The 144179-nt window shown below is 42.7% G+C and overlaps 1 long non-coding RNA gene across 1 annotated transcript; it reads left to right on the top strand.

Moving 5' to 3' along the window:
• The first annotated feature begins 29060 nt into the window (after positions 1–29060).
• On the top strand, positions 29061–93962 carry LOC123364634. Its single transcript, XR_006577189.1, has 3 exons — positions 29061–29309; positions 51848–51928; positions 93884–93962. It is a non-coding gene; the product is annotated as an uncharacterized LOC123364634 (long non-coding RNA).
• The last annotated feature ends 50217 nt before the right edge of the window (positions 93963–144179 follow it).

Genomic DNA, 144179 nt, shown 5'->3' with positions numbered 1-144179 from the left:
GAGGCTGGCAAAGATTAGGCGGCGAAAGAGAAAGACACGGGATGAGATGATCGCTGAAGTTATGGGGTGCTCCCGAGCCGAGGCGGACCAGCAGAGCCACTGGAGGGAGACCCTCTCTCTGTACCAGCGCTCACACAGCGAACGGGAGGAGAGGTGGCGTGAGGAAGACAAGCAGGTGACTCAAACACTGCTTGGACTAATGAGGGAGCAAACGGACACGCTCCGGCGCCTTGTGGATGTTCTGCAGGACTGCAGCCAGGAGGACAGAGCCCCCCCGCAGTGTATCTGCAACCGCCCTCCCCCGCCACAAAGTCCCATACCTCCCGTCAGCCAAAGTAACCAGAAGGAGTGGCGCCAGGGGCCGTGAAAACTGTCACTGCACCCCAGCAGAGTGCTCAAGTACACAAAAGCTCTCATACCCTAATTTTTGAGAATTCCTTCCCTTCCTGACTCACCCTAGCCCCAATCCCAGTTTCATCCCCTAACTGTCTGGTTAATTATTAAAAATACTTTGCTGTTAATTACTGTTTCTGTCATGCTTTTTTACACAACGCTGCGTTTGAAGGGGTGGGTGGGGAAGGGGGTAGGGTATTGCATAGGACAGTCACCTTTAGCAGCGTACAGAGACAGGGGCAGGATCAGCAGCAGGTCACACACACAGTGCAGTCAGTAGGCACCCTGGTCGGTATGGGAGGTGGTTTGCAGGTTCTGTGTGGGTGGGGGGGTACGTGATTTTGTAGCAGGGCCGTTACAGATCTCATGCAACGGTCCCTGTCCTGGACCACAGAGCCATGCAGCAGAGGAATCTGTATCCGTCCTCCCCCGCCACAAGGCCACATAGACCCCGCACACAGAGTCCCAAAAAGGAGGGATGGCAGGCTCCGTTGAAACAACCAGTCCGGCACTGCAGACCACTCTGGGAGCAGGAGCCTGTCATTCCTCGAGTTTAGAGGTGGTCTTTACATCACCGCACACCCTACCCAGCACAGTCTGCGTCCCAGTTTCAACCCTTTAATGCAAAGTCATCAATAAAGAAACCTTTGTAAAGTTACAGTGGAACATGTATTTTATTTTTAAACGTGTGTTGGAAGTGGGGGAAGCGGGGTGGGCGGGGTATGTAACTGCAGATGCTGGTCAACAGTAACTTGGTAAAGAAACAGGGGCAGGTTCAGCTTCTCTGTAAAGAAACTGAACAGTCACAGGTCATGCTGCTCGCTGCTCGCTGGTACTTGAAGAGTTCCTTGTCGCTGTGCAAGGTGCCTGCATAGGGCTTCACGAGGCAGGGCATTAGCGGGTAGGCTGGGTCCCCGAGGATCACTATAGGCATCTGCACATCCCCAAGAGTTATTTTGTGGTCCGGGAAGAAACTACCTTCCTGCAGGCGTCTAAACAGAGCAGAGTTCCTGAAAACACGCGCGTCATGAACTTTGCCTGGCCACCCGACGTTGATGTTGGTAAAACGTCCCCCATGGTCCACCAGTGCTCGCAGCACCATTGAAAAGTAGCCCGATTTCTCAGCAGCTGACTGTGGAAGAGGTGGACGATAAGGTGTGAGGAGTTGACAACGGCCATAAGTGCAGCGATGATCGCAGCGGGCTCCATGCTCGCAGTGCTGTGGCGTCCGCGCTGTCACTGACCAGAAAAGTGCGCTAACAGATTTCCCGCCGGCGCTTTCGGGGAGGGAGGGAGGGCGTGATTGACGGTTCAATGATGACAGTTACCCAAAACCACCCTCGGCACATTTTTTCCCCCAGCAGGCATTGGGGGGAAATCCCAGAATTCCAATGGGCAGCGGGGAGTGCGGGAACTGTGGGATAGCTTCCCACAGTGAACCGCTTCCAAATTCGACGCTGGCCCCGTTACTGTGGACTCACACAGTCGAATTAGTGTTTTTAGTGTGGATATACAAATTCGACTTCGTAAGGTCGATTCCACAAATTCGACTTAAGTTGATTCGAAATAGTCTTGTAGTGTAGACATATCCTCAGTCATCTCACATGCTACAGTGAAGTAACCAGTAAAAGAAATACTAAGTGTAAGTAAAATATGGCAAAACATTGCAGCTGATATAAATAACAGTATAATAAGTCTGTGGCCACTGAGGACTTCACAGCTGGCACTATGTTGCATATTATGGTCCTTTTCAGGGTGATATTGAGGATAGAATTCAGATTCTCCTCCTCCAAAAGGCACAGACCCCCAACCATCTGAGCTGAAGGAGAATCTCAGCATCCTTCAGCAGCCTGAGGCCTATGACACACAGTTAAGCAGTTCTGATTCTGTCTTGTGGAGGCATAGGCATGACCACTAGTTAGCTCAGTGTAATGGAAAATAGTGGCTACTGGGGTGTGTGTGTGAGATTTCAGATTCCTAGCTGTAAAAACTCTTCTACGTACACACTCTTGATATTTGAAAAAATTAGGGTGTTCAAAGCAGGCTGGGTTGCCGGAATACTCCAGCTAGGAATAATGGAATAGGACTCTGGTTCTATTTTGTTGTTTTTTGGAACTGGGGCCATGATTAAGAGGGACGGCCGGAGGCATTCGTATTGTGCCGCTAGAGGTGAAATTCTTGGACCAGCGCAAGGAGGACCAAAGCAAAAGCATTTGCCAAGAATGTTTTCATTAATCAAGAACAAAGATAGAGGGGAGGGATAGCTCAGTGGTTTGCACATTGGCCTGTTAAACCAAGGGTTATGAGTTCAATCCTTGAGGGGGCCATTTGGGGATTTAGTTGGGGATTGGTCCTGCTTTGAGCAGGGGGTTGGACTAGATGACCTCCTGAGGTCCCTTCTAACCCTGTGATATTCTATGATCTCAAAGCCCTTTGATTATTCTACTAGAGGCAGTCCAGCCCAGAACAGTGCTTCTGCACATATAGGTATAAGTTCAGTGACCTGCATAATGTCACATCACTTTGTGATATTGCAAGTCATCCTAAAGCATCCTGCTTCTGGAAGATGGTTGGATTGCCAGAAATGTCTCAGACCAAGGGTTATTGATTGCTGGACAAGCTCAGTTCCAAGAACTGCTCCCTACATCACCATATGAAATCAGCTTTTGGGTGAATGAACAGACAGACTGATGGCTGGACAAGGGACAAATAAATGAAATCAGGTTGAAATAAAAAGCAATCTGAAACTGTAGAGCTGATTTCATGAGGTAAATTAGCTGCTTAGGTTTTTTTTGTCCTGGAAGTTGCACAGCCTCTTCTGGGACACAATGAAGCTGATTTGTCATTCTTGTTCCAGGACAGAATGGAGATGTTCTTTGGAGAGTCTGCAGAGCTGCTGTGGGGAGAGGGATGGAGGGACATGCTGCATTATATGTGCCTGACAATGAACTGGAGTAGGGATTATGTGAAAATGGACTATGCACCAACCTGGGTGACAGAACAGACTTTATAGAATGGGAGATACACCTCTACCCCCATATAATGCGGCCCAATATAACACGAATTCTAATATAACGCGGTAAAGCAGTGCTCCGGGGTGGGGATGGGGGCTGCACACTCCGGTGGATCAAAGCAAGTTCGATATAACGCGGTTTCACCTATAACGCGGTAAGATTTTTTGGCTCCCGAGGACAGTGTTATATGGAGGTAGAGGTGTAATTGCAAGCAGAGTCTGAATGAGCTCTCCCCTGACATCTAGTGGTGAGCTGTGGAAAAAGACTTCAGAAGCTGATCTAGTTTGCATGGACACACCCACCCTGCCTCGGTGCTCTGCATGATGGGATTGCTTGTCCACATGATCCCTTGTGGCTGGTGTTGGATCCCCAGTCTCCTTGTTATTGGGGCAGGAATAATAAAGGGTTGTTATCCTTGTTGTGTGAACCGAGGGCAGCAGAACTGTACCTGGCATACCCTGATGGAGGGACTCACTCTCAACTGAACAGCATTCATTAGGCAGGGGACATGGGTTCCACAGCCCAATGAGTTGGAGTAGGGTATTGGATGTGTGGGGCCTGTTTAAGGGTCCCAGCCATCATTTGAGTCCCCCCACCCTCCCCTCTCTAGTATAGTAAAAGAACTAATTTAGATTCAATTGACAGTCTTGTTACAGGCTGCAGAGCTGAAATCACTGGTACCTAGGTTTAAGTATTAGACTTATTTTGGGACAGTATCTCTATTGCAAGAGACTGCCCAGTGTGCACCAGCAGTTAGGCTCCCCCACTAAGAGCTGAAATCACTGAGAGCTGTGTTAAATGTGTGTGTGTGGCCCTGAAGACCTCTTGGCGAGTGGTCAGAAGGGTGGCTGGTGGAGAGGTGTGGCAAGTGGCCAGCAGGGAGGCTGGTGAAGAGGGCCAGAGCAGAGCCCCGCAGAGGCACAGAAATCAGCTGTTGGGGTGACAAGTGAGTGCCTGAACAGTGCAGTGTGTAAGGTGCTTCCTTACCCTCCCCACCCCACAGGGTGGGAGGTGAACTCTGTGGATAAACTTCTGAACTCTGGGTCTGCACTGGCCAAGGACAGCAACTGTGAGTGGGGCACAGAGAAGGGATGGGCACATGAAAGGAACACTTGGGTTTATGGACTTAAGAACCCGAGGGGTAAAGGAGACTGCCCAAGTTACTTGGATGTGTCTTTTGCTCATGGTTTATGTTTATGAACTCTAGTTGTGGTGTTTTCCCAAATTAATGCTGAGTTATTTTCCTCCTTTTATTACAAGTTTTTGCTACACTTAGACTCTATGCTGAGAGAGGGGCAGTATTGCCTCTTAGAGGCACCCGGGGGTGGTGTGTAATTTTCCCAGGTCACTGGGTGGGGGCTTGAGCTGGTTTTGTGTTTTATTGGTGAAAAGGAACCCCTAGATACTGAACCTGGCTCTTGTTGCTGCTGGCTCCATGTAGCAGAAGGGTTACATAATTATAACATTCTTCCCAGGCTTCTCATGTTTCGGACAGTTGCTGCTCTGTATCCAGTGGATTCGAGCTGTTGGGTTCTTTCCCTTTCTCCCTGTTTGTAGCTCTGGTAAAGTAATAGAACAAAGAGCCCAGAACTGAAACACTTGTGTGTGTTGGACACAACTGCCCCAGAGTATGTTGTTTTTTCTCTTGGATCTTTTAAGGTTAATTTGCAGAGTCGCATGAGATACAGTGCCCCCAGCCACCCTCTTTAAGGAGGATGCCTGCAACGGCGTAGGCTCCACAGAAACAATATTACAGCTTCTGGCTGTATTTTATTTTGTTTTGAATCCTTGCAGAGCTGTGGATATTAATCTGTTCCTATCCCTTCTCTAGACCACTCCATCCTCCTTTGTCCCACACAGCCCCCACTCCCTTGGGTCCCCCCTCCCACAAATCACCTTCTGCTGGTTGTGAGGGAAGTGTGGGGCTGTGCCCCATCTTCCATGAAGTGTGTGTGTGTGTGTGTGGCGGGGGGGGAGGGGGGATTGGTACATGGAGGATTCTCTTTGCAGGCAGATGGGTGGATGGATGGACTTTAGAGAACATTTGCTTTCATTGTAAGGCAGCCAATAAGCATCACACTCCTTCTCCTCAAGTGCTCAGCACATGCTGTGGTGGAGATGACAACAGAGACCCATGATGCTTGTGCATACATGGACTCAGCAACAGCAGAGTACCCTACCACTAAAGAAAAGGGAAGAATAAAAGCTAGGTCACTGTGCAGCTGAAGTTCCTTCCCAGCTCACCTCACCAATTTCATTAGGATGGTGAATTTGTATACAGCTAATGAGAGTAGGTTGCAGTCTCCAAGTCATTTATTTTTGTACAGTGCATAAGCAGCTTTCAGTTAATGTAGTTATTGTCACACACCTCGTGAGCTTTTCCTATTGCAAAATATTTACCTCTCCATATGCAAAGCATGTTTCTTTCTTATTTTTTTCATAATTAAAGGGAGACTTTCAAGAACATTTAATATATTACTTCACTTTTGTGCTTCCTCCATCGTTCACAGCTATGACCCCTTTAGAAGTCTGAAAATAAAATTCCTTCCCATCTTTTTTCCTTCTGCATTCGGAGGCTGCTCTTAGTTTTTTTTCCCCCATCTTTGTTTTTATGGAGCATAAGAGAGCCTGGAAGGATTGATTAGCCAAAGATCTTGACACTTGCAAACCTCATCCACACAGGGCACACAGTCAAGACTATATAACCCATATTTTCAATGTTTTAGTTAAACAGAGATTTACAGAGTGTGGAACATCCCAAATACCACCTGAAGTCAAGGAGAGTCACCTGTACTAAGGGGCTGGTTTTCAGAAGTGCTAAAGGGTCTCAAGCAGAGCACCTAAAATCTGTTTTTATTTACTTGTTTGATCGGGCTCTCAGAACCTGGTAATGGCACTGACTTACTCCCCTAGGTGATAGGGGTAGGTCTCCTTTGGCCTAATATTAAAAAGGAGGGAGAGGTACAACAGAACTATTCTCACTGTCACGAAACACATGACAAATAGCAGTGGACTTAAGCTGCAGCAGGGAATATTTAGGCAACCTAATAGGGTGGAAAAACCCTGAAGGGTGAAATCCTGGCCCCATTGTAGTCGATGGGAATTTTGTCATTGACTTCAACAGAGCCAGGATTTCACCCACCATTTTAAGTCAATGGCAAAATTTCTATCCACTTCAGTGGGGTGAGGATTTCACCCGATAACTATATGAGCCATTAAGTCAAAGGAACACGCTGCCAATGAAAATATGAAGTTGTTGCCAATCTTCCACTGAGAATGCTTTTGGGCTAATTAATTTTATCCTGCAGCAGTAATGGACTAGATGGCTCAAATCAGAGGTCCCTGGCAACTCAAATTATTCTGCAGTAAAAAGACAAGTTCTTACTGGGAGACTTTAACTTTATTTTGTTTCAGTTTCTTGAGTTCATAATATCCTAAATACTCTTTGGGGCCCAATAGCTATAGCTCCTACATCAGGTATAAGTCCCAGGGCCTGAAAACTTAGATGGGTGGCCCTCTCTGCTCCCTCTTTAAGGAAGAAATAGCAAAGATAGATTTGGCCAGATTCATTTGCATGTATTATAACTAGGGCCAGTCAAAAATTTTCAATGGAACGTTTTTCTGACCGAAAATGCTGATTTGTCAAAATTCTGTAGGAATGTGTTCATAGAATTATAGAATATCAGGGTTGGAAGGGACCTCAGGAGGTCATCTAGACCAACCCCCCTGCTCAAAGCAAGACCAATTCCCAACTAAATCATCCCAGCCAGGGCTTTGTCAAGCCTGACCTTAAAAACCTCTAAGGAAGGAGATTCCACCACCTCCCTAGGTAACCCATTCCAGTGCTTCACCACCCTCCTATTGAAAGAGTTTTTCTTAATATCCAACCTAAACCTCCCCCACTGCAACTTGAGACCATTACTCTTTGTTCTGTCATCTGCTACCACTGAGAACAGTCTAGATCCATCCTCTTTGGAACCCCCCTTCAGGTAGCTGAAAGCAGCTATCAAATTCCCCCTCATTCTTCTCTTCTGCAGACTAAATAATCCCAGTTCCCTCAGCCTCTCCTCATAAGTCATATGCTCCATCCCCCTAATAATTTTTGTTGCCCTTTCCCATTTTTCCACATGCTTTTCCACATGTTGATTTTGAACAAAATTAATTGGAAATTTTTTTGAAATGAAGCATTTTGATAAAGTCGATACATTCTTTGTTGAGCTGATTGGAACAGAATAGTTTGATTATTTTTTGTTTTGAAATGTATTTTATATTATAAATTACAATATACCATGGAAAAACAAGTCAAACTTGACTAAGCCACAGGCGAACTTAGTTCTAGCACATCCTGACTTTTGAGAGCTTGACCTTTCAACCTTAATAATGTTCTTAAAATGTAGGGGTTTCTGTGTGTGTAATTTCCTAGGGTTTTTAAAAAAATAAATTGAACAATCAAAATCTATGATGTGGCATCCCACGGTTCATCAGCAGAATTAGAACCTTTAGATCCACTGCACTGACTTCTCCCCCTTGAGCTAAAAAAGTAACTGTTAGCAGTAGTAGGTGGTTATCCTCTAAGTGGTCCAGCACTATGGGGGGATGAGAAAGTTTTGCCAGTAGATTTCACAAATATTTGCTGACAGCAGAGGTGAGACTCAGGAATCTTGGATTCCTATTCCATGCTCTCTGCTTTAGTGGGCATAGGGTTTTCAGACCATTCCCCCCTAAGTGTGGCCCCCTTCTGCCTTGTCCCCTCCAGCCTGGCCCAGTCCTGTCTCTTCCCTATCCCTTGGTTCCTCATCCCAGTTCCATTCTCCACACCTAGCCATTCTCAATCTCTTCTCTTCAGATTTCTGATCCAGGTCCCAGTCTCCTTGCCCAACAAATTCTAGTTTCACCCCTGCAGACTCCCCATCTCATATGCTTTGCCCAGCCAGTCACAGTTCTCTCCCACTCCCCCATCACCTGGTCCCCAGTCTCCTTTACCAGCAAATCAAAATTTCACCCTTTCTGGCTCCTTATACAATCCGTCTTTCTCCCCACGCTGGCCTCCAGTCATCTACCCCACCCATGTTCCTCATTCCCACTGGCTCCAAGTCTCTTTGCTCAGCCAGTCACAGTTCTTCCCCTTGCCAGATCTGTCTCCTCTTCCCCTTTTCTACTGGTTCCCAGTTTGTCTTCTTGCACAGCCAGGCCCAGTCTCCTCCACCTGGCTCCTCATCTGATCTCAGTCTTGCTCCCCACCACTGGCTCTCATTCTCCCCAACCTATTTACTTCCCTGCTTCCCAGTCCCAGTTTCCTTGCACAGCCCATCTAACTCTTCCCTCCCCAGCTCCCAGTTTTCCTTGCCACACCCTGCCAGCTTCCCGGCCCCGTTTACACCCATCTGCACCTCAGATTTATTGCCGCAATCTACTCCCGTCACTTCCCTCTGCAGGTCTAGATCTTGTCCTCTCTGCTTTTCATTCAGGCAGCTTCCTCTTTCACATTCCCTGCGTACCTGTTGTGGCAGGGATGGCGGGCATGGAGAGCACAGGAGTGACAGGATTCTTGCTGTAAGTCCAGGTGCCCACACCCGGCACAGTCCAAAGCAGCTGAGAGCTGCAATTGCAGGGAAAGGCTCACTCAGCCACAGCCTGACCATGCTCAGCGAAGACAGAATCTTTGGGGGATTTGCGGGCTAATGTCTAATAAGTCTCTACTGAGCATGTGCAAAGTGAAGTTTTCCAAAGGATTATAACTTGGCAAAATTTGGCTGGATTTTCATGGGGATTTCAAAAGGTGCATCCTTGACACAAATGCCACCTTCCTTGCTCCAAAGCATGGGGGTGGGGGATGCTAATGGTCTTCAAAGCGAAGGTTATCAGAATTTTTTAACTCGGGCAAAAAACTTATTTCTCCTGAGCTTCGTTCTTAGTTGTGGCTAAACCTTTTTGACTGAATTTTTCCAAAAGAAAAAGGACCCCCTAGACAGACTGAAACTGGCTCTTGTTGCTTCCATTGTCACCGGGCAGTAGTGTTACACATGGAAATCCCAGTGAAGAAGATGGGAGTTATGAGCCGCTGTGCAATTGGGCCCATGGACAGCACTGAATGTACTGCCTTATTGATGAGCTAGTTGAGGCAAACCTCTTGTTTTGTATGCTCTCTTATATTAATGGCTTTATTCTGATAGTAACAAGAGCTGTGCTAGACTCTCTTCAGACATATGGGAAGGCACAGTCCCTGCCCCAAAGAGCTTCTAGTCTAAGCGCAGATGTAATGCAATGAACAGGTGAGAGCTACAACAATATATAGGGTGGGATGGACAAGGGTACCAAGACTAGGATTATGTGATTATTTAGTTGTTTTGGCACCGCCAACTCTTGCAATTTTGTCACAAGTGTTGCAATATTTGGTTTTTTTTGTGTAAAGCCTCAGCTCCCGGGGGCATGTGATTACATGAGACTCACAGCTTGCATTTAAAATAATGTAAATTTATAATCCTCATTGTTGCAGAGAAAACCTTGAAAATTTAGCCTTCAGGATGCACTCAGGTTAAAAAACCCAAAGGCAATGAAACAGAACCTAATATTTATTTGATCAAAGCTCAAGATTATAAAGCCAATCTTCTGATTTTTTCAGGGCCTGACTCATAATTTGTCTATGCTTGGGGTTGGCAATTCTGGGTTTTGCCCATGTCGAATTACAAAGTACAGGTCTATCTGGCCTCCTCTTCCTGATTAAAATCAGCTTCTGGGGAAAGTGCAACCTTACCCCAGTCCACCCTCCCTCACTAACCAATATCCCCATTATCTACTGCCCACAACCTAATCCATCCTCCTCTCCAGCACTCTTCCTCCTGCCCATACCAACCCACTGCCCTCCATCCTCATGGCACATGGCAACCCCAGGCAAGTCATCCTATGAACTCCCTACCCAGTACCCTGGCAATCAATCGCCTCACTTAGTAGAAGTTCCCTTCCTTTCCCCATCACTTCTTTGTTTGCTTGTCACACAAAAATGAAAAGGAGGTGGCAACTGCCTTGTGCCTGGTAGAAGAGATGGATATTCAGTCTTATTGCCTTTATTGTATAACATGGATCCTTAAAATAGCTATTCGAGCTAGACAATGTGTTTTCATTATTTTGAGATGCATTCAAAGCATAATCTGATGTAATAGGCTATATACGTTCAGCCTTTGTGGTAATTTCCTAAAAATTGATCCGTGGTGTAAGCAGATGGGCGGGAGAGAGGACAAAACAAACCAGGCCAGGAAAGTAAACCTGTGAGCAGTCTCAGAGTTCTGAAACCTTAGTGCCACTTGAGAGTTAGTCAGCTAGCTCATTATGATTTTTAAATAGCTTCATTCCTTGTTTCTATTTATGAGGCTGGCTAGAATGTGCAGAATGCATTAGCAAAGACAGGACGTGTGGGAGGACTCAGTGGCACTGATGTAACCTTCACAGCTCTTCAGAAGAGATCTGTAATGGGATATCATTTGGGAAAAGGCTGCCTAATGCATTGTCTCCCAGGCTGCAAAAGGCATCAAGGTGAATAAATAACCCCTGAAAATACAGTCAAACAAAATGATTTCACTAATATAATTAGTGCCTCTCCCTCCAGCCCCCAAATCTTGTGTAGTTACTTAGGTGTGTACCAAAAAGTCTTATTCTTCATTCTTAACCTAGCAGAAAAATCCTGCCACTAGGCATAGTCCAGTAGTGTGAGCAGTAGTTTGGTGTAAGGTCCAGGGAGGACTGACAAAATCCTAGCACAGGGCATGGCCTGGTAATGAGAAAAGAAGGGGTGTTTTGGTACAAGGCATAAGTCAGTGGAGAGTGGGGGAAAAGTCTAGTACAAGGCATAATCCATATTTCTCGGAGAGGAAGAGGGTCAGGGCTGTCCTTAGGATTTATGGGGCCCTACGCAGTATTATTAAACAGGTGCCCCTATGCCTGACGGCAGCCTGGGCTCGCAGCCTGGGGCGTGGGGGTGGGGAAGAGGCAGCAAAGGATAGTGAGACGCCCTGCCTGCCTCATGGTTGCGGAGGGTCACAGTTCCCCACAGAGACCCGCATACCCTCTCCTTCATGCAGAATGGACATGCAGAAGGTACCTAATTAAAAGCACTAAACTTGGGAATAAAAAATGTCAGTCACAGGTTTTTTGATATGCCCTGAAATTTGTCAGAGATTTATTTGCAAAAACTGTGTAGTAAGGGTGAGTCAGCTGTCCTGCTGAATACAACATTAAATATTATGGAATACATGATGCAGCTCTTCTCTGTTTTACATTTTCTTAATCAGTATTTCTAAGCTGATTTTATATTTTAAGCCTTCATAAAGTAATCATTCCAGGTTACTACATATTTAACTCACTGAAACAGACATTATTTTAAATTAATCAGTCACAGAGGTTTAGTGTGTTCATAACAATGCGCATTGCTTTTAGAAAAAGGGAACACTAATTTACTTTGTGTGATCTCCATAACAATAGACATGTTTATGAAATTTCACCAACTTTAAAAAATATTTCCAAAGATTTTAGGCATAACAAGGGATTTTATAACTTACTAAGGTACTGATTTTGGTGGAGGGTTCTCTTAAAACTAGTTCATTAGATAGTCAGAAGTAAAGAAAGGGCAACTTTGTCCAGCTATTTGGAAGGAAAGGGGTGTTGTCCCTTTAAGGGCTCTCCTCAAGGGGAAGGAGGGGTGAAAGGAGAAAGGGATGGACAGAAAGACTTTGGAAGCAAGTTTTTTGTACTCTAGTAATTAAAATTAAAATGTGTATTTTGGTCTTTTGAAGGATTTATTTAAAAAGCTCTCTGAAGATTCAAGCATAAAAGGCTAAAGATGATTGTGCTTCTAAAAATGCAAGGATTTTTTAGAGATGTGATTTTATAATCTTCACCAACTCACGAATGAAATATTTTTAAAGCAGATTTTAAACTAAGGTCCTGTAGACTAACATGTTCTGAGTAAAAACAGATTTAAATTTTTTATTAAAGTTAATGTTTAAAATTAAATAGACACAAGTTAAGAGGGAAGGTACTGTACATCTGGGGTCAGGCTTGAGTTATGAGGGATTGCAGGTATCGGTTGCAAGGGTGAAGAGAGACATACATATTGCATAACTGGCATAGACCGAGATTGGGGTGCAAGAGTTTTTAAAGTGTCAATGGATAAGTGGGCTCGGGTACGCCACCCATGGAATGTATAAGGAGTCCAAGTCAGTATTGGTGTAGCGAATGAGTACATGGGTGGGGTGCGTCCCTTGGTTCATCAGGGAAGGAAGTGGGTTATTTCCCTGGTCGGCGGTCTTGATTACTCAGTGTGGTATTGACGGTGTTATGTGATGTGTTCCGTATAAATGTCTCTGGACCACCTGATGGTGTCGGACACCATGAGCTGTCTGATGAGCCAGGCCTAATGCTCAACTGTTTTTGTCAGTAAATTCAGAAACTGACAGTATATACCTGGGGACTGGCAAATACCTGTTAAATGGCTCCGTTAACACTTGAATGGCTCTTTAACAGTTTCAATATTGTGCTAATAGGTCTGGCAGGCTGGAAGGCTTTTTCACTTTTAAGTTACTAGATCCCCTCTGGAGTAAGAGTCACCAGGCTGCAGCAGCTAGCTGTGGGAGCCTGCAGGAAGGGTCAGAACAAGGTTAGGAATGCCGGGAGGGTGAACACTAAGACCCAGTGGTGCCCCAAATTTTCAGGTGCCCTTCACAGCCACATATGTTGCCTATGCCTAAGGAGGGCCCTGTAAAAGGGGAAGTGTAAGATGGAGGAAAGCCTGGTACAAAGCAATGGCCTATGAGGTGAAGGAGGAGGGGAAAGTCCGGGACAAAGCATGTGTCAGGAAGTGTACGGAAAAAAGCCATTCAAAATATATATTTGGAGAAATATGGGCACAAGGAATAGTGCAGTGAGGAGAAAAAGAGGGGAAACTTGTTACAAGGCAAAGGCCTATCATGGGAAGGGAGAAAGCCTGGCAAGAGGTATAGGTGAAAGGTGAAACTCGGTGCAAAGCTTATAGTAAGTCAGGCAGGGAAAACCTGATAAGTGTAGTTCAGAAGAAAAAAAAACAAAGCAGCTTTCTAATTAATGCTATTTGTGAATGTGACCTCCTGTCTTCTTTGCACACAGCATAGAAAAGGTGGTTAATTAAATACACATCCACAGTAGAAAAATAAAGTCTGAGGTGATATTTCTGGCAGGAGGTATTGCTCTGGCTGGGGGTGGGGTGGGATGCGGGTGGAGGGGAAAGGCTTCCCGCAGTTTGCACAATTTGTGTTGTGTACAGCTAGAGAACAGTTACAAAGGTGCTTGCCCTCATGTTAGTGCACACACCTTACGTACAAGGGCAACACTTTGGAACAGCAGAAGGATGAGGGAGACTAAGGAGAGGATAACTGGACAGAAACAAGAACAGGAGTACTTGTGGCACCTTAGAGACTAACAAATTTATTTCAGCATAAGCTTTCGTGGGCTACAACTCACTTCTTCAGATGCACAGAATGGAACACACAGACAGGAGATATTTATACATACAGAGAACATGAAAAGGTGGAAGTATGCATACCAACTGGAAGAGTCCAATCAATTGAGATGAGCTATCGTCAGCAGGAATAGTATCCCCGATAATATCACGGCTAACCTGGTGGTTGAACTTTGTGCTCACCCACAACTATTTCACATTTGGGGACAATATATACCTTCAAGTCAGCGGCACTGCTATGGGTACCCGCATAGCCCCACAGTATGCAAACATCTTTATGGCTGACTTAGAACAACGCTTCCTTAGCCCCTACTCTACTTGCGCTACATTGATGACATCTTCATCATCTGGACCCATGGAAAAGAAGCCCTCGAGGAATTCCACCATGATTTTAACACTTTCCATCCCACCATCAACCTCAGCCTAGACCAATCCACACAAGCGGTCCATTTCCTAGACACTACTGTGCTAATAAGCGATGGTCACATAAACACCACCCTATACCGGAAACTCACTGACCGCTATACTTACCTACATGCCTCCAGCTTCCATCCAGGACACACTACACGATCCATTGTCTACAGCCGAGCTCTAAGATACAACTGTATTTGCTCCAATCCCTCAGACAGAGACAAACACCTGCAAGATCTCTATCAAGCATTCTTAAAACTACAATACCCACCTGCTGAAGTGAAAAAACAGATTGACAGAGCCAGAAGAGTACCCAGAAGCCACCTACTACAGGACAGGCCCAACAAAGAAAATAACAGAACGCCACTAGCCATCACCTACAACCCCCAACTAAAACCTCTCCAGCGCATCATCAAAGATCTACAACCTATCCTGAAAGATGACCCCTCACTCTCACAGATCTTGGGAGACAGGCCAGTCCTCGCTTATAGACAGCCTCCCAACCTGAAACAAATACTCACCAGCAACTGCACACCATACAACATAAACACTAACCCAGGAACCTATCCTTGCAACAAAGCCCGATGCCAACTCTGTGCACATATCTATTCAAGTGACATCATCATAGGACCTAACCACATCAGCCACACCATCGGGGCTCATTCACCTGCACATCTACCAACGTGATATATGCCATCATGTGCCAGCAATGCCCATCTGCCATGTACATTGGCCAAACCAGACAGTCTCTACGCAAAAGAATAAATGGACACATCTGACCTCAGGAATCATAATATTCAAAAACCAGTGGGAGAACAGTTCAGTGACAGACTTGAAGGTGGCAATTTTGCAACAAAAAAACTTTAAAAAGAGACTCCAAAGAGAGACTGCTGAACTTGAATTAATATGGAAATTAGATACAATTAACTTAGGTTTAAACAGAGACTGGGAATGGTTGGGTCATTACACTAATTGAATCTATTTCCCTATGTTAAGTTCTCCTCACACCTTCTATGGGGTCATCTCAATTATCACTTCAAAAGTTTTTTTTCTCCTGCTGATGATAGCTCATCTCAATTGATTGGACTCTTCCAGTTGGTATGCATACTTCCACCTTTTCATGTTCTCTGTATGTATAAATATCTCCTGTCTGTGTGTTCCATTCTGTGCATCTGAAGAAGCTTATGCTGAAATAAATTTGTTAGTCTCTAAGGTGCCACAAGTACTCCTGTTCTTTTTGCGGATACAGACTAACATGGCTGCTACTCTGAAACCTGGACAGAAACAGAGTGATACCGAAATAGGGTCTGATTCTCCTATTACTCAGATCAGCTATATACTGGTATGATTCCAGTAACTTCAGTGGAGTAGTTATTCCAGCTCTGCTCTCCTGCAAGTGAGAAGAGAATCAGGTTCATAGATTTTAGAGTTAAGAAAGCATATATTAAATGTACAGATGAGACCAAGCCAAAACCTTGGTTCTGAACATCTTTAACTTTGCTGATTTTCAGAATCTCAATTCATACTGAGTCTGGGCCATTTCTACACTGAATCCCACCCTCCCTCTCCTGCCTGATTTATGAGGGGTTTGAAATCTGGATTTAAATGATGTGGTTTGGGACTATCTACTTAAGCTCTGTGTACAGGAAATATCCAATTAGTTTTAGATGACTGACAGAATAAAGCATGTGGTAGCCACTGGACTTTGAAGCATAGATTCTTGCTGCCATCTAGTGACTTTTAAAGGTAACTAAAAACAGGCTCTTGTGGGCCATAGTCCAGTGCCAGCGATGGCATTTATAATCCGGGAGTCTGGCTGTATTATCAGAGGAAAAGTAGGGCTACCAGACTGGCAGAACAAAATAGCAAAGAAAAAAATACTGTCCTTCTTTCTCAACAAGAGCTCTGGCAAAATAATTGTGGGAATTGTTCTAGTTTAATTACAATGAGGCACTAACATGTAATTATCCATGGACCCAGTGTATCACCGAGTAATGCTATTTGCATCGCAGAGAAAAATAAAAACTAAAAACTACCTTTTCCCTCCTTAGAACTTGTACAGCAAATTGGAAGAATTATTTTGTGAGTGTGTACATTACTCTGCTGTACAAAAGGCTCTTTCTGCATCCTAATGCACAGTACAAGAGGCCCCTGGGAAAAAAATTTGATAGTTGAGAACCATTTATTTAAATTTCAATAGGTCCATTAAAAATGGAAAAAAGTATAAATAGAGCTAGAGTTATCCCAGTCCACCATCTATTAGATTATAGATCCTCCATATAGCAGTGTAAAGAAGGCTAACAATACAAATATAGTGTTAATCAACTGTTTGCACGTGATGCCATTATACAAAAAGATTTTTCTACTACCCTAATAGTGTAAGAAATTAAATTAAGCGAAATAAAAATCCTATTAAAAATCCACACTTCCCAAGCTTTAAAGTAACAAAAGGTTAAGGGTAAAATCCTGGCCCCACTGAAGTCAAGGGAGAAATTCCTGGATTTCCACTGGGCCTGGATTTCACCTTAATGTTCTTGAGTCTGTCAGTTAATTCAGAGACAGTAAATCAATGTAGAAGAACTTGGATGTATCTTCTCATTTTAGAACCCTTCCTGGAAAGCCTGCTGAGCTGATACCCATTTGTGTGTAAATTTGACCCAGAATGAACACAGTATCCATATACAAACCATTCCCCTATTCTTCTTGATCTTCTGTACAGCAGCACCTTCTCCTACACCTGGCAGACTTCAGCCTCTCTACTTTCAGCCAATGATTAAAGTACACGTGGCTTTCAGCAGCAATGATTAAAAAAACTACAAATAATTATTTTCTTATCTCCCCCTTACTCCTTCCGTGGCATAGGTTTCCCTAGGAATCTCAATATGAAGATCACACCTGCTGAGAGGAATAGACTGGAAATATCATAGGACCCCCATTACCATTGCATCACTCTCATTCTTGCTCAATGTCACCCCTGGGATTAATGGTGCCAATGATGATAAATCAGCTCTACTCTTCATTTCTTCAGGGCAATGGCTGTAAATTACTTTGAATGGCCCCCACTTCCACCATCATGGAAGCTTTGCCGTGATCCCATGAGACAGGTTAAATCCTTGGCCTTGTGGTACCCGAAGCAGCGTGTAGAGTACAGTGCTGAGCCCACTGCCCACCAGCCCAGGGCTTTATAAAACAAGGTTAATGATTTTTTAAAAAGAACAAATGTGAAATTTTCTTAAAAAATATGGTGTCACTTTAGTTGTTTTTTTAAAAAGACTATTAGCTGGAAATCGATGATGGTCCCTTTTAGAGGACTAGGTTTCTTTTTAAAAACATGCTTATATGCATGCTACCTGGGAGAGTTTTTAATGCAATTCAGTGAAATTGGGAACCATGTATCAGGGACATTCCTGGAGCAAATAGCCTCCTAATAAGGCAGTGGGGTAATATTTCCTCTCTCTAAAGGTGAATCCATCTTCCCAATGACAGGTTTGCTGTCCCTTTTGAACTCTGGGGATGTACAAAGCAAAAGTGATTCAAAGTCAAAAAGCTCCTGCAGGTTTGCAGACTATCCTTAGGTGGTGAAACTCAAATTAAAAATAGCAGTGCCCGTGTGCTCTCTCCAAAGAGTAATATTCTTGCACAAGGTGAATGGCTTTCCTACTGTGCATTCAGGAAGACTGTGCAGTGTAACTTGTGTTCAGACCCAGCTGCTTGCAGGCAGATTACCCTTGTCTTCCCTTGGTACATATTAAGATAATATACAAATAATGAAGCCCTTTGCTGTTTGATGAATTCCTGCTTTGTCCTGGGTTTTTCACAACAGAAACAGCAGGAGATGATGCTGTAGCCTTTTGGGGGCATTGCATTCTGTTTACAGGGGCTAGTTCCTTAAACTATATTGTCAACAAGCAGAGGAGCCCAGGGCAAAAAAATCTGCAGCTTAGCTGGGATATCTTTTAAAAATGTTATGAAGGACTATCCATTAACTGCAGGATGTTCCCTTCAAAAATAATTGCATGTAGCTGTTTGTATTAGATTTGGATTGAAGTTTCTTTATAATACACAATATTCAAGATCACCATCTACAGGGTGTGACGTTATTGATATAAATGGGGACCATATAGAACATGGGTTGCAACCAAGGTCCTGTAGTGGCTCCAAATCCTAAGTAAAGGGGGTCATATAAGGTGTCTAAGACCAGGTTCTGGGTTGCTGATTATAATTATGCTGTCTATATGTCTGTATCATTTTTAGTTGAAGTTATGAATGTTGGCTCTATGCTGTCCGTATTTCAAGTTTGTGCTGTGCTTCTGGGGGAAGCCTCCCAGACAAGCTGGTGTTAGCTCTGCCTAGCCTGTTTGATGGCCCATTAAGGACCGTCAGCTACACAATGGACCCATGGAGAGAAGGCAGACACGCCTTGTGACTCAGCAAAGTATGCAGGGACTGGCCCATGTGACTCCAGGCTCCATTTTGCTGTAAATTTCCACAGTGAAGACAAAGAGATTCTTACACCTGGAAAAGTCTATATAAGGCTGATGCTTCATCTCCATCTTGTCTTCAATCCTGCTTCTGACCTCTGGAAGGACTTTGCTACAAACTGAAGCTCTGCACGAAGGACTGTTGACCCATCCCAGCGGGGGATGTTCCAGAGACTTAATCTGAACCTGCAGTTTACTCCAGCACTGCTGCAAGCCTGAACTAAGAACTTTGCCATTACTGTATGTAATTGATTCCATTTAACCAATTCTACCTCTCATCTCTACCGTTTTCCCTTTGTAAATAAACCTTTAGATTTTAGATTCTAAAGGATTGGCAACAGCGTGATTTGTGGGTAAGATCTGATGTGTATATTGACCTGGGTCTGGGGCTTGGTCCTTTGGGATCGAGGGAACCTTTTTCTTTTATTGGGGTGTTGGTTTTCATAACCATTCATCCCCAGGACGAGTGCACTGGTGGTGATGCTGGGAGACTGGAGTGTCTAAGGAAATTGCTTGTGTGACTTGTGGTTAGCCAGTGGGGTGAGACCAAAGTCCTTTTTGTCAGGCTGGTTTGGTTTGCCTTAGAGGTGGAAAAACCCCAGCCTAGGGCTGTGACTGCCCTGTTTGAGCAATTGGTCCTGATTTGGCACTCTCAGTTGGGTCCCGCCAGAATCGCTCCATCACACAGGGGTTACTGTGGAACCTAGAAGTTTACAAGGTTTTCTTGTTGGTCAAAGTATTATATACTTCGCATATACGGAGGTGCTGTCTGAGCAGCTGTAGACAATGATCAAAATAATTTTCCTGTTTGCTAGTCACAGTTGGGTAGTGTGGAGAAATCTAGCCCATGAAGTGCCAAACCATGGGAATACACTGCCCAAAATATTTAATTAACTGTCACTGATGAGTGGAAAGGTCTTTTTTTTTTTCCTCGTAGAACTCTTCACAAATTGCACACACAGTTTTGCATATTCATGCTAAAAGTTCACACTGGAAATGAGATGCAAATTTTTAACAGTGATGGTAATTAACTGTTGGAACAACTTACCACGGGATGTGGTAAATTATTTATCACTTGGAGTCTTCCAGTCAAGATGGAATATCATTCTGAAAAATATGCTGTAGTTCAACCCCAAGTTGCTGGACTCAGTTCATGAATCACAGGGAGAAATCTAGGCCTTTGTTATGCAGGAGATCAGACTAGATCAGTGGTTCTCAACCCCCACATAGTGGGGTCCAGGGTCCTGGGTCTGGCTTGGGGTCCTGGCTGCCCCCCAGCCCTGCATGGTGGGGGTTGGGCTCTGAATGCAGCAGGGTCCGGGGTTGGGGTCCCTGCCCCATGCCCAGCTCTCTGCTCCTGGTCTCACTTTGTGGAGGGGTCTGTGGGCAGAGGGCACTGAGCATAGGGGTTTGTGGGAGGGTTTAGGTGCGGGGCACTGTGGTTCTCAACCTCTGGCCCAGCTAACACTTTGTGGCCCGCAATGATAAATCGGTTGAGAACCACTGGACTAGATGATCCCTTTTGGCTTGAAAATCTATGACTCTATTATGGCAATAACAAGAGTACATAATGCAAGCTCATTAGCAGATTGTCCAAAAGTCCCAAATGTTGGTGATGTCAAATCCCATTGTTCACACATTTTTCCTGGCAGTTTATTTTCAAAACTCTAAAATTCTTTGGATTTCAAAAGTTATTTCTCTTTCCCTTTTTAATATTTTGCTAAAATAAAGGCCTGCAGGAGGGCCTCAGGATCAGACCCTAGAAGAGGTCATGCTTAACAAAAAATCCCCAGAACCTGATACAAATGCTTATAGACATAAAAAGATAATAACTAGTTCTAATAAGTGAAAATAGATCAAGTCTTTTCTCACGGTGACCTTATTCACTAACTGAAGTGAAGGAACATTTCAGGAAAAAAGAATAGGTCTAGCTGTCCTGATTATCTTAGATTTTAAAAAAACCAACAACCTCCAGAAAAGATTTTGCTTGCTTTGTATGACAGGCTGGGAAGTGTGTGTGTGTAGTAAAGGCAAAATATTGCTAATTAAAATTGTGGCAATTTGGTGGACAGATGAAAGAAGCAGACGTGTGTGGGTTTTTTTAAATGATGGCAGTACATGAAATCCAATAGGAAAATCATAGAATAAAGTACCTGCACATATACAAGACCACATTTTGAAGTTCCATGTTGTGAAGTTTCTGCCAGTCCTTCTTCACAGATGATTCAAATCTGAAGACCTTTTACAGAAATACATATTTACAGAATTTGATTTTTGTAGCATTGTAGTAATTGGTGCCATCTTCTCTGTTGAAAAAGGAATATAATGACCTCTAGTGGTAAATATGTGCAAGAGAAAACATCACTGTTGGTTACACGTCCTTAAATTTACTGGTAGATTTATCCCACGGTACAGCATTCATATAACAAAAAGATTTCTCCACAGTGTCCATGTGCAACAAAAAATCAAACAAGAAAGCTCTCTTTCAAGAAATCATTTCTTCACTTGGTTAGCACTTTGTTTCCAAATACACAATTCACTTTTGTCTTCTACCTAGTGATAAGGGACCAAATAAAGGTTTGGAGGTTCAGTTTGGTCTAGAAACTATTGAAATCACATATGAAAAGTCAGGGCTAGACAAGCCAATGTAAGTAGCCTCATCAATATATTTCAAGCAGTCTCAAATTGTAGTAAATTACTGAAAAAAGAGTAGGGGAGAAATGGGAATGAAAAGGGAGAAAATAGAAACATTTTGGGGATCCTCCACTTCATGTGTGTGTATAATATAATAAATGAACTAGATGCAACCTAATATTTTATTTTCAGTAATATCATATTAAGCCTTTATAGCAACGCATAAACCATTTGTGAAAGGTTTAGCAGTATCAATAGAGGAGAATAAACTCTACCAGAGGCAGAGAAAGAAACCTAATACATGTGGCCAATTTACCCTTTCAATTTTAATATAATCAGGTATTATTTACGTGTAACAGTGGCTTTCAGCTAAATACATGTTAACAGTGTCAATTCTTTAAATATGTTTTTTGCAAAGATTTCTACACAAAATTGCAATCAAACAACTTTCCAGTCTAAACACAAAATACTATGAGTACGAACAAACAGAGACATTGAGATCGACCCACTAACGAAGAGAAGGCCACCGCAGACTTTGAAATGAGGGTTTAGCTCCATTTCATACTTTGTAGTACAATGAGAAGGTGCTGATCCTGCACTAAGAACCTTTTAAGTAGACCCCTTCCATCAATGTAAATGGGGCTCCATGTTAGTGCATGAAATTATTCATATGGGTCTCTGTCTAGGATCAAGGCCTAACTGTGAACATTTATTAATATTAAACTATAAAGAATATCAGAACATTTCTCCCAATTAGACAAGATAAAATCTTATTAAAATGATGTACTTCATTCAGTTTGTAACCAATAGATGACATCTTTCTGTGAAAGATATTACTGTTCTGAAAAGTTATAATGTCACGATTACATTCTGGGGTGCAATCCAGACCAGTGAGCGGCTATGTTATTGCCTGCCCTGTAGCTCTGGGGGCTTAAATGCTCTGATGCTGTGGCTCACAGCCTGGACATCAACAATCAGCAGACAAGTATCCTGACTATCTGTGTGCCTGGCAGCCCTGGTTCACCGCTATGACCCCAGCAGCCTGGTTGCAACACAATAACTCCGCTCTAGTCTCTCTCAACCAATTACCTTACGCAGGGGGGTCCACAACACATTCCCAGTCCCAAAGTTTTCCCCAAACCATCTGCCCTGAAGTGCCTAGCCTTTCCCAGAACACTCTGAAATAATAAGATTGTTTGCTTCTCTAAAGAGACAAAATGCATAGCTTATCACTTTAACTGGAGTTAATTATCATTTCAGTTCAAACACAGCACTGGGTTGGTTTAGATCACAAGTAAAATAAGTTCATCAAGAAAAGGAGATAGGAGTGAGTTCAAGTATAAAGGACAGAGTTAGAAATGGTTACAAGCAAATAAAAATGAAAAACAAAACCAGTTTCTAGAGGCTAAGACTTAACAAATGAAGCTACAGCCTTTGTTCAAGGTAGTTTCCTTACCAATCTACTTTCCAGCAAGATGGCTGACCACCTCTCTTGTCAGGATCTCCCACAAAGTCCAAAGTGCGGTTCCTTTGTCATCTTAGATGAAAGATCACTTGGGGTTCATTGCCCCTCTCTTTTATAGTCCAGTGAGCCTTTGAAATGGATTCTTCTGAAGGCTATTCCCTCAAAATAAAGTTCAGTCAGTCTGTGAGGAAGGAGACATGGAGTCTCATATTGAAGGAAGTTCCATGTTGGAGTTGGCTAAAATGCAAATTAATCTGTTACTGCAATCTCCTTCCCCTGCTGTGATGTTGAGTGGTTATATTCTTCCCTTGTTGCCTTGATGATCCTGTTTACCTTTTATGTAAATTGCATTCCTGTTGTCTCTTAATGTACACTGGAGTAACTTCAGCATTGCCTGGCAGACACATTTAAAGAACACAATTCCCAGTGTGTTTGAAATTTTGAATTTGTCCTCCATTTATACACCACACAATAATATGAATGATGTGTATTGTATTAGATTTCTATTGATATCTTATGTGACACCTTTTAGATACAGGTTATGACATTAGTGAGTTGGGGTATGCTGAACGGGTCAGGCCAGCTGAAACTCACTACCGGATAGCAGGGAGCCCTTTGCACTTGGAGGCTGTTTAGGGTCACAGTCACACAGCAAATCAATGGAAGAGCAGGAATAGAACCCATGCCCTCTCCGACCAGTTCAGTGGTCTGCCCATTGGGTCATGCTGCCTTGTGGGTATTTACATTGTTTGTAAAATTCAGTACTAACTACAATATCTAAGAATGATAATATTTTACATTATTCCATCACCTTTTATTCCACATGGTCTGAAAGGGCTTTACAAAATTTGGAGTAACCTTAGTGGAGATAAAGGGACAATTCACATGAGTAGTTATAGGTGGCCTTAAATATTTGAAGGAACACTAGAGAGACAAGGTGGGTGAGGTAATATCTTTTATTGGACCAACTTCTGTTGGTGAGAGAGACAAGTTTTCAAGGTTACACAGAGATCTTCAAAGAACACTGACCTTTATGCTTGAACCAGCAAAGCTTGCCTCTTGAAGGGCTAAAGGCATGGGGCCAGTCAACCCTAGGTACCAATTAGACACACCAGAGCCTGGATCACCTGGTTCCCTTATAAAGAGCAGCAAGTTTATATAAAAGGAGAGTTCTTAGGGAGACAAGAGTGGAGTACAGAGCCTGCTGTGGGTAAGTCGGCTCTAGCAGAGAAACTTGGAAGCATTGTCAGGGAGACCAGAGTGGAATATAGTGGTACTGGAAGCAAGTAGGCTTGGGGCGAAAAACCCGGAACTTGGGGAGTGAGACACAGGCAGAAAAGGCCCAGGAGTGATCTGATGAGGTAAATGGATACACTTGAAGAGGGATTTGCTAAGTTTATTTTGAATGTGTGTTCATTTAATAAACCAGAATCTGAGAGAGGCTGTGAGTGGACAAGGGTCTATGAGTTATTGAAGGAGCCCCTTGAAGGGGGAAACTGTGGCAGAATGTCAGGTTGCAAATGAGGCAACTTGCCCTATAACAATGCAAATGAGACTGATTTCACTCACTGCTGGTGTGCAGTTCTTGTGCCTTTGGGGTGAAAGGTAGTAGTTATTTAGCAGTGCATCACACCACAATCGCATTTTAGAAGACAATGAAGGATCCTATATCTGGCTGACACTACTGAGGGGATTTAGATAGGCTGGATGTTACCAGTTTTGAATTTTGGCCTGAACACCAGGATGAGTTTTAATCTTCTTCCCATGAGTACCATGGGAGACTGAGGCAAAAATTTTCACTCAGATATAAATCTGTACTTTGTGGTCTAAATACAAAGTGGTCTGGTTTTCAGGTGTGCTGGCTATCCAGAAATTCCACAGAAGAATTGGGTGCTGCACTTTTTGAAAATCAGGCTACTTTTATCTAGGTGCCTAAATATGAACTAAGGAGCTTAATTTGGGTTGAAAAAGTTGGCCTTGATGACCAGGAGTGGTTGCAACCTCAAATGTATCTCTCATCAAGGACAGCACCTGCAGGCGTACACATCATACCCCAACGTCAAAAGTTGGGTCATAGGTTTGATAAGGCTTAGAGGAAACTGTGCCACCTATTAAGTAAACATCACCACCTCTCTATTTAGTTAACTAGCTTAAAAATCTAAATAATATGATAATGATAGCTATGTTTGTAGCATTACTAAAAATATCCTATAAAAAGGACCCAGGTCAGCCACATTAAACTAAGCAGAGCTCTGCATGATAAAATTTTAATTCCAAAATCTTCCACCGTTACCTTCTACTCCTGTTCACTTTGCTTTCTTTTTCATACAAGAACTGAATCACATAGTGAATTAGAGGGCAGTAAATCAATCCATCCTTTCTGCAGTAAGGCATTCATATTATCAGCATGCACAGTACATCACTTGAAGTGTCAAAATATATTTCAAACATAGGCCTGGCAGTGGACAAATAAAGTAAGAGACACTTTCATGCTTTTAGACAATTTAATGAGAGAGCTGTTTTGAATAATCAAGCTTTATTTGACTGTCCACTTGCACAATCAGGCAGTTCAGGAGATGACAGAGAAATCTGTGAGAGGCTTGTTTGGAGGTCTATGATAGAGAAATAGGACTCCTAGTTGGGATCAGGCCTAGAGATTTTGAGAACAAGAACTCTGTAGTGGCTTTAAACTAGCAAAATTAATATGGATCATAGTGATGATATTATGAATAGAGATGGCCCCATTACCTGACACACCTCATTACCTGACAAGCCCAGACATTAGTAAAGGGTGAATCTAAAAAGTTGAATTTAGATTTGGTTCATGGATATGGATATGGATCTGTACATTGAGATGCTTATTTGAACCTTACCCAAGTTATCTATGCCTGCAAAATTGGGCTGGAATCTAGTGAGACCAGCTTGATTTCCAACACAGCACTGATTCTGCATGCTCAGATATACAGGAAGACCCAGTGAGTCTTGATTAAGTGGGGCCCTGAGAAGCTATATGGGTCTAGCCATATACACAAATTTGCAGGATCAGGACCTTTCTTTGCACTTCTGCATTTTGCATTGGCTGGCATTCAGAATGGCAGAGGGACACAAAAATGAAACGTAAGGGGATAAAATGTTACCCTAATTTATTTGAATTTCAATAAAGATGCAATGTGAATTCATTGGAGTTTGGGGAATTAATTCAAGGAGGGATTGTTCAGATCTTATCCAAAATGGTTTATCTACCCTTACCGGACCCCCGAAGGCACCATGAAAATATGCACTACAAGTCAGAGTAGGTTTGAAAAGAAATGCATGGAAAATGTTGACACTTTCAATTTTTTTTTTCCATTTTGCAGGGTTGAAAACAGACCCTTGTTTTTCTTTTACAAAAATATTTGTGAAAGTTTTATAGAAACTATTAAAGACATGTTTCATAAACACCATTTTCATAACTATTTCAATACATTTTTGATTAAAGTTCTGGATTTTTTTGTGAAAAATCCATTTTTAAAAAAAAGTCAGTATCTTTTTGTGATCTGTTGTTGTTGTTGTTTTGGACTCATGGAAGTCATAGTTCGGGTGCCTGATGTCCCTATTTTTCCATATGGGTAGGGCTCCATGACCAGACTATATCTCCCATGATGCAACATAGTCTCCCCTCTGACTGAGCTCTGTGATGGATCATGGGATTCAAATGACTGCGGTTCTCCACAGGAATTTTTGTCCAGTCAGGGATCCCAGCCCATAGAGGAAAACGGGGCTATCAGGCACCTGAATTACAATGCCACTGAAACAATATGGCATCATTGGAAGATACAGTTTAATTTTGAAATGACTTGAAATAAAGCATTTCAGGTCAGGTCAACTACATTTTTTAACATTTAAAAAAAATTAAAATTGAATTAAAGGAAATTTTTAAAATGGAAAGTCATTTAGAATCCACAAACTTCTAGTTTCAAAATGTCATTTCAATTTTTTCTTTTTCTCTTCTTTTCTTTTTTTTACTGAAACAATTTTGCAAAATCGACACAAATTAATGAAATGTTTAATGTCACTCAACCTGAACTTTTTTGCTGGAAAATTTCACTGAAATTTTGCCCAATGCTAGTTGCAGTGTAGTAGACATGTAGATCTTGAGTCAGCCAATATGCCTGCATGCTGTTTGATTACAACAGAGTGGTCTACCTCCGAAGTAAAAATGTGTTATATTCAACTATGAAATGGGGCTTCACTCCAGGAGACTAGGCCTCTGTGAATTTTTGGACTGCAGCATTGACTGACATTTCTCTTTCTCGGTGGCTATGTTTCTGTTCTAGCAGAAATCCAGTAATAATGATCTTCTCTTTCTTCTCAACATGTTTTCTTAGCAGGGTTCAGATGAGCCACAGCCTGTCTCAGTGGCACAGAATGAGAGCATATCCCAAGTGACTGTTAGAAAGGTATTGTGACATAATTCAGGCATCTTCCATCATTGTTCAGTTGCTCTGCTGTCATGCCAACCATATGCTCTGACCAGTAACCACAGGCTGCCTTCATATGTTCTAACAGAAGCTGAAGAATATCAGAAATTCTATTGGTCATACATCTTCCTCCAGCTTTTGGCAGGGCAAATTGCTGCTTGGTTCAAATGGAGTTAAGATATGTCTGGCTCCCTGAAAGTGACAAATATAGGTCATTATGTTCTTCACAAAGCCTACCATATTTTGCAATGGTCTATGAATCTGTAGAATAATAATTCTGCTACACTAGTTACTAACAATTAACAAATGCAAGCTATTTTGTGAGGGGGAGATCATAAATCTTCTGTCCTTAGTGGCTTTGCTGATTATTAGTCCCAGCACGGCCAGACACAACAAGCTTTACTTTCAGTCTCAGTGTGGCCTTCTAAAATTGGTCCTCCCAACTCTTCTAGAAAGTTATCAGCTTGTTTCCCTGTGTTCCTTGCCCAATAACCACTCTGCGGCATAAAGATGTCTGGTTTTGTGTGTTTCAAAACTTATTGCTGACCCCTCCTTAATTTTACTGCTGCTCTGATATATATTTAAAGATTAGGCACTCTCTAATATATTCAGTAGCTCTTCAGCTTTATGTGAAACTGTTTTTATATATGGGCCAAGATGGAATGGCCTCTGGCTTCCTTGGAAGCCACTTCTTCCTCATGTGATACTGAAGTTGTGATCACTTGAAGTGCTTGAGCTAATAAAAAGGGACTGGTAATGGCAGGATATTTCCATGGTCTCTGATTCTGGAGCCTGCTTCCTCCTTGGTTCAACATACTCAACTTTATGATGTGCTGCAAGTTTTATCTATTTTTCCTGCTTTGCAATGAGAAGGCAGATTAAATGGGGTTGAATAGAGCTGAATTTTATTTGATGTGGGCTAGGACACATTTCATAGGGACATTGGTCCAGTGTAATTTCTTCCATGTTTTTCATGACGATCACATAAGTGCCTAGAGTGACAGCTACTCCAGGTGCTTTCAGAGAAATGTCAATAAAGAAAACCAATGTCAAAGGATACCAGGCTGCAGAAATCCCACAACTGCACCCTGGCATATGTGTCACTTCCATTGGATGGAGGAGATCAGATGTGTCACAGAGAGACTTTTAATATGGTTTAATACCAGAGCACCACCTTCCTATTGAGCTATGTCTGCTTGTCTTCCCTGGTTCTCACAGGGCTGGGAGGAATAGTACCAGGATCAGACTTTGGAAGATAGAGTTCATATCAATATCCATCTGCCTTTTAAAGGATAGTGCAAATGAAATGCTTCAAGTCTCTTGAAATTACACTATAACTTTCTATATCTGCTGAATTCATGTGGGTGATAGCCACTATACTATAGAAATAGGACAGCCAATTTGGCTATGTGGGCTGCTCAGGCCAGAATCTTATAGAACCCACCTCTGACCACATTACAATTAGGGCCCTACCAATTTCATGGCATAAAAAACATGTCACGGACCATTAAATAAGCCCTTCCCTGTGAAATCCGATTTTCCCTTTGTAGTGAGGCGGAGTGGCTCGCCGCCACCCCAGAGGAGGAAGAGACCATCCGGAGGCCGGAGTGGGCGGAGCTAGGGAGCTCTGAGCCCACCCCTCAGAGGGTCAGGCGGCGACCCGGAACTATAAAGGCCGGCCCTCAGAGCTCAGTAGGAGCCCAGCTGCCGGAGAGAGCAGATGTCCCTAGGGGAGCCCGAGACTGGGAAGCTCCTGTGGCCCGAGGCGGCTGCCCGGACTGGCTGGACCTGCCCCGCGCCCGCTACCCGGAGGAGCTGCCAGGGCTGCCCCACGCCCGCTACCCAGAGGAGCTGCTGGACCTACCCTGTGCCAGTTATCCAGAGGAGTTGCCGGACCTGCCGACCAACCCCTGCCCTGACAAGCCCATGCTCCTGGGCCCTCCCGAGGCCAACGCCAGGACCCAGGTAGGGCCCGAGGAGGAGTGTGGAAGTGGCCCGGGGGCAGCTGACCCCAGTCTGGCTGCAGCACTACCAGAGCCTATGTCGGTGTGTTGCGGCCAGGATCCCCACTGACTAGGCAGCGGATCTTCAGCCGCTGCTAGGGCTCCGGGCTGGGACGCAGTGGAGTGGGAGGGCCTGTGTCCCCCCTGCCACCCAACTCCGGGGTGGCAGACTCCCCCTCTCCCTGGCCTGAGGAGGCCGGAGCCTATTATTACTGCTCAGCCCTGCCTGAGGGCCTGAGCACCCTGACTCAGCTTTTGGTGCCCTGCCCTGACCTAGGGCCGGGCTTAAAACTATTGCTACTGCTCGGCCCTGCCGGATGTGCCGGAGGGCCTGAGCTGCCTGACTCAGTGGTTGTTGCCCCACCTGAGCCGGAGCCAGACTAACTGCATTTCGGCCTACGCCATAGCACGGGCTACCGAGGGAGACCCCGCTGGCCAGACTAAACCCCCGGAACCATCGGTGTAGTGAGCCGGTGTGGCTCCCCACAGCCTCAGAGAGGGTTGAGCCCCGGTGAACTCTTGTACACCCTTGTTTCTAGGAGTGCCCCAGCAAAGGGGGCTCCTAGCTCTGGCTGGGCTGGGGACGGACGGGACTTGTCCATCCCCTGCACAGCTGCTCTGGGGGTGAGGGAATCAGACCCACCTCCACCTCCGGCAGCTGCAGGAAGCTCTGCAGTTGCTGCCCAGCACAGAAGTGAGTGTGGCAATCCCATGACCCCTTACTATCAGGACTCCCCACAATCCCCTTTTGGGTCGGCACCCCTATGGTTACAACACCATGAAATTTCAGATTTAAACATCTGAAAACATGAAATTTACCAATTTTCAAATCCTATGACTGTGAAATTGACCATAATGGACTATGATTTTAGTAGGGGTCCTAATTATAATGGTAAAAAGAGTATATCTATCACTCTCCATTCTGCCAGTTATCTTATAAGATTTGCTGTCCATTCTTCCCAAGGCCCCTATCACCTTGATATCCAAACACCAACATTAGCAGTGTACATCAACAGAAGAACATTACACATTTCTTCTCCATATAACACTCAGAACATCCCTCCTTCAGTACAGACTGTGCAATTCTATGCATACTCACAGCACAACATCAAGGGGTAAAATTGCCAGCTGGTGTGCACAGGATTGATACCGGCTGTGTGAACAATTCCTATTGCTGTTAATGAGCAAATCCACAGGTGCAGCTTTGAAAATTTGCTGCTAAGTTGCAAAACAAACAAACAAACAAAAAACAACCCACAATGGGCAATAGGCTGGGTTCCCCTTGAGAAAAATGAATGGATTCAATGATTTCTGAGAGATAAGGGGGTAAAAAATAGTCTTGTCTTTTTTACTACATCCTTCCTAATCCCAAGTTCTGTACATGAACAGTTTCCTATTTGACTTATTCATATGACTTTCCCATGTGGTGATGTTGCCCCAGCTCTGAAAGATAGTTTAGGATGTTTCAATGTTCTGAAAACAGAGATTAGGGTGGTTCATGTGGTTAAGACACTGGGTTGAGATTCAGGGGATCTTGGTTCAATTAGAGCCTGTCAGGAATCTTGGATAAATAATAGTGTACACTGGGCCAGACTGAGAGAGAGATTGCCTCTCTAGCCTGGGGGTGGAACACTCACCTGTGATGGGGGTGAGCCAGGGTCAAATCCTTTCTCCGGTGAATATTTAATTCTTTATACACAGTGGAACAGCTTCAACAGGAGAGACTGAGAGAAGCCCACCACAGAATAGCCAATAACCTGGTGGTTAGGTTACTGATGGCTTCAGGTCCCTGCTCCAGATCAGAGCAGGGATTTAAAACCAGGACTCCTGCATCCCACGTGAGTGCCTTAACCACTGGGCTGTTGGCTACAATGGGGACTTTGTTTCTGTTTTTTCATGAAAAATGTTGAAAGGTCATAGGTTCCTTCCGATGGGAAAATGGGTCTTAAAAAAAAATCTCAAGTTTCCATGGGTTAGTAAAAGACATTTCCCAGTTCTGCCACAGATTTCCTGTGTGGCCTAGGGCATGTCTGCAGGGGTGGGATACACCAAGGTATTTAGGTGGTTAACTCCTGTTCATTTCAAGAGGACTTGTGCTTCTAAATACCTTGGTGAATCCCACCCTTAGTCTCTTTGTGCCTCAGTTTCCCATTTGCTCTTTCTACCATAGAAAGAGCTTTGTCTCTTACTGGCCCAGACATTCAAGGCAGAGATGGCATATTACCATATATTTGTACAGTGTCTAGGACAGTGGGGCCCTGATCTTGGTTGGGGGGTCTCTGGACACTAGTGTGATACAAACAATAAGTGTACAGCCTTTGCAAAACAGAAGGGGAAATCTCACACTCATCAGGGGAGATGTCCACTTTCCTTCTGGCTCTGAGTCACAGGGAAAGCAAACCAAAGTCAGCAGCACAATAACATATTGCTCTACAGTTAAGCCAGTAAAATAAAGACTACATATTTGATATAAAAATTAGAAGGAAGTCATAAACTAGATGACTCCTGCCATGCATCTTGGTCAACACTATAACTCTATCTCAGTGGCCACGGCAAAGGGAGAACACGTTTCCTCCACTTTGTGTAGGAAGGAGCTCATTATTCCTTATTAATTAGGCCTTCACTCACTAATCTGTTATGTACCTACCAGCAACTGTTTACAGATAAGTGTTGTAGGATCTAATTGATGGGGGATAATTAGCTCCTCCCTAATTAGAGTGAAGTGTGTTCCTTTTACTCTGTGGATTATCACTTATGGATGAAGGGCCAGAGAGGGAAAGCTCAGGATGTTCAATATGTCAGGAACTAATTTGTTTAACCTGTTATGAAAGGCTTATTTGACTAATATTTGAATAGTGAGTTTGTTTGTGTTTTTAGTGGCCTCAACTCAGCACAAACACATACTTGTCATAGATTGGGTAACTGATCATTCATGATGTGATGACCTGGGGCTGCATGAAGTATGAGCACAGGTCCCATGATCATGAACGAAAATTACACATATGGCATTAGGAGCTGAAATCAAAACCTTTGGCCTTCCTTGCATCACCTCACCCAAGAGAGGGCACCTCAGGTTAGAAGAGAAGCATGAAATCATAGCCATCAGGAGGCCGTAGCAAAAATATGTCAGGCTTTTGAAAAGGCACTAGTGGTGTAGGAATGCCTAACTTGAGAAACTTATAGGGTCCTCATTTTCAGAAAGCTGGTACTCAGCACTTTCTGAAAATCAGACCCATCTCATTTAAGGTGTCTCAAGTTGGCCATCTAAAATCATTAGTCATTTTTCAAAATCTTGACCATAAAGATTATTATTTTTTCTCACCATCATTGGCAATGAGACTGGATCTCTGTCATGCTACTTCTCTATATAGTTAAAAATGTGGATGCCTCTTCATAGTCTATGTAAGATAATGCCATGCTGGGTGCAGAAGGGATGTTTTCTTTTATGTGATTGGATGAAAAGAGGTGTGCCACTTCCCATTCATGTGCCATACACAGCAAGAGAGAAGAATCAAGATTTTGGGATAACCTTGCATCAGAACCTTTTGGGGTTTGCTCATTACTAGTTAAGATAAGTCATCCAAAAACTTATAACAGAGAATGTGGGGTTTATGAAATCACAAAATGTCAGTCAGGTGTAAACTCATAAAACAATTGGATACAGGCACATGCATACATATGGTTATCACAGTCAGCTTCTCTTGAGAAGTAGGAGAAGTCAGAAGGATGACTAGAAATTCTAATGGTTGGATACAAAGCCCATTGAAAGTAATAGTGCTATATCTAGATCCAGCAGAGAAGGAAATACAGAGAGGAGCTCATTTAAGCACAGTTAGCGGCTGTGCAAAGGTTTATTGTCCTGGATGCAAAACTGAAATCAACATGAACCTGAGGCTTTTCACTGGGGAAGGATGGGAGAGTGCATGAACCCTGAAATGGGCAGGACATCACAATAGGCTCCATTGGCTTCTATGAGTTTTGGATCATGCCCCAACAGTGTAGCCCTTTACCAAGCAAACTAAGAGAGTGGCTAGAACCAGGGCTACCAGAGGGAGAGCATGCTGGGATGGTTCCTTAGTCAATGGTGTTTGGGTGGTCCTGATTTCCCTCTGAGGGGTCCATTGAGAGGCTCAGCTCAGGGTTAGAAGCTCTCACTGTACTGCTTTGTCAGGTCTATTCCTGAGGAGGGGGCTTTGATCTATACTCCTGTTTTGTCTATAGTACATTCAGAGTGGAAAGAAAACTGGGAGCCATGAATGTTGACCAAGAGGTGTTGAAGCAGCACAGAGAGGCAGAATCACCAGCACAAGTCAGGATAAATTATGAAGTGCTATGCTATACTACTCAGAAAGCTTCATGTTATGATTTTTGGTGGTGAGAAAGGGAAGGGCTGCTGACTTGGATTTTATCATGAATCTTATGATCTTTGAGGGTTTTCTTGAAGCCTCAGCTGCTGGAGTCAAGTGACTACATGAAAATCTCAGCACTCGTATGAAAAAAAAATACACTAGTTCTAGTGGTTGCAGAAAGGAGATTTTTGAATATGTGGGGTGGACAATACTCAGACAAAGCACAGGAAGAGAGAGACAGAGGACATGGATTGGGATAGGATTCCCTGAGGCTGGAAATTATTTTAGTAGCCCTGGCTATATTCCCTAGAAGCCTGGTATTATGAGTCAGTAGGGAGAGAAAGTAAGATATTTCTTTTCACTGCATCATTATCAGGAACAGCAGAAACTCAAGGAAGTTACTTGAGTCTCATTATCAGATAAAGTTAAATAAAGATGCTAGTAAGAGAGAAAACTTTTACACACTCAGCTGAAGAGCAATTTATTTTCCTAGCATAGATTTTAACACACAGAGAGAGAATACAATAGAATGGAACAAAACCCATGTACAGCAGATCTACTTTGATACAGTAACAGTGAATAGGAGTTCTATGTCTCTTTTATCTTTACTATAACAGTCTGTAGGCACGATGGGGAGAGATTAGTGTGATACAGTGGTTACTTTAACAGGGCACCTCCTGGCTTTTGTTAGTCTGCTGCTATTCCCCACTTGCGGCTTCTATCAGGTAATAGCATGTGGCAGCCTGCAAAGGAATTGTTACCGTATCTGGTATGTTGTTGTTAACATATAGTTATGCTGGACAGCACTGGTGGTGTGTATTGCCCAGCATGTCTGATACATGAAACAATGCTCAAGGACTGGCCAATAGCTGTACAATCCAGTTTGAATAAGGGACAGCACGTAGATGGCCTGCTCCAGGAGCAAAGCGGGAACCAGACTGTGAATCTGAGTTGTGATCTGGTCTTTTTTTCCCCCTTGCAGTGGGAGGACCAATCTCTGCCAAACCCTCCACTGGTGCAGATGACTTCCCCTCTGTGTTAGCTCTGCTGGGAGAGCTGGAGCACTGTGGGGGTGGAGCTTTGGCTTCATTGACTCCCCATCCATGCACGATTACTTCCCACCTACTCCCTTCCCACCTGTGTGGAAAGGGACATAGCTGCCCAGCAAAGGCTGCCCTCCCACTCCATGCAGGCTCTGGCAATCCAGTTATCTCCTTACACCCTCATACCCCACTGCATTGGTATGAAGCTGGTTGTGCGTAGTATTTGAATCTGATTGATTGTGTTTCCAGGTTCCAGTGCTGCATAAATCATACCTCTAAAACTGTACATCATAAGAATACAACCCCTGCTCCCAGTCCTCTAAATATTTTCTCCTGGGAGATCTCTGTGCCTAAAAAAGAGTTGAATAGTTCAGTTACATTCTGAGGCATGGCTAATTTCCAGTGTCATTCTGAGGCCAAGGTTCAAAGATTTTTCTTTTTTCTTAAAGACACAGCTCAACTCGACCAACTTTGCCTAGTTGCACGAAGTAAGTTTAAAGAAACAAGATATGCCAACAGGGATGACAGCACAAGCGTCCCATCTCCCTTATCCCATTAAAGAGAAACACAGCTGCCACCTAAGGTGTTCCCAATGTGTGAACACAAAGCATGCCCTGAACAAAAGAGAAGCCCAGACAGCAGTTCTTGTTTTTGTATTAAATAACTGACTGACTTCTTCATAAAAACCTTTGGGAGCCGGGTCTCAATGGTGAAATTCAAAACCTTCCTGCCCTCATTAGTCCCTAGCCACAATTGAGCAAGAGTATTTCGTAACATATTGATGTCTTGGTGTAAACTGCAACATGCTAACTGGGAAGTGTTGTAAACTATATTCTGCCACTGTATTCAAACTTTCTTTCTTATAATTTGAAAGTGCGGGGGAGGGGAGACTTTGCTGAAAACAACTGGCTGGAGTTTCAATGTTAACTGAAAAGAAATAGATATGATTGATTTTACTATTGTTTATTTATCTACCTAATGGATCGCTGGCTGATTGCTGGTGTCATGCTCTGTCCCGCTGAATTCTGCTGTGTGTGTGTGGTAGAGAGGGGTTTGAACCAAACCCACAGAAATGCCCATTGCTAATTGGTGGCAGCCAGCACCTGATAACTAACTGCAGTCATCAAGATTACATTTCCTGTTTTTCAACTGCGACAACAACAAATCTAGAGCTGTGTATGCACAGACATGATCACCAGCTAAACCACATGTCTCTGGTATCAAGGATACAACTCAGGACTGGAGCTGGAATGGACAGAGTTTTCCTGTCCTGTGAAAATATTTGAGATTTCAAAAATTTCCTCGCTTGAATTGTGACAAAATGTCAAAACATCACAATTTTTTTGTGAAGTGAAAAACTGGAAAAAAATTCAAAAGGTTCTGGTCAAGCAAAACATTTTGTTTTGATCATTTCAAAACATTTTATTTTTATTTCAATTATTTTAATTTTTTTTACTATAATTAGCTTAAGTTTCAAAAAGAAATGTGCTTTGAACTGTTAAACCAAAATATCTCATTTTGAAAATGTTGAAATGGGATGTCCTGAAAAATTTCTAAACTTTTTTCAAAAATTTAAGTCAAGGAATTCATCGAAACAGTCCTCCCCTCTCTTTCCCCCAGTACAGTTTTGGTTTAGATGAACTGACATTTTTCCTCAGGAAGACATCTCAAAATAGTCTTGCCCATCTTAGGACCTGTTGTTCCAAAAACGAAGGTCCCTATCGCCTGAGCTGAAGAAGACTCAGCAGCTGTTTGCTATAGTAGTAATAGGGCTTTTATCTTCTCTGGGCCTGCAAACAATCAGTGAAACTAGGGGCTTGTCTATATGAGCATTTAGTTTCTGGCAATCTGTGGCGTGAATCTACCCCTCAATAGTCTGCTTCTGCTCTCACAGTCCATGTGACCCCTGCTGATACACATCAATAGTTTGCTTGGACACTTCGGTCTTGTCTCATTTGGACTCTATCAAAGTGCTTTCATGAACTGTTAATTCAAGTCAGCAGGATCCACACAGTTAGAGCACCACAGGCTAGTGCGGATCAGATTCGCACCTCAGCTTGCCATGAACTAAATGTTCATGTAGACAAACCCTAACTAGTCTATTTTTGCTATCCATGATGAGTACAGTGGAAAAAATAAAGCAACTGCATACATTTCAAAAAGTATATTAGGTCTTTATCTTTTTCATATAGTTTCATTAACCTTAGGTGAGTACATCGCTAGACTGTACACACACATCTATATTTGAATATGTGATTTTATAACGTTACAGTGTCCTTTTTGCCAGGGGCCAGAGGGAGATCTTGAACATTGTCAAACATATGTCACTCTTTCCCATAGGACATAGCTCATTGTACTTCCCACGTCTTGTAGCTCTTCACCGCAACTTTTCCCGAGATTCAGATGGCATTTTCTAAACCAAGCAACCGCTGCTTTCTGGGGTAGTCCAGATGAGGTCAAATCTGTACCATGTAAAATGGAATTATTCTATTCTTTGGTTAAATGTAGTTCTGGTTCAATATCTATTTACATGTATCAGAGGCCTGTGGGCTTTCTCTTGCTGCAGATGCATGCTGTACCCACACTGTCCTGGTACCGTTCACAGCAGGGGCTGGAACCAGGTTAGGGGTGGGAAGCTAGGCAAACAGTGAGGCTAGAGTGTGTCAGTCTTGTAAACATATGAATGGATATATTATACATTTCTAATAGCTAATGTCTATGCCCTTATTTTATTGCTGCCACTGGAATGTCAGCTGACAGTTACATGGATGATGACTGTTACAAACTGGAGACACTGACCACAAGAGTAGCCTTTCAGTAGGCAAACAGAGGTGTCTGTCTTTGGCAGGGGCAGCTTTAGTGTGGGTTCATGGGCTCGATTGCCCCAACAGAAATCATGAAACCAAGGGTGCAAAAACGTTCACAGATACACCTCTCCTGGCCCAGTGCGGAGGGGGAAGCCCTCGGGGGGGTGGTGGGGAGGGGCTGGAGAATGAGCCTGCCCCACACTTTCCTTGCAGCAGCAGCTCCTGTGCCTCGGGGCTGGGCCCTGGGTCCTGCTTCAGAGTTGCATGCTGGTACAAGGGGTCACAGTGCCACTCACTCAAATTCAGCCCAGCTGCCTCTCTATCATGACAGAAGGGTGTTTGGGGCTGAGCATCAGGGTGGGTTTAGGATTGTGGTACTGGGGTGAAGGGTGCTGCTGTGGGTGATCAGTGCCCCCTCAGCAGTTGGGTATAATGCACCCATTGAATCAGGAGGCTACCTCTGCCCCTGTTCTTTGGCAATAGTAAGTAATTGGCTTCTATTTGATTGTCTCTGAAGATTTGTTTTTGAACACACAAGGTGAAAATGAAAGGCAAACAATGTGGGTCAGGTGTTATAATCTTGGATAATTAACAGCTGGAAATAATTACGTACTACTAGAAAGAAGAATGATGGATGGAAGCAATGAGCAGCTGCTCAGTATTTGGTGGCACCTTTAACTGACTGATACTGTATAGATAGGATGAGAAATGCCATGAGAAAATGGTTGACAGAGCTCTACGGTGCTCTAGTCTAAGGGAACGTGTGTCATAGGCAGTGCAAATGTGCTGGGCCTTGCAAATGGTTTGCAAACAGTCTCCTGTGGATAGGGTGACCAGACAGCAAGTGTGAAAAATTGGGACGGGGTGGGGGTGGGGTAATAGGAGCCTATATAAGAACAAGACCCCAAAATTGGGACTGTCCCTATAAAATTGGGACATCTGGTCACCCTACCTGGGGAAACCTTCTAGTGATATTTCCATTCTTGTTGTGAGACCTTCTGTGCTTCATTTTGGAAAACCTAAAACTAGCCTTGGCTTCCTGAAAACCATATAATGTTCTACCAGATCCTGAGATGCTGCTGCTGCATTCTTCTTATCTTGGATTTAGTGGCTGAACTTTTCCACTGACTTTCATTGGTGTACAATGTTGCTACTCTTATTTGGTGATATTTCACACCCACTTTGCATAGCAATAAATGGCTGTGCAAGGTGCCAGATAGTGCAGAATCAGGCCTCTACTCTTGGAAACCAGAACTTTACTACGGTAAGGGAGGCTGTGCCATCTGATTATGTCTTGGGGAATGGCACATTGACGAGTCTAGTTCCATGGAAAACGGGACTAAACTATCCTCTCACTAAAACTGTGTCTGTCATGGGAAGATTTACTGTAAGAACCTTCCCCCAAGCAGCCAAAATTTGCGTATAGCTATTTCCATGCAAGCAATGGGGGGTCTGAGGAGGGGAACTGTAGTTATAAAACCAAGGAATTTCCACAGCCAGGAGGCCAGTGATGATCCCAGGAAACTGTTCCCCTTAAATAGTTAAATGGCTGCCTCTCAACTTGCACAATGTCACATTGAATTTGAAACAGGGAACTTTTTATATTTTCCCCCTGATTGTGCTGGCACCTGGCAGATGCCTATTTACCACAGGCATCAATACACATAGTAATCAAAGGAAATCAGAGGCACAGATTAGCAACAGCTGCAAGTCATTAGTGGCAGACATGGGAAAGCACAGCTCTGCACCCAACTTTGAAATAACCAATATGAGTATTTGAGAGCATGAGGGTTACCGCAGGGCACTTTGTGAACATGGAGAGCAGGCAAACAATTGCCTTGCTTGTCTCAAGATAGCTCCCTCCTTTCCCAAAGGCTACTCAACGCACTTTGTATTATAAATCAATCAATCACATTTTATTGGTCAGTTGAGTGTTAGCTCTTTGAGGGAGCATGTTTACTGATCAAAAACTGCCCAAGTTGGAAAATAACACTCCACCTTCATAAATCTTTTTTATCTCTTATTTTTTAATCTGTATAGTTCCCTGTTATGTTGTTTTCTGGTGTTTTAGGCATAGCCTCGATATAAGAAAGGGCTGTGGGAAGATATGATCTCATCTGTTTTCTTTGCAAATAGGGGGGATTAATGTTAATTTTACAATAATCATATATTTTTATTGCAGATTCTGTCTAGTAACTGACAAAAAAATCATTCACATTTCAAATTGCTTTAATCAATTAATTTTGACTCAGAATGGTGTTCAAATTTTATTTAAAACCTTGCTGTTAACTGAAAGTTTCCATTGCAAATTTTAGCCAGCTTGGATTTCTATGTTGGTCAGTCTCTGAAAAAGCGATTTTACTTTACAACTTTTCAAAGTCTAACAGGAGAAGGATTGAATGAGCAGAAGCCAGCACTATCAACATTTTACAAATATCTAACAATACCTAGATGTCTGTATGGCACTTTGCACAGTGGGGCCCCTATTGCTGATTGAGAACTCTAGTCGCTATTGCAATAATAATAATAATAATTAATAATAATTCATTATCATGATGTTATTTATTTGTTGAGGCTTACACTGCATAATGCCTTGTAGAGCTCACAGCCTCAGCTATACTTCACGACCCTTTTATGATCCTGTCCATGACTAGAGCTCTTAGGCACGCCAATACTACTACTACTAATTAATAATTTCCAAGTCCAAACTTTGTCGCTTAAAACAAATTTTTTTTAAAAAAGCTTCCCAGTACAGAATGTGCAAACAGAACACTAAAGATAATGAAGGGCAATTCACTTTTCAGATGAAATATAAGTGAACAAATTTAAAGCAGCATGTACAGTGCAAAAAGTTTCATATCTCCCAACAACAGGATGAAAGGGAGCAAAAAAGATAGGTAGAGAACAAAGAGAGCAGGTGTGGAGGAGTGGTAACTGTGCCACTCCCTCACTATCTCAGCTGGCTGGAATGCTCACCTATTCCTCCATAGATGGATTAATCCAGTGTCATAAAGGTCTGTCAAGATGAAAACTGAAAAGGTTTTATAATAGACTTACAGGGTATGACTGAACAGCAAAAAACCTCTGTGGGAAGTGAGTCTCAGAGCCAGTTCAACTGATTCAGGCTCATGGGGCTTGCCCTGGGAGGGTTAAAAAATAGCAGTGTAGATGCCTGGGTTTGGAAGCCTGGGCTCCAAGACCTGCTCCCCTTGTTGGGTTTCAGAGCCCAGGCTCCACCCCAGCACAAACAACTCTGCTACTATTTTTAGCCCCACAGCATGAGCTGGAATCGGTTAACCTGGGCTCCAAGACTCACTGCCATGGTGGGTTGTTTTTTTTTGGCTGAGTAGATGTACCCACAGAAGCTTATAGTTAGTCGTTTACAGCCTGTATCTGTGTACAGGCTAGTAAACAATGACAGCAGAACACTCTGGGGGCAACGGCCAAAGAGTGAGCAACTCTAAACGTGACTTTTCTATCTGGCTAACAGTAAATTAGGAGAAGGAGCTATAGACCCTCAGCTCTGCCCAGTTCTAACATTACCTGTAAATAAATGAGGCTACAGGGGCTTGAGAAAGTTCTTGAAGTTTCATGTTTTCTTAAGGAAGCTTTGGTTTGCTGATAGCTGTTTTTATACTTGTCTTAAACACCTGTTCCCTTGTTTCTTTAACATCACCGTTAGAAGCTGTAGTCATTTTGCTTTAATGCTGTTGGGCAAGTTTCTCTTCATCTGGGGCAGTTCTATGGTGCCTTACTGAGAGGCATTTAGAGTGTGCCATGCTCGCTGTGCTGTAGGCCATCAAGCTGACCTACACCTTTTTCTCTGATACCCCATAACATAATCATGTCATATAATAGCACTTAGTGTCAGCATAACCATCCCAAACTATGTTTTGTATACAATGCAAAACAATGTACCGTCTTTCATACAGAGGCATCACAAAGTGCTTCCCAGTGGATTAGTCTATACTATATATGAACTCTGGCAATTTGTGTCGGTTATACTATATCATACAAGTAGCTTCTATGGATGGCTATGGTAGGATCCTGTGAAGAAGAGTACAAAGGTTATATTTGTGGGAAAGTACTGATCATGGTAAAACTGGGAGACTGAGGTAGAATGATTTGTTTATTGCACTAGAAAGAAGATTAGGCGCCATAGGACAGGGAGAAGAGAGCAATCTTGACATGGGCTTTGGAGAGAGTCAAGGGGCCACATTGTCCTAGTCTCACCTAACCAGTTTAACGCCATTGAGAGCAGGAGAGTTATTCCTGACATTACACCAAGTGAAAGTGGTGAATCAGGCACAAGGAGTCACTAAGCTTTAGAGAGAGAAAGGGGGCCTTAGATTTAGTGCTCATAGCTTTTAGTTGCTCTTCTTTGATGAAAGCAAATAGATTAAAACATCATCACCAGGTGGTCAGCTCTAGGATTAGAAATCAAATCCAATTTAAGGCCTCAAAGTTAATTTGTTGGTATGATGTCAGGAACAGAGGGGCCATTAAATGACCTCACAAAACCACTTCACGTAATGGGACAGTTGGCAGTCTCTGCTCAGGAGGGCCTTGGATGGAGCTTGTGCACTGGCTTAACTGCTTCTCACTCCTCCTTCTCACTCTGCCAGGTCAAGAATGGGTGATTTTTTTTTAAATGGCATATTTCAGATGCCCAGCTGTGCTTAACTTGTGGATTTAAAAAAATAAAAAAGATTTAAGTTACCATATCTGACCCTCCTTTTCAGCCTTCACAAATATTAATTGAGAATATACCTATCTAATTTTTTAAAACAAAAGTCCATCTCATTCTTACAAAACAACAGCTGTAGTTTTTGTCAAATCATAGCTTCTTCCTTGAGTGAAGCCCTGGGGTGCTTAGCAAGATTCTTTCTGTTCTGAGTGTGTGTGTGTGTGTGTGTGTGTGCACGCGCGCACACACACCAGGGAAAGGAGGCTTTGCTTCTGGTAGCCCTAGAGGTATCATTAAATTGTGATGTGTGGTGTTACATTTCAAACCCCTTTGTGATTTTTTTGTTGTCCCCATTTTAGAACTAGACACAAATTATGAGTAAATATGGTCCAGAAGTCTTTATAAGAAAGGCATAGCATTGAGGGCCAAAATTATCCGACTGCTACGTCACTAGATCTGACCTCATTCTGTAATATCCCTGGAATCTGCATTTGTGTGTTGCCCATCAACTAAATGGTATAATCATTTAGCAGAGAAAAGTGTGGCTGTACTAGTCTGATGAAGGTCAATGCCTGTGTATGACGATTTGACTATACAAAATGTACCAGCAATGTTAGTATCATTTTTAGATCTGATAGGACAATTTTCAATGAACAGTTTATTTGAATTTTGCTTGTGTTTCTGTTTGTAAACTGCCCACAAGCAGATCATGACATTTGCTAATTATTTGATATTAAAACTGAATTAAAATTTATTCAGCAAATAATTTTAGGCCTCCCAGATAGGGGGAATCCTGGAGTGGAGTAAAGCTGGCATAGCTTCTGTGTAAAGGGGATGGGATTGGATGGAGGCATGTCAGGGGCGGGGATGGACAGAGTGCATAACAATAATGGACTAGAGCTGGTTCGTGTGAGACCACTACAGCTATCACACTTTACAGCAGCGCTTAGACTGCTCTAAATTATGCCAAGAGCCATCTTGGCCCATGGCTGACTCTGGACTGAGAGATCTTAGAGCTACCTTTCCTCCCCACTCTCTGCAGCTGTACCAAGTCGAAACTACACTGCTGGGAATCCAGACTGTAGTACTTTCACTTTGCACAGGTGTAAACCACTGCAGAAGGTGCAAGGCAGTAGAGGATCAGACCCCAGCTGTTAGTCCAGAAGAAACAATTTCTTTACCCATTCATTAGCAAGAAATCACCGCTGTTCAGTCATTTGAAAAAAACTCCCAAAATCTTGGTGTTCTTTCTTTTCACAGAGAACATATTATATAGTGTCTCTATATTTACTGTATGTAGCAAAGCCAATATTAATTCCTGGGTACAATAGTACGTATTCTTGCACATTGTGTGAAAAATATACTTAGAATTACTAAGTAGTTCAAGTGACCAGGTAATTGTCCATTTTTAGAACCTGATGACTCAGACTTACAGGGAAGGTCCACATAATTCTGCAATGACATGGTTCTTACTACATTCTTGCTAGTGATAAAAGGAATAAGTACAGTACACAGCAGAGTATATTTTTCTGCATGACTCCTATTAGCATTATGAAGGAAACAATATATGTTCATTAAGTTAAGCATTGGTGTGGTAGGCAGCGTATGTTCTGTCTAGTCGTTAGAACATAGAACTTTGAGTCAAGATTTCAGGCCCATCCCACACAGCTTTTAAGTATGTGCTTTAAGCATGTAGGGAGCAGGCTCTCTGAAAAAAGAAATGTAAACGTATTTCTACACATGGATTACTCATAGTGATCAGCCTCAAATACAGGTTTATTTACATATGACATTTAAACAAAAATAAGGAGGTTATATATTTTTTTCTGCTAAATTACATGTTCTGTACATTATTGCCAAGAAACAGAATAAGAAGTACTTGACAAATTTTTTTTTTTACAATGAACTGATAAAGATATTAATGGGTAAAATTTCAAACTTAATAATATCACTTAAAAGAAAATATTTAGCTACCAAAAAAATAACAAAAATAATTGAATAAAAACCAAATAGATATGAGTTTATATTATTATGAGATATGCATTTCTTTGTACCGGTACTTGATAAGAAAATTCCCATATAGGCAGTGTTAAATTTTTAGACTCTCCTTAGCTATTTATTTCCTTGCTTTTAAGAGCTTGAGTTCTATAGATCTAATAGTTACTTACTAACCTGAACTGTTTTTTAAAACGTTGTCTTGCTCTGGAATTTATATTTATAGGGCACTTTACAAATAAGTAAGATATAAGCCTCTGCTCAAATGCAATATAGACTTAACACATCAAAGGGTGATATATAGAGTATTGGGTTCAATCTGGAAAGAACCAGGGATACAACAGTTAACGAATTGATCATACATTATTGAGAATCAAGTGTTAGATCTTTACAGAATATATGTTCTGATCAAAGATTATGCTGGCTGGAAAATAACCCTTCACCTGCATGGATGTCTTTAATTTTGTTTGCACACTATATGGTTAAGTGGATTTGAGATTTCTTCAGCATATTGTGAAGAGGCTGCCAGAGGAAAAGATGAGTCTTTCCTTATTGGCTTACTCTCTCCTCAGCTCAGAGAATCACTGCTAATTGATACTGTTTCCATTTAATTACATATAATTTTTCTGTTTTGCTACCCAGGGAGCCAGGAGAAGAAAACAATACTCTGTCTACATACAAATCTTCCAATCAACTCTTTAAAAGTTTTCTGCTCCTGAATTTATCTTTATATTTGAAATGAAAATGTAAATGTTTACACTGGTCCTTTACAACTGTTCAGCTCTTGGGGATGTTTACAGTTAAGCTCATAACTGTGGTTTAATGCAGGAAGTTCCCCCACTCCCACCCCTTTCAGTCTGCTCACAGTATGGGGTTCATTGTATAAGTTCAGCGCCTATGGAGGTGCTTCCAATTCCCAAATTTTGAAAGTGGAGTTCCCTTTTATGAAAATGAAACCAATCGTGCATCCCTTGTAACCCTGCCCTGTGTTGTTAAACAGCCATTTCAACTGATGCATCTTCCATGCCTTGGGTGAATCTCACACTTTTAGGAAATACTGGCCTACAGTTCTCTGCTCAGGCTGGGTTGAGGGTACCAGCATCCTTTTAGATGGCCATGGAAAAGCGTCTCAGTGTCCATGAAAGAGACAAAGTACAAGAACAAACAGGAGTGGGATGTAGTTTGAGAGCAGGGACATAGGGTTATACCCTTCACCACTGAAGTCAATAACTTTTTCATTTGGTTTGAATGGGAATAGGACCAGGGGCAGCTCTAGACATTTCACCGCCCCAAGCACGGTGGCATGTCACGGGGGGCGCTCTGCCGGTCGCCGGTCCCGCGGCTCCGGTGGACCTCCCGCAGGCGTGCCTGCGGAGGGTCTGCTGGTTCCACGGCTTCGGTGGACCTCCCTCAGGTGTGCCTGCGGAAGGTCCGCTGGTCCCGCGGCTACAACGAAGCTGCAGGACCAGCGGACCCTCCGCAGGCATGCCTGTGGGAGGTCCACCAGAGCCCTGCCGGCTGCCCTCCTGCGGCATGCTGCCCCAAGCACGCGCTTGGCGTGCTGGGGCCTGGAGCTGGCCCTGAATAGGACTGAGCCATTATACAGGGAATATGTTCAATTTCTTGGAGAAGGATGTGTTAAGGGGAAGACTTCATTGCTTGCTATTGGCTAGTGAAAGGAGACCCATAAGGGAGCACGACTTCTGGATGGAAGTTGCATGGCATGAAGTGAAGGAGAAAAGAAGTAGGGAGAAGGGTTAGGAAATAGATTAGAAGAAAATCACCATCTCTCCGTGCAGAATGACAGTGAGCTCTGCTCACTCACATTCCTAGAGGTAAGGGTTAGGTGAGCAACAAAGAAACTGGCAGTACTAAAATAACCATGACCCTTGATGAGTTTCCTCATGCCCATGTGAACGAGAAATGGGCTCAGTCCCCAGCTGCATTTAACTCGTGCTTGGCTCAGCTGAGGGCTTGGGGAGAAAGGGAAGGCAAAACAAATTCTGAGCCACCTTTATGCCTCCTGGAGCTGCTGGGCAGCCTCCAACACAACAGAAGGATCATGCCCTAAGTGAAATGTTATTCATAAATAGTTGGCTATGCATCTGCATGACATGGGACCTAAAGCCATGGCTCCCTCAGGAGTTTTGAGCTTTTAAAATAACTTTTATTTTAAAATCTTTGTAAGGAAAGTATTTTAGATAATAATTTTATGGTCATTAATGATCAATTTGGATTATTTGAAGCAAAAATATGGTGTCCAGATTTGATCTGGTCAGAACGTAGAGGGGGAACAAACCTTTCTGAAGAAGTCAAATGCCTTGCCAGTCTGTAGTATCTCCCTGGATTCTGTTTGCAGCATGAGTATATCATGAAGTAGGGGCTTATCTTCTTAGCGGGCAAATATATCCACTTCTTACCTTTCTGACAAAGGGAGGTTCTTCTGTCCTGGGCACGTACCAGGATGGGTGGCATGTCTCATTTATTTTTCTGTTTGAATCCTTACAACTCCATCTGTTCCTCCCAGGCCTGGTGACTAATGTAGTAACTCTTATTAGGTCAAAATAGCTGAAATCATACAGCAATTACACACACACATATATATATATACACACACATGCACACAGAGGGTTTTTCTTTCTCTTTGGAACAAAACATTCCCTCACTGTTCACATGGCCAGAGCAGCTGTCCAGCTGGCAGGAGCTGAGATGTTAATGTTGTCAGCGAAAGGATGAGTCACTCTGCAGAAGTTATTTAGGATGGTCTTTCCCCCGCTTCTTCTTCTTGGGTTCATTCTGGAGCTTTTCATTAGCCACAGCCTTCTGGGAGTGCACAATGTAGGCCTTTCAGGACAGGAAGGCTGTTAATAGAAGTCACAAAGCTCGCAAGTCCCATGCTCACCAGAGCTGTAGGTCTAGTTTAAAAAGCTTCCATCCATCTCTCAGTATGAGATACTAGTCCCAAGCTATCTGCACCCGGGGTATGTACTGATAGACCTAAGGTCTGCTTTAATTTTTAGATTTAAAAAATATATCAGTGTGTAGGGAAAAAGCAGAAAATGGTGAGGGATGATGGGAGAGTGAGAAATTATTATTATTTATTTACCTACAGAGTGTTTATTTTTGACAAATTAGTCTTTAGTGTTCCATTTTGGTAATGGATTGCAATCCAGTGGGCACATTCTCTCTCTCTCTCTCTCTCTCTCTCTCTCTCTCTCTCTCTCTCTGAGATTCCTGCTTCTTCAAACTCCCAGTGATATCTTGAACTCCCATGTCCACTGTCCTTTCATTTCCCTCTCTCTAAGGCCCAGTCTACACATAAAATTTTAGGTTGACGTAGCTACGTTGCTCAAGGCTGTGAAAAATGTTGTACCCCGAGCGTTATAGTTAGGTCAACCTAATCCTGGGTGTAAACAGAAGCTCAATTGACAGAAGAATTCTTCCATTGACGAACCTGCCATCTCTTGGAGAGGTGGATTAACTACATTGATGGAAAAACCTCTCCTATTGATATAGGAAGCATTTACACTATGGCATAGCTGTAGTGGCATAGCTGTGTCCATAGACATGCCTTTATTCTGAGTTTTTCTGTCTTCTGACGCTCTCCTCTCTGGTGCTGCCTGAATTCTGATGATCTATTCAGGCCCCTGCTTGACCAGAGAGGGTGAGAAGAGCTAAACCTGGAACAGCTGCCAGCTTGCTCCTACAGCTGGAGATTCACAATGTGCCCTTGAGGGTTGACCCAGTTATGTCACTCAGTGGTGTGAAAAATCTACAACCCTGAGCAATGTAGTTAAGCCGACCTAGCCCCTGGGTTGGACAAAGCTGCCTAGCTGGGGAGGTGGATTACCTACACTGATGGGGGAACCCCTCCAGTCAGTGTAGGTAGTGTCTACACTGAAGCGCTACTGTGGCACAATTGCAGGACTGCACCGCTGTAGTGTTTCAAACATAGACAAGCTCTCAGCCAGCACTTGGTTTGCCACAGGCCAAACACAGCTGGTTCCTTCATTACTAAAATGATGGATTTCCCCCAACCTCTCCACAGCACATCAAAAAGCCCTGGATGTTACATGGATCAGAAATACTGGTGTATGTGACAACAATGGGCATTTCATTCATAAAGATACTCTTAGGTTACAATTAAAAGGGATCATTGAAAAAACTGGGTTTGTTTAGTCTGGAGAAGAGATGGGAGATAACAATTTTTAAGTACATAAAACGTTGTTACAAGGAGGAGGGAGAAGAATTGTTCTTAACCACTGAGGATGAGGACAAGAAGCAATGGGTTTAAATTGCAGCAAGGGAGGCTTAGGTTCGATATTAGGAAAAACTTCCTAATTATCAGGATGGTTAAGCACTGGAATAAATTGCTCAGGGAGGTTGTGGAATCTAGGTTTGACAAACACCCGTCAGGGATGGTCTAGATAATACTTAGTCCTGCCATGAGTGCAGGGAACTGGACTAGGTGACCTCTTGAGGTCCCTTCCAGTTCTCTGATTCTTCTCATAGACAGAGCACCAAATTCCACCCTGAAGTGAGCAAGTACAATTTGAAGTGAAGTCAATGGGAGTTGGGCTTGGTTTACCGCAGGGCAGAATTTGACCCCTTGAGTTTCCCATCCAGTCCTTGCCAAGGTCAGTGTCAAAAGTCTGATGGAACATATTGCAGAAAGGCACCCTGTTACCTTGGTGCCAACAGTAGATTACTTAATTTTCTTAGATTGTAAATTCTTTGGTAAAGGGGCTGTCCTTTTACTCTGTGTGTAAATACCTAGCTCAGGGGATGGGTAAGGAAAGGCAAAGGACAGATCCTGACTTGGATTGGGTCCTCTGGATACTAATATAATGCAAATAATTAACAATAACAACAACAGAATCTCAGCTGCTGGGTTTAAGCACATCTTCCAGTGGCGAGATGTAACATGGAAAAGTGGATGCACTCTAGAGGCAATTATAAAAGACCATTGGAAAATATAGCAACTTTGTTTTTCTTAAACATATGTGTGTATGAATTCAGTGCTGGTGAAAGATGCTGGATACGTGGTCCTGAATATTTAAATATTATATTACCCCACAGATATAGTCCAGACAATGGCACAAGCTTATATACACTGCCCTGCTAGTATGTGCTGAAGGGCATCATGTTTAGCCATGAGGAAAAAAAAAAGTTAGTCTCTATTCTAGCCCATGCAGTCCTTGGCTTCTCTTCTAAGACTGCCATCCTGGGTGCTAACTGGTGCCAGCTCTAGTCCTAGTTTTATTGTGTGGTTAATTGTGCACTGGGAACTGGACTGAAATGACCTTACTTCTTAGCAACAGGATTGAATTTTTTGTAGCAAGATAAATATGCAATCACATTTTGGGCCACACAAATGATATATGATTGGAAACAGTCTTAATCTCTTCTGCTGGGAAATATATGAAAACAGAATTGATTACTAGATGTTAAGTAAAAGTTATTAAAATCCAAACAATATTTAAATGGACTGAAACTGAAGCATTTTAATGAACTGTAGTTCAGCCTGTTTTGACTGCAGTTCTCAGCATTTGTGGCCTCAATGCATAAAACAGCCAAAAAATCATCCTGTGACCCCTTTACATCCTACAATCCTTTGCAGCATCAGAAGATTTGGGCTGTGGGAAGAAACAAGGGAAGGATTATGAGGCTGTAGGTTGGGGAAGAGTTGTTCTTGCTTCGGTGGGTTGGTGACTGCACCACATTATCAATTGCCTTATATTTTTATATTTTGATTTTTAACTATGTAGTGCAGAGAATCACAGTTTAAAGTTCCAGATTACATTGGAACTGGGGAAGTGGAGGTGGGGGAAGAAGAGAGAAAGGGGAAAGGGGAAAAAAATCTCAGTTAAGCACCCTTTCAAGTTTTTTGCACTACATTTTAAAAATTTTCATCTGTACATTAGTCATTTCCCCACGTGCTCTAGCTGTGATCCAGTCAAGAGTGATGGGTACAAAACACACTCCCAAGTCACCCCACAAGCTAAAAAAATTGGATTAGAGCCTAGCTGGGGCTGAGGCTTAAATTGGTTACTTATGCCCAGTTCCTTATCTGGGATCCCAGGTCCTTATTTCAAGGCTAAAGTTGACTTATTCCCACAATTAATTTGTCAATCTTTAGATTTTTTCCCTACTTACATGATCTGAAATTTTATATTGCGTAAAACTGTGTTCATGTTTTCACAACACAGCATTCAGAAACACTTCTCATTCCACATTGCACATTGTGTTAATCTGAGTATGTGATTGAGGTTTCAGAACTGAAGGGGAGAAGATAACCAGTTTGTGCAATGTAGGTTACTTTAAAATGACCAGTGAAAAATGATCTTTCAGTGGTATTTTAATGAATTTTTCCATTAGAGAATTTATTTTTTGCCAAAATCTACTACTAAATTGGCAATCAAATAACAAGTGACTAACTGTATCACTGGAAAAAAATACAAAACCAACATATTCAGTGACAGCAACCCGGTTTTATATAATATTGCGGGTGTCTAATTGGCCTGATGTAAAATATCAAATTAGGTCTGAATATTCAAATTAGAAGGTTTAAATAGCCTGTTCAGTAGTTTATTCTATTCTCTGATATTTTGTCCTATTTTTAACCTCTACAGAGGTGACACATCCCCCCTCAGTGTTACTGGCTGCTTATTGTCAGTCTGTAGTACTGACACCCCATCTGTGTGCTCCAGCTAGCAGCAGGTACTGTAAATCAAAGAGATTTATGACAAGGCTTTGAAGTTTTCTGAAGGACAAATCACATGTGTAGAAAATAACTGTATCTGGTACCTAGTGATGTTGCACAGTTTACTAAATATTGTTGGGATCAGATAATTCTGTTAAGGAACCTAAAGAAAAGTGAAATAAATATATAGAAACACATGGGCACATTTGCATGTTTTTCAGTCCCTATACACCTACAGGCTACCCCTCCTGCATGTCTGTACACTCACATTCTTAAACACACTCATTGTCACAGAGAGCTGGGCCTTTATGGAGTTCATATCCCAGCTTTGACTTGTACCTGGGGTTTCCCTTAAACTGGAGAACTGGAAGCAGAGGGTCATGCAACTGCTAGTCTATTTAAGTCCAACTCAGTCAAGAGAGACCCCCACCCAACACATTCTAATCTCTCTGTAGTAGAGGAGGAAGGAAACCTGGACAGAAGCTTGGCCTAGAAACCCAACAGCAGAGAGGTCCAGAGTCAATGGCAGCTAACTGGGAAAGCCCTCTAGGATCAAGGGCTGCAGAGTGAGACTATTGGCGATTCCGTGGCTGAGCAGGAACAGCAAAGGAGCCTGGGTAGAAGGCTGAGAAGGCAAACCTCAAAAAGGAAGTAGCCTGGGAAATGGTGGAGCAAGGCAGTATGGGCTTGTGACTGACCATTGACTATGTTTTATGCATACCTGGGCTGGTATGCATACTAGAAGGAGGACACGGGCCCCTCTTATGATGCCATCGAGGGAGATCATAAGGAAAACTCCTGCACAAAGTCAGAGAGCCATAGGACTATTGAACTGTCTGTAGAGGGACTTGTTTTATTTGAATGTTTTGTTCAATTCTTGTTTTGAAGAGGAGTCCTTTTCTTTTTTTTTTACCAGAGGGTCAATACTCCAAATTGACTGAAGTCTACCCAACCAGCTAGAGGAAAACTGAAGCACATCAGCATCAAATGTTGAAAGGTAAGCCACTTCCCCACAGCCATAGATGATCCCTCAGACTTATAGGTGGAGCTGGTAGCACCACCTATTATTAAGGTTGCCTGACACTTCTCATTATAAACCCTATCTTCAGTTGCTTGTATCCTGCCATACTTCATATATTTGGGGTTAAATTTCACATGCGGGTTGTCTGCCTTAAGCTGAACTTTTTTCCATTTTTGAAAATTTCAGCCAAAATGATTCAAGAACAAGGGTAGAGAAAAATATCCTGTTGTACCCATGTTAAAAAGTTCTGATGACCTTTTCTTTGAGAAGCTCTAGCACTCCCATACTTTGGAGTAGGGACTTGACATTTGGCCAGGAGGTAGACTTTGCATCAGAAATGTGCCTCTTGCTGTTCCTGTGAAAATCTATCCAAATTTAGCCAAGTTATAAAAGTTCAAAAAATCAGTTTGCACATGCTCATTAGAGAGTTGCTAGAGCTATGCAGCTAAATTCCTTGAAGATTCCATCCACAGTGAGCATGCTCCAGACTTTCCCTGCAAATACAATTTCTGATTGCTTTGAGCTGCTTTGATCCATGTCTAGGCACTGGAACTGAAAGTAGAGACATTCTCTTCTGTGCTCTCAATGCCACCCCCTGCTCCCGCCCCTTTGATGTCCAGGTAGTGTGGAGGAGTCAAGAGCCAGACCTGGAGTTGGTGGGGGAGATTGGCAGAAGGAGGAAGACTGGAAATGGGGGAGAGGGAGATGGAACTGGCCGGGCAAGGAGATTGGGACTGGGAGCCAGTGGAGAGAGGGAGTGAAAGCGGCAGATCTGCCTCTGCAACCTTAATTCAAGCACATTGTGCATATGCAGATACAGACTTCAGTTACATGAGAACATAATCATACAGATGTACTAAACAGGTTTCAGAATATGGCAGTACACAAGTGCCTACCTTCCCACGACCTCACGCTTGTCCTTGACACACTCATATATGCATATGCTCATCATACATATGTTTCCTGTTCTTCAAATTAAGTCGCATGGTAGACAAAATGAAGACATCCCTGAAACTCTTTGGTGCAGTTTAATTCCTTTCCCTTTACTTTGGCAAACTTTCATTTCCCTCTTTTGTGTCAATGTCTCATGTTACCATGACCCTAAGAGCATTCCAGAGCCAGAGGGCAAGGGGCTCATTGGTATAAGGTAATGAGTTTCAGCTGGACTGTCAAATTCAGTGTAATGCAACTCACTCTGGTTATAATCTGTATCTAAAAGGTGTCATGTAATATGCCATTGGAAAATGAATAGTTCACCGATCATTAATATTCTTGTGTACTGTATGTATGCAGCATGCATTGAGTTATGGATATATGCTGCAGTGATGATTAAAATGTGTTTAAGCCAGGCATGTCAGGAGGAGTTAGTAAACAGGTCTGCTCTAGACAAGAGAATGCATATTTCCTTCTCTGACCAGCCGGGTTGTCAGGCAGAGACAATGAAGGTCTATTTTCATATAAGATAAACAAAACTAACAAGCTAACAAATGGGGGAGGAGACAGCATGGCATCTACACCCACCAGGAGAGAGAAGCTTGGTCTGGGTTTTACTTTTCAAAGAAAACATTGCAAAGGTTTACTGGTCTATAAAGACAAAGGGAGGGGCTGAACCTCATCTGTTAAGCAGTTGACCCAACTGATTGTATAGAATATTGCTGTATTATAAAAGTGTATAGAGTGAGGATTTTTATGAACGCCTCTGACACACTGGTGATTAATATTATTATGAATTGTACATATTAACACCACATAAAGAATTATGGATACTCATTGATATTATGCTTTACAGCCTGTGACCAAACAAAGGGAGAAACAGGTCTCTGGCAGGTAGGAGGGAATGCCACAGCTATCTACCTGTCTACAATGAAATTGAGCAAGGTGTAATTAAAAACAAACAAACAATGGAAACCTCTCTTGCACTCCAATACAAGAGGATGAGGAGTCCACAGGAAGAAAAACAGCATGAGGTCATTTTGCCTCTTGAGACAAGATCATTGAACTTTAGAAGATATAAGCAAGGACAGAAGCCATCTTTGGCATCCATCTCTAGACAGATACAAGGGAACAGGACTCTTGCAAGCTGAGAAAGATGGATCCTTCAACCGAGGTCTTTTGAAACAGAATATAGGTAAGAAACTTGCTCAGGCAGAGATCTTTCACCTAGGAAGACAAGGTAAACCAATCCCTTGTTCTTCTATGGAAGGTCCTGACAGAGAGAGTCATCCATGGCTGGAAAGAAAAGTGGTAAGAAACTATCTTGATCAAAGCCTGTACTTTGCTTGATTAAGTTTTAGAAATGTGCTTTTTACTTGTATTTGCTTGTAACTCTTTCTAACTTTATTCCTCTTCCTTGGCATCACTTAGCTCCTATTGTTAATACATTTGTTTTTACTATAAACAAGCTCAGTGCTGTGTTTGAAGGAAACAGTGTATTTACAGCTTATTAACTTAACTGGGACAATGTGCTTTGTCTCTTTAAAGGAGCAACAAACATTATTTTTCTGAGTGGTCCAGGGGAGGACTGGACTCTTCAGGGCCCATGGTTTTGGGGAAATTTGGGACTGGGAGTGTGTTGGGATCACCCTGCTGGTTATAACTGCTGGAAGACAGAGTGGGGCTGTAGACAGGCTGCTGGGGTCAGAGCTGTTGCACGATGGATGTCTAGCACACAGACAGTGAGGGTGTGATTTGCATGCTTGTAGACTGGCTGTGAGCATCCCAGGCTGTTAGCTACAGCTGCAAAGTGTTATAAGGCACCCAGGGTTGCAGGGCAAGTGGTGGCACAACCCTTTACTGGTCTGATTAGCACCCCCCAAGTGTGACAGTTACTTTGCTTTTAAATAACATTTTCAAACTTGTTTTGGAAAGGTCTGGGATCTTCTTTTCTTTTTGCTAGTGTGTCTACTTCTGCACATGCTCACATTGTTATAGGGAGTATATGGGGTACAAATGTCTCTGCATGCATTATTTCTTATACAAATGATAGGTGCGGATGTCAATTTACAGGCAAATAAAAGGGTTTACAAAGTAGGCTAGATAGAACACAACTAGTGATGACAGCAAACAAAATGGAGGGAGCAAGGGCATGAGAGAGTAAGGGCTATGACTGTGAATGTCATGAGATGAGCTCAGTGTAATGTATACCTCTTGTTGCTCTTTGGTGAGTTAAAAATTAATTTGTAAATATAATATGTAAAGATTTTTGGGTAGAGCCTGAAATACAGGGCAGGGTGGAGGCCAATGATATATTTGAGTTGTATGTAATTTATCTTGGTTTCATTTTCACAGTTCTCTATAATGCCAGCTCAAAGCCTGGGAACCAAAGACAATACAGAATGCTGAGGTCAGGGGCAGCTCCAGGCCCCAGCACGCCAAGCGCGTGCTTGGGACGGCATGCCGCGGGGGGCGCTATGCCGGTCGCCGGGAGGGCGGCAGGCGGCTCTGGTGGACCTCCCGCAGGTGTGCCTGTGGAGGGTCCGCTGGTCCCGCGGCTTCGGTGGAGCATGGAATCTCCTTCCAACTAGTCAGTGTTCCTATTATTCTGTGTGGACTGCCTTCATGCAAAGTATATATGTGCCCTTGGAATGACTGCTATGGCATTCTTGAAAACTAGAGAGATGCATGACTCCTCTGAGTCTGGCTTCAGTCCAAATTTCCTAGAGTCACAGACATAACCCACAGGAGCTGATTCACCACCGCTGAGCATTGTTAATTTTTTCTGGCACCAACACATGTGCAGTGACTTTTTCCCCCACCAAAGAACACATAGTCACATCAGAGGAAACATTTTCTCCTACCGGTGAACACTCTTTTACTTGTTCACTAACACACCACAGTCAAGATTTTTCATAGGTTGTGACGATGCCCGTGACTGCTACATTTTTATGAGAATTACTTATCCTTGCAAATAGTTTAAGAAATGAGCATTCTGGCTTTAATTCAGGAAAACATCCATATTTAGGGCAGCACTTTAGCACATGTTTTAGTCCAGCTGAAGTCAATGGGACTTAGACACATGCTTAAAGTAAAGAATGTACAGGCCAGATTCAGATATCATTTACACTGGTGCAAATCCTGTGGAGATCAGAGTTTGGCTAAAATATTTAAGTGATTAATAGTAACAAAGTTACAGTAGGCCTGATTCTCCTCACATGCACTGTTGTAATTCAGGAGTAACTAGACTGAAAATCACTGTGGTGTCAAACCAGTGAGAGAGGAGAAAATTGGGATTTCTAGATTATGTACCTCAGTAGATTTACAAGACCCATATGAAGTTAAAGATGGGCTACAGACATGTTTTCTGGATGATGTTCATAAGTGCTACTAGAGCTCTGGGGCTGGATCTGGCCTATTATAGGGATAGGCAGTGCAAAATGACTTTATGGCGAGGTGGGCAAGGATGCTCTGATAGTATAAAGGTGTCATCGCAGCTTTACACTCCCTACTTCCAGCATAGTGGGTCTCTTGGTGCCACCTGAGGACAGATGTGTGACAGGGACCAGAGGGATGGGACTAGAACACAATGAGTTCTGCTGATCCCTGGCTGGCATAATGGCCCTCCTGAGGAGTCTATTCTGGCCAGTGTAGGGTAGAGCAGGCTCTGTGGTTACTTGTGACAGGGTCTGTTTGGCTACCTCAGTCAGCCTAGATTAAGGGGAGGCCTGAAGGTTGCTTAGAGCCACCTTTGCTTCCCTCTACCCCAACTAGCTACAATGAACATGAGTTCAGTGTAGTTTGGGATTGACTTGTAGGTGTGGATCAGTATAGATTGTCATTAGATGTGAAGAGCAAGTGCAAGTTCCCTCAGAGTTTGAGTGTTTGATTGAATCTGGAGGTTTGGTTCATGCCTTTCTGGACCTGAAACATGATGTGGTCAAAACAGCAATATTTTTCCAACAAAAGGCAAGCACGGGAGAGGTTTCCAGCTGGACAATTTGATTTTTAAATACGTGTTCTTGTTTTTAATGAATCATTTAAACAAAAGTGAGTGTGTAAGAAATAGAATACGGGTCATGACACACTTTTGGTTTCTTGAAATGCTCAGTTTCATCATTGAACCAAATAGTTCTTAAAATAACAGCATCTGAAAACCTCGGCAATCTGTTTCCCTGTCTCTTACCCTTTTAACAAGAACTGAGAGGTCTTTCAGCATTATGAAGGAGGGCTGCTAAATAACAGCCAGAACAAGAGCGCCTCAGTCTCTACTGCTCTATCTGGGGACCTATTGGACTATTATTAGCATGGCATACAAAATAGATTTTGTAAATATTTGAAAAGCCTTGCCAAGCTGTGTTGCAAAGACACATGCTCTTTTATAAGTTCCATGATCATTAAACACAGACAAAAAGGAATGAAAGGGCTGATGGCAATTCACATTTATCACTCTATTTTGTCCTTGTCTGTATAATAAGATGTGTCCTTATTTCTTGGATCAAAATTTCAAATGCTGTCTCTGAAACCCTGGAAGGGAATTTTGTTGCAAGTGCTAATCAGATAACTGCACATCTAAGTCCCCAGTTTTAGTGTGCAGAGGCCCCCTGTTTTCTGTGCTCAATTTGGAGGGTTAGTCTGAAAATTTGTCCCCTCTGCTCTAGTGTAACTTGAGATGCAGAACATTTATTGCAAAGGATTTCCCTTGTATCTGCTGTGGCTTATACAAATATATAAGTAGTGAATTGTAATCTTTATTTTAGTCACTAGAGGGAGGGCAACTACATGGAATTATTCACCTGTCTTACTTCTTTTTCATCATCTACTCATCTGTGCATCCACCTCAAGCAAGAAAGTAAATGCTGTTTTTGGTGGTTTTAGTGAGAAAACTGTGTTCTATTAACAAAAAAAAAAGAAAGAAAAAAAGAGAGAGATAGTAGTAGTATTAGAGGGGAAACTTTTATCATTGTCTTTTGTGGGGCAAAGGGACACATCCTTGGAGCTGTCTTTTGGAAAGAACCTACATAAACTTTTATTGTAGCTGTACCTCCACTGAGTAGCTGATGAATGTGGAACAGCAAGGGATAGGAACATTGTCCCTTTAAAGCATCTGGAGTCAGTCAACAAGTGCCAACCATGTTCTTTGGGAGCTGGGGAATTTTTGTGGGAGGTGACCTCCTGGTTTGTTGGTGAAGAAACTGGATTCCATCACTAATGTGTTCACCTGGCAAGTGACAGGGGTGGGGATGGGGCAGAAGGTATTTCACACCAACCAAATGCTGATGGTCATGTTAAAATCCCAACTCTGTATGTCTCCGTTCTGGGAAGGAGAAGCTGCAAACAAGCCAGGTAATGTTGCCCAAGATACAAGACCCAGAGCTGTTCCAAAGAGACACTGACTCGATCTCATGTAAATCCTTAACTCTCAAATTTCTTCATGTTAATACAGTAATGCTAAATAAAACATAAAATGATGACTCTAACATTTGTGGGGAGGGCTGGTTAAATGTGGAACTGAAGTATGTTGTAATACTCCAGAGAGAGGGACTGTTTTGACTTTCTAGTGTGTACCAAGAAATGAAAAATTGGAACCACAAAATTTCATGCTGGTAGAAAGACAGAGTGGGCCACGTTAACCATAGATCTGCCAAAGAGCAGCATACCTGTCCGCTATTTTTTTTCTACATCTGAGTGCGTGATGAATCTCCAGGTTATCCAGGAGGATGATTACAACAGTTTGAAATTAGCTACTAGTATTCCCGATGGTGAAGAATATTTCAAGGGTGCTAAAGTTCTTGTTTCTCACTTCTGAGAGGCACTGTTTGTTGTCTTTGCTCATTAAGAACATATGAAGAGTCCAACATTTGGCTATTCATCTGCATAGTGGGCTGCAAACATCATGGGCCAGGTTCACCGTTACACTTTAGTTACTATGTGCTGCTCTAGCGATGCAAGTTAGCTATAAACTTGTTTTTAGTGGCCAGTTAATCTGTGTTCTCAGTTGCTTTGCATGACCAGAAATGGTACAAACTAGCCAGGGAATCTAACCCTGAGCCTACTGCAGAGGGATCATACCTCTCCCTTTCTTCACAAAGTTTGGAAGAGGGATCAGAGACTTGGCCACATGAGTTATTGGGTCTGTAAGAAGAGCAAGGAGCTGATCTCCCATGCTCTGGATGTCCCTATACTTCTGACTGCTAGAAGCTGGGACTGGATGACATGGGATGGATAAGTCAATAAATTGCTCTGTTCTGTTCACTCTCTCTGAAGCATCTGGCACTAGCCAATGTCAGAAGACAGGATACTGGGCTAGATGGACCATTGTTCTGACCCAGTATGGCCATTCTTATGTTTCTCCCTCTTTAATTAAACATAAAAGTAAAACAAGCATGTGACAAAATGTTAACACTGACAAGTTAGACAGATGAAACTTTAAACAATAGTTTTAAATGAAATTTCTGAAGTCATAACCAGAAGAGACAGCCAAAATGGTTGTAATCCCCTGAATTGTCACCAGTGAGGGAAGAGGATGAAGTATAACAACATAGGGGAGCTCACCCCAGTCTTCTTTGTCTAAGTAAGATGCCTTTATCCACTATATGCAGTGTAGTTGTAGCCACTCTACCTTGAATGGTCCCTTACAATATGTGCTAACTACTTATGCTAAACAATCTGTTTCACCCTGGACTTTGCTGTGAGGCAGGGAGTTCCTGTCCCAGACCTGAAGAAGAGCTCTGTGTTGCTCACAAGCTTGTCTCTCTCTCACCAATAAGTTAGTCCAATAAAAAATATTACCTCATCCACCTTATCTCTCTCTTATCCACTATGGGCGAAAATGCTATGTATATGTGCGTTTTCACAAAAACTGAACAGTAGGTGGAGGGGGCTGTATTAGATGGACATATAAGACTGAGGAATATGAAGGTTAGTGAAAGACCAGAACTGGATAGTGCTGCAAGGATTTAGCATTCCCAGTGGAAGGTCTAAAAGATCTGTAACACTCAGTGAAAAAGAGGCAGCAATGAGGATTCTAAGAACATGAAGATCTACTTCCAGCTCAGCTTGGGCCTCAAGCATAGACTGGGTCACAGTCACAGGTGGTGCTTTTACAGAGCTGTTTAAGTGACTTTGGTCTGTGGAGGAAATGAGGTGGTTTTGTTGGCCAGAGGCCTAACTGAATATTGCCAGTGGCCTGGAAGAGAGGATGGATTCTAGGAAAGGAAGAGTGCCAAGAAGATCTTGCTGGCAGTGGAGCAGCTGGCCTCCATTGCTCAGTCAGATTGGCTGACCCATGAGGATCCTAATTGCAGTACAACTGCTGCCTCCATAATCATTGCAACAGGAGCAGTCAGGCCAGAAGGCATGGAAAGGACCCTGGATGCTGCTTCAGAGGCTATTAGATTTCCTGCACTCTGCCCTAGCCATCGAGTAGCAGAGAAATTGTCAGATGGCAACAGTGAAGAAATGGGCAATAATCAAAGTACATTTGCACAAGTAGTTCCATTGACTACTCATAGGAGTAAGTGCTCAGCAATTTGAACAAAAGTTGCACAGTTACTTTTGTATTCTAGTGAGTGTGATTATAGAGACAGAATTGGAAATGGGATGAGCTCTGCTCTTGACAGCAGGATGTGAACTGGAAAGCACATGCCACTTGTGAGGCCAATATCTGACTTAAATAACATGAGCTGTTCAGGTGGAATCCTTGTCTTGCTTCAACTTCCAGCCACTGGATCATGTTATACTTTTCTCTGCTAGATTGAAGAGCCTCTTATTAAATGCTTGTTCCCCATATAGGTACATACAGGCTGTAATCAAATCACCCCTTAACTCCTCTTTTGTTAAGCTAAATAGATTGAGCTCCTTGGGTCTATCACTATAAGGCAGGGGTCGGCAACCTTTCGGAAGTGGTGTGCCGAGTCTTCATTTATTCACCCTAATTTAAGGTTTCGCGTGCCAGTAATACATTTTAAGATTTTTAGAAGGTCTCTTTCTATAAGTCTATAATATATAACTAAACTATTGTTGTATGTAAAGTAAATAAGGTTTTTTAAACGTTTAAGAGGCTTCATTTAAAACTAAATTAAAATGCAGAGCCCCCCGGACCAGTGATCAGGACCCGGGCAGTGTGAGTGCCACTGAAAATCAGCTCGTGTGCCGCCTTCGGCACCCGTGCCATAGGTTGCCTACCCCTGCTATAAGGCATGTTTTCTCATCCCTTTAATCATTCTCATAGCTCTTCTTGGAACCCTCTCCAGTCTATCAACATCCTTCTTGAATAGTGGGGACCAGACCTAGACACACTATTCCAGCAGTGGTCATGTCTTAAGTTCTAGGGGAGAAAGGGAAGCTTCCATTCTTTCCACGATCTCTTTGTCAGAGAGATGACTCAAGGCTTATCAAGAAGCAGGGAAGACGACCCTTGAAGAAAAAAGTATTTGAGAGCGTATACGTGTCCTTAAAGTATGAGTGCGAGCACTATCGCAATAGCAATAGCATTACTTTCTGCTTCTGATGAGCTTGCTTTCCCACATTGAGCATTTTAGCTCTTATTCACCTGTCTACTTTCCTACAGGACAGACTGCAGTATTGGTTTCATTCTTGCACAAGATGTTGTTCATATGACATAGTCTGTCTAGTAGCCAGGCCAATCATTTGGATCTTAAACATTGATGCATGACTAACATTTACTTTATTTAGATCTGTTCATATTATTAAAGCTTTCCTTGCCAATGACAGTGTGGCAGAGGGAGATATAAGAGGAAAGTATGAAAGCATGCCAAGGTGACAAGCTATTTTGCATTGGCATCTGATGGCACTAAGCAGTAATGATGTATTCTAGAAGGTGTCTTTGATAACATGCTTTAATAATGTAACCCTCCTCATATTTTCATAATTTGGGTATATAATTTGTGTAGGGATTACAACCTGAATCTATTTAGGTACCTCGGGTTTCTGATATAGCAGCAGCCTTTGGATCAGTGAGTGTCTGCTCTTGCTGCTTAATCTCTGAGGCAGCCAATTTGAGGACAGAAGGAGTTTTTACTTTATCTGCTCCAAACACACTTGTACTTTATTGCTTTGTATTGGAAAACAGCAAAAGCTCTCTGTGTATGTGCACATGTGCATGCGTTTATATAGTATAGGAGACAGACAAAACTGAACAAGTGTGGGAAGGTGAGAACCTTTATTGTGCAACAAACTGATGGCACCAAATATGCTGCATTTGTTGTGAGTTAAAACGCTTATACAAAGATTTTCTTAGTAATGTCTAAGCTTTTAATAGGGTAATTAATCTTTCTAAGTGTTAGTGCCAGATTATGGGATCAGCTATTACCCCTGGCTACAGAGTACTCTTTTGTATGTTGCTATGAACAGGACTCAGTGATGAGAATACTCCATTTGCCAAACAAAGATATGGCTGCATCTAGCTTATGTTTGAAATGCATTTTCTGGTGCAGTAAAAGAAGAAGCCATCCTTTCCCTGGGAATATTGGTGCCCTTTAAAGAGTCCAATTAAGAGAAGAAGGAGATGGGGCTTTGTAGAATATCCATAGTTTACAAAAATGATTTTTGATAATGGTGGGTTGCATGCTTGGCTTTTCCTTTTCATTTCTCTTAGAAAAGAAGGAGCTGTGTGGATAGGAGCAAAAGACATCTATGCTTTCTCAGATGTTCTGATGGAAGCAAGGGATGAAAGAGATGAGAGGGGCACGTTAATTGAGAAATTAAAATCTAAATTTATTCCAGTAAGCCAAATGAACAGGAAATAAAGCTAAGTGACCAAATGTTTCTGAGTAAGATAAATAGCCTTTGAGCAAACCTGATGACTCCATATGGCTAGTCAAAGTTATTGATTTTTTTTTTAAAGTAGCTAAAGGCTTTTTCCCATGACATTAAGTAAAAATATACAATGAATGTACAGCTCAAGGTAGGTACTGTAGATACAGTGGATTTCAGTGGGCTTACTCTGGGCTTACACTGATACAGATTTAGCTCAATTGTGATCATTTCCATACTGCTGAGTGAACAATCTCTATTCTGATCTTGACCAAACTATACTGTCTACAGAGTTAGTCTCTGGTCTAGTGAAAGCTGCCAGTTTGAGGGTTAGGTCAGGGATCTGGAATATATATTGATTTCTACATGAGCTATAGGGCCTGATTCTCTACTAGCTTGCCCATTGTGTAGCCTTTTACATCTGAGCAAAGGGCCTTTTTCACTCACTTTGCACAAAGGCAAGGCAGTGGCCAGCCAGGCCAGGTAGTCTTTCATTCTAAGTAATGAACCCATGATGATTTACCCTTGTGGTGGGGGAATAGTGACAACACTGTTTATCCATCAGGTGTACAACAGCTGATTAGTTATGAAAAGAGCATAATCATGGTCTCAGTTAACTTGACTGTGCCCATATCTGTCAAACCCCTGCTCTACCAGGGGGCCTGGAGTTTGTTGGCATCCCTTGAAAACTAGGTGGGGCCAGATGAAGATGGGATAGGTCTATGGCATGTGGGAAACAAACTGCTTCAGTGAACCTCTCAAGAAGCTTCTGCCATTGAGGATGCTGTGAAACCTTAAATGAAACGTAGTTTTCTTTCACCAGGAATGGATCCTTTCTCAAGTGTAGCCATGTGGGTGTTAATTGTCACCCTAGGTGTACAGGTGGAGATTTTCAAAAGTGCCTAAGGGGTTTAGAAGCACAAGTCACAATGGGATTTTCCGATGGACTTGTGCTCCTACATTCCTTATGTGCTATTGAAAAACTTCTCCATAGTGAATAATATGCTCCTGGTATGAATTTGTGGGACTGGTAGGTCTCTTAAATGTTCTAATGACTACTGTATGCAATGTTGTTGTAGCCGTGTCAGTCCTGGGATATTAGAGAGACCAGGTGGGTGAGATAATATCGTTTATTGGACCAACTTCTTTTGGTGAGAGAGAGATTACTTCACCTACCTTGTCTCTTTAATGACTACTGTCAGCCATCTGAATATTCATCAATAATGAACAGTCTGAGCCCATGAATTTGTCTCTCTGGCCAGGTACTTACATAGCTCTGAACACTTACCATTAGTAGCCTCCCAATAACAGTCTATGAAATTGAAGTCATTTATTTGCAAATCTGTGTTTTCAGTAGGTGATCAGTTTTAGTGCTTTCAGACATCATATCCTATTGTCAGTAACCATTATACATTCCAATTCCACGCTGTAGATAATATACTGCATGAGAAACTAAAAACTCTGAGGCAAAGCCCTCAAAAATAATTACATTAGTCATAACATGAGGAAGTTCCTAGTATTATAAATAATATACTCAGATATTCCATAATCTTTGTTTTCAACATACACACAATAGTAGTCAATTGTAATAATCAAATAGTAACTTTATTCCAAGAAACAGCTATGAAATGCCCCCGAGAAAGAAGTGACTAATTAAGAAGTAATGGAACTTTTGCATGCCTCAGGCAATGTTTTCAAACTATTGCTCTCAAAACCAGTCATTATAATCATACCACTTCCCAAAGAGAAAAGAACAATGTGGGGAATTCATCTAATGCAGTATCACAGGTCTGAGCCTTGGAGCAGAACAAAATGGGTTATTGAGACATGATAGTGAAATAGGTGTGACTGCAACATAACAGGTCAAAGCAAATTCTCAGATGAGTAATTAATTCTTGCTCTCTTACTCGTTCTGTTACATCCTTATGTACTTAATTATACATTTTATTTTTTAAATCTGTCCTAACATATACTGCGTGTTGATTTTTTTTTCTTTGCGCCTGGGAAACAGTAAAAATGATGTGCTGGGAATGCGTTTCTGCAGGGGAATGCATTTCTGAAATGTCTGAGAAGTGATAGGACTAGAATTGTCATAATATTTGTTTGTATTATGGTGGCACACAGAGGACTCAAGCAGGATCAGAGTCTTGTTCTACTGGGTGCTATACAAATGTACATTAAGTCAGGAGGTTGAAAACTGAGGTCCCAGTTCAGCAAAGCATTTAAATATGTACTTTAAACAAATACTTAAAGCCCATAGGCTTCAATAGCACTTGAGCACATGTTTAAAGTTATGTATATGCTATGGTGTTTTGCAGAATAACTAGGCATGGGTTTATGTATGTTGCCTAATCGGAGCCTATATAAAGACAAGGGGCCAACTTCTGCTTCGATTTAGATACTGCACAATCCACTGAGATCAGTGTAGTTACAGATGGGGAACTGAAGAACAGAACCCCCCCACTTAAGTCAATCAAAAGACTTCACTGGGCATTGGATCAAGTCAAGGGAAGACGACATGTGGAGTCATGTGCCCCCAGATATAACTGCTTGGCGTGTAATGAGCATACTCACATAGACTGAGCATGCCTAGTAACATCTGCTGAAGCCACTGCCCTTACTTGTGCCCCTCATTATCGGCAGGCATGGGTCGTCCAGGTCACATAAAGTCTGTGGCAAAGTTGGAACTCATCTCATGAGTCCCACTCCCTTAACTCTCAGCATATCCCTCTCAGCATAGTCTCTGAGCACCTAGCCATCATTTCCTAGACTGTGATACTGAGCCCCAAACCCTGATTAGGGAGTGGTACAGCTCTGCAGAGCTCCATAAAGAGAACTTGGGAGATAATATCTCCTGCTGCTGCTCTCTGTGAATGAAGAATATGCATTTGGTACCGGTATTAAGTAGTAAAAGTGGGAGCACTAGTACGGTTGCGAACCCTCCAGGATCGCCCTGGAGTTTACAGGAATTTAAAGATGAATCTTCCATTAAAGATTATGTCATGTGATGAACCACCCAGGAATACGTCCAGCCAAAATTGGCAACCCTAACTGGGTGCTGCTGTGTGTGTTGGCTCAAAGTCAGGGTATGTCTACACTGCAATCAGAGATGTGACTGCAGCCCGTGTAGGAATACCCACATTAGCTTTAATTTAGCTAGCATTGCTAAACTAACAGTGAAAAAGCAGTGGTATGGATCCTGGAGGGGAGGGATAGCTCAGTGGTTTGAGCATTGGCCTGCTAAACCCAGAGTTGTGAGTTCAATCCTTGAGGGGGCCACTTAGGGATCTGGGGCAAAAATCAGTACTTGATCCTGCTAGTGAAAGCAGGGGGCTGGACTCAATGACATTTGGTCCCTTCTAGTTCTAGGAGATTGGTATATCTCCAATTATTATTTATTATAAGTACATACCCAGGGTTTCAGGCAGGCTTGTCCAAGCTGCTCCATCTTCTTGTCTATTTTTAACCATGCTAGCTAGATTAAAGCTAACATAGGTGTGCCTACCAGAGCTACAATCACACCTAAGACAAGACAGTTAAAATGCCAATGACCAGTGATGCCTTACCCATCCTAGCATTTCTGCTATTGCTACTGCCAAAGGATTTCAAAAGTGCTGAACACTGGAGTAAGTCTGCTCGCATTTAATTTAGTGGTAAAGAAACTCCCAGTGACTTCCGTGGGAGCAGCCTTAGGCCAAAAGTGGGGATTTTGAAAATTCTATCCTTAGTGTACATAAGAACGGCTGTACCGGGTCAGACCAAAGGCCCCAGAGGGAGTGAACCTAACAGGCAATGATCAAATGATCTCTCTCCTGCCATCCATCTCCACCCTCTGACAAACAGAGGCTAGGGACACCATTCCGTACCCATCTTGGCTATTAGCCATTAATGAACTTAACCACCATGAATGTATCCAGTTCTTTTAAACACTGTTATAGTCCTAGCCTTCACAACCTCGATAAGGTCTTATCAACTATTATTCTTTTATATTCTTAATAGTATTTTAAGCCTAATCACAATGGCATTCTACAGCAAAACTATAGCTTGCATCATACATAGCCCTGATTTAACCAGACTTTTGTGGAGCTACATTTTATTTTTAATAAAATTGCTGTATTTTCCTTACATTACTTCTGATTTATTAAGATGGTAGAAGAGAACCAGTGTAAATTTTTTTTTTACACATTCTCTATCTATTTAGGTACTTCTATGGCTTCTGTTGTAGTATTTCAGCACTGCTGCTACTCCAGGTTTTCAGCTGATTCCACTATGTAAATTGAGTCTCTGCTAGCTATTTTCCTCCCATTGGTTAATAACTAATCTAATATCAATTTGACTCTTGCAATCACGGTGATTTTTTTTTGTAACGTGTGGTGGTAAGAGGCTAAAATTTTTAGATCTTAAGAGCATTGATTATAGGCCTGATCCAAAACCCACTGACATCAATACAAGAACTTCCATTGACTTCAATAGACATTCAATCAGGCCCTATACTACTTACTGAAAATTTCTTAGGGTACGTCTATACTACCCGCTAGATCGGCGGGTAGTGTTGGATGTATCAAGGATCAGTTTATCACGTCTCGTCTGGATGCGATAAATCGATCCGCTAATCAACACCCGTACTCCACCTCGGCAGGAGGAGTAAGTGGAGTTGACGGGGGAGCTGCGGCAGTTGACTTGCCACCATGAGAACGGCCAGGTAAGTCGAACTAAGATACTTTGACTTAAGCTACGCGACTAGCTAGTTCGAACCCCCCCCTCTAGTGTAGCCCAGGCCTTAGAGTCTGGTAAAATACTAATGTGTTTCAGAGTTCACTTAAAAAAATGTGGCGCAGCAACCTTGCTGTCACCTCTTACTTTTTGTTAATTTTCTTCTTTTTGTGCTAATGTTTTCCCCTTTAGTGTTTCTGTGTGAGGTTTTTTTTTTAAGTGCTCTTACATCAGCCCTAAATGATCTTCCTATTAGTACAGGAAGCTGGCAGCAGCCAATCTGCAGCCTTTAGATAGCCAACTAATTAAGGGGAAAGCAGGTGTGGATGGATCTATTCAGTCTATAAATAAGTGCCAAAAATTAAAGTTATTGGTCTGAGTGTTAGCAGGTGGAGCACTGTTTTGTACCTATAATGGAGAGGGAAAAAGGGGTTTAGAGGGGAAAATGACTTTTTTATGATTTAAAAGCTCCTCACAAATACAATGCTTCTATTTTCCAAATCATTGTCTTGTGTGGGATTAATACTGAAGACATATAATTGCATGTGCTGGGGTGTTATGTTCACTGAACTGGGCTTGATGATGAACTACATGGTCTGCTCAGAAATAATTCATATTCTCAGGCTGATATTTAGAAACATAACTCACAAGTGACTACAGATGTAAGTGCCTATTGTTCTTTTACAGTTCTGTTTATTTATAAACTCGCCCTGCCTTCCTTCAAATACTCAAAATGTTCTGATCTGCAAAAACTCTCCCCAGGTGCTAAAAAAAAAATACAATCTACCCAAGAAAGTATTATGCAAGGGAGTTCATATTTAAGAATATATTCTCTCCTTGTACTGATTTCTCCTCCTTCCCAATTTCTTTGCTTGCTTTCTTCCTTTGTGTTGGATTTACTAATTTATTCAAACATTTTTAACCAAGGGGCATTTTTCACCAGGATGCTGTGGCAAGAGACCACAAATGCATTACATGTAATAAACACATTCAAAATACATTCATACACATTCAGAATATACACCATACAACAGAAGGGTGGAATTGTAAATTCATGGAAAATATTGGTTTCATTAATTTTGATCTGACTGGTATAAAATTATTCTGCATGGATGCCTAGTTAATCACTCTTATATTTAGCTGCTGTATGTAATGTCAGTGAAAAAAACCATAACACTGAAGCCTACATGTATAAATCTGGAGGATGGAAGGAAAGCATTGGATTTAAACACAGACATTCACTGGTTTCAAGTTCTCAGAATATTTATAGTCTATATCTGACTGAAGAGATGTAATTATTACAATGTAGTCAGGTTAGATATCCTGATTTTATTGGGCCAGTCCTGATATTCATAGCTTTGTCTGATCCAGACACCTATTACTGCCCACCCCTTTGTCCTGATTTTTCACACTTGTTATCTGGTCACACTAAGTCAGGTGGAGGGACAGAGGGCCAAGACTTTTAAGAGTGAGTACTGATTTTTGGGTGTCCCAACCAGGGGCAGCTCTAGGCATTTTGCCGCCCCAAGCACGGCAGGCAGGCTGCCTTCGGCGGCTTGGCTGCAGAGGGTCCGCTGGTCCCGCGGCTTCGGTGGACCTCCTGCAGGCGTGCCTGCGGGAGGTCCTCGGGACCAGTGGACCCTCCGCAGGCACGCCTGCGGGAGGTCCTCCGAAGCCGTGGGACCAGCGGACCCTCTGCAGGCAAGCTGCCAAAGGCAGCCTGCCTGCCGCCCTCGTGGCACCGGCAGAGCGCCCCCCACGGCTTCCCGCCCCAAGTACGTGCTTGGTGTGCTGGGGCCTGGAGCCGCTCCTGGTCCCAACTGAGATACCGTAAGGGGGCCCGACTTTCAGAAAGTGCTGAGCACTCAGCCTCTGAAAAATCCAGCTCATCTAAGATGGCATAAATTGGGCATCCAGAATCATTAGTCACTTGGCCTGGAAGTGTAAAAGGGATATTGAATGTGGGGCCAAGGTGTTCAACATTTACACAAATACTAGTTTTTAGGGGACTGATTCTGTAAGGTCCTGGGCAAGTCTGCTATGGGGCACTAAGCATAATCAATTTCCATTGTTTTGAGCTGAGCCTTAGGTGAGTTGTTCTAATATAAGAAAGGTTTTACTTCCAGGGTAGATGGGCGAGGGCAGAATACCATTACCTCATCCCAAAGCACATGCAGACCTCCCTCCCCTCTGTGAGATTTTAAGAGGTCTATTCATGTGTGTATGGTTATTCCCATGTGTAAGTGTTAGCAGAATCTGGCCCTAAATTTCTCCCCAGTACCATTCTGAAGCATACCCCGATTCCTCATATAGAACCTGAGTTGCATGCGCTCAAAAATAAGATTGGGCCTAGAGCTAAGGGCAGGGGCTGGAGGAAGAGGCTTAAAACGCTGATAGAAAATCCCACCCTTTCTAGAAGTTTCTCTTTAAATTTTTTTTTACATGGATTTTACAAAACTTTAACAAGTCAGTTCTTGAAGACCTGGGTCCCACTTCTATGTGTAATATAATTTACCACAGTCTGGGTGCTGAGGTTGCAGTAAATTAGGTCCTTGATATTTACTGTTAATGAGTCACTGAATAAATACATCTGTGTTACAAAAATAAACAGTTTTGATTTCCTGTGTGAACAATATGGCAAACATTTGTGCATGTTTCTTTGTTAAGTACTGAGAATGTTTACCTGTAAGAAGGAAAAAATAGTCATGGCTATGCACAGCAGGATTCAGGAGTGATTAGTGGAAGTCTGGAGAGTCTCCTCTCACTTGGACCCTCAGAAATTAGGAATGACTCCATCAAGCCAGTGGAGTGACACCAGTATAAGTGCAGAGAATCTGGCACTCAGAATTTTCAGTTCTCATCTTGTGTTAAATTTTGCCTTATTTGCGTCCAACTGAATGAGAACAATAGCAAAAAACTGAAACCAGAAATACCTGACACAAATGTAATAATAAATGGAGATATGCCTATCTCATAGAACTGGAAGGGACCCTGAAAGGTCATTGAGTCCAGCCCCCACTAGCAGGACCAAGGACTGATTTTGCCCCAATCCCTAAGTGGCCTCCCTTAAGGATTGAACTCACAAGCCTGGATTAAGGAAGTGAATGCTCAAACCACTGAACTATCCCTCCTTCTCTATAAAGGAGTCTCTTTGCTATGTAGGATTAGAGCCTCAGTGTGCTAGGTATGGTACAAGGCACAAATGAAAGCCATTGCCTGCTTGGAATAGTTTATAATCTAATTCAGACAAGATGCAACACTGAGTGTAGTAGGAGGGAAGACAATGGAGCCAGTAATAAGAATATGGGTTCATGTAGGCTAGACAGTATGGTTAAGGAAGAGAAAGAGCAGAGTATGCGTCTTCTAAGTATAGTAGTCTGAGTAAAGGAGACAAAGGGAATGCACCTACAAAGAATGAGCCAAACTTTGTTCAATGAAAACACTGATGGTCCTATACTGGGACTTCAACAGTGGTTTTGTGTGATTAAGGAGCTCAGCATCTGGCCCAATGATGAGTCCTCTTGGACCATGCAGTGCACTAGCTTGGAGGTTATATTTTAACACTGGACACAATCATATAATTTCAGTCTTCCAGAAATAGCTATCTGTATTTGGCATTAGGTTATTTCCAAGTGTTTCAGGAAATGTTACCAGCAATAGACAAGTGACCCTATTGAGATGTCTTTCTCTCTATCTAGGGGTTGTGATGTGTCACACTGATATAAATTTTCACCTTAATGCTCATTCTATAGTAGCTGAAAGTGAAAGAGCAGCTTTGTGGTATGATAGTGTTTCCCTAATGTATAAAGAGCCACAGAGATGTACGCATGTGCCTTTGCTGCTTTTATTCATCTAGTTTACATGCCAAAATGAAAACACTCCCATATCATAAATATGCAAGTGGTTATGATGAGACACAGAAATCCACACACCAGTGCCCGTAGTATCGTTGTACAGCAAAAGTTCTAATTTACGCATTTATTCTGGAGATCACTGACAGTAAATCAGTGTCTAGACAACGGGTGAGTTAAGCAGATAATTACCATATATAATAAATATTGTGTAATGCTGAAGGGGGTTAAGGAGGGTGGTGATTAAAAAGTACCAAGTAGATTACTGAGAATATAGCACTGACACTGTGAAGGTATAAGTGCAATAAAAATGAAAGAACATTAAGCAATTTGCGGGTATGATTTTAGTGGCTTCATTGAACTGGTGGTGCCCTTCAATAGGACCAGGGAAGTTTTCACTGTTTGAAGCTTACTGTTTTATAAGGCAAAGCTGAGGATCTCCCTGGGTTAAATCCTTAAGACTGGAAGTCATGACAGAACTAGAGCGTAATGAGCCAGTCCTGCGGTAACAAACTGTGATTAGCCCAAGAGGATTTTTAATTTGATGTCAATTTATTCAATAAAATTATACATTTCTTTGAAAAGTTAAGAGAAGACTCTATAATTAATGTATTTTGTGTAATATTTGTACAACACAGTGTGTGAGAATTTATAAACACCAAGTCAATGGGATGCTACACAGACAAGGGTCCAATGAACGACTGAGACTTGTGAATTTATAAGGTCTTAAAAATTGTATGAACACACTGTTGATCATTTGCAGAGGCCAAAATATTCAAAGTGAGGTGTCTAAACATAAGCTTCTAAATTCGTATTTAGGCACCTAATTAAGAGATCTGATTTTTCAAAACACCCCGCACTTCCCATTGATGTTATTTGGAGTCAGCATGGCTACAAGGGGCTGTGGTAGTAGATCCCTATACAAGACTGGGGCCTAAGACTGCACTGTATTTGCACTGCACTGTATTCTATAGACAATTGCGCCAAGTTTTGGCTCACTTTAATGACTGGTTTTGTGCCGAGTCCGTATTCATTCTCAAATATTAATGCAATCCTGACATGAATTCGCAGAAATATCCTGAAACTTCTTATCCTTGTGTATTTCCAGGGTGAAAGTGCTCTAAATACCCTGAGAAAGGTAGCCTTGGCATTTTTCCCTAATGAACTGGTATTGATCTGATTTGATCATTGCAGTTTCTTCCATGAAATGGCAAAAGGGTGGTTATATAGGGAAGAAAGAAAAGCTGTGGGAGAATGAGATATACAAATCCCATATTTGGCAACACAGGGTTAATGTGGGATCAGGTGGCTTCAACCCATCACACCTGTAAAAGAGGAGCTTAAGAGAGAAGCATTCTTCACACAATACACAGTCAACTTGTGGAACTCATTGCCAGGAGATATTGTGGGTTCAAAAAAATTCATGGAGGATAAATCCATCAATGGTTATTAGCCAAGATTGTAGGGACGCAACCCCATGCTGTGAGTGGTCCTAAACCTCCAACTCCCAGAAGGTGGGACTGGATGACAGGGAATGGATCACTCTATAATTGCCCTGTTCTGTTCATTCCCTCTGAAGCATCTGGCACTTACTCATGTTGGAAGACAGGATACAGGGCTAGATGGACCATTGGTTTGACCCAGTATGGCCATTTTTATGTCTGACCAGCTCAGCTGATGGCAGACAGGGATGGAGAGCAGACCTTCAGTCCTCAGCTCCTTGAGAGAAGGCTGACCAAAGGCAGGAGCTCCCCGATGACTGTTGCCCAAGGCCCCACCTGAAGAAAGGGAGGAGCAGATGCTACCTCACTTTGGGTATGTCTACACAGCAACTAGACGCCTGAGACTGGCCTGTGCCAGTCAATTTGGTCTTGTGGGACTCGGGCTGTGGAGCTGTTTCATGGCTGTGTAGACGTCTGGGCTTGGGCTGGGAGTGGGAGGATCCCAGAGCTTGGGCTCTAGCAGTGAAACCGCCCTGAAACCCAAGCTCCATGAGCCCAAGTTGGGGGGCATGGGCCCACCAGGGGTTCTTCTTTGCTGTGTAGACACACCCTTTGAGAAGCAATCATTTCCCTCTACTACCTATGAACTCAGTTTAGGGACCACAAGCTGAGATGTGCCCTCTGGAGGAAGAGTCTTAACTCAAGTTTGGGATGAATGATTTGTGTTAATTCCCCTTATTTCTGATCATTGACTGCCCTGGAAGAGGAGAGACTTTAAAGTGACCTTGCCAGAGGGCCAAATCACAGCAAGAGGCAGACTACCCCAGTGCTAGAGTGACTGCTAGCAGGAGGTACCTGGTGGGGAGGCATTAGTTGTGAGTCAACCCCTTCACAGAGAGAGATACAAGCCTGTTTAATGTCACTATTTTAATAAATATCACCCCACCAAGTGGCTTTGGGTGGTGCTATAAAATGTACTTAAAACCCATTTCTAAAAATACAGTAAAATATGAACACAAAAAACCACCCTATGTTAAATTAACAAGTCAAACAAACTGAACGGGGTCCCGTACAAAAGATAAAAAGGGAGAAAAGGCATGGGTAAGAAAGAAGATATCTACAGATGTGGCCAACACTGTTTTCTACAAACACCTTTTCTGTGGGTATGTACGTGGTGGGAAAATGTAATGAGATAGATTTCAAGTGAGAGAGAGTTCTACACCCTAAGGCCTGCCCATAGCAAAGGCACAATTGGCTGCTGACCTCACGTGTGATGACACCAGTTTGATGTGGATTTCCAAAACATTGCCTCAGCCATGATGTGTGCCCTAGAAAGCTTGCATGACCCTGATGCCTGAGGCACAATCTGGAAAGCCTTCCATTAAAGCTTTTATAAATTCTGCATGTCCTTGATACAGATGGCTAGGATGGAGGGAGCAGCAGGCAAGGAACCACCTGGGCTGTCAAGGCTGGTCTGGAGAGAATGGGGGAGAGAGAGACACACACACACAAGGGGAGTAAGAGTGTCCATGTGGCAGATGGAAGGAAGGGGAAAGGCAGATGGGGAGACCATCAGTGGTCATAACAGAGGTGGGAGCAGGTTCCAACCTGGCACAGCTTCCAGCTCCACCTGAGTCCTATGCAATTTGTAAGCTCCCAGATGGATTCCTGTCAGAAAACCAAAAAATCTAAAGAGAACTTCCCACTTTATCACTAAAAAACAAAGAAACCAACCTATTTTCCCCTCCTTTTCAGGTGATCTTTAAGATTTTCTCCTCCTTTTCAGGTGATCTTTATTTCCCTGAAGTAAATGTTTCAGTCTTAACTCCATATTACCAAAGATTTTTTTTTGCCTTGCATCAGAGAAGGGTTCTTATGAATAACAGCCTAATTCTCACACTAAACTTTGTGTGTATTTTATTATCAAGATTGTTGGGGCTGCACTTGGAGATAAGGGGATGTATATTTTCCTTTTTGCCTCCATTTATCAGACTAGGGATGATCCTAGAGATGCTGTTAGGGAATCCGGATGTGGCCTGGGTGATGAACGGAACATATTCTAAAACCCATTCACCCATCTTGTTTCCTTAAGTGAAGAAGCAGACATGGTCCTTGTCAAAACACATAACACACATTGTAAGCCTCCTGGAACAAGGACTGCAGGGCTGATTGTGCACTGCCTAACTCCTATGTACTCTGTAACACCAGCTCAATGCATAACTTGGTGAATATTATTTGTATTAAAGTAGTGCTGAGACGCTCTGATTGGGATTGGTCCCCCATTGTGCTAGGCACTGTACAAACATTGTTTTGTCCAGATCAGGCAAAATAACGGAGTTCACTAACCCAACCTTCTTAGCGGAATGTAGAAAAACCTTAGTAGGACAGTTCCTGCCCAAAGAGTTTATAATGTAAATAGAAAAGCTGGACAAAGAGTGCAAAAAAGGAAGTTTTTTCCCCCAGAAAAATAGTGAACTGATGCTCTGAGACCATAGGTAATTTAGCCAAGGACACACAGAAAGGCTGTGGCAGAGTAAGGAATTGAACCCAGGTCTTCTAAAGCCCCAGTAGATCAACTACAAGATGATCCTGTACCCCCAGATCAGAATGGCAGTTAACACCTGCTTTTCAAAGGCTTAATATGCAAGGCACTGGAGAACAGGATTTCCTGTCTTCTACCACAGGAAGGCAGCACTTTTCAGGGTTTTTTTTTAGCCGTTATATCTATTGCCTAACTCCCATTCTCCAGAGCAATGTAGCTCAGAGTATCCCCTTGGTCTGTGGTATTCATTCCACACCTCAGCTTTGAGCAGCACAGGGAGGGTTCATAGATTCTAGGGCTGGAAGGGACCTTGAGAGATCATTGAGTCCAGTCCCCTGCCCTCATGGAAGGACCAAATACTGTCTAGACCATCCCTGATAGACATTTATCTAACCTACTCTTAAATATCTTCAGAGATGGAGATTCCACAACTTCCCTATGCAGTTTATTCCAGTATTTCACCACCCTGACAGTTAGGAACTTTTTCCTAATGTCCAACCTAAACCTCCCTTGCTGCAGTTTAAGCCCATTGCTTCTTGTTCTATCCTTAGAGGTTAAGATGAACAAGTTTTCTCCTTCCTCCTTATGATGTACCTGAAAACTGCTATTATGTCACTTCTCAGTCTTCTCTTTTCCAAACTGAACAAACCCAATTCTTTCAGCCTTCCTTCATAGGTCATGTTCTCTAGACCTTTAATCATTCTTGTTGCTCTTCTCTGTACCCTCTCCAATTTCTCCACATCTTTCTTGAAATGTGGTGCCCCAAACTGGACACAATACTCCAGTTGAGGCATAACCAGCACAGAGTAGAGCGGAAAAATGACTTCTCGTGTCTTGCTCACAACATACCTGTGAATGCATCCCAGAATCATGTTTGCTTTTTTTGCAACAGCATCACACTGTTGACTCATATTTAGCTTGGAGTGGAGTACTTTGCATTTGTCTTTATTAAACTTCATCCTGTTTACCTCAGACCATTTCTCCAATTTGTCCAGGTCATTTTGAATTATGACCCTATCCTCCAAAGCAGTTGCAATCCCTCCCAGTTTGGTATCATCTGCAAACTTAATAAGCGTACTTTCTTTGCCAATATCTAAGTCATTGATGAAGACATTGAACAGAGCCGGTCCCAAAACAGACCCCTGCGGAACCCCACTTGTTATACCTTTCCAGAAGGATGGGGAACCATTAATAACTACTCTCTGAGTACGGTTATCCAGCCAGTTATGCACCCACCTTATAGTAGCCCCATCTAAGTTGTATTTGCCTAGTCATGGACAGTCATGGACGGACCAATCACACCATTCATCAGAGCCACAGAAAAGAGCCCTTCTTCATTGGCTGTAGCTTTTCCACACCCCAGCTATTGATGGCTGCAGCAATAAAATGGCTGGACCTTTCCTACCACACAGAGAAAGGGGGAGGAGAACAGATGAGGGGGACCACGCAGTGACTAGTAGTGACAGGCTAAGCTGCTGGAGGGTGCTCTCCTGGTCAGAAGTCATATCTTGGCTTCCAGTTAAACTGCTTAAAAACCACTTCTTAAATAAACCCAGTTGGGATTTTTTTTTTAATAAAGAGGTTTTTTTTAATATCTGAAAAGTGTTCTTGGGAGGGTGAGGCCCCTTCCACTTGTTAGAGAGGTGAAAAACTGCTGCAGTCAATACTGGGACTGCAAAAGCACTGTGCAAAACAAAATATTGTAGAATGAGACGTACAACACAAATCAATATTACAGGAACTTTGAAATACTGTGTAAAGAAATATTTTAGACCACAGAGACTCAGGAATGCTGCTGACTTGGTTGTAGAAATCAATACATGAGGGTGATTATGAAATACGTTTCATTTCCAAAACACAAACTATAGGTCCCAGTCTTCCCGGGAGATCAGCTAGTGTGGACTCTTGCAGAGTTGTGCTGAAATCAGTGAAGCTCTTGAGGTGTCCATGCTATTGGATTGGATTGTACATCTAGGGCCTCAAATAAGATACAGATACGGTTGTAGAGAAGAGAAAAAACCTGTGGGAAAGCAAGGCAATTCTAAGATGAGGATAAATGTATAGAGAAACAAATGCTTGAAATTCAGGAAAATCAGAATTGAGGTTTCACAAATAACCATAATTGACCCCCTCCTAACCCCCCACATTTTCTTTTGGCTTAACACTAATTTCGGAAAGCTTCAGGTTAGAAGGAAATGGCTGGGTGGTGTGTGTGTGTGTGTGCGCGCGCGCGCTGAAGTTATAAGCAGAGTAGGCATGGACAGACTGGCCCAGGATACTTAGGCTGCTAAACTCATTTTAGGCTGTCCAGTAAATGGCCTATATTTTTGTCTGGCTAGGCACTGTTGCTAATTTTTAATAGTGCTCAGCCATTAAATAATAGTTATTTGCCATACAGATGAAGAGGCCAGTGGGAAATTTGCATTAGAGAGAAGGCTGTTGGAGGATACTACGTGAATACAGTACTGATCTGCCCTCGGAGGAGGTGTCTGCTGTAGCTTGTGCCTTTAGCATCCGGACCTGAGACCCAGGGAGTTGCCCAAGGGTGAGAGTGGGAATGGTCAAAATCAGATTTAGAATGAAAATGGTCTTACTACCCGTATCATTCCAGGACGGAGAAAGCGCTGTTGATGTTCCCATTGGCATTGTGCTAGGTGGGGTCAGGCTAAACACAGCCAGAGCCCTCTGCAGGCAAGTTTGTTTTGGTCCCCCAACCATGTTGTTATTTGTCCCCTGCCTTCATTTATTACTGAAAGTGAATGCCATTTTAAGAATCTTAACCTGATCATGATTGTTCACAGCATAGCTTGTTTAAAAAACTCCCCCTTCAATGGATCACATAAATAACATGTTAAATTCTGAAGGGAAATTGACTTTTATTCAGACTTGTGCAGTCCAGCATCATCTTAGACAAATAGGACCTAACTCTAAATGTTGGCAGGATGTGAAGTGGGTTGAATTTCACATACTCTCAATACTTTGGCTCACACAGAGAATGTGGTGGTACAGTCTTGATGGCTTGCTTTGCTAGCTGGGGTTGGATTCCTGCAGCATATCTTCCTGATATTAAGGATCAAAAAGAGCATTCTTGAAGGGAGGAGGGGCAATCTGGAAGGTTTCCTAAAAACCCGATCTTGTAATTCCACTGAGTGATGCTAGAAACCCACAAGTCAGACATGTGGAAAAATTGGAAAGAGTCCAGCGGAGGGCAACAAAAATGATTAGGGGGCTGGAGCACATGACTTATGAGGAGAGGCTGAGGGAACTGGGATTGTTTAGTCTGCAGAAGAGAAGGATGAGGGGGGATTTGATAGCTGCTTTCAACTACCTGAAAAGGGGTTCCAAAGAGGATGGATCTAGACTGTTTTCAGTGGTAGCAGATGACAGAAAAAGGAGTAATGGTATCAAATTGCAGTGGGGGAGGTTTAGGTTGGATATTAGGAAAAACTTTTTCACTCAGAGAGTGGTGAAACACTGGAATGGGTTACCTAGGGAGCTGGTGGAATCTCCTTCCTTAGAGGTTTTTAAGGTCAGGCTTGACAAAGCCCTGGCTGGGATGATTTAGTTGGGAATTGGTCCTGCTTTGAGCAGGGGGTTGGACTAGATGACCTCCTGAGGTCCCTTCCAACCCTATATTCTATGATTCTATGGTTAGGGGGACATCAGGGATAAAGGCTGCTATGCTTTCTCCAAAAATGGCTACAGGAAGTAGTTGACCAGCTATATGCACTAGAGCCCTTAATAGACCCTTCAGTTTTTGGTGCTTTCTGAGAGAGAATGAGCAGCCTTTGGTTTCTTCTGAGCCTAAATGAGGACCCTGTGGTGTGTGGTACAGAGGCCTCCTGCAACCAGCTGTTGATATGAAGAAGCACTTCTAAGTGAAGGCTTTTCCTAGTGGGAGAGGTGAAAGAGGCAGCGCACGGATGTGAGAGGACACAGGGTGGTCTTAGACTCCTTTTCTTTCGCTATAGATAATTCTATCTGTGGCCCAAGCAGTTTTTCCCTGGTGTAGGGTAGGTCCTAAAAATTCTTCTAGACCTTCTCGTGGAACACAGAGGCCTACAGCCACACAGAGGTAGGGAATCTACCCTGACGCAGTAGCTGTTACCCACAGCAAAGTCTGCCCACACCTGATCAAAAGGCCCTCCAATTGCACCAAGGGACTCAACATCATCTGGCAGGGAGAGAGCGGAACTGTGAAGACAGGATCAGAGATAAGCAAGTGACCTGGCCAGTGTCCCTGAACACACCCTGTCATTCAGGATTTTCTGTCTGTCTCCATGGCCAGAAATGAAGTGAAGGGAGGGTGGTGGTGGTGGTGGTCCCTGAAGGCCTCAATTTTAAAGTTACATGAAGGTAATGCTTCACTAGCAATGCATCATAGGTCATCTCCTGCTGTTGCTGCTTATTCAGAAGTGCTCTTTCATCAGATGAGCCAGAGCGCAGTTTCCCCAGCTTCGGGCACTGAGATACAGAAGGTGTGCTGGAGTCTTTTTTAATATCTGAAAATGTTCTTGGGAGGGTTGATTCAGGGATGAAGCTCCCACACTGGGCATAGAGGGAAGTTGGGGCTCTGTTGACACAAGTGGTGCTAACAGAATCCTGGTACTCAATGGTGAAAGCTGAGTCACTTGTGTGCTGTGAGGGTTTGTCCTTGAAGCCCTGTGTGCCAGCCTTGTGCCAAACTTACAGGGAATCTCCTGGTGGTGCCTTGAGTAGGGACTGAAGGTGTTTCCCATGATGCTATAATGCTCAAAGTACCATCTTCAAATGGAACTGTCTTCTGTGGACTGCATGCTGGACCTCCAGCCAGATGATGCAATGCTAATTTGCATCATCTCAGTTATTAGTCTTTTGATGCTACACTGTAAGCACCCAACCCTCCACTTCTGTCCTTGGGGTCAAAAGTATAGAGCTTGAAGAGTTCCACTTTTCTCATGGTGGGAGCGCAAGATGCTGGAATGAGAATCCTGTCTAGATGGTATTTCAAGAGAATTTCATCCCTAGTTTACTGGGGCAAACCATCAAATAAAAAACCCAAAAGGCATGGTGGGGTGGTGGGTGGGGAAACAGGCTTTGTATCCTGTCAAACTGAAATAGCACCTGTCCTCTTTATGTGGTGGCAGAACAAGGAGAAGTTACAGCAGAACCTTTAGCTGCCAAGAAAGAAATGCCAAAGAAGCTGGAGGCAGCAGAAGCTGAGTTTGCAATAGCACTGGAGCCCTGGTCAACCCAGCCGAAGCATATTGTTGCTGTTTTATTAAAAAGGTTGATTTGGAGAATGTTGTGTTTGAGATTCAGCGTCGTGCCTCTGAGCCTAGATTTCAAGCCTTTATTTATATGCCTAATTGTTGCTATGGCAATTCAATATTTAAAGAGGTAATTATTGCTGATCTTGTTGCATGTGTCCATTTCTGATGTCCAGCTGTTAGCTCTTTAGCTCCAGACTAGCAGATTAATTACTGCTATTGATTACTTTGAGCTTCTCTCTTCACACCTGCAGTCTGTGTAATTAGCCAGTGGCCTCCTCTGAAAATTAGGAGCAGTTTCATTCTGGCACCTTGCCATTTCCCAGCCATGTGCATTGCACTGATGAACAAAAGCAAATCTACTTTAAATAGAGATATCTGGGTAATGTACTCTTTGTGTTTTGAACTATCCATGGATAATTCAAATTACCCTGTGTTAGCAAATATTACACCTCATCTGAAGACCATCTACAAAAAAAAAAATCCCAAACACTGGTGTTTATTCCTATAACCACAAGTAAATGTGCTCTTGGCTTCCTTAAATTTGTTATTGTTGTGCTTTTGCAACAGATGCGACCCAGACATCTAGGCATGGGCTCTTCTACTCCAGACCTGCTTTCCTGATGCAGGGGTATCCTTTCTTCTTCATTCACATGCATGTAGTTTTCACCATTGGTAGCGGATGTTACGCTTGCGCATCCAAAGACCAAACCCATTAAGGGTGAGTGAGTAAGGGGGTCCTTACCTTCCTAGGGCAGAGAATAGGGATATTAGGTTAGCATGAAGTGGTTCATGACACCTCCCTTTATGCACCACATTTTTCTCTGGTGTCCATTCACCCCCGTCCTGGTCATCTCATCATGGGATGCCAATAGCCACTCATGGTCAATGGCCTCCCCTGTGAAGGAAAATCTGTTGAAGAAGTTGCCATTGTGACACTTTCTGCTTCTGTTGAGTCAAGGAGTGATGGTTTCAAAGCTGGATTTTCAAGCAGTAGAGGTGTGCTTCACTACCAACCAGGCCAGTTGATTCATTCGGTCCAAAAGAGAAACCTTTTGTTTATTTAACTGCTATTGCCACGTGTAGGGCTTGGTAACATGTAAGTCAACATAAACAGTGTTTCTGCTGCATACATACAATCTAGGCTTATAGCAGACCCAGGACAGCCAAAAACTATAGTCCTGGGGGTCTATGAAATGAAGAGCACTGAAGTTCCATGACTCTGAATTTACTTTTGTATAAAGTCTGTGTGTTTGTATTACGCTGAACCTTTCCACTTGCTGTCAGTGAATAATATGCTCTGAGCTCAGGGGTGAGTAGTGACAAAATCTAGGTGCTGCCTGCTTCTTAGGTCAAATGTACTGTTGCTGTTGCCATGTTGGTCCCAGGATATTAGAAAGACAAGGCGGGTGAGGTAATATCTTTTATTGGACCCATTTCTGTCGGTGAGAGAGACAAGCTTTGGACCTTACACAGAGCCGAAGAAAAGCTCAGCATATGCTGGAAAGCTTGTCTCTCTCACCGATAGAAATTGGTCCAATAAAAGATATTATCTCACCTGCCTTGTTTTTCTCAGGTCAAATACAGCCTAGTTGGAACCAAAGTTATTGTGAAGGTAGTGACCAGAAGACAGGCATCTACTCACTGATCCTGTGCAATCGTTGTTTTAGAGTGTTTGGTACAGCACTGGCCTTTAGACCAGAAGGTCCCCAGCTGGAATCTCATCACTGCCACTTGTTCCTAGATTAAATTCTAAATTGCATACTGTCATTTGGAGGCCTTCTGTGCAGGGTCTCATCGAGTCACCAGTTATTAGGAATGCCTCCTATTATCACAACCCTAAAAGCTATTTGAACAGAAGCCTAATGTGACTGTGATTTCCAAGAACCATTTGCTGTTATTGCAGCTCTGCTTTTTTTGTGAGCAAGAGAAGCAAACCAAAGTTGCTTTCACGTAGCCTGGAGGGGAGGGACGGAGATGCAGCGGCACTGGAGTGACATTCTGCTGGCAATAAATGTAAACTCACCAAAAGTAAACTATAGCCTTCCTCTTCTTTTTTCTTTTTAACTACAGCAGAGTCAGCTCTACTACTGGAAAACAAACATGTTCATTTTATTAAAAGAGCTAAATTTGCAGGATTGTTAAATCTTCCTCATTTCAGTTTTACTTTGGCTAAATATATTTTTTTAAAGTAGCTTTAAAAGCTAGTTGCTAAAGATATGAATAGAAGCTACTCCCTGTGCTGCCCTTGCTGGGCTGGAAAGGGATTATTGTTGTGTAAAGAGGAACAATGAATACCTGACATCAAGGTTAGAAATCCAGACTGGAGCTGAAATTGCACCTGCAAAATGAACGCAAGTCAAGCAGTAATTTGTGTGCACAAAATGGGAGGCTGCAAGCACACACCGAAAGCCACATGTGGGAGTAGAAGTCTAAATTCTGTGGGGATATGAATAATAGAGCAAAGGTGCTTAGAACTGAACCAACTCTGCCATACTATGGACCCCAGTGGAAATAGGACTGAGAGCTTTTGAAAAATCCCACTCTAAATCCTTACTCTGTTAAATCCCTCAATGAACGTCAAATGAGAGTTTTGACTGGGGGAAGGACTTCAGTATTTGGCCTTTTTCCTTTAAAAAAAAAAAGGTCCCTACTCTAGTAGCTATACTTTCATAACATGTTAAATGGGTTCTGCTGTGTGTACATCTGCAGTGTATTTAAGGGACAGATCCTCAGCTGGTGTCAAATGGACGTACTCCGCTGAAGTGAATTGTTCAATGCTGATCTACACCAGCTGAGAATATGGCCCAAGATTTTGTATTAATCTTGCATAATACAGTAGTTGACATAAAACTTCCAGCTCTGGCTTTCATTATTATACCTCATGGCCCTTGATGGTGATAAGCCTGTCCAGAGGGGTATTTCAGGCATAAGGTGATAGGTTCCTGCAGATTCTTATAAAGCTCCCTCGTAGCAGGAGGCCTGAAAGGTGTGCGAGCACCTTCCCAAGACAACCTCCCCTGGCGCCTAGAGCACAACTTAAAGCTGGAGCCCTGGAAGGAAAATAGTGGTGCAGCACGCTGCCCTCCCCACTCAGGCTTCTGGCCAGCCTGAGGTGGGGAAAAAAAGGCATTACCTGCCATCATTGTCTTCTGGGAACCCAAGAGCACCAACTCATCCAATACAATTCAGAGGAAGCAAAGAGTCCAGTGACATGTACATGGCTCAAGCTTCTTTCCTGTAGATATTTTTACCTATCTATTGGCATTGCTCAGTTTTATATAGATTGAGCATAGGACAAATTGTTCTAATCCATGTTCCTAATTTTGGTAGACACTAAAACAAAGACACTGTAGGATCTGGATTCAATAAAAAGCAGCAACTGATCATGCTTCAGGCAAAACCACCTTACTGTCCTGCCCACGATTACATTGATTCACTAAGCAGTGACACTGGAAATCCTGGTTGCACGACTCCCCTCCTACGTGAAAACCCTTGGGGGGAAAAATGTAAATCCTAATATAACAGCCTATCGTGCCTCTTGAAGAGGAAGGAATGAACCTACAAAAAGATTGCTGCCTCTATTCCTGTAAGAACCTATCTGCCATGCAACAACACTTATGATCACTGCTATCAAAGGCCCCTGGTCGATCTAGTAAAAGTGTCACTCATCCTGTACTTCCCAGAGTAAGCATACCTGCTTCTAAACTGCTTAAAGGTGCTTTGATTTATAGCCAGCCAGCTCTGCTGATTGTCTTGGAGAGGAGTCAAGGCAGGAGCCTGCCTTCCCTCAATTTAGGCACTTAAATACTATGGTGGTGGGCAGCGTATAAGACCTGAACAGAATAGAAACTGCTCCTTCCCCTTTTGTGATAACAAGCACCCGTGTGGGTGCATGGTAGGAGTGAACCTGCACATTGTACATGCTACATACCATACCTTTCCATCACTGCTCCTCTCATCCTGCCTCTCCCATTCCCCTCACTTGTTTGTTACTCTAATTTGTGTTTTCCTTTTAAAATTTAGCTCGTGAGCTCTTTGGGGCAGGGACTGTCTTTCACTCTGTGTTTGTACAGGGCCTAGCACAATAGGAGTCTGATCTGATTCTACTGAAATATAAGTAAATAATAATGAGAGTGGGAGAGAGGGCAACATGTGGTGACATAGATTAGGAATGTGCACACTTAGCAGGTTTCATGTCAAATGGATCTGTTTTGTGTTCTAGGTTTAAAATACCAGTGATTCCTTGTTTATTTATAACAGTATATTGACTTTTCTGGAGTTATACCTGGCATGAATTTGGACTATTGGCTCACATTCAGCCTTGGCATAAGCAGACACAATTACCATTGACTTCAGGTAGAGCTGCACTCACTTACTACACCAGGTTTGAATTTGTTCCATTGTATTTAAGATACTTGCATTTGTGTGTGATTTATTCTCCTCCTTAATGACATAGCGATTACACTTTCCTTTATAGTATCCTGAAGTTTTCCTTTTAAATAGGTGCAATTGGGAACTGATTTAGAGCCTATGTGCCTTTCACTAGCCCAGTGAGACCATACTGGGCCATTACTGGATTACACCGTATCAAATGCAGAGGCACTCAGATTATACTTTAAGATTTGCTCTGCATACATGGTATGTTGTGTTTCATTCTGTCACAGAATCAGAAAACTCTTGATCCAATATCCTACCGACCTGCCTGCAAGAATAGGATTTAAGATAAAGAGTGAGGTGAATGATCCATTTCAGGCTGTAATGGAGCATCAACTGAGATTCATACCATATCTGTTTAATACCATGGTATTAATATCATATCTGAGTGAGGTGAATGATTCATTCCAGTTGCAACAGAGCATCAACTGAGATTAATACCATATCTGTTACCAAAACCGACCCCTAAAACCACACTATTGCCACCTCCTGTGTACAAATTGTCCTGCATGCGTCTCATGTGCCAGAGTATTACTTTTTAGGTAAAGGGGCCAATCTAACCAGAGTGTCTTTCGATATCCATTACTAACTAATGCAATATCTGCCCTGTTCATGGGCCAGTGAAAAAAAAAAGCTACATTATAAAGACCTTATGCAGTACAGCTGCAGTGAGTTTTCTATGTGGCTAAATGTCTTCAAAGAGCATTTGAAATCCTCATTGTATCCCCCTGATATAAGATTCCTTTTCTCAGGGGATTTATTTTATGATTTGCTATATAATCTGTGATCTACCAAAATTACTTCAAAAACAGAGAAAACGTGGTTTGATCTGGGTTTATGTGTCCCATCCATACTATCCATTCTCACCCTAATGAGCTGAAACTACATTAGCAAAATCTTAGGCACATAAATTGACTTTAAAACTTGGTTTGATGATCCTACTAAGACATTCAATTAATTCTATTTTGCTACAAGCTAATTTATGACTTTGTGTTTATTCAAAAAAAAATGTTGAACATACAAATCAGTAGGAGACAAGGTAATGAATTATTCTACCTTCCTTCATGCTCGTCTCTTCACACTTCACTACAGTGGGAATGGAAGAGGGAATATGAAAGAAGTGTCTTTTGATGTATGAAATGTGGGTATTTTCTCATACTGAGCAGTATCTAACTGGTGTAAATACATAATCAGGCCCTCTAGGAGATGCTAATTAGTGCAGTAATGTTAGTTTATTAATTGCCATTACATTTCTCTTTGTTTCACCAGTGAACGTGTCTTTTCAGGAGAACAGATCTGGTATGACATGTCGGCAGAATTTATTTGTCTTCTTGGCATATGAAGACAAGTAGCCTGGTAAAGCTGTGATGTATTAACTGCGGTCTGTGAGATTTGTAACAAAGTCCACAAAGTGCATGTGCTGCTGCAAGATCTGGACTTCGGGGGTTGTGGGGAGAAGAACCCACAGAGGTTTTGATAGCAATTACTGCTCCATCCCCCTACTCAGTGTGTTTTTAATGAGTGCTCCAAAATCACAGGTAGTAAAACTTTCCCTTTTTGATGTGGCAGAATACATTGACAAGACATACTGCAGGAGAGTTAGTTCAAAGGCAAACAGCCAGAGAATACAATCACATTAGGTGAGGCTGCTCTGTATAATTGAGTTCCTCCCATCTTTGGAAAGTGATAGAAGACAGAGTTGAGAGGAAACTGTCCCTTAACAATTCCCTCTTCCTGCATCTCCATCTTATTAATATAAATCAATACTCTCCCTGTGTTGTTCACATTTTTAAACTAAAATTATCACTTGCTGTATTGCCTGTGCCAGAGATGAAGAACCAGAAATATATATTTCAGTAAATAATAAGGACCTAATTGTGCAACCCCCCTGCACCTACTGGCTGAGGTGGGTTGTAAGTAGGCAAGCAGCGGTGGGAGATGTGTTGCGGGGGAAGAGGATGTAGAACTCTGCAGAGATTAAATCAATTTGCTCCTTGTTTCAGGCTGGGAACAATTGCTGAAAACATACTACCTTTTTAGGTGTTGCTCCTGCTGGAAAAAGGTTGCGTGGGTTCTGCTGACTGACTGAAACAGGTGGCTCATTACCCCAACTGGATGTAAAGCTTTCTAGATAGAGAGGACCTAGGGTGCGGGCTGATCAGATCTCAGATAAGAACCCTAGTTGCAGCCAAGTTTTTGGAGAAAGTTTGAGTTTCTTTGTTAATAAAGCCACACCCTGGGAAGAAGTTTTTGATTCTACACAGTGTGTAGAATCCTGGTGTGTCTTATTTTGACTTTGGTTTAGGTCAGTCTAACAAAGGTGCACACATACCTTCCTGCACAAGTGAATCTAGCCCAGGGGCTCTATCTAGGCAATCACAAAATCTTTCTCTCAGACATGTACATACTTTTGCACAATTTTCTTTAACGATACTGTGGTTGAATTTAGTGCTCATGAAAATCTGGGACTAACAAACTCCACTTCAGGTTTTAATTCCTTAAAATAAGAACCGTGTTTTAATATGTCTTTGAGCAGCTCCTGGCACAACGACACTGCCACTTTGGGACAACTGCTGGTTACTATTATACAAATAATAATGCGAATGACTTGAATTAGGTATAGCATGACTATGTGGCACTGAAGCATTTCCACATACCCTACAGTCCTGACTAGCAACATTCTCACTGCTTCAATCAAATGGGTCTCATTTGAGAAAAGACTGCAAATCATGTGTGTGTGTGTGTGTTAGTTTTGTGAGGTGGGCAAATGGGGCACTGAGCTGAGATGACTACATTCATTTTCACATATGTCCCCCAAAGTGGGGGCTGAGCTTAGATGTAAGGTTAGTCCCTTACTCATATCTGGTATTATATCTATACATGTTTATGAAGTGTTCTTGGCTCACTGCTGGCATTGGCCACCTTCAGAGCCGTCCCTTGGGTAGGGTGAATCGGGGTGACTGCTCTGTGCCCTGTGCTTTGGGGGGCCCTATGGGCCGGTGTGATTGGCCGGTGCGGTCGGTTCTGGAAGAGACGAATCCGTCACTTCTGCTCTGGGCCCCGAACCCCCCTAGGGATGGCCCTGGGCCACCTTGTTGGCCTTCTCTTTATTTTGTTAGTCCTACTGCACTGTGACATTTCCTGTGAATTTCAGAAAGGCAGTGCATCCATGCAGACAATGCTGGGTAGTTAATAATGTGTTATGGGAAGTAAAAATATGGGCTGGTTGTCTTCATCCGGTGGATGTGTAAATTTGGCCATGGTGACTGCATGTTTAATATATATTAAGTTCATGATCCCACATAAGGATCCTCTTGCTTGGACCTCTGCACATGTGTGGAGTCCCATTGGAATTTTGCATATGTGGAACACATCTCAGAAGTCATAATTCGTTCCCCTATTGCACTCTACATAGTGACAATGAGTCACACTAGCAGATCCTAGTATTAGATTGAGGACTCAATTTCTATTAAAGGAATTTATAGCATAGACAATAACATTAATGAATTAGGTTTATTTATATATAAGTAATCATAGTGTTAGTTTTACCCATGTTGGAACTGAGTGTTTGAAGATTCTGTCCAAATATTGCACTCACAAATGAAAAATTGGATGTTGTACCTCTGTAAATGGGGTTTCCTTATTTCAGGATTATAAGCAAAATGTGACTTTTGCATTCACTTTACAGCTCCAGCACAGGTTTAGGGAGCACAGAGAAAGTTTCATCCCTTTACTTAAATGGATTGTTGCTTAATTTGGTTGCAGAAATATGATGGAAAGTGGACACTAGCTTTGAAATTTGTTAGAAATCTGGAGACAGAGAAAATGGTATGTCCTCTGAGACATGCTCCATATATGCAGAATCCATCTGAATAAATGAGCCCCTTATTTAACTGGGAACGTACTGTATATTCCATCTGCAGATTGAATGATTGCTCCATTTCAAGCCTCCCGACTCCCATGGAGCCATCTGGTATGTGCTAGTTTGTATGAATAGGTGAGGATTCCTGCTAATACAACAGCCTTTAAGTAGTCAGAGTTCTGATATGTAGCACTCCCTTTCACATCTGCGTACAAAACCATAACAAAATCCCAACACTTTCTCCATTTTTTTTATTTAAATGAACCTTTTCTCTAGAAAGCCAGTTGGGACTGGAAAAATTAATTAAATTACATCAGAAGGGGTTGAATTATTAATATGTAGGCTAAGAGGAGACTTCATGTTATCTGGTGTTTGTGAATTTTTCACCCACCGTTTGCTTAGAGCCGGGGATGGGGTGGAAAATGCTTTGTGTTGATATTCTTTATGTCGCTTTGAGGCATCCTCAAATCTAATGGTTCTATTTAATGTTTGTGAGTACTGGAGCGTTGGAACTCAGTGCAGCAATAAGTGCAATAAGTGCAAGTGAAGGTGGACAGAACAAAAGGAATGGAAAAGGGGGCAGGGAGAGAGGGGGCAACTGGGACTGAAGAGGAAGGCTGGCAGTTTGACAAATTGCTTTAGTATCTAAGAGACCAGTAAGACTTAGTTATTTAGAGTGAAGAAAAACAAGCACATTTACTTTTAGCTTTCTGAATAATGGTCTAGTATCAACAATGTGATTTTTAGGGTTTCTCCCCAATATTGTTCAGAGAACAATGCACTTAGACTCATTGTCTGAGGATTGGTCTACACTGAAAACTTACATTTGGCATAGCTATGTCTGAAAAATCCACCCTCCTCCTCCCCCCGAGAGACGCAGATAAGCCGACCTAACCTCTGGTGTAGACAGAGCCAGCTCGACGGAAGAATTCTTCAGTTGACCTAGCTGCCCCCTCTTGGGGGAGCTGGATTAACTGTAGTGACGGGAGAACCCCTCCTGTTGCGGTAGTGACTGTCTACATGGAAGTGATACAGCTTTCCATCTGTATTGGGCACTTGGCTGATCTCTTTACTTCTCTTCTTTTAAGGCTTCTGTGTGGCTGCTGAAAATGATAGCAAACCTTTCCAACAGAAGGATCTTTCATTCAAAAATCATGATGGCCGTAGTTTTTGACACATCCGGACTGAACTGAAGTCACTCGTGAATGCTGCAAAGATTCAGGATTACTAATAATGCAATAAGTATGTTGTTTACTGATGCAGCATCATAGCTAAGCATATTTCTACAGTACATGTCAGCATAATTTCACTTTGTTTTAGCAAAGTGTTGCCCCACAGACATGGATCACTTACACACTGGGAGCTCTGCTCAGACATGTATTGCACAATATAGCATACTGAAAACAGCTGTAAGGAGCTCCCTTTGTCTGCCTGGAGTTCTTCACTTAAGTGCTTGTGGTGCCTGATTAAATTAGTAATCAGAGATATAGTCATGCTATTTTGTGACTCTGAGAGCCTTGATTGTGGATTATATTTACAGACTGCAATTTCTTTCTAAATGAAGCCCTTTGTGTTCAAGGACCTTAAGAGTCTTTCAGTCTGAAAAAATCCAGTTTACTTCATAGATCAGCTTTTGCTGTGATGCCAAGATCTCGGTCAGGCAAGCTGTGTGAAATGCTTTTTAGTTTTCACAATAAATATAGCTATGGAAAGTTCATGTTTGGTGTGGCGGTTTTGTTGACCCTTTACTCTGAAAAATTACACTGCGTTGGATTGGCTGTGGCACTGAATGTCTTAACCTCATATAGCCTCAAAACAACAGCATTTCTGTTATTGTCAAAACTAGAGAGGCTTGAACAAAAACCACATACATGATAACACCCGACTCTGCGGTGTTCAATATCCATGTGCAGCTCCAAATTCAGTGGCCTGTCTCTAGTCAAAACAAAAGAACTGGAAAGTTACCCAGTTCAAAGGGCATGTTTAAATTATATATTGCTCATTAATATAATCGGACCTGTGTCACAAGTGATTTCTTTGGTGTGTAATGATGTTTTTCTAACTGCCAGAGCTGGTTGAATACTATTGGTTTGAATATATTATATAGTGAACAATGCAGAGGTCAGTGGATAGGACATTGAGCTGGGACTAAGGAGACCTGATTGTATTCCAAGTTCTGCCATTCACCTGTTAGGTGACTGTGGCCATGCATAAGCTCTGTGTCTCTCTTCTCCTTGCATCCATTGCCTGTCTTCTCCAGTTAGACTTAAACTCTTCAGACCACAGACTGTCTTACTGTGTGTTTGTACATGTCAGAGTTCATTACTCACTGCTGGGGCACCTCCTTGGGGATCATCTGGGGATTAGCGCTCCACCAGTCTGATTCCCCACTCCTTCAGTTGCTTGCCATAAGGTATCTTTCTCTATGGCAGTGGTCCCCAACCTTTTCATCTGGCGGGCGCCAGACGAAGGACTGTAGCGGCGGTTGAGCATTCACTGAAATGCCGCTGAATTTCAGCGGCATTTCGGCGGCAACGCCTCTCGATGACGTCGCTTGTCGGCAGCAGCAGCGTCATCGAGAGGCGTCACCAGTGACATGCCGCAGAAATTCAGCGGCATTTAGGCGGATGCTCCACCGCAGGCCAGGACACGGGTGCATTTAGATGCCCCCACGGGTGCCATGGCGCCCACGGGCACCGTGTTGGAGACCCTTGCTCTATGGAGTCAGATTAGTCCCTCCTTGTGACTCCCTCTTCCTGGGCTGGTCCTCCAGTTTTCCCCTTCCAGAGTATCAGAGTCCCACTGGATGAACCATCTTGGGCAGTCTTCCTGTTCACTGCCCAGACTGTGCCACTTCCCCAGTGGCTGGTAAGGGAACCCAGGCCTGCCCACTACTCAGGGTTCCAGCCACGGGACCCTATGACTAGCCACTGTAGTCTCTGAAATCCCAGACCCTGTTGTTGTTTCCCTGGCCTGCTTCCTACCTTTGTTTTCTACTCCAACCTCCCTCTGGGTTACCATTGGAGCTTCCTCTTCAGGAACCCCTGCAGCTATTTACCCTTCTCAGGCTCTTACCTGAGTCTATAGTCCAAGGTAGGACCCCATGGGTTTACTCTCCCCTAGGACACTTCCTTGTCTCTTACTAATTCCCCTCCTTTCTGGGAAGTGACTGTAGCTTTCCTACCTGCAGACCCCTTCTCACTCTCCATTTCCTGGGTTTATACCAGCTCAACCTGCCCCTGCCCAGTTGGGCTTCATCATCAGTTAAGACTTTATCAGCCCTGATTCTCCTCCAGGTGCTGCCTGTCACAGGGTTAATTGGCCCTTTTTACTTACTCTGGTCTTGGCCTGTTGAGATAAACACCCCATCACAGTACAGTGTCTAGAAAATGAAGCCCTGTTCAAGGTTACCTCCTCTAGGTGCTACTAAACAATAAAATAAATAATAATACTAAATAATACTAAATGTATTGAATATTTTGTCACAAAATATTTTTGATTATCCTCTCTGCTCTAACAACTCCTCAACCATTTTGGAAATGAAATAGTTTAATCCCATTCTGAAATCCCTAGGTTACCATTATTAATGGCCCCAGGGAGTGGATATGACCCACACATTTGTAATAATACTAATTTTTTATTTGGACAGAATTATAGCTGTCTCATAAGAACCATTATAGCTCTCAGTAATTAACACTCCACACTCCAGATCAGGGGAAAAACCCCAAACAAACAAAATGTTACCCTCTTTGAAATAGCCAAACACAAATAAACTGGAAATGCACCAGAATCTCAAATGTGGTGAATTTATGGAGGTTTAAGTTCAAATTCCTGTTTGATTGGACCTCCTGGGTGTGTTTGATTTGGGTTCTCTTTGGAATTCACTCTGTTATACATCATGGGCCTGGCAGACTTGCCATACCATAGTCAAACCCTGGATATAGCAAACTACAGTCCCACCTAGATGCTTTCCCACCTAGTTCCTATCTCAGTACCTACACTCTGACTATGATCCAAATGTACCCTCTTTCTAGACTTTCCCTTTATTGATTAACTTAAATTCCAACAAATCATAAATCTCAGCCTAGGCTTTCTCCTCAACCTGACTGTTCCTTGAAGGAGATTACTGTCCCTCAGCCTCAGAAGGTAGGTCTTTACAGCTGCTGGGAATGAGTCTTGGAGCCTGGATTGATGAACTTGTGCTAGTTGGGCTCAGGCTAGCTTACTAAAAATAGCTGTATTGACATGGCTTTGATGCTTAGGCTGGAGTTTGGGCTCTGAAGCCCACCCCCTCCTTAGGCCTCAGAGCCCAAGCACCAGCCCAAGCCAGAACACTGATATTGCTATTTTTAGCACACTAGTGTGAGCCCCGCTACCTCAGATCTGTTGATCAAGATGTAAGACTCGCTCCCAGCAGCTGTGTGGACATACCCAGTGAGGCTCAAATCCTCTTCTATTCCTTGGTTGTAGTTAATAGGACCCACCTGGTTTGGCTGCTAGAATGAATCAGCAGAATAGCCTGGCTTCTTCTTCGAGTGCTGTCCCTGTGGGTGCTCCACTCTAGGTGACGGTGCGTCCCGGCGCTGTCGATCGGAGATTTTCGGTAGCAGTGCCTGGTTGGGGCGCACGCACCCAGATGGTATCTCCCGTCTAGTTGGAATCTTCCTGAGTGCGTGCGCCCCACACCCTCCTCAGTTCCTTCTCTACCGTGGAGAGTAATCTTAGTACTCCAAAGTAGAGGGGAGGAGGGCGGGGAGTGGAGCACCCACAGGGACACACATCTCGAAGAACCTCAGTTACTGCAAGGTGAGTAACTTTCTCATCTGTGTGCTGTCCTCTAGCACTTCACATCTTGCAATAACAGGGACTGAAGAATTGTTTTAAAGTGGCAATGTATATTAATGGTCTTTATTACTTTCACAAGGACCACTCTTCTCATTTTTGTTCATTTGTTTTTTGAGGGGAGTTTATTACCACAACAATAGAAGTGTTATGATGGCTTATGTGACACAAATAAAGCAAGACTAAACCTGTGACTGTAAAAGTTAAAAGGACTGTATTTGCTTGGTATTTGTTAATGTTATTTTTGCCTAAGGATAGCAGCTGCTTTTCTTTTCTTTTTTAGCAGATGGAGTTATTTCTCATGTAGTATTACAGTAATGACCAACATGACACAGAAGGAAAATTCTGCGACAATATGTTAGGTAAGATGTTATTGACAGCTCCACTTGGTTGTAATTTGTAATTACATTCTTGTTCTATTCTTTTTTTCCCCACCTCCCAAATGCTCTGTCTTTTCTACTTTGTAGAACCAGATTTTACACTGAATGAAAAAACTTAATTTTAAGGATTTAAAATAAAACTGTTGGAGGCTAAAAATGATTAACAGAATCTACGTATAATCTTAAATTAAAATGAATTGCATTTTAAAATGATCTAGTTAAAAATCAGTGCCCCTTTCACTTATCTGTCAAGAGTTCAGGATTTTTGATTTCCCCTGTAAGTGTGGATGACTTGGGTATCACAAATGTAGGAGATATCCTATTTGGATAAGGGAGTCCAGCAGAGATACTGGAAGCTAGACTGACCAAGGAGACTAGAACATGAAAACTCAGAATGCCAAGGAGCCACATAACTAGAATAAATGCTTAATTAGAAGTAGATCAGTCAGGGATTTATTATAGAGCTTGTTTTTCTTGGAATAAACTGAGCACATTAGTTAAAACTGACTTTTTTTTTTTGGTCAGTTCATCTCATTCTTTCTCACCTGGCTCCACTGAAAAATTCACAATCAATTCCTCTGACAACTCTAGGAATTCACATGCGCATAAACCTTCACAAGGTTGCTTCTGCTCTTGTGGAGCTCTAATTTCATTGTTGTTGGAATAAGTGATAGGAAGGTATAAAAGAGAGTTGCAGGACTATTTTTGTTGCAATTATCTCTGATTTTGGGCTCTGATTGAATGTTGTTAGTATGAGACAGAGAGGAGACCTTAGCTCAGCAAGCCTTTTATTCAAACTTACTTCAATGGGTAGATCAATGTGTGCGGTAGCAGTGTGTCTGAATATAGTACAAAACAATAGTGACCTGAAAAAAAGCCAAGAATCATGCTTCTAGGGAGTGGAAAGAAACTGCAGGAGGCCATGTAGCTGATTCAAAGACACATAGGTCTCCTAGGATAGGATCCTTTTAAATTTGTGGCTATCATAGAATCCACAAGTCTGGGGACCAGACTGGCTGCTGCTTCAATGAATGGAGGTGTGAGGGACAAATGCCACCATCCTCTCATGCAGGGTCGACTTATTTTAGGGGGTTCGTTCTATGGTAGCCAGCACAGAATACTACTATACTGACTCTCACCAGACCCTTCAGAGGAGGAGTCGTCCCTGAGAAAAATCTGCTTCGAGCTGTCTGTTACACATACTTTTGTGTATGCTATCCACTCTTACAGTATGTCTACTGTATTTGCATAAAAGTAAAACTTTTGCAGATGAATATCCGAAAAGGGTGAATTGAATAAAAGTTCCACAAGAAAATGAAAAAATATAATGGCTATCAAAGGGGCTGGAAGAAAAAATCCCATTAATCTGTCTGAGCTAATTTATATCAGTCTTTTTATTTACTTATATAAGACAGAATCTTGGTAAATGAATACCAGATAAATGTGAAAAGGATGTACTTTATATCAAAGATGTGCTTTTAAAAAAAGTTTCAGTTCATTTAAATGGGTAACTTAGCATAATACTACTACTAATAATTAATAAATTGTACTCCTTTGTGCTACCTTCCACCTCCCTTATCTCCCCTCATCTTGGACAAGCTTAATCAAATATATATTTGCAGGATTTGGGTCCCATCAGAAGTACAGGTTGCCTTCCTTTTATGAGTTTCCACTCTGCTTTCCACGGAGGCTGTCTCTGCAGTGAACCAAAATGACTTTTTTTTATTGACAAGTTCCACATCAAAAATGCACAACAGCAGAGCTTGTTACATTGGTTCTAAATTGTTAATCCACAAGCTGGGAACCCCACCAGGACTCCCAGCCTGAACCCAGACCTCTCCACTCTTCGTCTTCTTTCTACTTCGACCATTTAAAAGAAATAATAAACTTACCATCTTTATAGAGGGCTTTGCATTTTAAAAGTGCTGTGCAAACTTTAACGAGTCCTAACAAGATCCCTGAAGAAGAGCTCTGTGTAGCTTGAAAGTTTGTCTCTTTCAGTAACAGAAGTTGGTCCAATAAAAGATATTACCTCACCGACCTTGTCTTTCTAGCACTGTTAACATCCCTGAGAGGCAATTTAGTAAATAATATGGTCCTGGGGAAAATGAAAAAGAGAGAGGTTAAGGATGTGTCTAAGGCCACACGTGTAATAGGTGGCAGAGTTGAGATTAGAACGAAAGTAGGGCTGTCAAACGATTAAAAAAGTAATTGTGCGACTAATCACACTGTTAAACAGAATACCATTTATTTAAATATTTTTGGATGTTTTCTACATTTTCAAATATATTGATTTCAGTTACAACACAGAATACAAAGTGTTCAGTGCTCACTTTATATTTATTTTTGATTACAAGTACTTGCACTGCAAAAACACAAAAGAAATAGTATTTTTCAATTTACTGAATACACGTACTATAGTGCAATCTCTTCATCATGAAAGTTGAACTTACAAATGTGGAATTATGTACAAAAAACTTGCATTCAAAAATAAAATAATGTAAAATTTTATATCCTGCAAGTCCACTCAGTCCTGCTTCTTGTTCAGCCAATCATTCAGACAAACATGTTTGTTTACATTTGCAGGAGATAATGCTGCCTGCTTCTTGTTTACAATATCACCTGGAAGTGAGAACAGGCGTTCTCATGGCACTGTTGTAGCCGGCGTTGCAAGATATTTATGTGCCAGATGCGCTAAAAATTCATATGTCCCTTCATGCTTTGACCACCATTCCAAGGGACATGTGTCCATGCTGATGATGGGTTCTGCTCGATAACAGTTCAAAGCAGTGCAGACCGACGCATGTTCATTTTCATTATCTGAGTCAGATGCCACCAGCAGAAGGTTGATTTTCTTTTCTGGTAGTTCGAGTTCTGTAGTTTCTGCATTGGAGTGTTGCTCTTTTAAGACTCCTGAAAGCATGCTCCGCACCTCATCCCTCTGAGATTTTGGAAGGCACTTCAGATTCTTAAACCGTGGGTTGAGTGCTGTAGTTATCGTTAGAAATCTCACATTGGTACCTTCTTTGTGTTTTGTAAAATCTGCAGTGAAAGTGTTCTTAAAATGAACAACGTGCTGAGTAATTGTCCGAAACTGCTATAACATGAAATATATGGCAGAATGCGGGTAAAACAGAACAGGGGACATATTATTCTCACCCAAGGAGTTCAGTCACAAATTTAATTAACACATTATTTTTTTAATGAGAGTCATCAGCATGGAAGCATGCCCTCTGGAATGGTGGCTGAAGTATGAAGGCACATATGAATGTTTAGCATATCTGGCATGTAAATACCTTGCAATGCCAGCTACAAAAGTGCCATGCAAATGCCTGTTCTCACTTTCTCGTGGCATTATAAACAAGAAGAGGGCAGCATTATCTCTTGTAAATGTAAACAAACTTGTTTATCTTAGTGATTGGTTGAACAAGAAGTAGAACTGAGTGGACTTGTAGGCTCTGAAGTTTTACATTATTTTGCTTTTGAGCACAGTTATGTAACAAAAAAATCTACATTTGTAAATTGCACTTTCACGACAAAGAGATTGCACTACAGTATTTGAATGAGGTGAATTGAAAAATACTACTTATTTTGTTTATCATTTTTTCAGTGCAAATATTTGTAATAAAAATAATATATACTTTGACTTCAGTCACAACACAGAATGCAGTGTTTATGAAAATGTAGAAAAACATCCAAAATATTTAATAAATTTCAATTGGTATTCTATTGTTCAACAGTGTGATTAAAACCGCGATTAATCGCGATTAATTTTTTTCACTTAATTGCGTGAGTTAACTGCGATTAATCGACAGCCCTAAACAAATGAGTTTTTGGCTCCTAGCCCAAGACGCTGAATGGTCCAAAGGAAAGAGCCCAAAGCTGGGATTCAAGAGCTAAGCCCACCTCTACCACTGACTTGCTTTGTGGCCTTGCACAAATCACTGAAGGTAACATTTTGAACCCTTGGATCTAAAATTAAGCATGTAAGTGGCTTGATTTTCAAATGTGTTGATCCAGAACATTTATTTAATTGCTTAAATACAGAATTAAGTTCCTATTTTTAGGCATCAAAGTTTAAAAGTGTTGGCCTTAATCTCCCTGCTTCAGTTTCCCCATCTGTAAAAGGGAGATATTAAGACTTACATATTTCTCACCAGGGTATCATTTAGTTAATTATTTGTTTATTTACAGTAATACTATGTGCCATGTATTTCCCAAACACTCAAGAAGGGTACTGGGGTACTGTCTGCTCAGAAGAGCTCCAAAATCTAAGAAAAGGTAGACAGAAATTAGTGGAAAGGGAACAAACGTTAGGCAATTTATATACAAGTCAACTTGACTCACTATGAACAGCATGGCAGAAGTGGGTTTTTAAGAGGAATTTATGTGTGGGCATGGTAGGGGTTATCAACACACTTTTGGCTGGGAAGAGCGTGGAGGATAGCAGGTAGGTGAAATCACAGAATACCAAGTTCAGAAACAGCATGATACAGAACTGCAGGGGATATAGTCTATTGTACCTTTAGGATGACATGTGGAGTTTATGCACATCGTAATTTTGACCTTCAACGCACATTTCTGACTAGCTTTCATGGTCCACCTGCATTTGCTTTTGAGATTTGTAGAGCAGAGAATTCTATTGTTGGAGGCTGATCCTTAAGAAATAGTTCCCAGGTAGCATATCAAATTAGTTTTCAGGCTTGCCACTAACAGCCCTTCACTTACAGTCTTTTTACATGCAGTATAAGTTGCAGAGCATAGAATTTTCTTGATAATTGGAGGGAAAACGTCCCTACGAGAGACATTTCTCTTTACAATCCAAATGCAGTGCACAGTGTGTGCTGTGTCCTGCAGGAAGATATTAAATGGGGCTGTTTTAATCTCTGTACCAGATTTACCTTTCATTTCTGGAACTGGTGGGACCTGTGGTGGTGTTTTTCAGGAGCTTGGGTGGAATATAGAGAGATTAGAGTGCTTCTGTATTCAGTATTAACTGCCTTTTAAAATTTTCTGAGTGAAGGGCTACCAGCCTGCTGCTCAGTGACTAATAAATTTGATTCATCCTCACTCCCCACAGGGCTATCCTCGTTCTTACTAATGTTTGACATTTTACATTTTAATTAAGCTCACCCTCCAAGCAGCTAACCACTAAGAGAATGACAGATTTTCTTACTGCAACAAGATAGAAGCAAAAGGGCAGTTCACCAAATATACATCTGATGGTAACACCCACTAATGCTCTACACGACCACCTAAAGAGTGTGTGTATGATAGAGAGGAAGAAGCGACACCCTTTGAAATATCCAAGCTAGATGAGTTCCTGCTGCTCCTGGCTCCACAACAAGATCAGTCAATATTTATATCACAGTAGGAGCCAGAATCCCAGTGAGGATCCAGGGGGCCATTGTGCTAGGTGCTGTGCAAACCCAGATGAAGTCACAGTTCCAGCCACGAAAAGCAAAGTCTAAGAAGGTAAGTTGCATATAAAAGGTGGGAAAGAAGAGGAATGTAAATAAATATACAGTGAAAGTGTGTGACAACTGACCCCCTACATCTGCCCAAGCTGTTATTAAATGGTTGATTTTGTGTAGGCATCACTGCAGAGGTGTGCCTTGAGCAGCCATTTGAAGGAGGTCTTGCAGATCAGGGAGGGTGTTCCATGTGTAAGGACAGCACTGAAGAATGTGTGAAGATGTCTGTGTGACAAGAAATGTGGCAAGCTGGCATCCCTGGCAAAGCGGAGGAAGTGGTGGGTGGCAGACCAGGGAACAGACTAGAGTAGACAACTAGAGTTGTTGTCAAGTGCCTTGATGGTGAAAACTAAAAGCTTAAACTTGATGTGGTGGAACAAGGGGAGATAATGGAGTCAATGCATTAGAGCGGTGCGGGACAGCAGAGGATGCTGGCTCCTGCCTGTTGTTTGGACCTGTAGGGGCTGATGATGAAGTCACAGTAATCAGGAAGGGAGATAACTCAGCCATGGATAAAGATTTTGACTACCTGGACAGAAAGAAATAGATCTTAGCAACATTGTGAAGGAAGATTTGGATACAGCCTGGAAGTGTGGGGCAGGAGAGAGGAAGGAGTTGAAGATGACACCCAAGTTACAGAGCTTGGTGACAGAAGGATGGTAATGCTGTCAATAGTGACAGAGGATGCAGGGTGTAGAGAGAACTTAGGAGGGCTAGCAGTGGAAAGCAGAGGGAGCATACCAATGTGTCTGGCACCAGGAGTTCAGCTGGTAGTTGAAAATGAGCATATGAGATAGGGGAGAGAGAGATACTCACAGTGAAAGGGAGAGAGAAATTCCGTACTCACCATACATTCCTTCTCCTCTTGTTTGGAAGAAAAGTCAGAGAAACATGGAAGATTCACTGGAGTGATCAAACTGCAAAGTGAGTGAGCTACAGTTCAGCATCCCCAAATAAGCAATTACGTAGGACTAACAGTTCACCTATAGCTTCAAAGGCAGTTCATTGTTCCCAGTCCTGGCAGATTCAACTTGTTACAGACCGCCACCCTTCCCTTCTGTGGAGCATGAGGAAAACATCACACAACTATCACATGCTGGAAAGTAGAGATGTGGTGATGGATTCCACAGGAACCCCAATATAGCCCAAAATAATAGTATTTGGTTACCTCCCCCCCTAAAAAAAGTAGATTCTGAATTTTCTTTTTGGTATCTTATTTTTGGAGGGTATTTTGGTATCTTATTTTTGGATTATTATGCATCGGCAGCTTTTCAGAGCCAGAAATAGGCGACGTGGAATCAGGTCTTTTCTTAGTGTAATTGGTTTATTTACAACATGTTCACAAGTCCTGTTTCCTTGAACAGAGGTAGTAACAACCATCACACAGGCCTATTGCAGAAATTTTGGGATAGACACAAGAAGCAGCTTTTTTGCCTGTTTCTCACCAGGGTCTTGCACCAAATCTTGTAGCCAAAATCACAGCTTAACACACAGCCCCTGAATTGTACACTTAGGAAAGGCCTAGTCCAGCATTGTTCCTGTGGGGGGCCACGTGGCTGGCCCAAATAAGTCTGGGCATCAAATTTCCTTTTGCAATACAAAGGAACCTCAGCTCTATAACAGACAGACAAAGAGCATGAGTTAACCCAGGCACTATTTAATGAGGGCCTGGCTGTGGTTACTGCATGGTAACATGAACTCTTACTATGGGGATTTCCATCCTGGATGCTCATAGAATCATATGGTTAGAAGGGACCACAAGGGTCATGTAGTCTAACCCGCTGTCAAGATGCAGGATTTATGTTTATATATAAATAAATCCAATAAACATTCTTTACCCGGTGAGGCACAGACATTCTACCACCAGTATCACCTATTAGACTGGTATCTACACTACCCTTCCTCCGTATGTCCATTCTCCTACCCACGGCTATATCCTTTCTTACTTCGTTTTCTTCCCTCTCAATGTTAAAATCTGGCATGGAGATTACCTGTACACCTCCCAACCATCTCCCCCAAATTCCTAGTTTAAAGCTCTCTTAATAATTTGTGCAAGCCTCCATCCTAGAAATCTGTTTCCTGCCCTACTCAGGTGAAGTCCATCCCGAGAGAACAGTCCTCTGTCCATGAATGCCTCCCAGTGGCCATACATCCCAAAGCCCTCCTTATAGCACCACTGCCTGAGCCATCTGTTGAGCATCATAATCTTGTCACACCTTTGTTGCCCTTCTCTAGGAACAGGCAGAATCCCACTGAAGATCACCTGAGCCTTGAATTCCTTAAGTATCTTCCCCAGCCTTGCATAGTCTCCCTTGAATTGTGGGCACCAGAACTGGAAACAGTATTCCAACAGCAGTTTCACCAGTGCCAAATACAGAGGTAAAATAACCTTTCTACTGATACTTGAGATTCCCCTCTTTGTGCATCCCAAAGAAGACCTTAAAAGAATGGCACTGAAACCTTGGCTGTGCTACTACTTTTAAGGGGTTTGATAGGAGAATGAAGGCATTTTGTTAACTAACACCAGGAGAGGAATCCACTAATAATTTTGCCTGGTTTTGTTTAGTGTACATGTGCAGGGGGGTTGTCGTGGATGTGTGAATGTTATTTTTTTTGTCCCTACCCTGGTGTGGCATGTTCTTGGGCTAAATCCTGCTCTCCTTATTCATACACGTATTATTCATACACGTAGTCTGACTGAGTGAGCGGGAGCTAGCCCCTCATGTTTTCTTCCTTCTTTTAAAGGGAGTTTAAGCTGAATTATTGATTTAAAAATATTTTACAAGCAATATAATTTACAGGAAAATGGGAGATCAAGAAAAAATAATAAGGTGCATAGGTGTGAAGGGAAAATCAGTCGTACGTATTTAAATGATAGTTAAGAACTCAGTCATATGCTAAAAGAAAAGAGATAAACATGTAGATGACTAAACCAATATGTGTGCAAAGAAATAACAATCTACAATGAATTAAAAATGCAAATATTGGGGACTAAATTGCTTTAACTACTCAATACATTTTGTTTAAGTGCCTAAATGCCTTCAGGTATGAGTGTTAAAATAGAAAAATTATTCTGATGGCTTTTTGGGGGGCAGATAAGTGGAATTCTATGAAGTCTCCTGTGCCCTAATTCGGTTCCTTGTGGTTAAATGTGATGGGCCAAATTTATCCCTGGTCTGCTATATTTACTGCTGGAAGCACTCACGGCATAATAAAGATACATATAAAGAAGCACTGAAATCCAAACTGACACTCATTTTCCAGCTACAAAGGAAGGAAATAAAATGGAATATGATCTCTCAGGTCAGTTCAGGTTTTTGGTGGGAGGAAATGGTTGCTTAGTCATGTTGGGCCTGGTCTACACTGGGTGGGGGGATCGATCTAAGATACGCAACTTCAGCCAAGAGAATAGCATAGCTGCAGTCGACGTGTCTTAGATGGACTTACCTCCCATCCTCATGGCACAGGATCGACGGCCGCAGCTCCCCCATTGACCCCACTTCCGCCTCTCGCCCTGGTGGAATTCTGGAGTTGACGGGGAGCGTGTTTGGGGATCGATCGCTACCCACCGATCTGGCGGGTAGCATGGACGTACCCTTAGTCTATTGATTCTGAAACAACAAAGCATGAACTCTACAGTGGCAAAATACATTTATGTGTGGTGAATCACTGGCAATATTTAGCCTGGTCTTTGTTGCTACTCAGTTTTCTCTTACAGATTTCACCCCCATTAGCTCATTGATCACCCTTGCCCCTGTAACTGCTAATGCCAGGATCTCTCTTCACCAGTCACAATGTGGTGATATCTGTCCCGTAAGGCAACTATCATTCATGTTCTGTAGTATTTGTGGCAGGATATACTGTAAGGGCCTAATCCCAAGACAAGTGAAGTCAGTGGTAGTCTTTCCATTGACTTCATTAGGCACTGGATTGAACCCTAGAAAAGGACACCATGATCCTGCCTGAACTGCACCAACCTTGGGGGAGTCACTGCCTAAGAGGCGCCTCATGAATCCTCACCTTCCATATAACTGTTCCACCGCTGCTAATGCCAGAGCTGACTTGGGCAATACTTCTGTGAGGACATCTGCGGCTTTGCTGTGGCATTGGTACTACCAGTGATTAAAGTCGAATGGGCAGATTCTGTGGGTTTTTTTCACATGTTTGTGATCCATCTCCCACTGGCTCCAGTGCGCTGGGCCATTAATGAAGAAGCTGCCTGACTGCAATAGAATGCAACAAACACCAACTGAAGGAAAAGGGAGAAAACTTCCTTGGCCTTTTTTATTTCTTCTGTGCTGAACTAATTTTTGTCCAGATTTTATATCTCAACTATACAAAGCTGATAGTCGCATCTTTAATTGGACAGTCTTATTTCTTCTGCAGTCATGGGTGTGACTGGCATTTGGCATACACATTGGCCAATCTGTTGCCCTTTGCCATATTATATTCAGAATCTCCTGTGATAGACCTGCCACTGCATACAATCTGATTGCTAACACAACAGGTGCAGTGTCTGATATAGAACAAAAAGAATCATCCAGTTGCAGCATGAAATGTTGCCCAAAGGAAATTAAAAACTGTATGCAGCAGTGTGTATGGCACAGCGGTGTGTATGGTATGCTTGCTAACACCCATGCTTGTCATTATTCTTAAGGAGGAATATAAGAGAACTATTTGAATACTTAACATATTTGAAAATAGAGTTGAATCCAGTGCTTTTTATCCTTTTTGTCTTCATGTTTTGGCTGAATTTGATGTCGTTTGGGGACCAGAATTTGGCAGCTACTGGCTGCATGTCTAAAAACCTTAATTTGTAAATTAGAAAAAGTGGAGGGAGGGATAGCTCAGTAGTTTGAGCATTGGCCTGCTTAAACCCACAGTTGTGAGTTTAATCCTTGAGGGTTCCATGTAGGGAACTGGGGTAAAAGTCTGTCTGGGGATTGGTCCTGCTTGGAGGAGGGGTTTGGACTAAATGACCTCCTGAGGTCCCTTCTAACCCTAAGATTCTATGATAAGTACCTGTTTGCAAGCAGTTATTCAATTTGCATGTGCAGAATGGAATTGCATGTGCAGTGAGTTCACTTACAATACTGATGATGCAGTTTAAAGGCTTAATCCTGCAGGCTGCTAAATTTTGCTGATAGAAATGGAAAGAGCCAGAGCTCTAGAGCTCAGCACAGTGTTTGCTCAGCACCTGTGGAAACAGCTTCTTCATGCTGCATACATGCTTCTTCATGCTATGCACAGGCAAATAGCAGGGGAAGTGAATGTGGTATAGGGACGAATACTAGACATTGAATTTAGACTTGTTGAATATGGTGAGAGAGAAAGTGGACATGATGGGGTGGATACAGGAAGAGGCTAGTGTACTGAAGTTGTGACATGAGACTGCTGGTTAGAGACTGGTCTTTATTTCCCAGACCCAGACACATGACATGGATCAGAGTTACAAAAGTTTATGTCCCTCCTCCATAGAGTTATAACTTTAGTCACTGACTCTGGTGGCTACTATAAGAGATTTAGTAAATGAATATGAGATCTGAAGCAGCCATTTTAATGATTCTCAGTTCTATTATTGCCATCCAGCAGAAGTGGTTCATTTGAGTATGCTTAAGAGCTACACTTATCAGAAACTAAGGGCAGGGACCAGTCAATGTGCTGTATGACCAATCCACCCTAACCACATCACAGTGGTAACTGTGCACCTCGAATATGGAAGACACAGAACTGTGTTTGAGAAAAGACTATCCCTCATAGCCAGCTGCTCTTAGCCTCATGATATATGCCTGGCAGAGTGTTCTTGCGGGCCCACTAGCCTGCAGTGCTGATCTTCATCAGCTTTCTTCAATTTTTCTAGATTAGAAGGAAATAAAGTATCATGCCTGGTAGCACTACTGGATACGGTGTAAGTAGCTTGTATCTGTCATGACTTGTTGTCTGGGTACTGCACCTTTATATGCAGAGAAGTCCATGTCCCTAATGCAGAGGCAGTGTCCACATTCTGTTCGGATGCAGCCTAATAAAGAGGCGACAAACACAAGGGGCGCTTAGGGTCCTATGTTTTTAAAGTGTTAAAATAATTGAAATAGACCTTGTATAGCTGCTTTTTGTGTAAACAAAAATATAACTGAAATTCAGTGCTGTTTCCTCAGGACCCTCCTCTATCTTCCTGGAGGATTGGGCCCTATGGGACAGGGTTTCCCCCATACCCCAGACTTGTCCCATAGCACCTCTAATTGCACTTGATAAGAGCTAAATTCTTCTCCTATTGAAGTCAATGGTAAAACTCCCACTGACTTTAATGGCGCACAATGAGGCACTAAAAGAGGTGTGCAAACACTTTGCACATAAATTGTAAAATGACTCCAGGTGATTATTTTTTCATATTTCTTTACTAACAAGGAAATGGGGCGGTTCTCCCAGAAAACCTAGTTAAGTTATACCAATTTTTCAAGCAAAAGTTCTTCCTTTTTATAATGAAAGCTGTCAATTTTAGTGCAAAAATTGCCCCAGTTTCTGAGGAGAGAGAGAGTTGGCAAATCAAAAACATGCACTCTGGTATGCACTAATAGCAAAGCACTTTTATTAAAACGGTGAGTAAAGCAGTTATAAAAATAACGTAGACCAAAACCATGAAAATTTCCATTCAAAACTCTGTGAAACAAACATTGTGATTCTTGCAGAGTGCTAGGCCTGGTCAAGCTCACATCTCCGCAGAAACAACCCCTTTATTATTTTATCTGCTTTTGACTCAAGAAGGTGCTCATGAAAGTGTGAGACAGAGCACTGACTAAGGACAGGTGCTGTGTAAACTCCATATGCTGCTCTGTCAGTGTGCCTCAGTCCCGACTTGCCAACTATTCTCTGTCCTGGGGCATCTCCTCAGCAGCGACAGTCAGTCATACTGGCATGTCTGAAAGCACAGAGTGGGTTTGTATTCAGGTCAAATTGGACAACATCTCTAGTACATTTGAACCCAGATATCCAGAGCAAAAGAAACTAATCATTCCATGGTGCCACCCAACCAATACATGACTGTTTTTTCCCCTGTGCAAACAGAGCAGGTAACTAAAAACAATCTCTCTCAAATAATTACTGTTTCAGCAACATTTTTCTTGGTTCCCAAAGGTTTCTAGTTTGGTGAGGGGTGAAAGGAATAGAAGGAAGACACTTGTGGTGGCAGCCAAGCAAAAGTTCCTGGAGCCATTCTGCCTGCATAGGGCAGATGCAGGCAATATGGTTTAAGGTAGCCCAGGGGAAAAGCACACTCAGCAGCAATTCTTACACCTGCTTCTGAATGGAGCAATGTGTGTTTCCCTCCGGCACTTCTGCTGCCAGATGCCAGGTGGCATGCAGAGGGATATAGAGGGCCAATCTGGCTGGCCACGTTCCCTTGGGACTCAGCAATCCTGCTCAGCATGATAGCCAGCCTAACAGCCTGGTGTTCCAGGGAGCAGTAAGTCTAAATTCTGACAGGTTTCAGAGTAGTAGCTGTGTTAGTCTGTATCCGCAAAAAGAACAGGAGTACTTGTGGCACCTTTGTTAGTCTCTAAGGTGCCACAAGTACTCCTGTTCTAAAATCTGAGTGGCTCTTAGCACATTGGTTCTTCTATGCTGGGGCAGCCAGAAGTGATCCCTTAATATGCAGAAGAGAAAGCTAGGCCCAGGTAGGTAGGGCTGAGATAAACTGAGTTTACAAAATGTCATGTGGTGGAATCTTGAAGTAAATCCTGTAGTAAAATATGTAGGGAGTTGGTTGTTCAATGAATTTGAAGTGCTTAGGGAATTTTTCCCTTAGAGTTGCTCTCTCCCAAGAGACTTTACCCCTAATCAACATGCCTGGGAATTCTACTTGTCATTGGTGTCCTCAGAAAGGGCTGCTCGTCTCCTTTCACCCACAGCTGCCTTGGTTTCTCATATCATTGTGCATTTTTCGGGTGGGAGCAGCCAAGAAGGGACATTTCACTTCCAAATTCAGTGTCTTCTACCCTATTGATTGCAGATTGATACTCACCATAGGACAGCAAGAGAGGAAAATCCTCTGTCTCACTCCAGGTGACTCCGTTCTGCTATAACAATTAGAGGAACCCTAGCTGTAATCCATCTCCCTCACTTTACAATCCCCCATCCCTGTAACTTTTACTTTTATTGCACTGCATCTACTCTACCACAATGAGAAATGACATATGATTGAATTAAAATGTATGCTATTGTAAGACAGTGGGGATCACACAGCTGGGTTAAAAAGAGGGAAAACAAGGTTCTGATTCTGCTCATACTCTACTTTGTTGTAGATTGAAGTCAGTTCTGAACACAGAAATCAGAGCAAGGATCTCTGCTCCCAGATCTGGCAATGAGCTCTTTTGTGGTCATTGGCAAGAACCATTCTGAACAGTTTCCCCTTCTGTAAAATGGAGGATACTTCTTTAGCAACCTCACGGGGATACTGTGAGAATTAATTGGTTAATGATTATAAATGATGTTGAAAAGGAAAAGTGCTATGGGCCTGCTTTTCAGAGATGCTGAGTACCTCAAGCTGAATTTAAAGGCAGCTGTGGGTGCTCAGCATCCCTGCAAATCGGAACCAAGGTCCTGGCTGCAGAATGCCATGATATTGCAAAATAGCACACAGACTGTAGAGGGAGGCAGCAGCACACCCAGATTGCCCTCTTGGGTCATCATAGCCCCTGCAGGCTGGAGAGAAACTCTTAGGAAAATATACCTCCACGTGTTGGCTGGATCTAGGCGTTTGGGTGTAGAAGAGAGCAAAAGTTTACATTTGTCAAAGCAAACTGAAGACGCATGGGAGAGGAGAACACTGGGTGCTGGGAAGATAAGCACCATAGCCCCCAGTGCAATGGGTAATAGAGTCATTAATTCTGCTGATTAACTTGGCCTTGGGGTTCATGGAAATGACATCCACCTTTTTTTTTTAAGCTCAAACTGTGGAACAAGAGAGCATAAAAAAACAAGCTAATTAGAGGGAAATCCGGAGAAAAGAAGCAGGGAGAAACGAAAGACATTCTAAGCAGTAATGAGACTTGTTTGGGGAGAGGATGTGACAAGCTCTTCAAAAGCATTATTGTCAAATGTGTCACTGTTTCATAGATGGCTAGCGCTACCTTTGAGCGTCATGCTGATAGTTAATGATTTGAAACTATAAAAAGATTGAAAAGGTAAAAGGGAAAATGTCAGACTCGACTGGATTTTAATGAGCCCCTTTCTTTCCACGTGAAACAGCCTTAGGAAGTACAGAAAGTTCACTTTTACCCTGTCTCCAGTTCTCTCCCTCTTTCAGTGTCTCCCGGTAATAATTGTTTATAAAGGAACAGTGGGAGAAAGAAATCAAAGGTCCACCTCCTCCTAATCACAACCTCTCCACCCAAAACCCACTGACTTTACCTTTGCTGGTAGGCGGTTGGTGGAATCAGGGCTGCGCAAGGATGTAGATGACAACAATAAGCAGAGATTGATGGAGGAGATGGCAATAGCTCTTGTTTGTTTTTTTGTGACGTGCTGAGCAGAAGCTGTCTTCACACTGTGAAATGTAACAAAGAAATCTAAAGTGATTACGCAGGTTCATTTGTCAGTATCACTGCTCTAGCTATTGCTGTGTGCGACAATGAGATGACAAGGCATTTATTGCTGATGGTTGGTTATTAGTATCATTATAGGAAACATTAGCGCAGTCTAGGATACATAGACCAGGGAGACAATAGCTTTCTGGGCTCCAAACTCAGCGGGGTAGCCTTGTCATTAAATTTGCCAGTACCAATTTATTTTTTTTAAATAAATTGAAAGGAAACTTTGAAAACTAAATCAGTAACCCTACAGTAACCTTAAGAAACTGATCAGTGGCTTTCCTCCAGACACTACATTTTATATCAGAAGGGGTTACATAGATCAGAAGAGAAATAAATCACATAAAAATAAACACGAGTGAGCAAAACCTTAAGATCTGACACTTCTTTGCAGAGATCTTATTCCTTCATTCTGTTAGCTTTGCAGTACTGACCTCCACCGCACCACCACTGGCCCATTGATGGACTTTTCCCTCTCAAACGGTACATCTAATAACATATTAAGAGCATCTAATAACATATTAAGAGGAAATACAAGATCCATATGCAAAAGAGGCACAACTCATGACCCTTTGTCCTTCTCCTAACAACCCACACTGCACCCCACCCCCTTTGTTTGTCTCCCCTTGTGTTGGGTCCAATTTGGTACCTGTCACTGAAAACTCTTACTCTTGTGAATAGCCCCATTTAAGTTAATGGAACTAATTGAGCGAGTAAGGACTACTTGAGAGAGTAAGTATTTGGCCTTAGACTCTAAGCACTTTGCTGGATTGACCTGTCATTTTTATTTGTCTGTAAATCTTATTTGCTCTGTGGTAGCAAGCCAGTCCTAAATTCTGCAGCAAAGTGCTGTTTTTTTGTAGCCCTCAGATGCTGAATTCAGTAGCAAACTGGAAATTCTGTAGCAACTTAAAGTGAATTAAAAGGTGGAGTTTTTTTATTGAATTAAATAGGAAAATGAATTATACAATCAGTGCATAATTTCCTGTAACATTTATTTTAATATGAAATTGAATTTATTGTATGCATATTTTTAAAATGCCCCATATTTTGCCCTGACAGTGCTCAAATACACTGGAACAGTTGTTCTGGGGAAGTAGGAAGTTTTGACTGCTGTGTAAAGGTCTTCAGATAATAAAATACCAGTACAAGGCAAGTAACTATTGCAACTTATTTTAAATCCCAGTATTAATAACATTGCAGATAGCAAAAGGAGTTGTCTCCCATGTGTTCAGACTAGAGCCAGGTGAACAAACCTTCTTTGTGTATATCCTGAACATTCAAAAGTGAATTTTGATTCAAATATATTCATGACTAGAGCTGGGCGAATAAAGAGGAAATTTTTTTGTAGGTCTTTTTCCCCCCCAAAATGTGACATAATTCCTCAAATTCTTTTACTGATATGTCGGTGAATGATTTCCACAGCCCCCTAGTTAAGACTAAAACCTAACTAGCCATGAATTTAGCTGAAATTGTTTGCTTTAAATGCAACATTATCACTTAAGGGCCAGTTCAGGAACGCAACCCTATTCAGGCTTCACAAGCCCATCCATAAGTCCCGGATACTTGCGAGGCTAGCCCACGCTTAAGTCCATACTGGCACAGCTTTGTTGCTGTTGGTACCCAAGCTAGGTTGGGTATGTCTACACGTGCTGCAAGCATACCCCCTGACTGCATTGTAGCCATCCCTCAAGCTCTGAAGTCACTTAGGCACTTTTGAACATTTTACCCCAGACCTTCGTGTGGAATATAAATCAGGTAAGAAACTACACAGAGTGATCACAGTTAGCAGGGCAATGACAAATCAACACCACCTGAAAGTGATAGTGATACAATATGAAATTTACTGAGTGAGGCATAGACCTATTACTACTTCAAAATGAGCAGAATTTTAAACTGAACCAGGAAGCGATCAAGCTGAATAATTGTGACCTCAAGGAAGAGCAGAGTTAGATGCCAATCTGAGGACAACTTTTACTAAAAATTATTTTACTAGCAGCGCTGAGAAAAAAAATGCTTTCTGAAATGCACAGCAGTCATCTAAGTGTTGAAAAATCCAAGCAGAGGACTGGAGAAAATGTCTGATTTGGGATGAGTACGTAGCTGACAAACACGATAGCACATTGTGATGTAAACTAAGTGTAGTCACTTCCGAAGAGCACCAATAAAAGAGCCAATGGTCAGAAAATCCCAGAAAGACAATGGCCAAGGTTAGGGGAGGGGCCTTCTTTAAATTAGAAATCTATTTACTTTAAACTGAATACCACTCTAAATGTATGGAAATTTCCAAGCTATGAAGTATAAGCATAGCCATAACAAATCACAATATAGAAGGCATGGAATGACAACGGACCTTATTTTTCAAGTACTGACTTTCAGGAATTTGCTAAGTCCTACGGTTTATGCATATAATCGCCTTTCCAAAATATCCACAGAGAAATGGGATGGCTGAGAAAGCTGTTCAGACAGAAAAAAAATTGCTTAAAGGAAACTAAAGATGACAATAATAATTTATATATAAATTTGCTGAGTCTTAGAAATTCACCAGTAGAAGGATTGATGTCCCTAGTAAAGACACAGATGGACAGAAAACCAGGACTTTTCCACAATAACTCATTTGCTCAAAGTTTAACAAATACCAAACTTACAAATGCAACTGGAATAAAGGTAAAAGTAACAAATCCTACCACAACAGACATAGCAGCTGATGCTCCAGAGCCAAAGCATCTTTGTGCACATTTTCTTGTGTCTTTCACAGCAAGTGACACCAAGTTGATCATGTGTTGAGAATGCAGACATTCCTACTCTCCAATGCCATCTCTGGTGTGGACGTTCCAGACTAGAATAAACTCTAGGCTGCTAGAACAGATAGACAAGCACACAGAAGCTGTGCTTGGTGCACTATTTCACATGTTGCATCTGGATAGGCAAAGTTCTGGATTAATCACTTAATTAAAACTTGTAGGTGGAGGCAGAATTGATAATATTTCGTAGGGAAAACAAAGCTGGAAGGATATTTAACTAGTACTGGCATTGCCATCTAAGAGACTCAAGTGCAAGAACAGACTCTGGTCATTATTTTTCACCTCTCCAAAAGTGATGTTCTCAGCGTATGAGGAGGGAGTTATTCCCTTACTTCTGGCCTTACACAGCCCAGTCAATGGGAGTTGGGTAAGGGAGGTGAAAAGAAAAATAAAGGGAGGATGTGAGTCATTGTTATTTATTTCTACAGTGCCATGCATGTGCCTGGTGCCTTAGAGGCAAATATAAGAAGACAATCCCTGCCCCAAAGAGTTCACACTAGGTTATACTATATGTGGACAAAGGTGATGGGAAAGGACTATAACATATTCATGAGACATGCACTGTGGTAGTTAGGCATGTTTCCCTGGGTTTCTTTTTGTTTGTTTTTATCATAGAGGCAAGCACAGGCGAAGATAGTTGTTGGAAGGCTGGCTCAAAGAAGTGAGTTTTCAGGAAGGATTCAAAGAAGGGAAATGGCTAGTAGCTCTTATCTGGGACACTGTCCAGGGCATATGAGGCAGCATGTATTTGGGAGTAATTACAAGTCTTTCACATCACTATGGTGGAGAACATGCAGTGTAGTGGTAATTCTTCTTGTTTCCATGGGGAAACAAGTTTGCTAGCCCCCATGGCTCTGAGCAACCAGACAGTTCAGGAGTTATCTTGTGGTTAGGGCAGCGGATTGGGACTCACTTAGATTCCCTAAGATCTCTCAGTGCCTCACTTTCCAATATGTAAAATTGGGGTAATGTTTCCCTACTTCACAGGGGAGAGCATCCATTCATTAATGGCTATGAAGTGTTTGGGTGCTATGGAGTTTGTGGGCCACCGAAATCCTGACCCAGATAACCAATATCTGGAGTTGGAAAGATTGAAAATGTCACCAAAAGGCAAAAACCACCCAAGATCTGGTTAACCAGCTTGAATGCAATCCTCTCCATCAGAGTCAGGAGCTGGGTGGAGCAATGTTAACATACTCGGAGCAGTAAGTAAATTCAGAGTGAGCTGGTGGCAATGTATTTTACAACTGGGAATCCTCTGTTGTTGGTTTTGTTTTTTCACACAAGCAGTTTGAAATATTTACATTTTGCACCTTTCCCAAAAAGATCCCGCCATTTACAGAAGTGGCAAGGTGTAAGGTGGGGATACTCAGAGTGATATTTTTTGCAGGGCAATGCTCTGCCAGAAATAGAAAAAGTGAGGCAGTTACTCACTCAAACCAATTTGTGACTATATGCAGAGAGAGAAGAATGAAGAGAGAGAACAAGGGAAACCACCTTTGTGTGTCTTCAAACAGATGAAGAACATGCTGTATAGGAGCTTTGATTTAGGAAGGATTCAGCACATCTGGGCTCTGCTCTTTGGAATGCAAGGGAGTTTTGTCCATTTATGGAGCAAAGTAAAACCTGTTACTGGCATGGTAACAGGCAGCTTTCTTGATGAGCTGAAGAATAATACAGTGTTTTAGTAACACATGGGCCAAACAAATGATTTTTAAAATGTAAGGTCTGCCAAAGTCTTGCCAGTGTTGCTGAACAGGCAAATTGTTTAACAGTCACAGCAGGGGTTTTGCAACTGGGATCTGTGCATATACAAAATCCTGGTTATAGCCTAGCATGATTTTACAATGCCATTGGCTGTAATCACTTTTAAACAGAAATATGATTGAACTTCATTTCATTTGTGTGTAACTGTAAATTGGCATTGTTTGCAGCAGCATGAAATCCGTACTAAGCTTCCTGGTGATGAATTAACCTCATCGGACTGAGAGGTTTTTTTAGGACACTACGAAAACAAAACAACAACAACCCCCCCAAAATAATCTCTAAACACACACGGCAAGCTATCAGCACATAGAATGGTAACATAATGGAGATAGATGAAAGTTAAAAAACAACCACGTGCAGCAAAATTGTGTTGTTTCAATTAGCATGGGATAAAGTGAGTACAAAAATATAATGCAAGCAAAACCTGTGCATGGATCAAGATAATCATCTGCACTGGAATCCTTTCTCCATTTGGATGTAGTGTAAAATTTGCAATGCATTATTTCTCACCAAACTGCAGACTTTATCATATATATGTACTTACACTGCCATGTAATAAGACATATACGATGTTTTTCCCTTGAGCTCGAACTAGTGCTTGTTTTGCTTTCAGATATTAACTTTCAGATGTTAACAGTAGAATTAATCATGGAACGAATCCTTATGACAACAGATGTTGTGTAGTCTGGCATTACTTTACGCAGCCACCTTGCCTTCTCAGCTCACTGAGAGGGTTGGTTATTATGAGGAGAAACAATAGCTGTTTAATAATTGGTTAGACAAGTTCTGATTAATTCACTGAGATAGTATTGTACTTGAGCCTCTTTGGCAATATCTCTGGGATTCTCTTTTTTGTCATCTGGAGGGAACTGCCAGTTAGACCTCAATTTCCCAGCCAGCTTTGTAATGCAGGCAGCAATTTATTTATTCAAATTTCTGTAACTATCGGCTCCCTTTAGTGCTCTGCGCGCCTATTTCATACATTATATAGTATTGTTATTACTAAAAGTAAAAACAATGACCGAAAGTCTTGCTTGAAGGTTGAATTATGATCTAAACAGTCATGGGTGTGGGGACATCATTAAACTGTTGTCGGGCTTGGTTTATGAGTGACTATGAAATGTGTATTAGTTTGCACAAGCTATAGACTTACTTCCACTTCAGAAAGATTAAGGTGGTGTGAGATGTTTGCAATGAAATTAAAAAAAAAAAAAGCCACTTTGAAATGTGAGACATCTTCATGTCTTTTCAAACAAGCTAAATAATCTTGGTTCTGTCCCTTTATATAAAAATGGTTAAAGAGTCAGTTGTTTTTTGCAGTCTTGCACAGTTTTGAATTTTTAAAAAAAGGGTACCTATATGAGGGATTTATTTTTCTCAGACTCTTTCAGTAACAAGGGACCATATTCAAAGCTTTGTCTGAGAACGGAGGATCAAGAAATTCAGGACTGAAAATATATGTCTGTGCTCCCAGTGTTGGCCAATGCTCTGTGGGTTAATGGCTTTTTCCACACGGCCAGCCACCTGCCTATAAAGAGTATCTAGATATCTACAGCTTACTAAGGGTTGAGATGCAATGGAAGAATGTCTGCTGTGCAGACTGCCACATGGGCAGCGGTTGCCTTCATAATAGGGAGCGTGGTACCCTTAGCAGTGGTTTGTATTGTGATTTTGCTTTGAGAAGTGGTCGCCAAGTATATACACCTACTTGTGTTTCATACAGTGGTAGTTACTAACTTCTGAGGGGCATGAGACAACGCACAAAAAGCAAAACACCGGACCCCAAAATCTTCAGCTTTCTGTTTTTAACCCTACATTAACATTGCGTTCGGAACCCTTCCCTAGCTGATGTTTCCGGTGTTTCCCAATATCTTCATTACTCGTTTTCAGGCTCTTTGCACTCCCTTCCTCTCTTCTGTCCCACCTCTCCTCCTTTGTCTGCTGTTGATCTCTTTTTTCCCCTTTCTTCTTCTGCATAGATGGCTCTGATGGAACTCTTTTGATTTGGTTCTGAGTCCTAATGGCTTTGTAGAGTGTGTTTCTTTCCCTTTATCCTGATGCTCTAAGATAGATTTGCGTCCACATTCATTTGCTAGCTCAATTTGGGTACAGTTTCACTCTCTCTTGCTAGGTAGTGGCCCTGCTGCCGTACACCCCTTACTGTCAGCCTAAAATGATGCTGGAAGCCTCAAGTGAAGCCAGTCCACTGGAGTGTGGAGTGAGTTGAATTGCCACTGCTTCCTGCTGTTCCTGTGATAGATAGTACCATAAAATGGATGTGATGTGGTTATCAGGCTGCGAGTCGGTTCATACTGAGCTGTATTGATTGGTGTTGGTTCAGTGCTTGCTACCTATTTCATCAATTGACCTTCCAGATTTTGTTCCTGCTTTGCTTCTTTTACCTCTAATTCGGCTTTATCTCCTGATTTTCTTTTGGTTGATTTTTGCGGCGTATTTCTTTAGTTTTCTATTATGCAGAAGGACTTTTCTAATGAAACCATACTTTCTCTCACCCAGTATTTATTTATTTTTACAGGTCTAGTCTGCTCTTTTCTGATATGTCAATTCCATTACAAGACTCTGGTTCTAAAACATTTCAATCCTCAGCAGGATTGAAACCGAGGTGCTATCTGATGAAGCTCATGGGTTCAGAATCCAGGTTTACAGTTGATCTGATTAAATAGAATTTGTAGAACAAAACAATTCAATAAAATGAAGCCATCATGAACTGTTCCTAGGGCCAGATCCTCAGTTGGTGTAAGTATAGCTGCACAACTGAACTACATTGATTTACACTACCTGAGGATCTGACCCCTGATTTCTAAGCATGTACTAGTTATTTGTAAGCATTCACTGAATAGCCTGGAGGAATAATCACAACCAAATGCATTTCACTATTTGCAATTCATGATGTGTAATCAGTATGTGCATTGTTTGTAGACCCAGACAGAAGAACTAGAAAGGCAGTCTGGTTTAGTGTATAGGGCATTGGATTGGTAGGGAAATGGGGCAGAGAGATTACATACTGTGGGGCTTTAGGCAAGATGCTTAAGTAGCACAGCTAGGACTAAAACGAAGGAGTTCTGGGCTCCCAGCCCCAAGCACAATCCATCAGACCACACTGCCTGCATTGTTGCCAGAGACTTGACATAGAGATTTTCTTGGTCAAAATAAGAGATTAAGGTGTCGGGAATACAAGGGGTAATTTGAAGAAATGAAAGGCAAATATCATATAGCTCATTCAGAATTTGTTGTTTGTTTACATATAAGGGCCAAGACAATGCAAACCTATGGAGCCACAGCTATGTGGTAGTCAGCTGCAGACAAACAGAAAGGGGGCAAACAGGTTTTCTAGCCTTTATGTATAAATGGTTAATTGGGGGGACAGACAGAAAATGTCTGGACACATGTGAATTTATGGAGCATAGGTGTAGGGTTAATCCACCCAGAGATGAATTGGGATTGTCAAGAGAACTCAAATGTAAAATAGTAAAAACTGGTGGAAGTCAAGCTTCTGAATTAGAAACTACTTCAGAGGATGTTTTTACCAACCCAGGTCATGAACGAATTTGCAGCTCATTTCCCAGTAGAATGTTGGTAATGTCAAAGGGTGACAGGAATTTTGAAATATCTAGTGTGTAACTGTGAAATGGTGCTTGTGATTTCTCTTGGAAATCGTCCTCTATGGTCATTCAGGAAATGATCTCTGAGAGGTGGAGGTAACTTCAAAGCTAGCATTGTTTTGTTGGATAAAAATGCCTTATGTAAACAAAAATACAAAACAATGAGATGTTAAACTATGATTTGCGTGTGAAATTCTGTTCTGTTTAAGTCCATAGGAATTTTATCACTGACAATCAATGAGGCCAGGATTTTACCCTGTATATTTTCTTATAAATAGGGCTTCTGTTTTTTGGATTTATTAATTTCATTTTTTCACGGTTTATTTTTAACAATTTTTGAGTTTTATATAGATGTCCAAAACTGAGAGTTTTTCAGGGCTTTATTTTTGAATATACCAGAAGGAATAATGAATAAACACTGATTTCACTTTTGGGATCTGGGGTGTTTATCGGTTAAAACCATAAATTCAGGAGCCTTGCTTATAAGGTACAGGAAAAAACTGTTCTGATACTAGAGTGGTAGGGGACATATAAATAGATAAATATTTCTATGTAATAATCAGATCTACCCTCAAGGAGGAATAGCAAGGCTCATTAGTGGATGCTCTTAATAAAGAAAGATGGTTTCATTCAATATATTATGAGTTCTTAAAAGCAGCTCAAGATGAAATGTGGTTCAATCTTTTTGAGAAGACTAAATTCAAGTAAGGAAATTCTTTGACTCCTGGCTATCAATTACAGTATTGTAAAATTTTCTGTGTGCTGTCTCATCTGCTGCTTACTGGTATGTTTTGTATGATGAGAGATGTCTTTCTGTCTGACGACTGGTCCAGATCCTCCCCTCCCAAGTGGGAAGAGAGATGTCACTGATAGAATTTCACAAATTTTAAACTCCAAGTGAAGGAATGTCCTTGAATCTTCATGTATTTCCCAGCATCAGAAGCAGCCCTCCTACTCTGTTCTTTCAACCCTTTGGCTCCCCCACCATTCTCTCTCCAGCCCTTCCTCAGGGGGTATGTCCTTTAAGCGTAATATCGGGCTTAAGATTTCTACTAAATATCTCAAGTTTAATTTGTGGGAAGTGTCTATTGTTTTTGATAAGTGCTATAAAATCAAAATGAACAAAACCACTAATTAATACAGAACTGGAAAATGTGGATATGGATGCTGAAGTGAGTTGGATGGTTTCAGGAAGTCTGCAAGTAAGTTATTTCCCCCTGCATGATATCAGTGTGGATATCTTAAATGGACTTCATCATAGATTTCTTTTTCTTTTACAAATATATTTGGTCTACCTGCTTATGGATCTAAAAACCTTTCAGGAAGGCTGTGAGACAACGTGGTGCCAAATGCAGCAATACAAAGACAATCCCCAAGTCTATATCTCCTTCACATCAAATGCCAACAGCACAGCCTCCCAATACCTTTTGCCTGCCCAGCATTGGTGTCAAAATGAAGAACAACCGACAAAAGCTAAAACAAGACTAAATGCAAGTGATATTGGTGGGAAGAGGGAACCACTGTAAGGAACTGGCTAAAACCCTGGCATCACCCTTATTTGAAGCTATCAGCCCTCCAACTGAGGGACGTTCACAGTATTAGGACCCTCCTGGACCCTTTGCTTCTAAGGGATTCCTTAGAATGCCACCCGGTGGACAATTGACCTACCACAGTGAATTTCAGGCTCAACTACTGCACCACATTCTACCTGGGAATGACAATGATAGCCCTGAAAAAATACCAGCTCATTCAAAAGACAGTATCTCTCAAGATTAGCAGTACTTGAGAGATTTCTGCTGCCTTCAGCCATATTTAAACCAGGTTAGGCTAACAAATCCCTCTTGGTTTTGCCTTTGAATTGAGTACAAAAGTGTTGGGTAAGGTTCAGAATGGAGTATCTGATCCTGAGCCCCTCTGAAATTTGGGATGGAGGCTGGCTTGGATGTGAGATGCTAGTTCAAGCCCATCTCTACTAACACTAATATTGAAGATAAGGGAAAAGACACATATTTGAGAAATTGCCTCCATTCAATACATTAATATACAATATGTTTTTGACTCCTCTTTAGAAGTGCCTTTTAAAAAATCCTATTTCAATTATCTGTAAGAAGATCAGCCTGTCTGATAGCGATGCAATATGAGGGCAGAGCAAGAAATACTTTCACAGTCAACTCATTCTTCAGAAAACCGTTATGGTCCATTTTCTTAGAACTACCTTGATGCGATGACTCTTATTTGTCTTTTTTACTTCCCTGTGCATTAGAGGCAAGCCAGCCATTAGTAATAAATCATTCAGCTTTTAAAGGAATATTGTAATGGACACTGGAGGGTTTTATTATAACCCCCGCTTTTGTGGTGGCTTTTACATTTTGCAAAAATAGAACCTTCCTGCAGTCTCATTCACTGCCATATATTACAAACTTCTATTATTTCACAGTTTCAGTTTCAACTCAAACCTGAAACTTTTTAGGTTCTGGTCAAGACTATTGCTTAAGTCGATCTAACTTATATCAGCCAGGGGTGATGAAAAAGGCCACACCCGAGTGATGCAAGTTTTGCGCTGTCCACACTGGCACTGTGTCGGCTGGAGACGCTCTCCCGCCGACATAACTTCTGCTTCTCACTCAGGTGGAGTAATTTTGCTGACAGGAAAGCACTCTCCCATCGGCATAGCGCATCTTCACCAGATGCGCTACAGCAGCGCAGCTGCATCAATGTAGCTCTGCAGTGTAGACTTGCCCATAGTCGCAGCTTCATAGTTTCTAAAGCCAGAAAGGACCATTTTGGTTACCTAGTCTGATCTCTGACATAACAAGCAAATCACAGATTTTCATACACTATAAATTCTTAGCTTAAAGAAATCCATCTTGGGGTATCAGCAGATTTCTTAAACTCTGCTGGGCCATCAGCTTACTTTATATCTCACAAGGTCCAGAGCTTCCCTGGGGTCAGAAAGATGTTATGCTCACACTGGTGATCAGAGGGAAAGAAGAATGAGATTGGAGAGGAGAAGAATGTGGTTGAGGTGTAGAAAAAAGAGAGGTGGATGGGAGGGACAAAGGAGGGAAAATGAGCATTGTGGGTTGCCACCTTTTAAATGTTGTCTTCTGGATGCGGTGTGACAGCATCAGGATATTTTTCATCATGCCATCCTGAGGTTGTTTATCGTTCAAAATCTCCTCATCCCAATGCAACACCAATTAACCTTATTATGATAGATGACAGCAGATCAGTCTCAAATGCCTTTATTTCTAAACGATACACTCTAGTTCAACCACAGGATATTGGGAGAGATGGAGGAAAAACTGGGTGAAGTTCCAGGGTCTGTGTTATGCAGGAATTCAGACTGTCAATGACCGTAATCATCCCTTCTGGCTCTAAAATCTATGAACCAGTGAAAAGGTCCACCAGGAGCAAGACAGCTCTGTTAAAATCAAAACTTTTCTTGATATACTTGCCTTGATTTTTATGACTAGATCCTCTGAACTTTTTGAGTTTTGCCCATCACTAGCAGTAATTAACTGCAAATACCGGTAGTTTTACTGTTAAGATTGATTTGACATGATTATTTTCAGCTATGATGAATTTCATTCAGTTCTCTACAACATGAAATACAATGTAAAATTCTTCTATTGCAAAGCAGCCTTGGAAAGGGAGCAGTGATATATGTTGTAATTTTTGCTAGCTAAGGGCTGCTGCCAAGCTTTTGCGAATAGAGCTGTATTACATTTTTGGCGCAGTTCTCGTAAACAAGCAAAAATGCTGAAACTTTCATCCTACGAACCCCAAAATTACTTTGTGATATTTCATGACAGTAAAAAACAAAACAAAACAAAACGAAACAACCTCCTCCACAGCTCAACATTTTGCCAGGATTAAAACTACTTTTTGTGACCACAGTATCACCTGTCCCAATGCCTCAGAAAATGACTGTAGAGATCCAAGTTTGGAGTTCACTGTATCTTTGGTATATTATTCTGTAATTCTAAACCCATTACAATTAAAACAAAAACAAAACCATAACCTGAGAATAGGCCATGCATCCTGTTTGGTGGAGAAGAAGGGCCTAAAATGCAGAAGTAGATTTCATGGCCAGATACAGCACTTGAAGCTTAGCTATTTAAAACAAGAAAAAAGAAAATGAATGTTTAAATATACCTTACTTCTCTATAAATCTAAAGAGGACCAGACACTTGTTCTATATGCGTGTGTGTTTGTATCTATCTATTTCTTTACAGAAGACATATTTCTAGCAGTGGCGGGTAGTAGAACTGATGAGTACAAGATGGGAAAATGCTTTGGTGATGAATGATCAAATTTTCAGAAACATCTCACTTCATTTGATTTGTCCATAAAAGCCATTACAAGAATAAATAGTGTTTCCCTACCTCAGGCATTCTGCAGCTCTTGGTCACAGGATGATGGTTTCTGCAGTATCTAGAGTTGGAGGTTTGTTGGTTTTTTTTAAATAGTATGTCATCTGAACAAATACCCTTAATAGTTTAAAAAAAACACACTGTGACACTGGGAAGATGGTAGCATTATCAAACAGAGCAGTGGCGTTTAGGTGAGGAATTTATATGGAGAACTATTGTACAGTGTGATCTCTTTAATAACCAAGGATGGGAGAAGGAGAGGTAAAAAAGCCAGATTGTGCTGATATAAACTTTTCTCTCTCAATTTTCCTTCCCTGAAAGAGGCAAGATGCTTTGCACCCTCAATTCACATTGACTTCAGTGAAAGTTGAGTTGAGGGTTCTCAGTGTTTCCAAGAAAGGTGCTCAGCAATTCACAGGATCAGGGCCAACATGTGAAATTCCCCGCAAATACTGGTTTCTCTTCTCAATTGCAGAAATTTCCACTTTTTGCTGCTTGTTTTTCCATATTCCCCATCCAAGTACATTTCCCATCTCATATGGAACTCTCCCGCCTTTGGAACATGGTCTCTTTCCTGTTGCATCACCTGCCACCAGTCTAAAAGGAAGTCTCATGAGGTGTCAACATCAATGTTTGCAAAGGTGCAGTCTTGGGTTTCCCTAGCTACTGCTCAGACACTATAGCAGTCAATATTTGTGCTATTCAGTAAATCAGTTAATTGAGCCCTGATCCTGCAAATACTTATGTTTTTTCTGAACTTTAGGCAGTGTAAGTGATCCTGTTAACATATGTAAGTCTTTATCCCTAATTCTAAGATGTGATTAAAACTGTCACTTGTTAGAAGTCTGAGAAAATAAGACAAGTATATTTTTAAAAAATCAAGCGTAGTAATAGATTCATAAAATGGAAAATAATAGGATATTTCTTTGGAGTCCGTGGAAAAACTCCTACTGACTTTGGTGGACTTCACATTAGGCCCTTTATGTGCATTGCTCTTTATAACATTTTTAAAACCTCCTTTTTAAAAAAAAATGGTAAATTTAAAAGATGTGGGCTTGAGACTCCTGGAGAATAAAATCCTCTGTTTTCCAAAGAGTAGGTACGCTCAGATAGTGGCAGTACGTATTTCCCCAGACAGCCCCAACCAATGTCCTTGAGCCCTGCAGAAATTACTTCTGGTACTGAGAGGGTACCACAGTTCAGTCCCTTCATACATGTTCAGTCCTTGGTCTCTCTGCTGAGTCTACCAAACAGGGCACCAGTGAGGTCCAATTACGCAGTTGGATTTTGATTTGAACTGTGACTTGGAGGTGAGACGCTCGCTACTCTGAGCCTACTTCTTTTTCTTTTGACAGGACATGTGAGAAGCTGTATTACTAATGCTGTTGTTGTAAGCTATTCTAGTAGGTTTAGGGTTTCACTTCTGGCAGTACACATGTATCCTTTGTTAATGAAAAGCAAATGTGCACACAAGGAATGCAGCACTTTACATCTGAAGTTCACTCATTGTGAAACAGAATAAGAATAATCGGCTGCAGCTACAGACTTGCAAGTTAAAATATTTTAAATCTCTTGATATATGGCTGCTACTCTTCTTGGAACATGCAGACAGCAAGGACGGCAACGTCTAAAAAGCAAAGGAGCCGAACTCTAGTTTTTTACTTACCTTTTTTGGCAATAGCTTCAAGAAAACACATCTGCTACCCTTGGCAACTAAAGACACCTTCATTTTCAGATAGATTCTGTGTAAATATCAACGAAATGTATTATAAACACCTGGCTTGGACTTACTGTAAAATTTGTTTGCCTCCTAAACTGCCTTCTTTCTTTTCCCCTTTGGTTTATGTATGCTAATTGGTGGTACTGTACAAATGTATGAATCCCCATTTATCAGATGTTTTCATATGCAATTTAGGCAATTGGTATAATAGGCCCAATCATACAGTCCTTGCTTATATGCATATAGTAAGCAGAATGAGATCCATAGTAAATACAACATTTCTTCTTATAGTTGTTATTATGATAGCACCTGTAGGTCCCAACCAAGGATCAAAGCCCCGTTGTACTGGGTACTATGCACACATAACAAGTGATGGTCCCTGCTCTAAAGGGCTTTTGCCCTAAATTTAAGACTAGAGACAACAGCAAACACAGACAGAGAGGTGGGAGGAGCACAAGGAAACAGTGAGGTGATTAGGTTAAGTGTACTAAGCAATTAAGTAATTTCTTCAGTTTCCTTTTTATTTTCCAAACAATCTATACATATTTTAAAGAACATTTTACCTCGGATTACACCACTCTTGCTTAGCTTTAGGTCCAGAGCCAATCCCCGTTGAACTCAATGGGAAGACTACTGGTGACCTGGAGCAAGTCTGTAATGCACGCCCCTATTTGGAAGATGTCAAGGGCAGACCTTCCTCCTGACCAGAGTTGGATGAATAATTGGCAATGAATAATTTACTTGATGAATTTCACCCCCCTTTTCAGTGTTTGAATTACCAATGAACACATCAGGATTTTATCAATGTATTCCTCATTTCTCTGAAGGATTCTTTGTCCACAGATTGTTGTTAAAATGTAAGCCATCTGATTGGAGACAAAGGTTATACGGTAAGTTTCTGTTCCTTGATTAGATGAGTGGAACACTTAGAATCTGATTTCTGGCGTAAATATTTGAGATTACAAATAAGGGAAAAGCTCTTCACAAATATTTGTTTACTGGTTTAGTGACTGTTTCTTCAGTAAACATATTTGCTGGAATATTTGCAGAAATTAAATGCAAAACGGGTGTGAACACAAAGTGAACTCATTTAAAATATCAAAATAATATTTATGGGTGTGTTTCTAGTTGTTTGCTTTTGGTTTTTTTCAGTATTTGCCCAGTTCTAATCCTGACACACACCCCTCCCCGCAGAGGTCTCTGTGAGTATCTCCACATGGCAAAAAAAATCCCACTTGGCAGAGTCTCAGAGCCCAGGTCTACAGATTTGGGCTTGCGTCATGGTGCTAAAAATAGCCATGTAGACATTCTGGCTCAGTGTGGAGAGGGGTGGGGTTCAGAGCCCAAGTGGGAATGTTCACACATTGTTCAGTGCTGTAGCATCAGTCCTGCAAGCCCCAGTGTTTCTAACTGGGCTCTGAGACTTGCTGACGCAGGGTTTTTTGCTGTGTAGACATGCCCTGTGTGGGGGGGACCCTTTCTGCAGCCATCTCATCAGGGCTCTGCTGGGGTAAGGCTGGCAGGCTCTTCCACATACAGACGAGCCAGTGGAGATTGGATAGATCCCAGCCCACCCAAATTGTGAGGGGGTAACGGTCTAAGGAGGAGGAAGCTCAACCTGCCTACAGATGAGAAGTAATGGCCCCTGTCAGGTCAGCAGGTGGATCTTGTGAAGAGCAGCCCTGCTATGGCCACCGCAGCTATGGGTAGGACTACAGTACAGAGAGTGGGGCATGCCCCATGGTTCATGGCTAAGGGGGCTTCCACGGGGAATGTTATTAGGGACCGGGATTGCCTTAATTTGGCTCTAAATAGACCCCACAGCTTTTTTTTTCTAATCCTTTCCTTGAATTTTTCCTATATATCTTCCACTGTCAGATGATAAGGAAAATGTGCCCCAGTTCACTCATATACTATGCTATGTAAACTTTTATATAGGCCTGGTCTACACTAGGACTTTAATTCGAATTTAGCAGCGTTAATTCGAACTAACCGCTCAACCGTCCACACCAGGAAGCCATTTAATTCGAACTAGAGGGCTCTTTAGTTCGAATTTGGTACTCCACCCCGGCAGGTGGAGTAACGCTAAATTCGACATGGCTAGTTCGAATTAGGCTAGGTGTGGATGGAAATCGAACTTAGTAGCTCCGGGAGCTATCCCACACTGCACCACTCTGTTGACGCTCTGGACAGCAGCCCGAGCTTGGATTCTCTGCCCAGCCACACAGGAAATGACCCGCGAAAATTTGAATTCATTTTCCTGTCTGGGCGGTTTGAATCTGACGTTCTGGTTGCACATCGGGGCGAGCTCCGCAGCACCGGCAGCAATGCAGAGCTCTCCAGCAGAGGAGTTCATGTAATCTCTGAATAGAAAGAGGGACCCGGCATAGACTGACCGGGAACTCTTCGATCTGATCGGTGTGTGGGGCGAGGAGTCTGTGCTTTCGGAGCTGCGCTCCAACGAACGGAATGCAAAGACCTACGAGAAGGTCTCCAAAGCCATGATCCAGACAGAGGATACAGCCGTCATGCAACGCAGCGCCGCGTGAAAATCAAGGACCCCAGACAAGCCTACCAAAAAATCAAAGCGGCCAACGGACGCTACGGAGCCTGCCACCACTGCCCCACCAGTGACCATGGACTCTGATGATGGGACAGTGTCGACGGACAGTTCCTCGACGATGTTCACGGACGGGGAAGATGAGGAAGGGTTTGTGGAGGACGAGGCAGGCGATAGCGCTTACAACGCTGGTTTCCCCGACAGCCAGGATCTATTCATCACCGTCACGGAGATCCCCTACCAACCCTCCCCGGCCAGGAACCCGGATCCTGAATCAGGGGTAGGATCTGTCAGTAAGTGCTTTAACCATGTTAACTTTTATTCTTAATATAACAGGAATCTGAAGTGTGTGAAAAGGAGGTCTCTGTATATATGGTGATAGAACAGAAATCCTCCTGGGAGAATGCCACGAAGCTCTCCTGCCGTTAATCGATAAGCATCAGCAGGAGGTTCCTGGGGAGAGCTGCCTTATTGGGTGCTCCGTGGTAGCACACTTTTCCGCGCGAGGCTTTCATGCGGTATTCAGGGAGCACTGCCTCCCAGAGCACGGCTGCAGAGGTCCGTGGTTCGTGCTAGATTTCACGCAGCATGCGCTCTCTATCTCCTTCAGTGCCCGTCCTCACGGTGATCTCGCTCGGAGACTCCTGCATCTAAGTAGGGGAAGAAATGTTACGTTACGCCTGGTCCAAAGTATTTTTAATAAATAAACGGACAGACGGCATAGCACAGACTCAGCACGCAGCTGCGTGACGAGCGTAACGGAAAGCCAAAGAATCAAATGGACGCTCATGGAGGGAGGGGGGAACGAGGACACAAGGTATCCCACAGTTCCTGCTGTCTCCGAAAAGCATTTGCATTCTTGGCTGATCTCCAAATGCTTCTAGGGTCAAATACAGTGTCCGCGGTGGGTCGGGGCATAGCTCGGCAATTTACGCAGCCCCCCGACCCCCAGAAGTTAAAGGGAAAACAATCCTCTGTTGACTCTTTTACATGTCACCGTATCTGTACTGAATGCTGCAGATAGACGCGATGGTGCAGCACTCAACACCAACATCCTTGCTCCCCCCACGCTATGGATGGCTGATGGTACAATAAGATGGAAATCCATCCTCATCATCAGCCTATTGGCACATGGGGCAGTGCAAAAGGACTGGTAACCATAACGACCGTACCAACTTGCTTGGAACAGGTCGGTCAAGGCCGCCTGTTGCTAATTTTTCATGGTAGATGGTGCAGTATGGCTGGTAACCGTCCTCATCATTGCAACAGGGGGCTGAGCTCCATCAGCCCCCACCCTTCATTGTAAAGAAAAGATTCAATTGCCCCTGGACTAGCAGAGGGATGAGTGGCTCCCTCCTCCACACCCCTTAATGTCATCTCTGGACTATCATTGCAGCTGGAGGCTTCCTTCCACTCATTTCTCACAAACGACTACCTGTGTCTTATTCATGCATTCTATATTACTTCATCACACAAGTGGGGGGACAATGGTATTGGAACCCAGGAAGGCTGGGGGAAGAATGGAATGAACAGGTGGGGTTGTTTCAGGAGCATACCCTGTGAATAGCGTTCAGCTCAAAATTTATGCAGGATTGGACAGAGAGCAGCTGTGGTCTCTGGTTGTATGATACAGTGGTTCTCTAGTACACTTGCCCATAAGCTAGGCAGGACTGATTCTATTTTTAGATACCCAAAAAGGAGGGATTGACTCGGGGAGTCATTCCCAAATTTTGCTTTTGCGCCCCTGGCTGATCGACCAGGGGCACTTATGACAGCACCAAATGGCGCAGTGCAAAAGGACAGGTAACCATGACCATCTTATTACCGTCTTCTTACCAGTTCATGGTATGGTAGACGGTGCAGTATGCCTGGTAACCATCGCTGCTGTCATGCAAAAGCATAAGCATGCTGCTGTGTAGCGCTGCTGGTCCGCCTCTGTCAGCGGCATCCAGTACACATACGGTGACATACACAAAAGGCAAAATAGGGTCCATTGTTGCCACGCTATGGCGTGTGCCAGGGCATTTCATGGAAAACGTGCTCGAAATGATTGGCTGCCATTGCTTTCCCGGAGGAAGGAATGACTGGCGACATTTACCCAGAATCCACCGCGCAAATGATTTGTGCAACAGCAGGCACAGGGGTCTCAACAAAAAATTCACAGAGACAGCCTAGACTCAGTTAATTGTTCGCAAAAAAGTATCATTGCAAGGAATTAACTAACTGTTTCCCATCTCACAGCTTCCACTGTCTCCAGACCTGCCACTGCATCCACCTCGCAGAGGCTGGCGAAGATTAGGCGGCGAAAGAAAAAGACAAGGGACACGATTTTCGATGAATGTGTGGGCTGCTACCTAGCCGAGGCGGACCAGCAGAGGCAGTGGAGGGAGAAAGTCTCTCTGTACCAGCGCTCACACAGCGAATGGGAGGAGAGGTGGCGTGAGGAACACAAGCAGGCGACTCAAGCAATGCTTGTACTACTGAGGGAGCAAACGGACACGCTCCGGCGACTTGTGTATGTTCTGCAGGACCGCTGCAGGACAGAGCCCCCGGCAGTATCTCTGCAACTGCCCTCCCCCGCCACAAAGTCACATTCCCCCCTCACCTCAAATAACCAGGAGGATGCCCGCCCTGGGCCGTGAATACTGTCACTGCACCCCAGCAGAGTGCTCAAGTAACCAAAAGCTCTCCTACCCTACGTTTGCATAAGTCCTTCCCTTCCGGACTCAAACAAGTCCCAATCCCAGTCCCATCCCATAACTGTGTACTTAAGTAATAAAAATACTTTGCTGTTAAGTACTGTTTCCGTCATGTTTCTTCACTGAAGACTGTGTTTGAATGGGGTGCGTGGGGAAGTGCGTTGCTAATTGCATAGGACAGGCACCTTTCGCAGGGTACAGACACGGGGGCCGGATCAGCAGCGGGTAACACACACAGTGCAGTCAGCAGGCACCGTGGTCGGTATGGGAGGTGGTTTCCAGGTTCTGTGTGGGCGGTGGGGATGTGACTTTTTAGTGGGGGAGGGCAGGTACAGATCTTATACAGCGGTCCTTGTCGTGGACCGCTGAGTCACGCAGCAGAGGAATCTGTATCCGTCCTCCTCCGCCACAAGGCCACATAGCCCCCCGCACACAGAATCCCAAAAAGGAGGGATGGCAGGCTCCGTTGAAACAAGCAGTCCGGCAATGCGGACCGCTGTAGGAGCAGGAGCCTGTCATTCCTTGAGTTTAGAGGCGGTCTTTACATCAGCGCACACCCTACCCACCGCAGTCTGCGTTCCAGTTTCGACCCTTTAACGAAAAGTCATGAATAAAGAAACCTCTCCTCAGTAACAGTGTGACATGTATTTTATTTTTACACGTGTCTTGGAAGTGGAGGAAACGGGGAGAACGGGGTATTTAACCGAAGAGGAGAGTCAACAGTAACTGGGTAAAGAAACAGGGGCAGGTTCAGCTTCTCTGTAAAGAAACTGAACAGTCACAGGTCACGCTGCTCGCTGGTATTTAAAGAGTTCCTTGTCGCTGTCCCAGGCGCCTGTATAGGGCTTCATGAGCAAGTGCATTAGCGGGCAGGCTGGGTCACCGAGGATCACTATAGGCAAATGCACATCCACAACAGTTATTTCGTGGTACGGGAAGAAACTACCTTCCAGCAGGCGTCTGAGCAGCCCACAGTTCCTGAGAACACACGCATCAGGAACCTTGCCCGGCCATACGACGTTCATGTTGGTAAAACGTCCCCTATGGTCCCCCAGCGCTTGCAGAACCATTGAAAAGTAGCCCAATTTCTCAGCAGCTGAATGTGGAAGAGGTGGACGATAAAGTGCGAGGAGGAGAAAACGGCGAGGATCGCAGCGGGCTCCATGCTTGCAGTGCTGTGGCGTCCACGCTGTCACTGACCAGAAAAGTGCACGAACAGATTGCCCGCAGGCGCTTTCAGGGAGGGAGGGAGTGAGGGCGTGATTGACGGTTCAATGACGACAGTTACCCAAAACCACCCTCGACACATTTTTTCCCCCAGCAGGCATTGGGGGCTCTACCCAGCATTCCAATGGGCAGCGGGGACTGCGGGAACTGTGGGATAGCTTCCCACAGTGCACCGCTTCGAAAGTCGATGCCGGCCCCGTTAATGTGGACTCAGAAGTTCGAATTAGTGTATTTAGTATGGATACACAAATTCGACTTCATAAGGTCGAATCCACAAATTCGAATTAAGTAGATTCGAAATAGTCCTGTAGTGTAGACAAGGCCATAGACAGAATAAAAAGGATTCAAACTTATGGCAGGAGTGGTGCTGTTACAGATAGTCTTACTTTTTCCTTAGCATGCAATCACAATTCAGTCTTTAAAGAAAAGCTGCCATGGTGTTAGTTTTGTGAGGTGGTTTCTTTTTGGGGGAACTGTGACAAGCAGCAAGGGCATTTGCTCTCTGCCTTAATCTCTGTACTAGGGTCAATTCTTAGGGCAGATTTGTTTCCTGGGTACTAGGTATTGGTATTTTGTCTGAGACTGGTGACGGAAATATTTGCCCACAGGCTGTTTGCTCGAATCTGCTCAAGGACTGATGTGTATAGTATAAAACAGTTGCACCAGATTCTTGTCACTGATTTCTCCTGCAACAGGAAACTGACCTGCAAGGCCCTGGACATCTGCTATTGTTTGGCAGAGAGGTGACGTTATTATTCTTATTAGTAGCAGTGGTATTAGATCAAATCCTGTGGTCCTTACTACCATTGAGAGTTTGCTGCCATATTTCAATGAAGAACTCTTTTGACCCTGGTCTGGTAATATGTTTCATTGGATCAAGGGTACATCCAATCTGAGTTACATCATTAGAAACAGGAGATAGAAATCTTATTTCCATCATTGGAAGCACTCCCATGGCTTGTCAGCATTGCTGTAGATAATCAAAACACCATCTTATTAAAAACCCTTTTCTTGATCAGTATGCTGTCCACTGGCAAAGTGGGAGGCTCATTCAGTGATACCAGAGGAGACTGAAGGTTCATAGAGAACTAAGAGAGGCTAATTACATTTTTTCTTTTCAGCACTGAAAGGATAGTTGTGAATAAATTGGGAAAAAGGAGGGGGAGAAGAAATGAGTGCTGATTAATATTCATATTTATCCACAAGTATACAGAAAAGGTGAGAAGGAGCTAGCTCCCCAGAAACCTATGCACCTTGGCAGTAGATAGAAATTTTCATTTAATTATAGCCACTGTTAGCTTAGCACCTAATGAGCATGTTTGAAACCAGGCAGGGTTACAGTGTACTAAAGAAAGATCCAAGAATCAAATAGAAAATGAAAACCTTTCCTTCTCCTCTTCTGCTCTGCTGAATTTAAAATAACTCTGCCTGGGCCCAGGAGATCAAGTGGACTTTTATTCTTGATTTCCCAGAGATTGTCACAGAAACCCATCCAACAAAAAATAAAGTGAAATGGTCAGTAGGGGGTATCAGCACATTTTAATGGAGAGCAAAAAAATGGGTACTGTTCCATTTTCACTTTGGCTAGTGAGCATTATTAAGGTCTCAGTGTCTGCTTTGCCTTTCCCAGTGGGCTATCCAGCCTCTAGTATCTCTGAGCATTTTTATGCTTTTATTTTTTGGTTGGTGGTATATGATTTTATTACATTTTTACACCTGGAAATGTAGCTGAGAAGCACAGTGGCTAACCAGGTTTCCTCTTAACACATTGCTTACAGCAGCTTTCATTTGCCGGTTCAACTTTAATGCCATCGGGCCAAATTCTGCTTTCCAGTGGATCAGCACAAGTAGAGATTGAAGCTAGTGGAGTTGCATGTATTTAAAGGAAAGCAGAACTTGGCCCTGCCTTGCCATTAGTCTAATGAATTTTGTCCCCTTCCAAAATCTTTCTTAAACAAACATTTAAAGGTGCTTTAAACATTACAGCGATAAGCTATTGATTGTAGAACAAACAGAACAAAGACTATTGTTTTCATTTCAGTGGCAGAGACAGAGAAGTACCCAGTATGTTTTTAGCACATATTACCGTAAGTTTTGGTTTTTCAGTCCCAATCAAGGCTTATGGACCCGAGATACTGATATTATCTAGATATGGAGTCTTCTTCCAACGTGAGTCAAACCTTAAAGGTTACCTAAACTGAAATTTCATGTATGATTAATGTAGTGGCAGGTCACAGTTCTGACATCCATGGGTTGAATCTCGCATTCATATTACTTTTCAAATCAAATAACCACTAAGCTGGGAGAGAGAGTCTAAGGTTCAATAAGGCTCCTGTTCTCATTATATAACTACTCTAATGCACACCATTTCCCCACCTATGTAAACACATCTGATCGACTACATCCTGTCCTATAAGATGGGCAGAAACTGGTGTGTGTTGGGAACCTGAGGGAAAAGTTGAAGAACAGCTACTCTGCATGGTATGTTCCTTAACTCCAGCTGGCACAACAGATGTTGGAAAACCCCACATTACATTAATCAGCCTTAGGGCCATGTACATGAAGTGGTGGGGTGAGACAAGCAATGGTAGCCTACTAACTTTGTTACCATAGTAACTTTGTTAGCCATACGACAAATGGTGAGGCCAGGGATGCAGGTACCTGAGATGGGCACAAGACTAGAAAGGGATGTGCACTTGTGACCTTCTGTGAGGGTTTTACCCAGTATTCCTCTGGGTGTTTGGGAACGTACAGCTTGTGTTTCTTTCTGGCTGCTGCTGGCTCTGCCTTGCTAGGGGAGAATACGGTGGACCTTGCAGGAAAGAAAAATTGAGTAGTTTTCATTGAATGTCTCTCCTTTTTTGTGTTTTTGTGAAGAAGGGGAGTTCACGGACCTGAGACAGCAGTGCACATTTGCTTAAATATCTCTAAGCTCCTCACAAACAAATAAATGAGTGTTTAAAAGATTCTTGCGATAAATGTGTTATGGACACACAATTGTTATTACATCCACAGTCATATTTTTCCCTTCCTGCTTATGTGGCATGCATCAGTGATTTGTTGGTTTGCAGGGACTACTCTCAGGTTCAGAACTCACCTGTATCTTTTTTTGCCCCATTGTGGTCATTTTCTTCTGCTCCTTCTTGTTAGAATCATATCATCAGGTATTAAAACCTGTTTTGGGTGATTTTAAAACGGGACAGCTAGAAATCCAGAAATACTCTTCTGTGACAAATAAATGAGCACAGATATACTTGGCACATAGTTTAAAATATTTTTAACCATTATTCCCAGGTGGGCCATTATGTGATCATAAAGCTCTTCATCTTTTTGTTCCTTTAATTTGATCAGCATTGCCTTTTTACTTCTCCCCCTCCCTTGTAAGCGTAGAATCACATTTTCAAAAGTATGCAGATAATGCAAATATAAAGGTGCAGATAGATGCCTAGTGGGATTTTCAAAAGCATCAAGGCACTTAACTCCCGTGTAGGCACCAAGGCACTTTTAAAAATCTCACTAAATGTCTATCTGCAGCTGTACCCTCAAAAATCTGGTCCTTAGTAATCATTGCTCTGTGAACTGAAGACAAGAGGGACCTCAGCTAATGTCATTAGGGCTTTTAGTAAACCATTGAGTTCTGTGTTCAAGGGAAATATACAGGTCTATGGCTACGTGCATTTGTCAGGAACTCTCTTCCCTCCCTTCTGATTATTAAGTTGAAGCCATTTAATAAGCTGTCAATCAAGTATGAGAGGCATATAGAGTGGGCGGCAAATATGTGCAGACTTCTTAACCTGTTCCGGCCCCAATATGGCACACAATGTGTGACAGAGATCCAAAACAAAGGACATCAAATATTTACTCAGAAATGGAAGTTAAAATGCTGTGAGATTCCTTTCTTTAGCATAAACAGCTCCTACCTGGACAGACATGAGTGTGTGCAGATAGCTTTGAAGAGCTCTGCAGGGAAGTAGATCCAGTCGCTTCTTGGTTCTTACTCTGTTTGTGTTCAGATTAGGTAAACAGATGGTATCTTGTAGTTTGGGAAAGAGAGTAAGTGTAGGAGAAAACTCTGAGACAATAAATATTTTAAAAGAGAAAATATATGTTTGTTTGTATTCCATCTGTGATTGTCAGAGTCATTCTAATACACTGTGGCCTGGTCTACACTACGAGTTTAGGTCGAATTTAGCAGTGCTAAATCGAATTAACCCTGCACCCATCCACACAACGAAGCCATTTACTTCAACATAAAGGGCTCTTAAAATCGATTTCTGTACTCCTCCCCGATGAGGGGAGTAGTGCTGAAATCGACATTGCTGGTTCGAATTAGGGTTAGTGTGGATGCAATTTGACAGTATTGGCCTCCGGGAGCTATTCCACAGTGCACCATTGTGACTGCTCTGGACAGCAATCTGAACTCAGATGCACTGCCCAGGTAGACAGGAAAAGCCCCGTGAACTTTGGAATTTCATTTCCTGTTTGCCCAGCATGGAGAGCTGATCAGCACAGGTGACCATGCAGTCCGAGAATCGAAAAAGAGCTCCAGCATGGACCATACGAGAGGTACTGGATCTGATCGCTATATGGGGAGAGGATTCAGTGCTAGCAGAACTACGTTCCAAAAGATGGAATGCCAAAATATTTGAAAAAGTCTCCAAGGACATGATGGAGAGAGGCCACAATAGGGACTCACAGACATGCTGCTTCTACGCTGAGCTGCATGCAATTCTATGGGGGGCCACCACCACTACCCCACCCTTGACTGTGGATTCCGAAGGGGGGGTACTCTCAGCCATGCCTGAGGATTTTGCAGATTGGGAAGATAAGGAGAAGGAGGAGCATGTGGAGAGCACACAGCACACCATTCTCCCCAACAGCCAGGATCTTTTTCTCAGCCTGACTCAAGTAGCCTCCCAGCCCTCCCAAGGTGGTATCCCAGACCATGAAGCCATAGAAGGGACCTCTGGTGAGTGTACCTTTGTAAATATAAAAAGGGGGTTTAAAATCAAATGTTTTTTAATGATTAATTTGCCCTGAGGACTTGGGATGCATTCACAGCCAGTACAGCTACTGGAAAAGTCTGTTAATGTGTCTGGGGATGGAGCGGAAATCCTCCAGGGACATCTCCAAGAAGCTCTCCTGGAGGTACTCCAAAAGCCTTTGCTGAAGGTTTCTGGGCAGGGCAGCCTTATTCCGTCCTCCATGGTAGGACACTTGACCACGCCATGCTAGTAGCAAGTAATCTGGTATCATTGCATGACAAAGCCTGGCAGCGAATGGTCCCGGTGTTTGCTGGCATTCAAGCAACATCCGTTCTTTATCTTGCTGTGTTATCCTCAGGAGAGTGATATCGTTCATGGTAACCTGGTTGAAATATGGGAATTTAATTAAGGGGAAAGGTGTGGCCGTTCCTACGGGGCTGTTTGCCTGTGGCTGAAAAGCAATCCTTCCCTGCAGTTAGCCAAGCGGTGTGTGTGTGGGGCGGGGCATTGGCACTGAGCTGTTTGTGTTTGGCTAGCAGCGATCTTCCCTGATACCAGCCATGCGGTGTGGGGAGGGGGTAAAGGGATCATCCCAGAGAATTGGATGGGGGGGAGGTTAGTTTGGTTTCTGCTGCTGCACGTTAACACGAAAACCGCAGCACTCAACGGGCTTTGCTTGGTATGGGAAAAGAGGGTGCTGCTTTTATTAAGGTTGCAGAAGGTTGCGGCTTACCATGGCCGCATGCAAGCCGAATTCTGTTGCCCAGCTCTGCGTCTGTGATCTCTAACACCAAAGCTGCAGGCACTCAATATTAAGATGCGAAATGCGACCTTGTACCGAAATCACATGTGCTATGTAATGTGAATAGTGTTGTTCACCATGAAAAAGTATACTCATTGTTCTGTAAAATGTATCTTTTAAAATACTTCTTTCCCTTTTTTCCCTCTCGCAGCTGCAAATTTTTCAAGCCTCCCTCCTCCATCCCGAAGGCTATCTCAGATAAGGCAGCGAAAAAAACGCATGCGAGATTAAATGTTCTCTGAGATCATGCAGTCGACCCGCAGTGAAAGAGCTCATTTGAATGACACAGTATCACAGTACAGGAAAGCGGCCAAAGAACGTGAGGGCAGGAGGGACGCTCGAGATGAGAAGTGGCAGCAGGAAGATCAGAGGAGGCAAGATGCAACGCTGGAGCTACTGCAGGATCAAACAGACATGCTCCGGCATCTGATGGAGCTTCAGGAACGGCAGCAGGATCACAGAGTGCCGCTGCAGCCCCTGTATAACTGCCCTCCCCCCTCCACAAGTTCCATAGCCTCCTCACCCAGATGCCCAAGAACACAGGGGAGGCTCCATGCACCTGCCCACTCCACTCCAGTGGACAGCCGAAGCAAAAGGCTGTCATTCAACAAGTTTTGAAGTGGCCTTTTCCTTCCCTCCTCCCCTCCTCCCACACCCCACATGGGCTACCTTGTCAGTTCTCTCCCTATTTTTATAATCAATTAATAAAGAATACATGGTTTTTAAATGATAGTGACTTTATTTCCTTTGAAAGCAAGCTGTGATTGAAGGGGGGAGGGTGGGTGGCTTACAGGGAATGAGTCAATCAAGGGGGCAGGTTTTCATCAAGAAGAAACAAACAGAACTCTCACACCGTAGCCTGGCCAGTCATGAAACTGGTTTTCAAAGCTTCTCTGATGCGCAGCACTTCTTGGTGTGCTCTTCTAATAGCCCTGGTGTCTGGCTGTGTGTAATCAGTGGCCAGGCGATTTGCCTCAACCTCCCACCCTGCCATAAATGTCTCCCCCTTACTCTCACAGAGATTTTGGAGCGCACAGCAAGCAGCAATAACAATGGGAATATTGGTCTGGCTGAGGTCTGAGTGAGTCAGTAAAGTGCGCCAGCGCGCTTTTAAACGTCCAAATGCACATTCTACCACCATTCTGCACTTGCTCAGCCTATAGTTGAACAGCTCCTGACTACTGTCCAGGCTGACTGTGTATGGCTTCATGAGCCATGGCATTAAGGGGTAGGCTGGGTCCCCAAGGATAACTATAGGCATTTCAACATCCCCAATGGTTATTTTCTGGTCTGGGAAGTAAATCCCTTGCTGCAGCCGCTTTAACAGATTAGTGTTCCTGAAGACACGAGCGTCATGAACCCTTCCCGGCCATCCCACATTGATGTTGGTAAAATGTCCCTTGTGATCCACCAGTACTTGCAGCACCATTGAAAAGTACCCCTTGCGGTTTATGTACTGGCTGCCCTGGTGCTCTGGTGCCAAGATAGGGATATGGGTTCCATATATCGCTCCACCACAGTTAGGGAATCCCATTGCAGCAAAGCCATCCAATATGACCTGCACATGTCCCAGAGTCATTACCTTTGGTAGCAGCAGCTCAGTGATTGCTTTGGCTACTTGCAACACAGCAGCCCCCACAGTAGATTTGCCCACTCCAAATTGATTCCCAACTGACTGGTAGCTGTCTGGCGTTGCAAGCTTCCACAGGGCTATTGCCACTCACTTCTCAACTGTGAGGGCTGCTCTCATCTTGGTATTCTGGCACTTCAGGGCAGGGGAAAGCAGGTCACAAAGTTCCATGAAAGTGGTCCTACGCATACGAAAATTTTGCAGCCACTGGGAATTGTCCCAGACCTGCAACACTATGTGGTCCCACCAGTCTGTGCTTGTTTCCCGGGTCCAGAATCGGTGTTCCACGGCATGAATGTGCCCCATTAACACCATGATCTCCAAAGTGCCAGGGCCCACGGTTTGAGAGAATTCTGTGTCCATGTCCTCATCACTCTCATCGCCGCGCTGCCGTCACCGCCTCATTGCCTGGTTTTGAAGGTTCTGGTTAAGCATAAACTGCACGATAATGCGCGAGGTGTTTACAATGTTCATGACTGCTGTGTTGAGCTGAGTGGGCTCCATGCTTGCCGTGGTATGGTGTCTGTACAGGTAACCCAGGAAAAAAGGCTCTAAACGGTTGTCTGCCATTACTTTCACAGAGGGAGGGGGAGCCTGATGACATGTACCCAGAACTACCCGTGACAATGTTTTTTGCCCCATCAGGCATTGGGATCTCAACCCAGAATTCCAATAGGCAGGGGAGACTGCGGGAACTATGGGATAGCTATGGGATAGCTACCCACAGTGCAATGCTCTGGAAGTCAACTCTAGCCTTGGTATTATGGATGCACACCGCCAAATTAATGTGCTTAATGTGGCCACGTGCACTCGACTTTATACAATCTGTTTTCAAAAATCAAATTCTGTAAAATTGGAGTAATCCTGTAGTGTAGACATACCCTGTGATTTGTACTGTACGTAGCTTCAAATTCATTTGGGAAATGGGGATTGCTAACTCACTGGGTTACCAGTCGGTGCAGAGAGGCTGGAAGAAAGGGAGGGGAAATGAATAGAGCTGGTTGAAAAATTGGCAGGTTTTTGTAGATTTTTTTCTTTTTGGTGAAAATTTGAATACTGAAAAATATTTCAGCTAAAAACTAAAGAATTTTAATTTGGAAGTGCTGCTGTGGTGCCACATGGGAGTTGTAATTCATGCTTCCATTCTCTTCTATACATCAAGCTCCCCAGTCCAACTACATTGGACATAATGTGCATGCTATGCACCACAATAGTTATATAGAAAAATATGGTTATGTTAGGTGTGACAATGATTTTGAGTGCATAATGCATTCAGCCTCCAGATACATTTACCCATATGTTTGGATGATGGGTTTTTTACATTGCTATTTTAAAGATATTTTAAGCAGGTGGCTAACAAGTGTTTGTTAGATGGCACAGCATGAATGTTGATGCAACCTGGCCACAAGGAAAAGGACCTGAAACTTATATGAGGAACAGTAAAGGGGCGCACGTTGTCTAGGCTTTTCCTGTTAATTGTCATTTGCTTTAGCTCAGAGCAGAACTTCATATTTCATTGAAAGACTAGTTTCTCCTTTTCTGCCTTCAGGCTAAAATAAGGGGCTGTATCATTTATAAGAATAGGCTCTGCTCTGACACTTGGTATAGAAAGCCCATCGGCAGGAGTTATTTTTAAAAACTTAAAATACTTTATTTGGCAATGATTTTTTTACAAACAGATTTTTTTTTAACCCAGTCTCAAAGTGCTACTTGTTAGTAAAAGAAAAAAATGCCCTTGAGTTTCTCATACCTGCGGGAGAGCTCTGTGTGGCTCGAAAGCTCACCAACAGAACTTGGTCCAATAAAAAATATTACCTCACCTGCATCGTCCTCCTTGAGTTAAAATGATGTTTGACAGTTAAAACACATTTTGGACCAGACTGTGCCAATAAAGCTCAGTGGTGTGATGGGGCACAACCCAGGGGATATGTCTCTCCCTAGCAAGGCAGAGCCAGCAGGAACCAGAAAGAAACAGAGGCTGTACTTTCCCAAACACCCAGAGGAACACTGGGTAAAACCCCCACAGATCCACTGTACCACCCCTTAGAATAGTGTGAATTCTCCTCTGTGCCTGGCCAGTAATGCGGGCCCTATGTCTTCCCCACCTTTTACAACCATGCAAGGCACTGCCACAGTCTTGCACTTTGAAAAGAAAGGGCAAACCCCAGGCAGGATAATCAATTTAAAGAAAGTGGATAATGGTAATGTACAATAAGAACTGTGCTTTTCCAGAAGGATTTTTGGAGCTAATACACAACATATTCAAGATCCAAGATTGTTCCACACAGAAAGGTATCCAAGTGACTAAACATCAAAGGAAGGATTGTCATTATTTGTGAAGGACCCATTCTAGCAAGCAGTTGAACTGTGAAACTTTTTATCCTAAAGAGGTAAAGCTACCTATTAAGCTCAAGGAGAACCATTTTTTTTCCTTTTTTTTTGGTTAGTAGTACAGTTACACTGTAGATGGACTGTAGGAAAAATACCAAGACACATACATACACTACTGACTCCTTTTCACTTGATCTCCTATCCAAGCACTGATCAGGCTAGAACTGTTCAGCTTCTAAAACAAGAGAAGTACAAGTTTCTTCAAACCAGCCCAGGCTTTTACTTTCAAGTATCTAATAAGTGATTCTTTAATTACAACTTTTTGTTACTCCTATAATATTCATTCCAAGATTCATTTATACTATGAAAAATAATTCTGATGTAGGTTTGCTAGATCGTTAACTATGAAATTGTGAACCTACCGTGTGGGTGACGTATGAGACAGGGTAGTTAAAGAGGCTATTGCTTCAGGAAATGGAAGAGTAGTGATAGCATGTAGGCTGAATGTGGGATTCAGAAGATACTAGTGTTAAGATACAATTTAGATGATATACAGACCCCTAAATCAACTATTATAAATAGAATCTCTCCTCATGATGGGGGAATTCTCAGCTGGCCAATCTTGCTGCTTTCTGGACCCTGCCGCTCAGGCAATGCAAAAGGGCTGGAACACAACCGAGAATCTGGCCCAAAATGTCAGCACAAATACCTCATCTCCATGCGGTGTATATCTGACCTGTTCCAAGAATGCATGTGCGCTTTTAGGATTGGACAATACCGGCAGTTCTCAAACTGTGGGTTGGGACCTCAAAGTGGGTCAGGACTGGCGTTAGACTTTCTGGGGCCCGGGGCGAAGCTGAAACCTGAGCTCTGCCGTCTGGGGCCAAAGCTGTGGGTGACGAGGCTCAGGTTACAGGCCCCCTGTGTGGGGCTGAAGCCTTGGGGCTCGGGTTTTGGCTTTGCCCCCGCCTCCCCCCCACCAGGGCGTCAGGGCTCAGGCTTCGGTCCCCCCTCCTGGGGTCATTTAGTAATTTTTGTTGTCAGAAGGGGGTCGCAGTGCAATGAAGTTTGAGAACCCCTGGACTATACAATCTGTTATTTAGACTTAAAGTTCCTGGGGCTAGGGACTTTGCCTTCTCTGGTCTGAACAGCACTGAGCACATTGTCAGCACTTTATTGTATTTACATAATCTTCCATGAATCAATTCCCTTTCCGGCCCGCCTCCCCCGAAAATAAATACAACTAGACTGCAGTTATTAAAATGACTGAGACAAAGGTTAAACGGAGTTAAAGCTGGTGCCGGCACTCTCGGCCAGATAAACAACTGGTGTAAATCGTTGTAGCTCTATTGAAGTCACTGGAGTCAGGGCAGTGTACACCAGATGAGGATCTGGTTTTCCGTCTCTAACTCACAGAGTTGCCCCCTTTCTACACTGGTGTGCATTTAAAGGATGGAGGTTGAGTCCTTAACTTTGGCATTTCCAGCTTTCTTTCCTGACGCTAATGTTATAGAACTGTAGTGTTTGGTTTTGGGTATCTAGCTACTGAAATGACACACACATGTACACAGCTGTACATAGTCACACCATGTATGTATTAGTCATTTTGTCATTCTATGCTTTGAACCTCTCCCCTTGTGGACTCTGGCTAGTTCTGTTTTTTGTGCCGTTCTGACGGATGTTGAGGCTGTGTTGTGCTGCAAAAACTCTTAAATATTGACACGCACAGTCCGACATGATCAAACGCTGTGGTTAGAATGTTCGCCATTTCTTCTCATTAATGATGTGAAATGTAAAAAGCTTGCCTTCAGTTTCTTGAAGACAGTGGTAATGAAGCTCTGAAGAAATAGTCAGGGGACTGGAGCTAATTAAAATGCAGCAGGGTGTAGAAGTAAAGGTAGCAGCAGCTCGCTATGCCATGTCTCTGGTAATCAGCAGTCCCTAGTTTACCCACACTAATTGACAGGAGATGCAGTGCTACTGAGTGCGCACACAGCTAACGTTAATGGAGTCAGCACACGCTGCTCTTCCTGCCTGACTTGTCTCATTATCGACCTTGAACTGGCAAAGGTCAGTTGATGGTGCTGCTTTCATCAAGATGACAGGTGTCTATGGATCTTCTTTTTGTAATATAATAATTTGGCAGTTGCCTTATCCTGTATTTGTATTAGTGATCTGATCCTTAAGATAAGATGGATAAAAAAGGACTCTTCTATCATAGTGAAGAGCTGAGCCCCTGTGTGTTTCAAAAATTCCAGGCAGATAAGGCTGGAAGTCTGGAAGACAAAAAGTGAAGCTGTTATTTACAATTACCCTTTGGGGGGACAATGGCAGAAGAAGCAAATGGTCAACATTTCACAAAGTGGAAAGTTAATTGGTCACTGCATTGGTAAAAATCAACAGCTTGCTTCTTTCTGTTGGGCAGACATTGAGCATTGAGAGCACTGTTGACACAAAACAAATATAAAAGGTTACTAATAATAATGACAGAGGGCACTTCTCTGAAGCTCAGGGCATGATGACAGTGGCAGTGATTTTGGGGAGACCTCCAGTGATACAATAATGCAGTCTCTATACAATGCAATAACAATAATACATCACACCTTGGTCGTTTTTCTTGTACTACGGTTAAACCCATTTATAACAAAAGATAGGGAGGGTAACAATGGGAAAAGTTTTTTTACCATTCTACCTTTCAAAGCTCAGGTCTATGGGCAAATAAGGGATTTTATTAACTGGATATACTCTATAGCACTCATTTTGTCTGGCAAATGTTCCAGTTGTATCAAAATGAGGCCTGTTGCTTTCCATATAGCCGTGCACTTGCTGAAAAGCAATGGAGCTTGTTTGAGAGTAGGTCTGGTTCTCCTCTCCTTTATACCTTCTGTAGCCATATTCACCCACCCAACGAAGGTGTAAAAACACTACCATTTTGATTTGAAGCACAAAGCTATAGAGAAGCAGGCCCTTGTTAGAAGCTGCCCATCCTCCACCGTAGGCAGGAAGTATTTGTTCCCTACAGCCCAGCACAAACACCCATCACTGAAGTGGAGTTTTACAGAGATATACCTATCTCCTAGAACTGGAACGGTCCCTGAAAGGTCATTGAGTCTAGCCCCCTGCCTTCACTAGCAGGACTAAGTACTGATTTTGCCCCAGATCCCTAAGTGGCCCCCTCAAGGATTGAACTCACACTCCTGGGTTTAAGAGGCCAATGCTCAAACCACTGAGTTATCCCTCCCCCAGGGAGTCTACCTGTCACAAAAACCTGATTCACAGAGCCCAGTGAGGTTGTGTCATTTGTAATTCCTCACTAGAGCTGGCATTCTAAGTAAAGGATTCAGTCAGATGTTGCTCCCCATGATCTTTTTATAATACACTATCTTGGACAGCAGCAGCCACTTGTAGTAACTACGACTAACTAACTTCATTTTGTTGGTGATTATAGGACAGCAGTAGCGCCATCAGGTGGGAAACAAAATATTCTCAGTGATCTGCAAAAAGTTTATTAAAGGTTCATCTTTTTAGACGTCTATACGAATGTAGTGGGAGCATATGAATGTGTCTAGGTCAGGGCCGGCTCCAGGCACCAGCATTCCAAGCTGCTGCTTGGGGCGGCATTCTGCAAGGGGAGGCAGTCCCCCTTGTTTTGCCCCCAAGCAGCGCGCCGAATTGCTGCCGCGGCCGTGTGCGGGGGGGGGGGGGATCTGTGTGCCCTTAGGACGGCAGGCGCATTTCTGCGGCGGCGGTAATTCGGCGGCAGCTTCTATGTTTAGCTGTCCGGGGCGGCTTCAGCTAAACATAGAAGCTGCCGCTGAATTGCAGCCGCCGCGGAAACACGCCTGCCGCCCTAGGGCATTCGGACTGCCCCCGCTGCCACTGTGGCAATTCGGAACGCTGCTTGGGGCGGTGAAAACTGTAGAGCCGGCCCTGGTCTAGGTGTGCATGTATGTACATACATAGTCCAGATAATGTTTTCTGAGAATAGGGAGAAGACAGGAGGCTTGGTGGTAGCTGCAAGTTAGGGGTTGCCGATAGAATTATTTTTTTAAAGTAGAAACTCACCTTAGTCTCTTGGGTTCATCAGCTCTGAGATGAATACCAAACACAAACATCATCACAGCACAACAGGGACTTCACATCACTTTCTCTAGGCTTGGTCTTTCAAGCCCCTATCCCTGCCAAGTCACATAGACCTCCCATTTCAGCCTAGTAGCCTTGCACAATCAGCCCTTCTATCTTTTCTTTGGGCACTGAGCAGTTTTCCATCCACCGACACCTGCTGCAGTCATTCCACAAAGTCAGTATGTACAGAATCCTTAAGTGTAGATTTGGCAACCCTTCAGCTTTATGATAGTAAACTAAACCAAAAATAAATAGTTGATACCTATGTGCTTTTGTGAGATCAATAAGTTATGTGGTTCCAGGCTTGTACTGTATAGGGTTGTGACAGTCTCTTTCCCATCTAGCATCTGGATGTCTGAAGGAGGATGTCTGGACTACTATAACTGATAGCCAATGGAAATTCCACATTAATTCAATAGCTGGAGCTAGCACATTTGTATCCAGAGGTCTCTGGTTCTTCTTCCAGCTGTGATGGGATTTTTACTAGGGACA

Source organism: Mauremys mutica, chromosome 2 (genome assembly GCF_020497125.1).
Source record: "Mauremys mutica isolate MM-2020 ecotype Southern chromosome 2, ASM2049712v1, whole genome shotgun sequence".
Lineage (NCBI taxonomy): Eukaryota > Metazoa > Chordata > Testudines > Geoemydidae > Mauremys > Mauremys mutica.
This window is presented reverse-complemented; position numbering and strand designations above follow the sequence as displayed.